Raw genomic sequence first — 144,179 nt, 5'->3', positions numbered from 1 at the left:
ACCCACGCAAACTTTACAACTATTAACTGGAAGGAATGTTACATTAGGAACTCTAATTTCCACTTCCAGAGCCACCACTTCTCAGAGATGAAGAACATACTTGACCATCTTTTATAAACCATTGTTTGTTATTAGTATTCTAAGACAGAACTGTACATCTTAGACATGCAAAAATATCCCAACGAAGTCATGTAGTCCAGTTGGAAATCTTATTTTAGTTGTACATTGCTGGGACAGAAGATTTTAGTGCTCCACCTATGTATATACAAATTGAGGGCTACATTTTAGAATTAATACAGATACTTGACCCCTAAACACACTGTATATTGTTTGTTATGTGACTCTGTAAAAATAGGAGCCCTTGGTGTAGGTAAGGAAGTTTATTTATTCTAACCAAAAACAAACAGTTCAGCCTAATATGATGTATATGTACTGCTCCTAACATGGCTACTAGACCACCTGTTAAATGTATATGGGTGAAATTTCTGAAATGCAACCAAATCCTGCAAACACCTCACCCATCAAAAACCATCTTGTACTGGTCTGGCTAGATTGATCATTTGGGTTATTACTCTTTGCTTTGTTTCCGGCATGTTTTACTGAATGGCAGTTTGTATTTATTACATTTTCTTTGGCATGAAAAAGGGGATAACTAGGTTTAGATCCAGGATCAGGTCAATGCAGGGCTACTTCTATATCCTTTCTTCCTTAATCATTTCTTCAATATAAGTAAGATCAGTAAGAGTTTTGCTTTCACAGTAAACTTTAAATCTTCATTGAGGATAATGCTTTTTTGGTTTGGTTTTGCCATTGGGTGATTCAGCCTCCTGTAGAGGTTTCTTCTTCATCTTCCACCACAAACCTTTTCCTATTGTTTAGCTAGGTTGATTGCAAAAACTTTACTCACCCACCTTAGTCAGCCCTCTAAACCACAGTCATTCCAAGTGTTTGACTTCATTTCCATGCTCCTGTTCACCAACCTGCTTATGTGCCTGTTCTCCTATCCCTGTTCTCATTCCTGCCCACATCACTCCACTTCTAGGCAAAGCATACCAACCAAAACCACTTCACCTGAACTAATAAACCATGATCCAACCATCTTGCCCCAATCCCCCAGGCTGCCATGTCCACTGGCTCTTCTGCATAACAAACCTGGCCCCTGGCTCAATAATTTTATACAGTTCTATACTGATCGGCGCAATATTGAGCCCCACCCTGCCTGTGGGATACAGTGGTCTAACTGCTGGTGGACAAATCTGATACTGGTGTTGAAATCGGATGAGACCTGTTCTATTTAAAACAGATAAAATGATTTAACAAGACACAGGAAAGATTATGCCAATCACTTTAGTTGTATGGTAAGCAGTGATTTAGTTAATTATATGTGCTGGAATGCTGTACAACAAACACACTGTTGTTCTGTTGTTCTAAATCATTATCCATGTAATAATACACTTATATCCTCCCTAAAGAAAACTCTTTAGCTATACCAGATCACCTAATGTCTTTTTTATTCAATTGCTCAACCGTTATGAAATCAAATGCGGGTAATTTTGCTACAAACAAGAATGTATCATTCATTCTAATATTAATCTTCACTATATATTAAAGGCATTTAGTAAACAGATTGATGCCAGGTTTGTTGCTGTATGCCATGGAATAAATCAGAATTACTGGGTGGAATAACATACAATAACAACCTATTCCCTAACTCCTTATTGACCATATAGTTATTTTACCTGCTTTTGTCTCAACCTGTTCAGATGACAGCCAACCACTGCTCTGATGTACCACCTTTCTGGACCATTATATATTTTGGTGCCTCTTTAGACAGGTGGTTACTAAGAGCCTAAATGGCTGGAGAATGGAAACCTGGGGAATTCTGGGGAACTCTTTGAGCCATGGAGTGCTGAACAGAGTGAGGGGACAGGGCAAATGGCCCTGAAAGTCTGTGGGGCCTGGCTAGGTATGGACTGAAGCTGTGACCCTAAGAATTGGAACCTGCAAGTGTTCCAAATTCAGGACTGAGATTTTAGGGACAAAGTCACTCTAGCATGGGGAAACTATTTTCCCTGGAGCTATGTAAGTTTTTCAATTATATAGGGACTAGTAGACTGCTCTCAGGTGACAATCTGATCTCTTTCACATGTTGGAATCTGAAATAAACCTCTGAAACGTTCTGTCAGCATGTGTGAGTTTCTGTTCTCACCTACCTAGGAAGAACCTGGGGATCATCTTTCTGTTCCTAGAGCACTACATCTGTATGTTTGATTATTCTTTTGCTTGTTGCTTTAATACAGTTGTTGTCCAATGTAAAAAGCCTTCCCATCTCCTTCATGAAGTGTTTATATATTCATCAAAAAACACATTTATTGTGTTTCCTATTGTCTAAAAACATTTAAAAAAATAATCAGGCAAAATATGAACCTATTTTAGGGTATTTAATATTTTATTTTATGAAATCATACTGTACATGATCTGGATTATATATTCCTTAATGAAAAGAAATACAAAATAATTATATAAAAACATAATATAAATAAAAATATGAAAACATTACACACTTTCTATTAATGTTCATTTTTATACATGTTATAACTTAAACTAATTGCACCAAAAATAGACAAAAAAAGCTACATACAGCCCATGAAAGCCTTAAAAATACTTACCAATATGTTATATCATCATGATGTTTTCTTCTAATGCACGACAACTGCTAATTTTGCGAAAAACTAAAAGAACCTAACTCTTTCAATTGCGTTCTTGTTTACCTGTCCCAAGGGATAAATACCATTGCTGGGGAGCTTTTCCTAACACCGCTGACGCCAATAATGAGGAGGCTTTTCAAATTTCCCTGGCGCCAATGGCGAGGAGGTTCCCCTAATCCTCCTGACCCCAAAAATGGGAGCCTTTCCTAATCCTGCCTTTACCTGATCAGGAGGCTTTCCTAATACTGTTGACACTAAAGGTAGGAACCTTTCCTAACCCTGCTGACACCAATGATGAGGAATCTTTCCTAACTCTGCTAACGGCATAGTTGGGGGGACTTTCCAATGAATGAAACCAGTAATGGAAAGGGTTTCCTAATCCTCCTGATGCCAAAGATAGGGAACTTTGCTATTACTGCTGATACCAATGATGGGGATCTTTTCCTAATCCTGGTAATACCAATGATAGGGAGGGAGACTTTCCCAATTCCACTGACACCAATAATGGGGAGAATTTCCTAATCCTTCTGACACCAAAGATAGGGAGCTTTCCTATTCCTGCTGATACCAATGATGGGGAGCTTTTCCTATACCTGTTAATACCAATGATAGGGAGGATCTCCTAGTCCTTTTAATCCCAATGATCAGGGGTATAGTGGAGCGGGCACACATGGGCAGCCGTTCCCTCACTTTTTTCAGGAATTGACACTTGGGCATTTACATAACAAAAATGCGCGCTCGCCATGGATAACCCTGACTATTGCCATGCCCGACTACATGTTCGACGACTACAACCCTGCCACTGATAGGAAGACTTTTCCAATTCCACTGACACCAATGATGGAGGAGGTCTACTAACCCCCCTGACACCAATGGTGGGGAGGCTTTGTCAATCATAATGACACAATGGTGCTGCATTCTCATTCCAAATGACACCAACACCGGGCATTTGTCACTTCTAATGACCACCAATGTAAGCACAGTTTAAACTGTGAGTGACTTCTGACACAGGGCATCTTTTATTTCCCACTTACCACCAATTTATTCCCAGTGACTGCAGATATCTGGGGTATTTTTACTCCTGCTGATTGCTAACATGGGGATTTGTTTTTCCCCACTGCCAGAGTAATTTCAGAAATCAGTGTATGGGGGATGCAGCCAGGGGTATAGTCGTAAAATAGGAAGGTACTATCCATGGTGAGCGCACATGTGCATCGTTTTGTAAATGCCTCATTTCCCAAAAAAGTGAAGACACGGCGTCCCCATGTGTGCCCGCCCCACTACACCCCTGGATGCAGGGGACATGCAAGGGTGTGTGTATTGTTTGTTAGGAAAATATTTCTGTTTTATTAGAGGAGGGTGTGGGAGAACACCAAGGGAAGTAGTTTTATAATTTAATACTATTAGAAAACACCTTTTGGCTCGTTCAACTCTTTTATTAAACTGAAAACAGAGTACACTGGGTGACTAATCTGCACACAACCACAATATGTGCAATTAGCCATTGCTTTGTGAGCCTGTGTCTTGTTACCATGGAGACCGTCCACCACGTTCTCAGAACATGCGCCCTGTGATGTGAACTGTGCAGAGCAATAAAGTTAGGCGCGGTTGAATTGACAGCTCGGGAAAGATGGCGGCGTCCTTGCTGGGTTCCGTGCTTCGCAGCGCTCGGCAGGTGAGTACAAGGACGAGGGAATGAAGGGCTGGAAAATGTGCAAGAAGCGGGTAATGTGGATGAGAAGGAGGACACGGGTTAGAGGAGACAGTATATTAAACTGCAAAGGTTGAGGCGCGTTCGTGTGGGTCTCCTTGGAATAGTTCAGACCGTACAAATACCGACCATGGCTGGGGGACTGCAAGGTGCCTTGTGACTTCTGGTGCTATAGAGCAATTAGCAGCAGCTGGTGGGAATTGTATGATCACTTAATTATTAGGAATTATTATTATCCAGTATTTATATAGCACCAACATATTATGCAGCGCTGTACAAACTCCAGAGCCATGTCTCTAGCTGTCCCTCAAAGGAGCTCACAATCTAATGTCCCTACCATAGTCATATGCCATAAGCACAGTCTAAGGTCAATTTTTGGGGGACCCATGCAAACATGGGGAGAATATGCAAACTCCATGCAGATAGTGTCATGGCCAAGATACAAACCTGTTACCTAAAAAAGGCCAGAGTGCTAACTACTGAATCACCGTGCTGTTTGTCTGTTGGGGTAGTATGGCTGTTCTTGGTGCATTGCGGCCCTATCAATGTCATTGGCACCCCTACATATTCTATAGGAGAGAGCAGTGCAGCAAAATTCACAGACCATGTGATACCATGCAAAAAGGTCTGATGCATATTTTTATCCTTTGCAGTATCAGCTTCAGTTTCCCGTTGTGCGATCAGTCCATTCATTTTTAATAGGCCATAAAAATGGTGTGCCACATCAAGGCATGACAGTATATCGGGCCCCATAAATAAGGTTGATTATTATTACAGTAGGCCTTGCATTGTTTTTGGTAATTGCACTGGAATGGCCATATGTGTAATTTTATTGAAATGCCTGAAAGTTTGCATCAGAGCTTAAAATGATTGAAAATGAACTTTTATGAGAATACATTGCATTTAAAAAAAAAAAAAAAAAACTAGATAAAAAAAAAACCATGTTCTTCTACTGGTGAAAAGCCCTTGATCCCTCCACAAAGACCTACTTAGTCTCTGCTTCCCCCTTTTGTCAAAGGCTGGACAGAACGACAAACGTAGCCATGTTCTTCTTCAAATCACCCAAACTCACACTAGGCAGGTGTGAGATCGGGTGATGTGTCTTCCTGCGAATGTAAAGGAAAAAGTGCTTCATTGTAGGAAATCCTGAATCTGCGGCATTCACAAGCATGTGACTCAAGTATCCCAGGAGGCTGCAAATTTCCCCTTCATTCTTTGCTGTCGCAATCGTAAAGACAGAAGGGGAGGGAACCTCTGCTAAAACATATAAAATAAAAATCATTTAAAAAGTGTGACAATTTATTTATATATTGTTAAAAATGTGATAAGTCCACTTTAAAGTGTATGTAAGTTCTAACAATGAACTCTTCAATATGGTCTGTTGTCTATACATTTGAAAGTGATTTGTGCTGTGCTCTCTGCTGCACTTCTATAAGTTAGTATTGTTCACATCTATTTTGTGAACTACAGGGCCCCCCTTCCCCACCCATTTATGTTATGTTAAGAGGAAGGTGTTCTGTATCTTATCCTAGGATCACAATTCTGCCTTATAAAACAAGGGCAGTCAGTGACTGTTGTCACCCTAGGACAGGAAGTGTTATACTGGCAGGATAAAATGTGAAACAAAAGGTATAAAGCTTGAAAAAGAGAATGCTATTGCAGAGTTGGACTATTACACACTCACAATGATGTAATTTGTGTGAATGTAACATTCATTTTGTAATCTTCTCTCTGCAGCTACTTCCTTGGCCTGCACCCACTTTCACCAATCAAACAAGAAGTTACTATGTAGACTGGAGAATGTGGAGGGATGTGAAGAGGAGGAAGATGGCGTATGAATATGCTGATGAAAGACTAAGGATCAATGCTTTAAGAAAAAACACAATCTTGCCTAAAGAGCTTCAGGTACTTTGGAGTTTGTGGATTGCTTTAGGAAATAAAGTCAATGTTTTTCTAAATCCAGGAATTCAAATAAACACTTACAGCAGAACTAATCTTTACAATGAAAACATTGCTAGCATATAGGTTACTTATTTTCAGCAAGGAGAGACAATACAATAAACGTATCTGCTAAGTATGCTCACCTCCAGCACTGTAACTACGAAATTATCCATTGTTCTGGTTTTGGGTGTATAGCCATCTTAAATGGCCTGGCCAGAATGACAATTATTTCCCAGAATTTACATTGAGCTGCACATGAGCAGCTGCATGTACATTACAGAAAAGATTTAGAACAGGCAGGTATGTTTTATTGCAGAGGGGGCATTGCCTGTCCCTTCATAAAAAAAACCTGCATGCTTGCACATGTTTTTTTGTTTTTTAAACTATGTTTCCCTTTACATTTTTTAAGGCAGCTTGTGAGAAAAATGTCACCCATTACATTTGCCAGCCCATAGTAAGGTGCTGGTAGTAAAGGGGGTAGGACTACACAGCAACCATGCTAGCTTTGATAGCCATGTCCCTTGTAGTGTCAATGGCTATGTTAACCTACTTCTCACAAGATTGGAGAAATATTTTTATTTTTATATTGTTGCTTCAAATCTGGCCTCAGATTTCTGTGATTTGGAGTGCTCACTATTTCCTGATTCCAAGCAGACTGGATAATCTCTAGGAAGCTTTGATCAAAAAATAAATAAGTAAGTAGAGGGCAAGAGACTAGTCACCAGTTTTGCTTGCTCCCTCTCTGCTACTGATCTATTTCCTGTTACTGAACCTGCCATGTTCTGCATTGTGTTTCTTTGCAGGGACAGCCATCTTGATAGATGTCACCTGATTACTAGTGGGTGAATACTCAACCTGCACAAGAGGTTTACAGAATAAATGCAACTTGCAGGGATTTTTTTTATTTACAAAATTAGTACTAAAGTATAGGATGGTGGATTTTTATGCTGTGCCTTTTTTAGTTTTCATTTTATGTATTTACTACAAATGTTATCAGAGTCCGGTTGCACCTAACTTTTCAGTTTTTCTTTTTTTTAATAATGGCAAGTTAAATGAAATGCTACTTTTCTGTGGTAAAACATGCATGTGTGATTAAATATGTAATTTAAATAATTAAATAATTATAGGGAAAATCTCTTTTTTTAGATAGAATAGCAAAAGGAAGTATTACTTTCTCTTTGCTCCATTAGTGAGATTCACCCTTTTTATACAAGACATTAAGGGAAAATATTTTATTCATATCATAAAAGTGAATTTCCCTTTTTGTTAAGAATTTCTCTCATTTTAGGTTTCATTTCTGACCAGTAGATTTTATTTCCTAAGGTAGAACAACTTAAAATTAACTGACAAGCTTTTTAAACCCCCCTTCGGGTCCCCATTATTATTTAATCGTTATATTTTAAAACCTGGAGCAAACATAAATATCTAACTTTATGATTTACTTTTTTTTTCTGACAGGAAATAGCAGATAAAGAGATTGCCGCACTGCCCAGGGACAGTTGCCCGGTGCGAATTCGGAACCGCTGTGTTCTCACCTCGCGTCCCCGTGGTGTGAAGAGACGTTGGCGTCTCAGCAGAATAGTATTCCGTCACTTGGCAGACCACAATATGATGTCTGGTATTCAGAGAGCCATGTGGTAGCACACCTAAGCCCAGGATTTTACAGCACTTATAAATACTGGATATCTGGACATTTTTTACATTCTTGTGCTGTTATCAAATTGTTTTATATTTTTTTTTCTGATCACCTAATATACAATACTTAAAACACACTGCCTGTGTCAGTTGAATTATTCTATAGTTGTGTTCATAATTATATTTGCTTGATTTTTTTTTCATGGTTACTGCAACATATTGCTGTAACAGTAAAAATATTGAATTTTTGAACAATGTAAATGTTGGGATGCATCTGTTCAGCTAGAAAAGAAAAACCCTGAAAATTGTGAGCAGTTATTATGTTTACAACTAGCTCTAAACTACAAAACATGCATTCTCCCCATGTTATAGTAAACAGGAGAGAAAGGTCTTTTGCATCCTTGTCTGAGGTAGATGAAGTACAACAAATAGGCATGGGGAGTGGGTCACTGGCTTCCATAATCCACAGTACAGATGATTTAGGATAAATGTCACACACAATTAGTTTCCCATTTACCCCTAGATAAGAGTTGACTCTACATTTATTACATATGAGCAAACCTTTTCATGTTATTAAGAAATAGAAGAAAACATTTATATTTGTATTTCACAATTTAATATACAAAACAAAAACATTTTATTTTTTTAGAGATTTACAAATAATTTTTTGGCATCATCCCTGCACTCTTCAGAGGCTGAGCCTTAAATGAGAATCCAAAATGGTACAAACACACAGATCAATGTCCCTAAGATATTGTGGCTAATTTGATAGTCCAATGAAATGAGATTTCATAACAGCATTGTGTAGCATGCTGGGAAGCAATCAGATTGTAAACAATGGACATGGTAGAGATCAACTCTACTGTTAAAGCAAGGCCTATCCCTGGGTTGGGAAAAGATTTTAAGGCGAAAGGGACAAAAGATTCTCTCTTCAGAAATCCATTTCACCCTTCATCTGTTTTTCTCGAGACTCTGCCCAGGCTTTATTTAATGTCCTCTTCATCTCATCATCTCCTTCATCATAGATTTTCTTTAGAACATTCATAAGACCAGCACTGGGGTCCCCATCTGTGTCCATTGGAGGTGGGCTATGAGGGGGGGTATCAAAAACGCTTATTAAAATAACAATAAAATGGAAAAAAAGTTTTTTTTGACTTGCACAGTTATAGCCAAAACTTTTGGTTCCTTTCTCCATCCACAATTAGGATCTTTGAATCATTGAGTCCCTGTCCATTCCAGTGGCAAAACACAGAAGTTTGAGGACATTTTTCAAAAAGTCCCTTTTGGGCAGTTAAGCCTAGACAGTTGTCTATTAAAAATTATTTTGTAAACGGTAATGGTGGTTATATGTACAAATAGTCAGAACTACATGGTGATACCCACCATGATGCTCACAGGCATCCAGAGAGGATAGGGAAGCCCAGGACACATTGTGAGGAGGTGTAACCTTCCATAAAATTAAAATGAAATTAAAGTGATCACTTTAAAAGAAAACGGCAGAACTAAAAAGTAAAAAAAACTCTGGCTTCTATAGCACGTCAGTGCTGCCAAAATACAATATGCTTTAAACTGCTAAAAAAAAAAAAAATACTGCTTAAAAAAAAAAAATACAGACACTAAAAATAGGTCACTCTTGCTGGCCTCAAAATTTGCTAATTCTCTGCCTGTAATACTTAAGGCTTTTAAGTCACTGACCAAGTGATAAAGAGTTCAAAATTAATTTGCTGCTTGCTCCAAGACAAGCGCCCTGAAGGCATGCACAGTAAGAAGTCTTTGATCAGGATGCCCATGCAAGCAGCTCATGATATTACCACAAAGTAAAAAGGCACTACCATCAATATATAGACCAGTGAAGAAAATATTTCCCATTTACATTTTTTATTATTTGGGAAAACAGCAAAGTTCCTGTTGGAGTTACACTAGACATCACAGCAGTGATCATTTCTGTGCTGATTATTAAAGCCTTACTAGCACAAGACGCCATTTACGCTTACATTTACGCTTTTTTCACTGAAAGATTGGTCGGCATTCACTGGTGCTTACATTTATAACCATGTAAAGACCCATTTGCCATTTTAATTTGCCTTTCTTAGGTTTAATGTTCACAATAATTTGGAATATTTGGTTGTAATACTCACTTATTCTTCTCCTTGGTTTGTTTCTCAACTTGTGTTAAATATTCCCATTTGCTTTCAGATTTTTTCCGCAACATTATGAGTACAGTATCTGTCTTCACCTGACAAGAGAAAGCAAAGTATAATTTATCTATAGCAAAATATATTAAAAATGCATATTGGTGTCTTGCAAGATGAATTCAGGCAGAGTTGTGATGGTATAGGACAAGGAGTATGCTGTGGAACAGTCACAGAAGAAGTATTAATTTTATTAAACTTTGTTCTAAATATGTAAAGTAAAAATGGAAATCATATTATTAATATTAAACTCTATGTATATAGCGCCAACATATTACACAGCGGTGTATATTAAATAGGGGTTGCAAATGGCAGACACCGACACAGGAAGAGGAGAGGACCCTGCCCCGAAGAGCTTACAATCTAGGAGACGAGGCATCCCAATGAGATTTTTTTGATCTTCAAAGAGTTTCAAGTTCTGATTACAGATGTCTTGCTGTTACAACTATATTTCCGATATTTGAACTAAAAAAATGTAAATCTCATTTCTTGTTATTAATTTTGAATCTGCCAATATAAACAGCCAATATAAAAGGGCACCACCAAAACCATCCTAAACTACTTTAGGGAGGGACAATAAATGGAAACCAACTTCATTTTACACCAGCTTTGTCTTTAACAAACAGTGCAAACAAAAAGGGAATCAAACTTACTTTTCTTGAACTGTTTTCAGGTGCAATTGGCTTCAGAAGGTTATTAATAGTCATGGCATGATTCTTCCCATTTAGATCCTTCACCAATAATTCAAATGACCTGTGTTAACAAAAATAAGAAATGTTTAAAAACCTTACATACACATTTAGAATTTTAATGAAATGTTTGGTTAACTTTTTTTTTTTTTTTTAACTATTTTTGAGATTTGTCTGGGATAAACATTGGGCAGGTTCACATCTGTCTGTATGTCATGCGATTCTGTGCGACGCCCCACGGCTGACACCTCGACAACTATTCGAACACCCGCACTCTTAAAGAGCCAGTATCTGCACATGTCATAGCCTCTCCTAATAATTCACTATGGGGCTTAATATAGGAATTAGCTTAAGGGTTAAGAAGAAATAAAATAGAAAATAATTTACCAGAAAAATAAATACATTCGGATCAAAAATATTGAGGATGAATGAAAGTGTGGACACATTTACCACGTGGAGTAAACCTTTCATTTTTATGCTGTTTCTGCAGCATAAAAATGTCACAGTATAAACTAAAGATAGACTTATGTAGGATGATGCTTACGTGAAGTCTCTGATCACATGAATATAATGTAATGAAGTAAGTGGTTATATATATGTAAATTAGAAGAATGTGTGCATTATCCTCTCTTTCAGGATAATGATTGCAGATGTGTGCAGGTAATATAAAAAGTTACTAGAGGGGGCAGTTTTAAGCCACCAAAAACTAGTAAAAAGCTATTCTTAAATTTTGAATAGTCTGGGTTATTTATAATACATCATTATGCTTTAAACATTTTGAAAGAAACAGGGCCATAATTATTCATTTTCAAAGTAAAGAACTTCTGGAAGAATGCTGAAACAATAACACTACAATCTGATCAACTGCCCTAACCATTGCTTCCTCAGCATATTTTTGTCCTGGACATATACAATAGATATACATTGATTGCTAAATCAGTGACATCATCAAGGCACCCTTAGCTTACCTTTCTGTGAACAGGACTTGCACATTATCAACTGGAATGTTCTGAACGTCCTTCAAAGTAATATAGATTTTAACAAACTTATCAGATTGATCCCAGCCTAGAAAAAAAAAAAAAAAGACACAACACAAACTATCAGTACAAGAACACAATTTATAGACTCCATTTTAGCTAAAGAAGAAAAAAATGTCAATGTAGCCAAAGCATTAAACATTTGACTATAAAATGTACATTGACTGCAGCAAACTCTGCACGGGTTCAGTTTTGCCAGCATTATTTAGATTCCGAGCCACCATCTTGCATTGACACACCTCAGGGCGGTGGGCGGATTGTCTTAAGCTCAGACCTGCGATGGGAGAGTGGGCAGGTTCTGGCATCATGACGTTACTATGGGCATAAGTATCTTCCCCTTTGAGTAACACCCGGCTCCCCCCACATGCAGGGTCTGGAGCTGGTAAATTTAGTGGTCCATGAGTCCGAAAAGGTTTGTGACCATTGCTCTATATATTATGCATGTGCAGAAAGATCCAGATGCAACATAGCTACTGGCTGCCATGGTGTTTTCAATGCAAATGCAAAACTTATGAGAGTTTGGTACTTGCAGCCTCCTGGGATGTGTGACGTACATGTTCAGTCCCCAGCCTGTGTGACGTACATGTTCAGTCCCCAGCCTGTGGGACTAAACGTCACTCTCACATAGGTGAGAAACCAGCAAGGGAAATTAGGTAGAAAAAAATGCATTTAATTAAAATAAAAGAAACTCTACAAGAGGCAAGGGGAGGAAATAAAACATTACTGAACTGTCAGCTTTAAAGGGTAACCGCAGTTCTAACCTAACGTGCACCATAAGGTATGGCCTTCATCACATCAAAAATTACTTTCAGGTGAACCTGTATCTATAATAAATAAAAAGGTAAACTAACACCAATTCTGTAAAGCAGGCACCCCCCACCACCAGTTCCCCCCACCACCAGTAATATGCTATATCTTACTGCCCATGACACATTTGTATGGCATTCTGATGACTGCAGTCAATGCTATGTATTTGTATTTTAACATTTGCTATTCTCCTCACCATAGTTGATAATTTTCACTGTATATGTGCTGGACATAGGAGGGACAATGGCAGATGGCTTCTGGACTTCCATAGACTCTCCTGTTTGTTGTTGCTGCTTGTTAGTGATCTCGGTTTCCAGTTTACGTTGCTCCACATACAGGACATCTCGTACTCGTTTCCTTGTTGCCTTTTCCAGGAGCTGCTTTACTTCTTCCAGGTCCTTCTGAAGCTGAGTGGGGAAAAACATTTGTTTACATTTAATTCCTGACCATTCAAATAACAAGTACAAGGTAAGAGAAGCTCATTGTGCATGTTATTTAATGTTCAAGAAAGCCATAATGTAGCATAGAAGTTCCTCCCTTGTCTTCACAATGACCATTTCTCCACAAATCCTCACAATGCCTTTACAGAATTGGACAAGCTTCAAATTCATATTTCTCATCTGTCATCTGGTCTGGTTTTAAAAATATTGAACAATAACCTTTTTATAGCCAGGGGCAAATGCTGACCTCTGTTGTGTTTTGATTTGCTATTGGTCGGCAAGAAGTTGGACCCTGCACCCTCCCCCACCCCTCTACACTCTAGACAGTAACAATATTCTGCCATAGGAGTATTTTCATTAGCTGTATTGTTCTGGGGAAAATCCTAAATGATGTAGAAAGTTCAGCTACATCATTACAACATATAAACCAGTGATTTTCAACCACTGTGCCGTGGCACACGTGTGCCATGAGAGATCTTTAGGTGTACCGTGGGAAATTATCTAATTACCATTGTCGAGTGTCTGTGCTGTAGTGACTGGCAGAGTAATGTAATACTCTTCCATGTCAGTGGGTGGCAGTAGGTAACAGTTTTCTTGTTTATTCTTAGAGACAAAAGAATTAGCTACAGAGTGTCATTTTGTAACATTTTTGATTTGTGGTGTGCAGCAGGATTTTTTCAATGTAAAAAAATGTGCCATGGCTCAAAAAAAGTTGAAAAACACTGATATAAACATACAAAGAGGTTAGTTGGCCTTAAACCATGCAAGAAAAATTGGACTATGGCTATGATGGGGGCATTAGATTGCGAGCTCCTCTGTTACACACCATTGAACTCTGTAAAGAATTGCTGTATGGGAGCTCTAAGAATGAGAATGATAATATCAATAAACCTGGGGTTCAGAGGCAGCCTCACTGCCCCCCCCCCTCCAGCTCTGAATGCCCTGAGCTTACATGTATTACATGGGCTCTAAACCCGGCAAACTCACCTGTCTGCGTTCCAGCGTCATTGTCTATTATTTTGCTTCCCAATGATCTTCAGCCATCCTGATTGGTCGTGCTGGAAGGACATAATTATACTTCATCCAAGCACAGGCAGGGGAAGCCAGAAACGCCAGCTTTTCCTGCCAAAAAAGCTTACACATGCTTGTAATGCACAGCTCAGCTTTTTGCCAAAAACCTGGCACAATCAGGCAGGTAAGTCACATTACTGCAGCAGGAATATCGCCTGTTCCCTTTTGTAATGACCTGACGGATTGCACAATACAGAAGCAAGCAGCTGGCACCTTGATGGCCACTCACACTGTGGCATTTGCAGATTTGACAGTGGGTAGCAGTGAGCAGTATTTACCTGCTCACTGTCACCCCCATTCATTCTTTGGGCTGCTGCAGGTGGACGCTACATGTAGTATCTCCTCCGAGGATGCAGTGAATGTCCTGCAACCTCACTGCCAATCTGAACATAGCCTAAGAAAGCACAGAAGGTAGGCCACAGGTGAACCCACAGAGCTGTGTCCTATATTTGGCCCCTGGATTTTGGTAATGGTGCAAATTACCAATACTGCCTACACAAACACTTTATTAACCTCCCTGGCTGTAATCTCGAGTGTGGCTTGAGGTTAATTTTCAGTATCAAAAACAGTAACCCCGAGCCACACACGGGAGCGAAATTGTAAAAGGGATTGGAAAGCTTACCTGGTCCCCACGTGCCCGCGGTGTCCTCCAGTGATGCCCACCCGGCATCTGTGTGGGCTGGCGATGCTTCCCAGCATCTGCATCCCCTGCGTGTTGTGAACATTGTCTTTCTCTGTCACCTGATCTTGCACTGGGCAGGTACGCGATCAGAGAAAGAATCTCACTGTGCATGCACTAGATCAGCATCTCTTTCCCCTAGGAGGAAAAATGCCCCTTCTGCGCATGCCCAATATCAGGGCATGCGCAGAAGGAGCAGCCAGAGCCTTTCGGGGTGCATGACGTAGGTATTCCGGGAGGCTCTGCGCTCCCATTCAGCCTTGATCGCCGCGGTGGTACTTCACCCTTTTTTGAAAAAAAAAAAAAATGTTTTACTGCATATAGAAGTGTTGTTTACTCTTTTATGGAAAGTAAAATTTTGAGTTTAGGTATGCTTTAAAGCGTACTTAAACTCAGCAATTTCACTTTACATAAAAGGGTAGACAACACTTTTATGTTAAGTAAAAATTCTGTTTGTTTTTTAAGTGCAACATTTTTTTGCGCAAAGCCTCCTTGGATACCTACGTCACACATCCCAGAACGCTTTGGCCTTTTCGTGAAAAGGGAAAAAAATTGCCAATCTCTGGCATGCGCAGTGAGATCTGCAAGTTTTTCCAAAATACGTTGCCCAATCTAGCGCCTGGGTCAGGTGACGTAGGAAGAAGAACCTGAAAGAATTGGTGAAGATGGCACCATCCCGGCTCGCAGACAGATGCGGGGACTATGCGGGACCTGATGGAAGACACCTCCGGACTGATCGACTGCGGGAATAAAAGTGGATTTTTTTTGGATTTCTGCATTTTTTAGTTTACTTTTTCTTTAACATGAATGTCAACAGTTTCATCCATCTAAATAGGTATCACAGACTGGCTGCAACCATGACAAGGATGGTGTAAAATGGCCCCAAACCCTCCTCAGCCAACAGGGCCCCCACTCACAGTTCCACACAGGGGCCCACTGATCACTACAAGCCATTTGCTCTAGATCTTCATGATCTCCGGCATTGAATTGAACACATCGGATATATACTGAATCCCAATGGAAGTGAAAGATGATATCCCTGCTGGGAGCATGGGGGGCCGCATATTGGGATGCAAACGGTGCAAATATTGGGGTATCCAATACGTGGCACCAGACCGGAGATCAGACAGGGACATTCATGTCACATAATATTATTATTATTATTATTATTATTAAACAGTATTTATATAGCACCAACATATTACATAGCAATGTACATTTATTAGGGGTTGCAAATGACAGAGAGACACAGACAATACGAGCGGCCGCCATACAACCTCACACACGGACCATTTATACCAATGTGTGCCATGACCCGGCCTATGCTCATGCAGCCACAGAGCAATGCCAGCTCAGTGATAAAGAATGCAGCAAGTTTCCATTTCAGTCATTTAGGTGAATCCCCTGTGCACATGTATTACTATCTCAATGACAATGAATGAAGCCTGGGCCTGCTCAGGCTGCGTCCTCTTACCTCCAGCAATGCAGAATCCATGGCGAAGGCTTAATGTATCTCACCCAGCACAGAAGAACCAAAACACCTCACCACAGCCACTGACTGCCGCACACACCACACTCTGGAACCTTCCGCCGCTGACGTCACGTCACCCGCCTTGTTCGGCCCGGCCCCCTTATGAATTCTCACAGGTGATGGTTCTGGAAAATGCCAGAAATGTAATGCGACGGCCATTTTTTTGAAGTCCTATATAGGGAGGACAGGGTAGCTGCTACAGAATAATGGCTTGTTTTAGAAGACAAAAAAAAAGTAGGAACCGCGGGATCTCCAGCGTTCGGAATGGAGGTCAGCGGACGGTGCCATCTGAAAGAAATGTGGGATATGAATAATTGTGTGAGATGTTAGGACGCAGTTCTTGGCTTTTGATGAAGAGGTTTTAGGTATTGAAACAATTTAGGCTTCCCAGACTCCATCTTGTCAGAGCACAAGCAGCTGTCCTAGACTACCCTGCCCCCCCTTCAATTAAAGAGTGGACTGGTCACTTCGCTCTCACTGCTGCTTCTCCATTGCCACTAGGGGCGACATTTCGCCCACATTCCTCTGCCATCCATAGGCTGAGCCTATTTATGGGGGTTGCAAAGGCTCAGGGCTTGGCCTCTGCATTTATTTTTAACCCACAACACTAGCAATCATTTGTTTTTAGAACTAGGTTATAGATCTACCAGCCTTAAAATGCATGCATGTCCCAAATAATGGTTTAATACCAGTTACATTTGATTCCAAAAAATATAAACATTAATCCTGCCAGAAATCTTGTAAGCTCCTAACGTCCCTATTGTCCTATGTATTATAGAGCAGTGGTCATCAACCGGTGCTCCGTTAAAAAATTTTGAGGGTCCACAGCTCTGGCCAGTGCACCCTCGAGCAGGGTCAGGAGAAGGACCCCGCTGGGGGAACGCACCGACCAGAGCCGCGGACATCTACCGTGCAGTTCCCAGGCTCAGGGCGGGCTGTGTCCCTGAACATAACCCGCCCAACCGGAGAGTGGGGGGGTTATGTCATAATGACATCTGGGGGAGGATTCTCCCCGTTTTTTTAGTGACACCTGGCTCCCCGCGCATGCACGGCCAGGAGTCGGCAGTTTTAGTGGTTTGTAGAACCAAAATGGTTAGCGACCACTGTTATAGAACCAGGGCTGAAAGTACCTGCTGAAACATCAACGGAACCCCCAATCTCTAAAATGACCCATAATGCCAATACCAGTATGAGCCATTACCACAGGGCTAATATTGGGATATTTTACTTTATTAAATGGGATTTAAATAAAGCGCCAACATATTATGCAGGGCTGTACATTACATAGGGGTTGCAAATGACAGATACAGGAGGAGGGGACCCTGCCCAGAAGAGCTTTGGAGAGGGTAGTTTTTTTAAACACAGCATGTCCCTATTTGTAGAATTCACCAAATTATCCTGAATACTGCCACTTGCTCCTGCTGACAACGAAGGGATGTCCCTCACACTGAAAGTTCATTTCCTTTTTCCTAGACAAAATTTAAAACCCCAGATTTATACCATCTGATGAAAAAAAAAATATATATATTGGAGATGTGCAAGTGTTAAACTGCTGCATCCTGTTTCCTTACAAGCTTCCTTTGTTATTGCAACCCACCCTCACCATTCTATTTGCCTCAAAAGCCTACACCAAGATAACCCATTCACGGTGATCAAAGACTGAATAGGTGCGCAGAGCCTCCTGGGGATACCTATATCACATCCCAGGAGACTTGTGACTGCTCCTTCTGCACATGCCTGAGATTAGGCATGCGCAGAAGGAGCAATTTCCTACACTGAGGGGAAAGATCAGTGCAGGCTGGGTGGTGCCAAGTGCTTCCTCCACATCAGGACCCCATTAAGAAAAGTCCAGAGCAATTGAGGCATCTGCAGGATTTAAGAAAGCCATTTTTTTTTAATTTTTGGTTTAGTACTACTTTAAGCAGTTGACAGATCCTTATGTGCAGCTCAAAATAGAGAAACCCTCAAAAAATAAAAAAAATAAAAAAAACCACACACACACACACACACACAATGGCTGTTGCACCTGTCAAATGGACTCATTTTCTGCCCAGTTACACTCAAAAGGTTTTCATGCACCATCCATTTGGTACCCTTCAGTACAGGGGATTGCAACATCCCAAAACAATTATTAAACAGTATTTTATATAGGGCCAACCATCTTAGGCAGTGCTGTACATTAAATAGGGATGTCCAGTTTAGGCCTTTACACTGTGCACAAACTCTTAAGTCATCCATTTAAGACCAATTGACTTCGCCCTGAATTTCAGCCTTAACCACAAATCAGTCTTAATATTCTCCTTGATGCTGACATTTAAAACCAAAATTAGGGAAGCAGAAAAATACAGAAACAGTCACTGCTGATTACAAAGTGTGCAGGTCCAATGCTTTTATGATTTATGTGGCCTGGGACAAGCATGTAGCCATTTCATTTGGGACACCAGAAAATGCACGTCTGCTCCCCATCACTGATATCCTTTTTATGTTTTATCCAACAACTTTATACCATGTAGACCACACACAACCCATTAATCCATTGTGCCGATAATGCACAGCCAGCCATAAAAACTGCTTCTGTCACATTACATACCGGTTCAGTCTTTTTTTTTTTTGTAATACACAGGTGGCAGGGTTATGTTCTGACAAGTCAAAAACAGAAAATAAACCTTTCTGGTAACAAGTTTTATTTTACATTGTCACATAGCACAATATTTCAAACACATCTTGTAAGTTAACTTAAGGACAATGCACAATATTAATCAAGGTACAGAGCCATGCTGCAGCAACAGGAGATGGTGCCTTTGGGGTCTTCAGGATGAAATCTGTAAATCAGAGACAAGTTTTTAGCATCAATCAGAATATATAGACTTAATGATAGACAGGAAAAAAGGGAAGTCAGTACTTTAACTTTCATCTTTTATCAGTGAGAGAGTTCAAAGTATTTGTCATCATGCATCCCTTTAGATCAACACATATTTAGGATATACTCACAAGATTAATCTGCAGATCTGTGGCACAGACTCCCAGCTTTGTGCTGATTGACCTGTAAAATCCAAAATAGCAAATATTAATGCTTTGTACCAAATGCTGCCTATGAAATCTATAGTGCCTGTAAAATATGGAACAAATCATTACTATACAAAGATGTATGGATTATCAGCAGATTAATAGTCCAGGTACACCATTACCTTTGACTGAAATAGCCAGCAGTAGTAATGGGTGACTTAAATGCCATACAATGACCACTGCGGCCACCAAGCAACTTGTAGGGGGGAGAGTGCATTGTACAAAGTGCACTTGCAGTGGCATTTGAGATTTTGGTTGTAGTTGATGCAGCAAGAATATAAATGCAGATCCCCAGTGACATGCACAATATCTGGGAAAACCTAAAACATGTTTAAGCTCTAAAATGATGATTTAATGCCATCATATGCAAACCTGTATCTGGAGTGCAAGGTCTTTCCTTTTTGATTTTGAACTATATGCCATATGGGGGAGAGAAGTGACCATTTTTAGTCTACACTAGCAAGGGGCAGTTTACTCATGTGCATCTATGTAGACCATGTAACCTCAGAAAAAGGTGGAACGGTAAATGATGAAATCAGCTGGTTTCATATGGCAGAATCATTTTCATCACTGGTTACATGCCAATTGGTAGTGACAATTATACATTCTACACTTACCATAAACAAATGGTCCTGGGTCCGTTTATCATCCAACAAAGGAAAACCTAGGAAGCAAAAAATATTTTAGGGCAATGTTTCAGGATTACATTGAGAAAAATGTTACTTAGTTATAGTCTGTATCAGTGGGTTATGTTGTCCTCAACGTGATCAGAGACCTGATTCATAGTCATCATTTACAGACCACTGCGGTACACAGGGAAACGCCAGAAATTTGACTTTTAATGCAGTCATTGAAAGCTGTACACTCTTAGTGCCAATGCTTAAATAACCTCGCTATAGAAATATGTAGTATTATATATGCATAAGACATCTATTATAAGTCTAATAGCATGTCAGATCAGCTAAAACATACATTCAATCACTTTTGCCAAGATACTTACCACCTTCAAAAGCCACATTCCCTCAGACATGGTATGTCAACTGTAGTCAGGCCTACAAAACAAAAGATTGATCCCATTAAACTCATTGTTGTTCCTGTGCCAGAAATAAGCCATCTACGTTTTTAGAATGTATCAGATAGGAGCGAAAGACTGATCTTCACAGTAATCAGCTGAACTATGTGTTCATCATATACATTCTGACTTTAATAGAGAGGGGAAAAAAAAAAAAAATAACTTACCGCTTTCTAAGTCTTTCTCTGTAGTAACATTCCAACTGTAGCCAGGCCTACAAAATAACAGATTGATAGAATTGAGCCTATTGTACAATAGTTCCAATACATGCTTCTAAGCAGCTTAGTCTGTTGTAATAGCTGCGAGACATTTAAACTACAAATTCTTATAAAGCTGACTGCATTGGACAATGTACAACTATATAGAATAGCAGATCCATAGGGGATGCCAAGAATATAGTCTCACTTATCTATATGAAGGCCTGTTTTATCATCAAAAAACTAAGACAGGATTTATCAGATAGGAGCGAAAGACTGTTCACCACTGTCAGTCTGATGAACTATGGAATCATCATATTATCCTGTGTGCAATGGTATCCCCCCACTCCGTAATTCAGCAAAGCTTTTTAACACTAAACTCACCTTAACATTTCATTCTCTTGACGTCACAAAACCTGAAAACAAAAAACACCATTAAACCAATCTTTGTCAAGCGGACAGTTTCAGCTAAACCAAGACGGTACACATCAGAAGAAGGTTTCTTTCATTCTTATTCAGAGAGATTCCCATTGATAAGTTTAACAGATCATCATAGTGCAAGAGCATAGTACAGAAAGATAATTCTTAAGTACTCACATGAAGAGAGCCATCATAGTATCACAGCATCTGAAATAAATAAAAGTCAGAGAAATGAAGAAACGTTCACAGGGTTTTAGATGGGTTGCTTAGTCATTGAAAACCCCCACCCAGCAACATTTGACCCCTGCCAAACACAGCAAATTAAAGCAGCATTGACTGAAAGACAAAGCTGCGATTTCTGACTCTGTAAAAACACCCCTTGCCAAACTGATGTTCTGAACCTTGGCCCTTATTACTCCTTCTGAATCACTGACCCAGAACAATCAGCAAGCTCAGGAGTTGAGATAACTGACACCTGTTATCTGCATGCATAAAGGTGAGACAAATCAACACCCAGATGTAATTACTGAATTATTGCCTAACAATTTTTAGTGGCAAGCCTGCAAATGTGCACAGAGCTATATAGCTCCATACACTGAACTAGGTGGTTAACTTGGTTTGCACAAAGAACTTAAAACTAACTGCAATTCCTGCTTCCAGCATAACTGCTAACTTCCCCAAGAGAACATTTAAATACTAGTTTCCTATATTGTTAAAACTGTTAAGCTGAACAAGTTAAGGTAATGCATTATTTCCAAAACTGCTTTTTCAGTTAGCAACAACATTGAAATAGTTCCCCCCCTTTATACAAGAATGCAAGGATGTCAAACTGGATAAGCCTCAGTGTCATTAATGGTGTCAGAAATCACTTCTGTCCACTACTCTTACAGCATCATTGGCTTATATTTGATAAATTAGATCTGAAAATGAGATGTATTGTTTAGAATGATGCTTACCAGTTAAGGCCATCTCATGCCAACAATTTTCTTCCCTTTTCATTCATCTTAGACTGTAATAAAACAAACAAGAAGATAAAGCATGCTTTCAATAAGCTTTGCACACAGTAGTTTTATTCTTAACCTTTCCCATAATGAACTGAAAGTCTATACTGCAGGCACAGCATCTCGGGGGCTCTGCAAGTCAAAGGGCAGCCAGATGGTGCATTATGTAGGACATCTCATTTTAACAGCTTTCAATTCATTAAAGGCTTTTTTTAATTTCTGGTGATTACCTCAGAAAAAAGTGGAACGGTAAAGGGTATAATCAGCCTTTATCATATGGCAGAATCAGTTTCATCACCGGTCACCAGCAAGTCATACATATACACAAGTGTAAAAAGACCACAAACTTACCAGAAAAGTAAAACGCCACTGATGCACCTAGAGGAATAAAGAAATCCAAGATGTTAGCACCGCTAGAGCCAGGGATTGGTGCATGCACATTATTAGAGCTCTGAAGGTTGGGTCAGTAATAAAACAAGTCCACATGTATATTTCAGGTCAGACATTTGGGACATCATATACAACCAACAGAGCACAACTACATGCAGGTGACTAGTGCAGAGATTAAATCTGAAATCTGAACTAGCAAACCATTGTTTATTTGCATCTGCACCAGCTATCAATTCAGTCAGCAATGCTTGGTAAACCCTACATGGTAGCACTTCTGTTGCTCTTCATCCTATGCACCCGACTGCAGTGGCTATGTCCCAACTTCGCCTTAAAGTCCTAAAACATGAAGCGTTATTACTGCAACCCATGACATGTGATGAAGCATGAACTAAACCCATGCCAAAACTAGAACATTGGATACTAGTTAGCACACAAGCCAATAGAAATTTAATGTTCATGCTATACAGTATGAAACATACTCAAATTCTGAACTGTAATAAAGTAACTCCTAATTAGTTTAATATTGGATTCTACTGAACCTTATCAGTTCTTACCTTCTTTTGGGAGACCATAGATATTGGAGAAAACAATTACTTGACCTGCAATTCAAAGAAAAATACCTTAGAAGGTGGGAAATTGTAACAGAGATAAACAAGATTTAAAGCATTTGTGTCAGATAGAGCTAATAACAAACCTCCATGGGGTTGTCAGTCTGTTAAAGCATCATCATTTACAGGAACATGTTTCAAGTCAGCCTGGGCCATTTAAAGTATTTCAGGTATAGATGTGAACCAGAGCAGTTCTAGCCAAGAATCAGCAGATACTCTCAAGAAAGTGCTGAACCTGGACATGTGTAACCCTTAAACTTCTGCCCTCTGTTGTGTCAGTCTAACCAGTCCATAAACCTTTACTGCAAGCCCAGTCCCTCTAACCCGCACTGCTTAAAAAACCAGGGTGGGAGTTGAACAGATTATTTACTTACTCATCAAGTCTTCCCCTTTTCTTCTGCTGCTGTATACTTGCTATGGAAACCTGCAAAGAAAAGCCAAATGTTAGTAAAAGGCTTGTAACCTTTACCCCTTTAGACCTTCCCAGTAGACAGACACATCAGATAGGAGCGAAAGACAGGTTGTATTCATCACTGTACATCTGCTGAACTATGTTTTCATCCTTGTGTCTGAATAGTTAAAAGCTTCTTTTACTGAGAACTATGGCCTACTGCAAGCCCTAAACTCCGCCAAGAACAGTTTGCACTGAGTAAACATGAATTGTTTGTACTGCAAGGCTTTTGTGAGATTCAGTAGCGAGTATCCCAAAAGCTTGCATATCCAAAAAATCAAAACCTACGATACTAACTTTATATTTGTCATTGAATGTGACTAGTCCCCGTTGCCTGCAGGCATACATTTGCATAGTACATTTAGGCCGCCGAAACCATTAGCAGCCATGAACTATATTTTAGAATGACTTCCAACACTGTGCTAAAATACCTCAATCTGCCAAGAAGACAGCACTAAAATAAAATGTTACAAACCTTTTTGTTTCGTGTTTCTTTGAAGTTTTAGATCAAGTAGTAGGTGGAAGCATCTTTGACCTAAAAAGTCAAGAAAAAAAAAAAAATGAAGGCGACAAATACAAACTTGAAGAAGCTTTGTAAATTTTTACACTGCATCAGTGAAGAATATTTCCCTCAGTCTTATTCGGAGAGATTCCCATTGATTTATTTCAAGTCATCATGTACAGCTCAAGATCTCATATTGAGAAAGTATTAAGAAATCACCACTTACCCAAGCATATTGTAGCACAAGGAATCGGATTCTGCCTCTAAAACACAAAACAAAGGATCTTTAGGAGAGAAGCAAACAGGAGCAGGTTCTTTACAGCTTCACTTTGTAATGCCTCAGAACATATATAGGTGGTAAGCTCTCTCGTCATCCTGACAGTCAAGAGTAGCAAATAAGGCGTCATCATAGAAGCATTACAGAATATACAGTATATTTAGGACCCCTAACTCTTTACTGTAAAAAAAGCTTTGGAAAAGGACCCAATAAACATTATACTGAGGTTCCAATATCTCACAAATGAACAGGGAGGGGGACAAATTAGTAGTGGAACATTTAACAAATAGTCTAGGTTGGTATGTTATGAAATAGCTCTACTTCTACATAACACAGCAGAGTATATATAAACCTAAACTCCTAGCAAAGCAGTAAAATTGCATTCAACTTACCAATATGAAAAATGTTGGATGCAACCTTGAACTATGTTCAGAATAATAGCAGTGACTAAAGTATAAGATCTATATGATGGCTTTTACATACAGGCAAACACACTGGGAACTATTGGACGAAGGAATTGGGCTGGTCAGACCATAACATCAAATTCGTTGGTCTGAAAAGTAGATGTTGCTTGTGTTTGAGGTAGAGGTCTTGTTGAAACACCTTTTTTAAGGGCATTTCTCTTTGGCATAAGGTAACATGACTGCCTCAAGTATTTTTGATGTATTCACACTGATCAATGATCCCTGGTATGCAATAAAAAGAAAACATCCCCATATCATGATGCTTGCACCACCATGCTTCACTGTGTGCTTTGGCTTGAATTCAGTGTTTGGGGCTCATCTGACACACTGGCAACCTGTCTAGCCTCTTTAGAGCATTTCTTTTGTTTCAACATTGGTACTTTGCGGCGGCCTTTTGCCAAGTGCTTGGCTTCACATAGGCGCCTTCTAATTGTTACAGCACTCACAGGTAAGTTTAGATCTTCTTTAATCTTCCTGGAGTTAGTCATTGGCTGAGTCTTTGCCATTTTAGCTATTTTTCTATCCATTCGAATGGTAGTTTTCCGTTTTCTTCCACGGCTTTCAGGTTTTGGTTGCCATTTTAAAGCATTTGAAATCATTTTAGCTGAGCAGCCTAGCATTTTCTGCACTTCTTGATATGTTTTGCCCTCTTGAATCAACTTTTTAATTAAATTACGCTCTTCTTCTGAACAATGTTTTGAACGACCCATTTTACTCAGATTTTAAAATAGAAATAAACCATAACCAGCATGTACAACATTTGCCAACTTTCTTCCTTAAATAAAGGCTGTAAGACATTATCTTTAACCTCATTAACTGATCTACACATCGCTACTATTTTGAAAAGCCATTTCAATTTATGAGTCAGTTACAAAGATTCAGCAGCACAGCATGCATGTCATAACTGTTAGTTTTCTAAATACTCTACTACACTTACTAGTAAATATGCCATGTAGAAAATAATATCTACCAGAATGATCAGTGATGTTGGACTGCTATTATTCTGAACACATTCATTCGGGCTGCTAGGATCCCGAACACATTCTGTCCATCTGTGTGATGACCTGTAACAAAATTAGATCCCAGTTAGCAATTTTGAAAATGATTACTACCAAAATATATTATATAATTAGCATGAGCCTGTAAAACAGATAAGTTTTTGCTAGCTTCTTACTGACGATTCCAACTAACTGGCTGAAACAGACGATTGCTGCACCAAGGTCAGTGACAGATATATATAGATATAGCTATCTATCCAAGTCCATAGTCATGTCACTGGCTGTGCTTCAATCTAATAGCCCTACCATAGTCATTGGTTTTTAATAAAGTCTAGGAGCAATTTTTTGTGGGGAAGCAAGTTAATATAACTGCATGTTTTTGGAAGGAATATAAGTGTTTCCCCCTGTCATTGGGTGGCAGCCCCTGTATTGTAACCCAACTTCAGTAATCACCCAAAAACAGCCGGGTGGTTACTGAAAAGTGTTGGGTGGTGTGCCTGACTAAAAGGGCTGGGGAGAACACCGATGTATAAGAGATTCTCTGTATTTCTCATTCTATTCTCACTAGATTGATCAATAGTTACCATTTAGAACAGGTAGAGGAACATTTACCAAACAGAATCAATATCCTTTTTTGCAAACTCACCTACCAGTCTTCTGTCCTAAAACCCTCACTACTTCCCACCAATCCATATCTCCCCTCCTTTTGTGTGATACTTCCCACAACTCCCAGTGTAAGCTCTTCAGGGCAGGGTCCTCTCCTGTATCACTGTCTGCATCTGCCATTTGCAACCCTTCAATGCACACTGGCACTATATAAATCCTGATTATTATTAGGAATCATGTCAATATGCTAAACACACTTTACACTGCCATGCCATTTTTTTAACCTGCACCACACAATATTTCTGTTCTAGGTAATAAAATTGGTGCATGTCATAGGCTACAAAAAGAACAATTTCACATATTAAGAATCTTTTTCCAGCCACATTAGGAGGCACAAAAATAAAAAAGGTAAAATACAAGATTTTAGACCAGTGTTCCGTTTGAAAAAATGTCACTATTACAGATTACCAAAATGATCATTGGTGTCAGACTGACTCAAGAGTCCTCTAGGAACCCCTGGAAACTTCAGGAGGAAAACCCAAGTGCTCTTTTCAATAGAGAAGGAGAGGATGCAGGGCCTGGCTGTGGCCTAGATTGTAAGCTCTTCTGGGCAGGATCCTCTCCTCCTCCTGTGTCACTGTCTGTATCTGTTTGTCATTTGGAACCCCTATTTAATGTACAGCACTGCTTAATATGTTGGCGCTATAAAAAAAATCCTGTTTAATAATAAAAAAATAAATAAAAAATGCCTGCTCAGAGACGTTGGTAAACATCATTATCATTCAGATGTCCCTACCAACATAACTTTCATCATCTTAGGCATCAATATAAAGAATATACACTTTGCTGAGAGCAAGCCAGATCTGCATGGAATGAAGCATGGCTGCAGCCAACACAATCCACATCCATCCTTCCCCAACACAGCTCATTATTGTACCCAACAAAGCAATAAGGCAAAGCAGAGCATGAGATATAATATGCAATGAATATTAACATAAAACTTACTATAGCCAGCAGATGCTGCAAGATGACACTCACCCATTTCCATGGCAGAGGAGGACGGAAAGAGAACTAAGCGGATCAGTGGCAGGTCAATATATAGGCAGAATATCCCGGATGTGACGCCAAGGAAGAGATCTCGCGAGACTTCCATAGTACTCGTCCAATAAACTTCCAGCGTGAAAAGTGTCGCTTCAGCCAGGGGGTTCAGACATTTTGTTGGTTAGTATATAACTCCTGGAATGCTTTCCCCCGACATTATTTGTAATTAATAAAAGGATACTGAAGATTGAAAATGTTTATTTATTGCGATAAACTCAGGGTGCTGGTGTATGTGTGAATGGTCTAGGATTAGTTTCATAGTCTGCCTATGGTAAGGCTTAGTTTTAGATTTTATTACATTGTATCTGGATTTTTTTTTTTTAGAACAATGCAAATTTTATTCATGAATAACGGATTTTATGATTTTATGAACAGCAGAAGCAATCTTCTTACACTGGTGGTCGACAGAAAAATTTGTACATTATTTGCAATTTTTATGTTTTATTAATAATAAAACAAAAATAATATCCTAATAAATTCTTATATTCTGAATGACAATTTTCACCTTTATATTCCTCTAAATTCATAAACTGTACTAGAGGCGGAAAAACAAGGGAGGAGCAGCGTGAGGTCAGTGTAGTGTTAAGTTGTATGAGGCAACCATTGCCGAGCCATATGCTTCAGTATTGTTTCCACCATTACAACAGTCACCCAGCTCTGCCAATACCGATTCTCATCCAATTGCTTTATTTTATTTGTTTATTTCTCAGATGCTCTTTTAGGTAAATATGACCTGAACTGTGTATTTTCTTTACCTATTATATTTAATGGCATCAAATAGTTTGACTTTGATAATTATAATTTCTTGTTTGGTTTTAGATTCGAATGAAATAAACCCATAATGAGTGAGAAAAAGAAAACAAATATTTTGAATTTCCTTAGTAGTAGCAAAAATAATGCAACAAATGATAATAGTAACAATAGTGATACTTCACTTAACCGTGAGCTGATCAATGAATCCGAGCCTCTGCAGTCTTTGTCAGGCACCATTAGAAAGATCATTATTTTACAAATGTATTTATCTTTTTAAAACAACATTCATAGTAATAATCCGCTGGATTTAAAATTCTGAATTTAGTGGTCCGCAAGGTCTAAAAGGTTGGCGACCCCTGGTCTGTTTCAGGTTGTCACTGCTGCCTTGCATTAATTCATGTGTTATACAGCAGGGTGACATAACCAGTTGTAAGGCAGCCCAATCATCTGCATGCCTTACACTTGCAATTTTTAATAACATTTCTCTTTTGCAACATAGTACGTTACCACATATTGAGATGCAATGCAAGTACACTAAGAATAAATGGAACCCCCATTCATTGTCCTTTCCCTGCCTGTTCAATACTGTTTGACGGTCATGTGATCTTGGTATTATTTTTCTTCTGCTCAATCATTTTTTTAATTCCCTTAAACACAGACCCCTGGCTGCCCAATGTCATGCATGATATTGAGGGGGAAGGAAATGCCAATCTCACGGATGCGCAGTGTGAGATCGGGTGACAAAGCCGAAGGATGAAGACAGCAAGATGGTGGCACCCAGCACTTCCTCTACAGCGGGGTGAAGGAGATTTCCAGAATGGTGCGGGATCGAGGTATCTGAAGGATTGAGGGTTTGTTAGTTTTTTATTTTCAGTATAGTTCCGCTTTTAGGCTCATATGGGAATTTAGTTATTGGGGTTGCATCTTGTATAAACAAGTTAGCTGCATGTAAGCAGTACTGTGAATAGTGATGGAACCAAAGTTCCAGCCCTTTAACAAGAGATACAAAGTACCCAACTATCAGACTACTCAAAGATAGAAATTATTTATTAATAAATATGTATGCATTCATTTCTTACCAATTAGCATTTATTATGGTCTATTTTGGCAATTTTACAATTATTTGTATCAGCATTGCTGAGTCTAATAATGACAATGGCACAGAACAATCTGTATGATCCATCCAATGCTTGTATTAATAATTATATTTTTGAATGTCATTCAATAAACTCTTCCTAAGAGACATTTTACTGTCAGATGATTTCATTTTACTCAACAGACTTCTAAATAAAATAAGAAATGCAAAGAGAATCCCAGGCGCCAAGTGTTTCTGTACTGTACTGTTCTGAATGAAATAGAAAACGTAAAGAATAATTGCCAAGTATTCTGTACCTTAATGAGTGAGCACATGTGAGTCACATCGCTCACATCACACCGGTTAGAGCCAATTCACACCAATAGATGCAGTAACACTGTTTATTGATGCACGTTGTATGTTTGATAGAGAAGGGTTTACATTTCTGTAAAGTTTTTAATTTGATCTGACCCTATTGGATGAGGAAATGTTTCCTCATCTTTTGTGTCTGTGATGGCCAAAGAAGAAATAGGATGATGGTCAGCACAGCCTAATAACACAAAGTACCAATTAGTACTACAATTTCTAATTATACTCCACCATACTTGAAATGTTTCTATAATGCAATCCAATGTATACCCTTCTCCCATGACAAGCAATTATGTAGCAAGTGTCATTTCCTTAAACACCATATAGGTGGGGCCTTTGTCCCTTAATGGACTCAGAGAAAATGATTTTTCAGCAAGTACAAACATATTATTTTCTTGACTACACCTTTAGGATCATGTGTTTAAAAAAGTTAACCCTATCTAGGCTATACCTGGTCTTGCTCTCACTCTTTATAAGACCAGTGAAAGATTTAACTTACCATCCTTTTGATAGAGCTTGGAGCATTTGATAAGCGTGTCCCCTTATAGCCTAGAATGTGCCAGGAGCCCTTGATGGCTAATGGCTTGGAAAGGCCTACCAGTTACTGATGGGGGGTCCTGTATTGTGATCTGGCACTCCATGTCCTCTCAAAAGCTGGGCACTCACCTTCTTGGAAACACGATCAAGATAACCAGAGCAAGAACGCCACATCCAGCCCATTTCATGGCTACCTTCACGTTTGGAACATACAACTATGTTTGGGACAATGAGGTTAGAATAGTGACACCGACACACTATTTTAAGATAGATAAAAAGCTAGTGTGGGGAAAAGGACACTGGCTCCCCATAGGCAGAAATCCAAATTATGTTTTGACAACACCCTCTATTGCGGTAAATGTCACAGAGATTTACAATGCTGTTTGCAACTGATGGATTCAGGTACGGTGCAGGCCTGACCGCTCTGGAACGGTAAGTAGCAGCAAAGTGTCTGTTCCTGACTAGTAAAGGTAGCTTATAGCATATGTTTAGTTTTTTTGCCCTTGTAGGTCTAAGGGTAAAAAGATGCCTTCAGCAAGTGATTGGGTCATGTTAAAAGGGAACATCACATACAGGTATAAAGTCTAAATCGGGCACCTTCATTTTAGTTGTTGTGATAGGCACCACCCTGCTCAGGGGAAGCTGTTGGGCCTGTTTAAGCCACAAAGAGTGAAACTAGAGCCTGAAAAAGTGGCAACATTGAAAAGCACTTCCGGAAAGGTTATAGAATAGCAATATCCTAAATACAAGTTTAGTCAACAACAAGAACAATAATAGATACTTATCTTTTATTCATATCACATTTATGCACAATCATATTTCAAATAAATTACCACGTGTGTGTGTGGGGGGGTGGGGATGTGGGAGATATATTTTCTGACTGCCTTTTAGAAAAATGCACAACTGAGTCACTAACCTGGAAGTGTCATGAAGTCTCATATGATATGACTTCACTTGCCAGATGCTTGTACTGGGACAGTGATTTAGGTATTGAATTAGATCAGAGGTACCCTACTGGTAGATCGTAAAGGCAACGCACGTGGAACGCGGAGCCCTGCCTTTCAAAATAAACTCTACCAAGCACAGGAAATATTAAGTCCCAAGTTTTTAATGTTGGTAGATCATTTTAACTTGGTCATTTTAAAAGTAGCTCACAAGCCGAAAAAGTGTGGGCACCCCTGAATTAGATGATGCTAAGCAACTAACATCTTTAGAAGCTGGTCAAAAATCATGTTTTTGTCTTCCAGTGTTTTTCAAGCACTCATGTTTCCTGACACATACCAAAAACATGAAACCAAAACAAAATTACAGAAGGGGCATTAGATTGTAAGCTCCTCTGAGTATTTGGTAGTAACAATTCGAAATGCTGTAAAAACACTAATTTCCCTTTAAAGAAATACAAGAAATTATATTAGTAATGCAGTTAAACCTGGAAATGTCCTACCGTCAGCCAATTGGATTCCAACTTTTAATGATCTGGTTTTCCAACTGAAGTTGGATACTGCTTGTTGGAATTTTGCAGATCGATTTACTAAATTACCATGTTGCCCAATGTACCTGTAGTAACTGTTGTTTTAATCCTCAACAACACTCACTACATACCTTTTCATCCCACTGTAGTACAAGCAGGTACAATCTACATTAGAATGACAAGTTTGCTTTGAACTCAGGTGCAGTGCAGCATCATTATCATCATCACAAGAAGCTGCATTAAGTGGACTTCCCACTGGCAGGATCAACGGGTATTTATGGGACCCTTAAATGAAGACAGAATAATTATGTACCAAGGTACATTTTAAAACACTCTGGATTTGAATTGCATTTGATAAAAAGCATTTAATTATAATTTAATGTTATTTAAGCATATGATTAATAAAACACATATCCTTCCAGCTCTTGTCATTGAAGTAGAAAAACAATAGAAAATAAAACCATGAAGTTCTACAACGCTGCAGTCACACAAGGAATTCCTGGCAGTGGTGATTATGTGACATTGCACATAGTATATGGAATTGCCAGCATGACATCGCACAGTGATCAGCTTCATAGGATTATTAAAATTTTCAGCATTTCCATGTGTATTTGTAGTCGCTCAGTTCCAGCTGGCGTAATGAAGTCTTTCCAAGGGTTGATAACTGACTGAACTGTTCTAAAGTAAGAGGGTGAAGTCCGCAATTGCCAAGTTCAGCATTGTCCATCTCCTAGAGAGGAATAAATAGAGAACAAATACATTAAAATTACATGATATATATTAAAAAAAAAAAAAAAAAAAAAAAAAAAAAAAAAAAAGCTTAAAAATACTATAAGCAATTCATAGATTCCCTTAAACATTACGATATAAATATTCTTTAGAATCAAACTTACTGCCAGTTACACTATAGAAAGACATCTCCCGACGCTGTATATCTATCCTAACTTGCTATGGAGAGCCCTACTAAGCCCTCTAAAAAGTTGATTATATATCCATAATATCACTTCTAAACAACCCATCCCTCCTCCTGGGACTTGACTGTTTAATGAGGCTGTCTTTTGCAAGAATATGGGAACAGCCCACTACATTGGGGGCTGGCAACTGTACACATTTTGCCATCTGTTTTTTAGGGCTCCTTTGACACTTTTCCAGATGTGCAGACTCTGCATATCACACCTCTTTTCTGGTAATGTCACAGCTGCTGAAATAGGCCCGAGGGAGGTAAAGTACTTATTCAACAAAACGTATAACTTCAGCTCTTTTACTATAAACTTTAATAAGCAAGTTCCAATGCCACAGCAAGTTAGAGTTTATTTACACTAAGGACACTATGTGACAGGGCCAAGTGCTGCATTGCTGAGTGAAGAGAATACACTCAGTAATATAACCCTACCAGAATGTGCAGGGTTTTTTTCCTAATCTGGAGGGTGAACAAGGGGAGCAAGCAAGTAGCACATACATACACACACATCCCCTAGTCCTCCTACTGTTTACTTTTTACCTCAACTAAGCAAAGAACAGGTTAATGAAAAAAGGCAGGTAGTATTAAACCAAATAGTGGACATGTACACTTTGTATTTATAGAGTGGACTTTCATGTTCTAATTATTTACCAAACAGCACAGGTTAGAAATGCCAGACGTTTGGGGGCATTTAAAAACAAAGCACACCTCCATTACAGACAAAAGGTGTACCTGTACCCAAGCACTCACCTTGCAGTCTGGACCATGGACAGATGTGTTGAACACTGTCGTTGGATCATGTGTATACAGTGATGTTGAGAAGCTCCCCCTCTGTGCTGCCTTCAGTAAAAGCGTTAGAGAATGCACAGCATGTGGCATGACTGGGCCGGTAACCTCCAGGCTGAACTGATCCTTGTACCCAGAATGAACTTGGGTTTTCACATTTACACTCCTGGCCTACAAAGCAGAAGAAAAACAGTCAGGCAAATGTACATTTTCTTTTTTTGTTTTAAAAAAGGCATTCAGTCATTCTGAAGTCAAATGTAGATGGTATTGTTAGGGAGTGTATTGCAATCCCTGTGTTACACCATCACATGACTTTGCATGCATTTAAGGATATAAATATTATAAATTATATAAAGTATGTATAATTCAATGCTAGGTTCACTATATTTCTGCAAGTGTGCCAAAGCCATTAAACAATGGCATCTTGTGCCATTTGCTCTGCACCAAGTGGGGATGTTGCTGCTTCTTCCTCAGGTACAATAAACGTTGATGCTCTACAGCCTTCCTGCTCTTCTTGTGGTCAACATATTTTCATATTATACATACATATTTTCCTTTATAGTACCTTCAGAGTCTGCATAGTGGCTCCCCGGAATGAAATAGGCGACAACAGCGTTGGCGGGAGACCAGCTTGAGATCCGGCAGCAGCTACAATACTCTTGCAGTTGATCAAGAAATTGAGTAATGTAAAAGTGTTTGCACCTTTCACCAGCACAACAGACTCTGGTCTATGGTCCAGTTTTACTTCATTCTTTTCCTTACGACTATTTTGATGCAAGTCAAGGAACCAAAGTCTATAATAATGCGTTTTAAATTAATTAAAAAAGGGTAAAAGCCAATGTTTTTAGTTTTTGATTGGGTAGGAAGGTTTAGAAAATTCTGATATTCTTAATTTTTTATTTGCTGTTGTATTCTTTGGAAAGGGAGTAAAAAAAAAAAAAAAAAAAATTCCCCAGCGGCATGCAGAATTACCAAATAGGGGGTTTTAACACTTCTCTGCTCTATACAAAACTTTATATAAAGATAGGCAGACACTTCTGCATGAACAAAATGTGTTATGCTTTACTACATTTTTAGAGATAATCTAATTATAACCTACAATTATCTAGCCATGTGGAGAGAAATTATGTAATGAGTAGTTAAAAAATTAATTTCATGTTAAACCATGAAAGAATGAACCAAATATCTTCACCCATTAACTAATTTAATGAAAAAAAATAGAATTTTATTAAGGTTGTCCTAATATATATAATAGTTTAGGGGATTTTATTGTATATATTTTTTGAAGGATAAAACATGTAGATTTATGAGCTTATAAACAAAATTTGTAATCTTCTGTTTCATCTCCAGCCAAAAATAAGACCAAAATTAGCTCATTAAAACAGAACATGCTAAAGCAGCTATGGCTGCAACAATCAGAGCTAAGAGAATTTCCCCGCAGTACCTTTTTTCTCCTACTAGCCGTCCTCTGATGGGCAACATTATTCAACACGCTCTTATCCCAGGCCGCCCTGGAACAGGACAGTACAGATACAAGTTTATCTCAAACTCTTTCTCCTCCTATTAGCATGTGAATTAGTTGAATTTTGACACTGCTTCTTCCTACCACACTTCAGGTACTCTGTACAAGACTGCATGAGGCCAGTAACAAGTGAATTTTGAAAACCTAGACTGTTTTTGCTTAATACATGAAAATGATTTCTTAAAGATTACAAAGCTGAATCGATTTGTATCGAACATCTACATAGAACTAGATTGTTTTCACTGCATGTTTAACTGCTTTGCCATTGTTCATTTTAACAGGGGAAACATGTATTTTCATTTTTGTTCTGGTATAAGATATCAGACCAAGGAAGGATACAGTTTAATAGATATAGCATCAGGCTTTTTTATCTTGTCTTCCACTCCCATTTCTTCCAACCATGAGAAGCTTTCATCATCATCATCACTGTCTAGAGGAGCCCTGAAAAGGAACAAATATTAAGAAAATAAAAAAATATGCATATTTTCCAAAAACAAAATACAATTCTTATCATGCAGTCTGCACAAGTGTGTATGTGGGCTGGACTGTCAGCAGTTAGATTGCCTAAATAAATTATGAATAGGTGAAACTGACCAAGAAACATTAAGTTTGTAGGTTTGCACTGGTTTTTAGCAAGCATGTTTGAATTTTGCACAGCACATGCTAGTAAACCACCTCACCGCATTCATTCCCTGCTGCTGGTCATAGGTTAAACACTACGTGCAGCATCCCACCCACAGACACGAGTGTGAGGAACCAAAAACTAATAGCCAGTCTGAACAAGTTTCTAATAACCATGTAGAAATTTAGACATATAGGGCCTGGATTTATTAAAGCTTTCCAAGGTTGCAGAGGATACACTTTCATCAGTGAAGCTGGGTGATCTCACAAACCTGGAATGGATCTGTTACAGTATACAAAATATTTGCTATCAAATTACTTTAAAGAAATCCATTCCAGGTTTGCTGGATCACCCAGCTTCACTAATGAAAGTCTATACTCTCCAGTCTTGGATAGTTTTAATAAATGATGCCCTTTGTGTAGTCCCAATAATGCTAAAAAAGATATCCAGCACAAATACTTTTTTCACTTCATATGGGCATAAAACATTGAGCATAAATTTGTGCACGTACTCCTCTCCTTCACTTGTGTTGCCAGTTTCTTTGTCATCTAACTGGGAAGTTTCAGGACTCTTCTGCTTTCGGTTAGGGTCATTCTCCACCAATGGGAGAGAAAATTCAATACCTAAAAAGACAAATTATTTCACATATTACAAAACAAAGCCAAGACGAGTGGAAGCCATTTTCTCTTTTTATTAGTTGCTTCCATCTTTTGCACGGGTTAGAAAAGTACAGCAGGAGCTGTAAACACTGGATAACAAGTTGTGTTGGTTTCTGCTCCCTGGCTCTCTTTCTGATTCACCGAGTTCAGCACTACTGAAGGTCATAAATATGCAAGTTAGAAAGATAAAACGGCCATATTTGATTAGGTTGGCGACTTTTAGTAAAAAAACATTTTTGAACAAAAAATTGAACATTCCTAGTAGTGTTCTTAGATTTTGAAAACATGGGCAAACAAGGGTTTTTTAGGTTGAAATTCAGGTATAATATATATATATATATATATATAAAAAACGCAATTGTTTTTACCTGCCAAAAGATTTGTAATTCTGTCCATCTAGTGCAGATTTTACCATTGCTCTGTCCTGCACAGAAGCTTTTTTTCTAGTGCACTCATGTAAACAACACCTTAAAGGTTCTGTCCCCTCCCTGACCTGTACCTGAACAGGATAAGCCCACCTCAGGCTCATCTCCCCGTATCAGCATGTTCCTTAAAAGAACATGAGAACCTGACTGGCTACCAGTACTGAGTCTTCCTCTTCAAGTCTGCACAGGAGACTGGAATGGCCGATACAAAGTCAAATTAAAGAACTTTCAACATATTTAATGATGTATGAAGGACAGAACTGCATTGGTCTGTTTTTATAACTGCCTGGGATTTCACTTAAATCAAGTTTACCTTCGTTCTTCATTGCTTCTCTTAAGCCACGTGTGGTTGGGGACATGACCGCTGTAATGACATCACTTCCTGCCAAACCAGCTGCCCTGAACAGTACTGTGAACTGATAAGTACACACATAGAAGTATGGGCACAGCTTTGCCTTAACCAAATTATACAAAGATGTAAAGCTCAGAGACCTGGAGAGGAGAGAAAAAAAAAAACTTTACCTTTTCTATATCAAGCACCATTTTTTTTAGCCAATAAAGAAATACAAGAAAAGGATTGTTATAAAAGTAGTCAAATTATTGACAAACGCAAAGTTTCCTGGTTGAGTTAATGTGCATATTAAACTTCACCATGCCTTAAATGTTTCATTGGATCATAACCAGGTCCAAAAATGTGATATGTTGCACCAGATACCAGTCTTCGTATGTAGTGGCTGCATTAGCTTTCTTTTGTCTAGGCTAAGAAAATTTTCTTGCCAGAAATGCAGTGTTCTGGTCTCTTTCTGTGGATTCAACTTAAAGCACACTTATATTAGGGAGGGGAGGAACCTAATTCAGCTTCAATCAAGATATTTAATGGAAATTGACAAAAGAAAAAATATACAATAGAAGAGTAGAGCATAGCTATGGCTTTTTCCTAATCGATACTGGGAATGTGTGAAAATATTCAGCATTTCACACTCACTGTAAGTCTCTATAAAAGAAAAGCAGCACTGCATTTTTTTTTGACACTTTATTAGTGCCCAGAAATTCGGCAATAGGTCACTCAATAAATAAAAAAGGAATGTAATGCAAATAAAAAAATTCTTTCAGATATGCTCTCTATAATAGAATGAAAACCCTGCCTTCAAGTGCATCCCTGCCCTCTTTGTAAAAGTTGACGAAATAAGTGATGATAAAACATGAAGGTTTGGGTATACCATTCGCTCATTAACACCTGCTGCAGAGACTCATCTTGAGACCAAGGACTGTTCTTCCCAGTCATTTTGCGATCAGCTCCTATTCTGGGGAAGAGAGGTAGCCAGGGAAGGGAGGGATGGAGCCAGTACACCAGAGCTTGTTGAAAAGCACACCTGAGTTCAGTGCACTGTTTTGGCTCCTAGAGGAAAAAAAAAAAAAAAAAAAACAAAACAAAAAACAAAAAACACAATGCGGCATAAGAAAACATGCAACATATCAACATAGTCACATATTGTCCTAGAATCTATCTCTTTAGGTTTATAAATTTATAATTATAAATAATTAATCCAAGCTTTACTTGATCTGTCTGTGCTTTGGGAAGGAAGGGTACACATAATTGTGTACAGCTGCAGATGTCCAACTACTTTCATATATTGTGCATTTCCATATATCCAAAGCCCTGCAACCATATTTTGCAATTACCTGTATACATAGGAGGTCAGTGACAACTTTATCTAAGAGGAACAACACCAACTGGCTAGGGAATGCTTTGTTCAAGACCAGCCAGCCAGGAATCTGCTGTAAGGCAGGAACAACCTCCACAAACAATTTTTTCCCAATGTCACCATTATAAGCTGGATCAGGTCATCGCTGATGGTAGAACTGTCACACAGATAAACACACACTGCCACAGCAAAGTATTAAAAGCTTGAAATGCAAAATGGAAGCTATGTTTTGTTATTTAAAGGTACTCCATCATGGCATTGATCAGTTTTATTCCCCAATTTTATTTGATTTTATTAAAGCCATATTCTGTGACGAACATGTATTTTTGTTAGCAAAGACAGCCACGGAGGAGAATTCCTTGTAGTTGAACATCTTGAGTTAACAGATAGCTGCAGCTGTTGGAAAGGACAGGAGAAAGGAAAGAATATTACCGTTATAATTTGAGGTAGGCTGACTGGTGTGGCCCGACAATGAAGGACTAAGCCCTGACTTTCTTCCTGGGCTTTTAGGTGATCGGTCCAGGAAAAAGGATGGCTAGAGGTAAATAAAAGACGTGTCTTCAGACTCCAATCTGCTGGATATGTCACTGATCCCTTTGCAGGTTCAGTGGTTGTAAGAGGCTTCTCTGGAGACTAATACAGGTATTAAAAAAAAAAAAAAAAAAAAAAAAAAAAATCAGGGGCATTATTGTTAGTTATGTGAATTGTATTGGTTTATCAAAAAAGCATAGTTGTATTCTATGCTGAATTAAAAAAAAATTAAAGAAAACATTGTCAAGAGAAAAGCCACAATGCAAGATCAGAATTTAACTAATAAATATCCACCTTTAAGTAAATAAGTATATTTTTGAAACATTCTGCACCTACAGACTGAGCCAGCAGCAGAAGAATTTAGGGGCATGCACAATGGAGTAAACCCTAGAAATGTGTGTGTAGATTATAATATTTAGTAACACATAGTATATTCATCTAATGCACACCGAACACCACCATACTGGTGAAAGATGCTTCAAAACTCTTGCTCCCAACTAAAAGTGTGCGGTTTTGTTACAGATAATGGGCAGCGTATAGACATTTTCTTACAATATTATCACAAACTACACCAAATCATGACAAAAATGTAAAAATGTTTATTCAATGCCCTTTTGTCTTTCATGTATCTAAAACCAGAAATGTGTATGGAGGTGCCAGATGTAAACCTGATCAAATGTTTATAAAGTTTTATGCAATATTTTAGTATTGCTGAAAGCCTCAAAGAGCACAATTGTCATTGAAAATCTTTATAAATGGTCGATACTTACTTTGGTCTTTATGGCATCAGCAGGTTCAGGTTCAAGGCTGTCTCCCCAAAGTACATCTTCCACAGAATGATACTAAGAAAGAACAAACACATTCTGATTACTTTCATGACTTGCAACATTATGTTGTCAATACAAGGACCAAGTGACAGCTCTTAGTTTTTTATATACAATATAAGTATCACACATTTTATATGGACAGTCAGCAAATGCTTTATCCTTTTTTTCTGCACAGTTGAAAAACTTGATTTTTTTTCCAGAAAAATTATTTTATCATCCAAACCACCACTTTTTCAAAAATCAAAAGGCCCATAAAAAAAGGCCCATATAAAAAAAAGGAAGGCAGTTTTTAAAAGCCTACCTCCTGCTGTGATGCCTGATGGTCTTAGAATAAGGCTAGGTACACAGGTGGAATAGTTTTCGTCCAATAATCGGCTCAGGGTCGATACCAAATGAGAATCTTGTGTGTATACAGCACAATGGATGACGAACTATTGTAATGCAAGTGAAGGGGAGAGAGCGCAGCTGTGTGCTGCTTTTTCATTCTCACCCTCTCCATAGAGCAGAATGTTGCTGTATGTACAGCATCGTTCATGCATCATGCAGTCATTAGTCATTGGAAAGGACAGTGAAAGATCCTTTCCAACAACAATTATTGCACGTGTGTATGCAGCCTTATTCTTCTCCTGTGGAATATTTATGTGTTCCTGCCATACACATGCATTGGTATGTATGAGTGGGCATTGTTGTCTTTATTTCCCAGCATTTCTATATTTTAACATTTTAAAAACTAAATATTACTTTTTTCTTAAATTTTATTTCCGCTACTTTCTTTTTTATTTAAATCTAAAAGAAGCTAAATGGCAGCTACAGTTTTATTGCCTTAATACACCTCAATGGCAGCAAAAACATTGAACCACACTGACTGCTCTTATTCATATGACAAGCCATCTTACCCCCAAAAGAAAGAAAACTGATGCTGCAACTGTGTTAGTAGAGTAATGCTCCAATTTAAAAGGAAAATGCCTTAACCCCCACTCCCTTATTACACTTACCAAACCTAACTTCAGATTCAATTGTTTGTGATCCAAAGGGCCATCTGTCTTTTGTTTACATCCCACCACCGCAAGGCTTCCCTCCTGCATGCATAATACAGCCCAATAAACTTCTGGGGGCCATTTCCAAACAGGTGGAAGACTTGTGTCAGGGAGGTGTAAACAAATGTTGGATATACCTCATGCTAGGTTCACACATGCAATAAATATCATTAGAAAACGAACAACTAACAACCAATCAACTATTATTTTAAATAATCATATAGTGCATGACTCTGTACATGCTGTAACGATACGTTCATTCAAATTTAATCCACTAACAATGTACACACACTAGACACCATCGCTTAAACAATGCAGGAAACGACGTGTACCGGAGAAAGTGTACCGCAGAACAATCCACGATCCCTACAAGCCCATACACACAACAGATAGTAAATGATCATCGCCCAATCAGATGCGCCGGGAAGGTGGTTCGTTCCCAGTGACATTCCTTGTTCATCAGCGTCGTTGTGCACTTTTTTGTTAATGATTATCGTGCGATCAGTCCTAATCGCTCATTTCCAACGACAAATTTTTCACGTGTGTACGTAGCCTAGGATCTCAGTAAGTACACAGCTGTAGAAAAGGAGGGAGGGTCATGTAAAACTAAGGAAGTAGAAGATAAATGTATGCTTTGTTATAGTGCACCTAAAGGGACATGTAGATTTCAATGGTCTGGTAAAGACCACAAATGACAATTCTGGTATAGAAGAGACTCTGTAAAGGAGAAGATGCTGTGTTAACAGTATAGAAAAAGCTGCAGCATTTGTCATAAAGCGTACCTAAACTACAATTTACATAAAAGGGTAGACAACCCTGGTGGCACCCGGCGCCAAGACGGATGCCAGGACCCGATGAAAGAGACCTCAGGACCGATCGACTGCACGATTAAAGGCAAGTGTATTTTTTTTTGTTTTAGGCATTTTTAAGTTTAGTTCCTCTTTAAGCTCATAGATAGTTTATATCCCAAATCTAGACCCAGCTCCGTGCTTCCTTGACTGCATGTCAGTGTTTTCTTTTAGCTGGGCGCCACAGTCAGCACTTATCAGCAACCACCCGGCTGTTTTTGGGTGGTTCCTGATTAGTTCGGTCATAATAAGGCTGCCAACCAGCTTAAAAAAACAAATTCTAGGATGAGCACTGCATGCGTTAATTTATTTTATCAAATCCTTGTATTCTACACAAGTCCAGGTTGGTCACATGAGATGATGACTGACAAGAGAATGATCAGATCAGTGTCCCTGCATTAGGAATGCTGTACTCTATGGAGGCCAGGCCCAGGCCGTCCTATAATCTTAATATATCCCCAGCCTTCAGGGGCCATATCATTGATGTGGAAGCTTTAGAGCCAACATCACTTCTGCACTGAGTCAGGAGCAAACTGTTAATAGGTAACCCTTACAAAGACATGACTTGTGACACCAAGGTAAATGCTTAGTTGTCCCCGACAGATATTTTGGATGCTGGAAGACGATTTGTGCCATAGCAAAGACTTTCTTCATGCTGCTAATCTACATTTCTCATTGCTGCCAATATACATCACAGTGCTCATGTGACACACACACCACGTGATCTCCCAAGGAAAACAAACACTGAAATAAACATGAGAACCCGTGACGTAGCGCCCTCTCATTGGCTATCAGATATGCCGGGAAAACAGATTCTGATTTGAATATTCCCCCTCTCCCCTCGTTCCCGGGCTGACCTGGACGGGCTCCGGGTTCTCCTTCTCTATGACCCCGAGGAAATCACATTCCGTCTGACTGCTCGCTCTCCTCTTCGCTTCCACAGTGTTATCAAGACTGGCAAAAGGGTTTCTTCTCTTCACTGCGGTGCTCCCGCCGCGCTGGGGTCCCGGGGAGAAGGGCCGGACTCCGGGTACTCTCTTCGCCACTTCCCCTGGGGAGAAGAGAGACGTCCGTGGCCCCGCCTCGCTGCGGCTCCTCCGCCGGCTCAGCCGCAGGATCTCGGCTGGCCTCTTGAAGCTGGGAGAGTAGCCGGGGAGAAGCTCCGACATGGCGACCTAACCTGGAGCTCTGTCAGTCAATTCAGAACGTGGCGCGCTTTTCTAAACCCCGCCCCATTCTCTCATAGCCCGCCCGTTCTCCAATCACAATCAGAATGAGCGTCAACGCTAAGGACCAAGCTCCGCCCATTTCTAAGAATACCATCGATCAACGCTAAAGGCCGTTCTAGTCCCATCGTCAGCTGGGTCTGTACCACCAAGTCGTCTCTAGAGGCCGCTCAAATCTCTCAGTCCCATCAGTCACGGCTAGAGGGCGCCACACACACACCTTACTGTCAATAGGGCCTGTACCAGTAGCCCGCCTATGTTCTAAATAACATATCCCAACTTCGACAGTACCAGTAGTCAACCACTGGAGGCCGCCGATGTCTATCATGTTGACTGTACCGGCGACCACCGCCCTCTAGAGGCCGCCCAAGTCCCCGTCCATTTGCCAGGTCTTATATACAATGTCACCTGTGCTTGTACCAGCCGTCACCTCTAGAGGCCGCCCATGTCCTGTCTTTCTTATATCAGATGTGACAGTGCCAAGAGTCGCCGCTAGAAGTCGCTGCTGTACACTAAATCAGGGGTGCCCACACTTTTTTTGGCTTCTGAGCTACTTCTAAAATGACCAAGTCAAAATGATCTACCAACAATAAAACTTGGACCTAATAACTCCTGTGCGTGGTAGAGTTTATAATGAAAGGCAGGGCTCTGTGATCTACTCGCGTTGCCTTTGCAATCTAGTGGTAGATCGCAACCCACCTGTTGGGCACCCCTGGCGTAAATGATGCAAACTTTACATTCATTGCAAAATAACTGGGTCTGGAGAGTCAGCTACAAAATATAACACTTTGATAAACTCCTGTTTCATAAACATTTCATTATAATGCAGGTCTCCAGACAAAACGTTTAAGTTTTTGATAAAGTTGGGTAGAGTAAAAAGCCTGTGTGAGGTTTTTATTGCTGTGTGCCTCTTAGGATTTATTTATTATTATTAATAATATTTATATTATTATTGTTATTAATAAACAGGATTAATATAGCGCCAACATATTACGCTGCGCTGTACAATAAACAGGGGTTGCAATTCACAGACAGATACCAACAGTGACACAGGAGGAAGAGAGGAACAAAAAAAGTGCAAAACGATGCTGACGAACGAGGAAGGTCGCTGGAAACTAACTGACCGTCCCGGCGGATCTGATTGGGCGACGATCGTTCACAGCCTATTGTGTGTGGTTCTGCAGTACACTTTCTCTAGTACACGTCTCTTCCTACATCGGACAAACAATTCTATCTAGTATGTGTACATTATTGGTGGATTACATTTGAAAAATTGTATACTTACAGCATGTACAGAATATATGCAACATATGATCGTTCAAAATAATCGTGCATAATCGTTGATCGGTTGTCAATCGTTTGTTTTGCAATGACAATTATTGCACGTGTGTACCTAGCCTAAAAGTGAAACCTACTTCTAATGAGCCCAGGCTGTCATGAAAACACTTCATAGGGGATTGTTATCATCGTCATGTCAGACTAGGCTCACAGGATAGTGCTATGCTCAAACGATTTTATGTGAGCACAGAGTTAACCTGAAATAAGGACAGCTCACTGCAAGAGAAGGGCAGAGGACAACAGGAAACCAGGCAAATATGTATGATGTACCCCTATTTATTGTACAGCACTGCGTAATATGTTTGCGCTATATAAATCCTGTTTATCATTAATATTATATTATAAATGTATAATAAATTATGTGATTTGGAGCTTCAGAAATGTGAATGAGGGTTAGGGGAAGGTTTAAGCATGTGATTAATTGAGCTGTGTACATAGGCTTTTGTTCATCTCAGAACTGATTTCATTTCTATACAAGTTAATGTGAATACAAAAGCAGCTTGACTTCAGAATCAGTGTATGCAACGTTCATGGTGTAATAAAGCCGGGAAACAATTTAATCCTCCTAGATTGTAAACTCTTCGGGGCAGGATCCTCTCCTCCTCCTGTGTCACTGTGTCTGTCATTTTTAACCTCTATTTAATGTACAGCGCTGCGTAATATGTTTGCACTATAAAAATCCTGTTTAATAATAATGCAGGTTCATTATTGCAGAAGATGAAAATTCCCCTTATGCAATAAAACTAACCAGTCTGATCACTGTCCTTTCTAATAGGAAATCACTGAGCTGCTGGTGATAAGCTCAGTGTTGGCATCCCCCTAGGCTGCCAGGACTAAACGACATCCTGGCCCAGCCAATCAGGATGGCCCAAGTTCTGACTTTGGAAGGTAAGAAGACAGCACGGTTTGTGATAGAATGGGGACCAGCAGTGAAACTTGCAATCAGGTATTTTATTGCAGAAGTGATGTCCCTTCTGCAATAAAAGGCCCTGGTAAATGTACAACCCTACGTATTATGTTGGTGCTATAATATTAAACAGTATTTATATAGCACCAACATATTACGCAGCGCTGTACATTAAATAGGGGTTGCAAATGACAGATACAGTGACAGAGGAGGAGGAAAGAACCCTGCCCCGAAAAGCTTACACTCTAGGAGCTGTATAAATCCTGGTTATTAATAATAGGGACCTGCCTGGTTGAAGTTTTGTAAGGTTTTATGAAGGCCATGTTGCCTTATATGCAAATCATGCTGTTATTGCAATGCACAGATATTAAATGTACAGCGCTGTGTAATATGTTGGGGCTAAATAAATACTGTTTATTAATAAAGGGTAACAGGAAATGATACAGAAGTGCAAGTTCTCATTTAGTGTTCTGTGTTTGAGTTAACGACACCAAGTGAATCAAAGTATTTTATATGATTTTAAAATGCAGGGCATGGCAGCTTTTCCAGCTGTTCCGAAAGAAGCCACCCATCACCACATCACCACATAGCCTTGCCACCCCTCAGCCTTCCACACCCAAGATGGCTGCCCGGCACCTCCCTTCTCCTGACGCGTGCCAGGAGGGAGGGGCGGATCACTTCCGGGTGAAGAAGGCAGGAGAGTGAAGGTATTTTGACATAGCACTTCCGGAGCGCTGTGTTCCGGCGGTGGCCCCGTCCCGGCCCGTCCGTGCCCCCGGAGGTAGGTGCCTTTCTCTGTGGGGGAGGAAGAAATAAAGGGTTGGGGGTGAAGCGTAGGTTGGCGGTGCACAACCAGGTCTCCCGTGTGTGGGTGGGGCCAGCTAGCTATTAGCCCGCCCACTTCCACCTTAACTGGCCTGAAAACTGCCCTGGGGGGGTCACCTGAGATGAGTGAGTGCGGTGCCAGGGGAACAGGACTGGTAATGATGTCCATAGAGAAGAAGGGGGAGAGTGACATGGCTGTCTAATGGCTTCGCTTACATGGGGGCAGATGTGTATTACCCCAGGGGGCATTGCCTTGTATTGGTGAATATAGCCCAGTGAGCTTGGGGTTAGTAGTGTAACGTTTCTCACACACGACCAATCATATGCGCCCACACGCCCCTGAAAGAATGCTGATTGGCTGGGAATGTTTACAGTAAACTTTCCCTGCAGATAAAGAATCTGCCCAGAGGGGGGAGCTGTGTGTCCTCCCCAGCACTGCCAGCATCCAACACTTAGGGCATATATTGGTGCCCCTGCCACCAGGGGTGTAGGGAATGAGGCGTTTACATAACAATGATGCTCATGCCATAGATAGTACAATCCCCCACTTCTCTTTTTTACTACTGCACCCCAGCCCACCACACACCATGGTTCCATCCCCTGATCCCCGCCATTGTGTTCTTTAGTCTATAGTCCATAGGGAGGGAGCAGACATCCAGTACTCCCAGAAAGGTCAAGTTCCAAAAACACCAACAAGCTGCAGAACTTTATCAAAGGGGAGGTGGGGTACAAAGGCCACGTAGAATGAAAACACTACTAGAGCCATAGCAGCACATTGTTGTATTATTACTAAAATAAAGAAAAAAAAAAACCTGCACTGGTGACCTGTTTTCCAACTCCTTTACCCCCCATCCCAGGCACGGTATATATAAAGACACAGAGCTTGCTTATCCCCAGCAAACAATACAGCATTGCTACAATATACAGCAGACAATGTACAATATACAGCAGACAATACACAGCAGACAATAGAGCAAAAGCTGCAACACCCAATCACTGATGCGGCGTCTTTCATTCTGGCCAATCACAGGGCACCTTGTATTTAGTGTACCGCCAAGGGGAATACAAACTACAGGGCTGTTATAGTGAATGAGAGCTGCTACATTCACTTTTGCAGTGCTGGAGGTATAATGGAGCTGTACTGTTCACCGGAAATAATATAAACTATTGAGATTCACTCAAGTTTACATATTTTTAATATTGGGATCAGTGAGAAAATGCGTAAAACAACTTTGAATCTTGATTTATCTTTTATAATTTGTAAAATCTGTATGAAGGTAAAATATTTAAAACATTTTCATGTCTCTTGTTTTTAATGCAAAGGCATGGGGACATCCCACGAGTGGAAAGTAATTTTATATTTTGGTTCTATTTAAAGTAATGTGTTGCTGCTGTTGTCTTGTACTAAGGAAGTTTTATTGTTTTTTTTGTTTTCTCTGGACAGGTTGTTCTAGGGCTGGGTTTCTTAACTTTTTTAAAGTAAGGGTACCCCTTGAAATACGATTCCGGTCTTCAGGGAACCCCTCTATATTTACTATATACGCAACTCGCAGTATATTAGTATGATGGTCAGGAGGAAGAATGCCTCTTACAATGCTGGCCAGTGGGAAGAATGTCACCATTACAGATCACTAAAAAGATCATTGCTTCAGTTAATATAACCTAGGAGGCACAAAGTGTTTATTGCTCAAGGAACCTCCAGCAACCTTCCATGGAACCCTGGTTGAGAAATGAACAAGAATGTAGTTATCTTAAAAGTATATAGCGTCCTGTAGATAAGAAACCATTTTTCAGGCCACTGGTTATAATTATCCTGTTACAGTACGTAAATAAAAATTACCTCTAATCCCACTTCCATTACAGATATACCACAGCCCTGTTGATAAGACTGTGAATTGTTCAATAGATGCTAATTCTTTACCGCCCATCATTCTCAGGGATAGATAATCATTGCTTAATAATATTTATTTCTACAACTTTTCTTCAACAAAGTCCTGGAGCTGTACATGGGAAGAGGTTATGAGTGAGGGAGTCAGCAGTAGGACATTGGAGCAGAGAGAGCTACTAGGGGTATATTTGTGTTTCAGGCAATGCAAAGTAGCTAAGAATTGATTCTGGGATAAAATGGAAGCCAGTGTAGAGATTTGCAAAGAAAGTTAGCAGATGAGGAGAAATGTGAAGGATAGATAAGTCTAGCGGCGGCAAATAACTCGGTGTTTCTCAACCAGGGTTCTTCCAGAGGTCACTAGCGAGTTCCTTGAGCAATGGGAAATCCATGATTCTCTCATCAGTTTAATTCAGTGGTCCCCAACCTTTTGGAGCTCGTGGACTACTAATTGCACTGACTCCGGACTGCACATACGTGGGGAGCTGGGTGTCACTCAAAGGGGAAGAAACTTCCCCCCAAAGTGACGTCATGATACCAGAACCCACCCACTAACCCATCGCAGGTCTGAGCATGTCCAGAGACACAAAACCAACCATCCACCCTAAGCCTGCAATACACACCAGAGATGTGATCCACAGCCCCCCCCCCCCCCCCAAGCAGCCAGAGCCAAGAACGGGGGTTGGGGACCCCTGGTTTAATAGATACCACTTTTTTTGGCTTCATGTAAGGGTGACAATCTTTCCATTGCAAGTCAGAGCGGTTCATCCTAATGACTGCCACACTAATGTACTGTGAGCTGTGGATATAGTAATTATAGCAAGGGCTCCCTGAAGATCTGAAAATTATTTCAAGGGCCCCCGATGTAAAAAAAAAAATGAGAAACGCTAATAGATGCTGGACTCCCATTATGTGAGATATTTTCCAACTTCCCACCATATTGTGCAAGTGCAATTATTCACTTCACAAGCTTTCGCTATTTTCACTTGCAAGCTTTGCTATTTTCTGCTGTTAACCTCAACGCAATCTGCTACACATTACAAAGATAACATGAGCCCTGGGCAGTGAGATCTTTGCTTCATACACAAGGGCTTTCTATAGATATAGCAGACACAGTGTTGTGATTTAGGGACCTGTTGTCGCCTAGTACCCTATGTCAAGTAATGCGCTAGGTGGCCTTTGACGCGTCTACCATTGAAGCAGTACAAGTTCTGAATCTTGTAGATCATGGATAGCTGCTGGTGCAGTTTTCTGATGCCCTGATTATTTCTAAAACATAAATATTGTCTAGGTGTGGATTTTTTAAATTAAACTAGTTATGTTAAACTAGTTGAGTTAAACTGTTATGATATCACAGAATTTTTCCCTTCTCCACTTTAAAGCAGAAATGAAGAGAGAAGTGAGGCTGGAGTGCTTGCCATATTTTACAAAAATAAATTACATATTTAAACATTATGGCAAACAAAGCTCTAAAAGTTACCCTGCTCCAGCCAATCCATATGCTGGTGCTATCTTTGTTGATGCATTTTTCACTGTCCTTGCCAAAGGCTGATCGGTGCTGCTACAACTCTTGTAAATAGGTGATGTGCTGCACCATCCTGGTTCAATCACCAGGCTCCACTATTTGGCATCTTACACATTCTGATATGCCCACCCAAGGCAAAAGGCCAATGTCTACCTGGGCTCTATGAGCTGTAAACTTCTTTAGCAGTTTGCACTTCTTGCTCCTTCAATAAAGTTCCAAAGTCACCCCCATCAGCCTCCCTCTTACCCCACATACAGTGGAGTGTGTGAACAATGGCACCCTAGGACAGAAAGAGTCCTTGTAGGGATCATTGGATGGAAGTGAAGGGAAAAGTAAGACTATGCAGCCCCCACACTGGAGAAATGAAATGTATTGTCAGCATCCGGGCCAACTGTTTGATCCGTTGGGCTCTGTTTGAGCTAACAAAAGTTATAAAACTCTTTATTAACAATCTTCTATAGTGCACAAAACAGACGGCAATTGACCACTTTGTACAATCATTCACTAGTTCTACAGGTTGTAACTCTTCATTAATTCAATTATAAATAAAAGCAGGAATGAGCATATGTAATGACTACGTAAGGGCTCTCAATGCAAATGTAGACTTTGGCTAAAGCCAAGCATTATTCTCTGTTCAGCTCAACATTGCCTAAACTGAGCAATACTCAGTTATTTTATATATATATATATTTGTGAGGGGTTAGCACCAAAATGTACTTGCAACAAAGAGCTTTTCCAGTCTCCTGTTCAACTTCAGGCCATTGTGCTCACTTTTATTTGCAAAAACTCTAATACAAATCAATATCCAGGGTTTCCCCTTGCAGAGGATCAGTGTTTAGCCTCCTCTCTCTTTCTTTATTAGTCCCACAGACCTATCTATAGCCTGTGTACCTGGGCCACAGGCTGCAAAACCCCCTCCCAGTATAAACAACATTCTTCTTTTTAGCATTAGCCGGTGCTTGCTAGCAATCCTCAATTTCTGAACTGGAAGCAGGATGGAATGGCTGGCCCACACACTCCTTCTAGGACGCTCTGGGCCTGAATCCGAAATAAAATGCTGCAAATCTGCAGCTACACAATTACTGACAGCCTTTCTTAGGCCCTTTAATCCTCTTTTAAAGTGATATTGAAGTGCAGGATGCCAAATACCCCTGGAATGTGTTTCATTATACTACACATCCTCCCCCCCATATCCTCCTGGGAGTGATCCATCATGGGACAAGGCGACAGACAAAGTCCCTTTTTATTCTTTGGTGAACCAACGTTTGTCACCAGCTGGTTTACCACTCTTCTGTACGGTCTGGTAATGGCAAGAGTCTGTGCAATAATCTTTCTTTCATTACAAGTCACTGCCATGCACTATACATCTAAACGTTGTGCAAACATTTCAAGGTACACATTACTCCACTGAGAACCAAGCATGTGCAATGGGGCCATACCTTGCAGATCAATTATACTGAACAGAATTTACAGAGCTTTAGGAAATAGAGTTATTTTGTACATTATTTTCATCAGTAAGGTCATTGCTGGGCACAAAAAAGTTCTCAAAACTAGCGCAATTTCCATACAGATTACAGTGTTCTCCCCAGCCCCTTTTAGCCGGGCCCACCATCCGGGACTTTTCAGTAGCCACCTGGTTACTGATGGATGGTTACTGAAGAGTTGGGTCACAATACAGGGACTGCCACCTACCTTCAATTTCTTCCCACCAGGATCTGGGTTGAACACTGGGATTTCTGGGTTGAGCACTGGATTCTATTTGTTAAAGTGTTTACCTTGTAAACCAATAAAAATATCTGAAACGGTTTCCCAGCTCAAATCCCTTTTATGCCAGTCTGTATCTTACTTTTTTTCCCTTTAAATAAATGTGTTTTTATTAAAGGTTTTTATAATACTAGTGGACAAAAAAAAACAAATAGAACGATATGTAAACAAACAAAAACATAGTGGAGATAACAATCCAACATGTAACAAAGAAAAATACAATGGAATACAAAACCGATTACATACATAACCATAACCCATCTAGTATGACATTTAGCATGACATGAGCTGCAGCCTTTAAGAACAAAGAAGTCATCATTTGGGTTGCCAATACCAATGAACTTCCAGTATTTGGGTACTGCTCTCCATTAATTCACATAAGCAGTTAGCTGCATTTGAGAAATAACAGAAAATAACAATAAAAGGGTAAACCGACCATTGGAAAATAGCATGGTCAGAATAAGGCTAGGTACACACGTGCAATGGTTTTTGTCCAATAATCGGCTCAGGGCTGATATGGGACGAGAATCTGGCGTGTGTACAGTGGCCATCATCCGAGCGACCGTCCTGGCAGGTCCACGAATGATGGACGACGAACGATCCTAATGCAGGTGAAGGGGGGGAGAGCACAGCGTTCCGTCCCTCCCCTTTCCATAGGGCAGAATGGCGCTGTATGTACAGCACTCGTTTATGCATCGTGCACTCGTTAGTCGTTGGAAAGCATCGTGAAAGATCCTTTCCAACGACAATTATTGCACGTGTGTACATAGCCTGACTTTGACTTTTGACAAAGTCAAAAATATTTAGCTAAATGAATAGGGGCGTAGTATGCAGGGGAAGAAAAAATTCCTGCATCTTGGCTGGATAGTAGTTTTCAGAACCACCCTTCTGGCAAAAACCATGGGAGGTGGTCAGATATGATCATATGGGGCCCAAATCTGGTTACATTTGTCGTATAACCTTGCTGTCAAGTTGTTCCATAAAGTACATCTTTGATACGACTGATCATGTTGGGTAATGTGGTGGGGGAGATTGATTTCCATTGACTAGCTATAAGACATCTGGCCAAGAATATTGGTCATTAGGTGGTAAGTTTAGTGAGTTCAAGGATTGGTAACCCCAGAAGATGGGTCAGCAAATCCAATAGTATGGGTATTTCAAGTATCTCCTCAAGGAGATTGTTGATAATTTGCCAATAGGTGACTTGTATCTTACTTTTTAATCCAACGCCACTGTCATCATTTTGGGAATATAGAAATGTAGGTTTGCTGGTTATCTGTCTTGTGTTTGTATCCTGTTGCAGTAATCGGGTGTACCTGAAGTTATAGATTTTGGAGGGGTTTATGCTGCTGGCTGCAAACACACTGTGGCTTGTAGGGGCTGTTTCAGGCCTCTGCTGCACCTCTCCAACCAGTGGTTTACATGTTACCATTGGGAAAAGTATCTGTTTTCAGCAAAAAAGTTTTTCACATGGAAGGATTCCTTATTTCCCATTTTTCTAGTGCAGAAAACAATCTTAAACACTGGATCCGAAACAGGTTGCTGTATCTCAGCTGCAGTGTCTGGATACTGTCAGGCTCTTTAACTGCACACAGTCCATTAACCCTTTCAGGGCTGCTGGGACATTTTGCATGGAGGCTTTCACCCACTGTCACCCAACAGTGCTACATGTACCTTACAGTATCATCATCTGTAGAATGAATGAATATGTTATATGTACATATGTTGGTTCCCCACTTTAGCATAGGTCTGCACAGACAGCTAGACCCCAGTATTAGCCAAGTGGACTGCTAATAGTCTGTTGGGCAGCTTTTCAATCTGCTGGCGCAACTTTTGCAGAGCCGCAGTGTTTTCTAGCAGGACCTTTAACATTACCTCCATTGCTAACAGTCATTAGCAGCCACCAGCAGAGAAAGACGCTTTAAAGTCAACAAAGCAAAAAAGAGGGATTAGCACAAAACGTACTTGCAGCAAAGAAATATTTCAGGCACCCATTCCAATACAAATCAATATCCAGGTGCTTCCTAGCAATCCTCAATTCCTGACCTGGAAGCGGGATGGAGTGCCTGGGCCAACCACTACTTCCAGGACACTTCAGTTATAGATCCCAAATAAAATGCCACAAATATGCAGCAATACAATTACTGACAGCCTTATCCAGGCCCTTTAATTCATTTTCCAGTGAAATGGAAGTGCATGATGCCAAATGATTTGGCATCAGGTGTTTCATTCTTCTACTATATATATATATATATATATATATATTTTTTATTGTACGTTGCATAATATGTGCTATATAATTACTGTTTCTTATATATATATATATACATTTATTAAAAACTTATTACATGGCTGCAGCGTTTAATGCTTTGTACATCGTTGCAAATATTTATATGCAGCAAATTACAAAAGCATCAGGTACTTCCCTGGGACTTTACTACAGGTCACATAAACCACATTGATAGCTGGAAAGACTAAAAATTTTTGAGAAAGGTAGAAAAACCCTTTTGAGCATTTAGGTAACATCAAACATTTTGAGTCATGCAATCTCATTAGATTTCATACAGTTCTGTGTATGCTTGGAAATTTGTCTAATGTTAGCACAGCTTACATAAGGTGATCTCTTTGTTTTTACCTGGTTAACACTTTTTTGTGAATTTAGGTGCATTTTAAAGGGGTTTCCGGGACTGGTAAAAGTCTAGTTACTGACTCAGATGCTTTTTTTACAATCTTGTAGGCAACCACAGGGGAAAGAAACTCATTGTGTTGTTTACTTTCATTCCGCTCATTCTGAACTGCAAACCTGATGAAAGCTATATAACCATGGCTATTGTGTGATACTTCCCACACCTCCTAGGTCTCCCCCACCTCCTTGAAAGCTCTTCAGGGCAGAGTCCTTTCCTCCTTCATGTGTCTGACTGTTTTTGTCTGTCATTTGCAACCCCTATTTAATGTACAGCGCTGCGTAATATGTTTGCGCTATTTAAATAATGTTTAATATTGGTAATGGCTTGAAATGGTGCTGTACAAAGTTTTATCAGTCGGTTGCGCTTTATTTGCTTTGGTCTGTTATAGAAATTAGGAGTTTATGTTCACACAGAAATTAGCAGAATTTTTATTTTATAAATCATGCACATCCCTAAAGTTGAATCAAAAGTTGCAACCAGACCCTTACCTATACCCTTACCTGCCTGATTGCTCTGGTACCTTTACTTTCTTTAGTTCCTGGATTCAGGTCTTGGGGCATCTTGATTGGCACTTGGTTCATTCAGTCCCAGCAGCTGCAGGGGAAGCCATGCTGTACCGGATATCCTACGTTTCTTTAAAGCATTTCTTAGATAAATGATGACAGCAATCAGGCAGGTATTTTTTTATTGCAGAAGGGAGATCATTTGCAAGATGATCTACCTGATCCCTGTTTTTCAAAGGTGGACTTTAGTTAACTTTAGTAAAAATTGTACTTCTCTTCGACAAGTACATCTTGGGTGGATCTGTGCCCAAGGGTGACTGCATGCATTTCTGTTCACATGGTTATTGACATTTATTGGGAACATTTCTTTTTTAGACATGAACATTTAAAGAGGGTGAAAAAAAATTGTGGTTTAATGCTATAAAAACCATCCGTGTGAAGAAAAAAAACGTAATGCTCATTTTGATGTATACCAGCAAGCTGGAAAGTCCCAGTAAGCTCAGGCTGATGAACGGAGGTGTGCGGGCATTGCTTTCAGATCCTAACATATTTTATCTGAAAGAAACTTCACATGTCTGATTTATAAAAAAAATTGGTATGCTGTCTATGGTGTATGGAGCCAGGTGTCAGGAATTCAATATACAGTAAATCCTGCTAATGTGCAGGAGCTGCATTATCAGTGGCTGCCCCAAACCCGGAAGAGGAATGACAGGAACCTGGGAGACGATGCCGGCAGACAAAACAATGTGGGACAGCTCTTATCTGTCAGTATGGGTGAGTATGACCGTAATGTGTAATCAGACAGGTCCACTTTAATGTTGAATAGCAAAAAGTATTTAAATACTTTTAGTAACAAATGTATTTTTTTGAGTTTTGAATATATTAGGAAATAGTTAGAAACTATGTTGCTGTTTGTGACTCACTGGTAAAATTTACTCCATTTATTGGTTTGGTGATCTTTGACACTAAGATGATAAAGGAAGGGGAGATAACATTGTGAGGTCTGTTTATGAATCAGTGAATCTGACATTCCCTGAATCATTTCCTAGTGGAGAATCAATTGCTGCTATTGTAATACATAGACTGGAATAATCTCCACCAGGGAATGTGAAATTCACTGCTTTATAAATAATCCCTTTTGAGCTGTTATTTTGACCTGTTTTAGCTGGGTGCACCACCGGGCACTTTTCAGTAACCACCCGGCTGTTTTTGGGTGGTTACTGATGAGTTGGGTCACAATACAGGGGCTGCCACCCATAAATCTGGGTTGAGCAATTTGGAGAGATTTTTTTCTCAATTCCTGTGGCATCTTTTGGATAGGAAGTAAAAAAAAATCTACCTAGTGAGGTGTGGACATCAGAGAATAACCTGAGCATGCTGACCCTTATACCATCGTTTGTGATGTGTTAATATGCTTTAATTTGACAGCCCATTTATTATTTTGTATTTTAGTGCTGATTGTCACAGCACAGGTTCCCTAAAGTTGTGTGTTACAGTACAAAAATATAGAGCAGAAATTGTCTTGCTCTAAATTTATCGGTGACTGCTTTTTGAGTTATGTTATATAGTATAAGGTTGTGTGCACTCTTATATGACTTATACTGAATCTTACATTTATCAATTGGATCTCTTTATACAGAAACCACTGAATGTTTCCCTTCATTTTACCTTTATTTGCAGATCTGCTGTAACGGCATGAATCTATATGACAGAAAACACCGTCCTATGCAAATACTGTACTTTCAGTTACAGGATATTAGAGACATGAAGCACAGTTTGTACATCTCGTTTGCATTCATTATTGTCTTTGAGGGAAATCTGTGAGATCACAAATTTATACCTGTCTTGACATTTTTCAGAGCCAATTCATTTCCCTTTTTTTCAGTTTTTTTCTTTTTTTCCATGACTGCTTTCCCTTTTTTTTCCGGTGAGTCTACACCTGAAAAGTAACATTAACTGGATCTGTAATTAGAATTTATGGTTAATAGATTGCCAAAGGTTTGCACAATATGCATTATAAATTAGCATTATTATTCAATGTAAAAATACAGAAGACAATAATTCTGTACTGGATCCAGAAATACGATCTTACTTTACAGTTCTATCAGCCAGTTTTCTGACTGGTGTCCATGCTTGTAGTGATTTTGTGATTGCTTCCTTGCGCTTTTTGTTCTCTTCTGTGAAGAATGTTGTAGTAATGGGAGAGGTAAAGGCAGGTGTTTTGGGCGCTATTTGGTTATCTGTCTTTTTCTATGCAATGTGTGCAGACCATTTAAAGCGACTCAATAAAAATAGAATTTTACAATAAGGCCTTTTATATTGCACCTCTGTGCAGAAGTAAGGAACAGCCCTGGCTGAAGATCTTACAGAACTTAAGGATTTTTTTTAGGATTTAAGGCTTGTTTGATGCATGGTCCTCGCTCTTGCTGTGTAGTTTAAAGTACCAGCCCAATCTGTGTCATTTAAGGACACAATAGTAATGATGGTGCTGACAAGAGGTAACACAGAGTACAGCAGGGAAGCAGATATCTGACATTTCAGAATGGTTTGGTTTCTGCAGGATCTCAGTTTGTGGTTTAATTTAACTACTTTAAAACTTTTGTTATCATTACTTTTTTTACTTTTGCATTGTTTGCTTTAAACCTTCTGTCTCCAAGCGGAGATGAAAAATAAGCTCTTGCTACATTACTTACCTTCAGTCTGGAAGGTTTTCTTCCATAGCACTTTTTCCTTTACCAGTAGATGTCATCAGTCATTGGCAACCAGTGTTACTTGGAGACTGTGAATGCAAGACATTATAGCCCTGGCCCCTGGGCACAGCACACTGTACACAGAATATTGATAGTGATATTATCAAAATATGTTTTCCTATATATATTTGCATTTAGAATTGTCCCCCTTTTCCATGAAAAAAAAAAGTTTGAAGGCGTGTTCAAGAGTACCATGAAACACAGTCACTTTGTAAAAGGTTGTAGGAAATTAAATAGTATGTGAAGAATTTAAAACAGCACAGCATTTAGAATGTGTCACTAGATGTTTTATTGATGAACTGTTTTGCTTCTCTTTGCAGGGTTGAGTATCCAAGCAAGGGGCAGCCATGGACAAGGGAGGCAACATTCAGCTGGAGATCCCAGAGTTCAGCAACTCTGTCCTGACCCACCTCAACCAGCTGCGGATGCAAGGCCGCCTGTGCGACATTGTGGTCAATGTGCAGGGCCAGTCCTTTCGGGCACATAAAGTAGTGCTAGCTGCAAGTTCACCATATTTTCGAGATCACATGTCCCTGAAGGAGATGAATGCAGTGTCGTTATCAGTAATCAAAAATCCTGGGGTCTTCGAGCAGCTTCTCTCCTTCTGCTATACAGGGCGTATTTGCCTGCAGCTTGCCGACATAATAAGCTATCTGACAGCCGCCAGCTTCTTGCAAATGCAGCACATTATCGATAAGTGCACACAGATTCTTGAGGGTATTCACCTAAAGATCAGTTCACCTGAATCAGAGGAAGAACTAAGTCAGACCAGGCCTAAACATCAAGAGAGGGTGCAGGATTCACACCGTGTCAGCCAGAGTTTGACTCGATCCGTGAGTCCACGACACAGCACTCCAAGGTCCTCAGGGAATCGGAGGGGCCAGGTAAGCACTGTACTAGACATTAGAGAGCTGAGCCCAGCTGAGGAATCCACAAGTCCTCATATGGTGGAGCAAGGATCTGATGTGGAGAGCAGGGAGCCCATTCTTCGAATTAACCGAGCAGGACAATGGTATGTGGAAACAGGGTCAGCAGACCGTGGAGAGCGGAGCGATGATGATGTCAGGGTAATGGGAGCCCTTCGAATCAAGACGGAAAACTTGGATGAGTGGTTGGGTCCAGAGAACCAGCCATCGGGCGAAGATGGAAGCAGTGCAGAGGAAGTGACCGCAATGGTCATTGATACAACAGGGCACAGTGCTGCCGGACAGGAGAGCTACAGCTTGGCATCATCAGCTAACAAAGTTTCCCGACCAACCAGCAGTGAAATAGATAGGTAAGCGGTGATTAATCTACCTTAATGAAATAATGTAAGAAGACAAATCGCTGTGTTTGTATGTCACCAACCCTGACTTCTATTACCGGGCACAATCTGTTTAATTTCATATTTTTCTTCAAAATATTTTGGGAGTAAATCTAAGTTATAGCATTTGGCAAAACAATGTGTTTAGATTTGTCACAAGATAAAGTAAACATTCTGCTTTACACGTATTTGGCTCAGAGGTGTGCTCTGGCCTTTGCAGCGCCGGGTCCCAGGTTTGAATCTCAGCCAGGACACTATCTGCATGGAGTTTGCAGGTTTTCCCTGTGTTTGCCTGGGTTTCCTCCGGGTTTGGCGCATTACAGCCGTTTTGGAAAAAAAAAAAAACATGCAGTTAGCTAAATTGGCTTCCCCTCAAAATTGACCATAGACTGTAATAAAGACATATGACTATGTTAGGGACAATAGATTGTAAGCCACTTTGAGGGACAGCTAGTGACATGACTATGGACTTTGTACAGCGCTGTTGTAATAATATTAATATTGTGGGTCTGTATAAAGTTGTTTGTCGGCATTTCCTTCAAGCAATCTCAATCTTTGGCTATTACAGTTACAGAAATATTTTTATTTTGTATCTTTCCATACCGTGAAGCAGTGTAGGGCATGTGCTTATTGTTCTATAGAAAGGTTCTAGTTAAGTAATCTAGTGTGGTCCTGCCTGACACTGATCATTTTCTTTGTTACGCTAGATTCAGCCCATCGGGCAGCGTGGGTGCCATGCCAGAGAGACACAGAGCAAAGAGTGAGTCTCCACGGCGCTTGGAGGAACCAAAGCAGCACAGCTCCCAGGTCAGTGGTTAGCTAAAACTCACAGTAAGTGCATTTACATTTTACCTCCTCACCAATTTATACTGCCTTTCTCTTCAGGGATGTGTGCCTGCCTGTCCCTATCATGTGCACATGGCTATAAAAAAAAAAACAGATTGTTTTAACACTACGGATTGATCGAAAAAGCTGGCCTTTATCTGTTACTGTTTTTTCCCTATAGAGGAAATTCTTCCTTCACTGAACTCTGAGCAACTTTAAGCAATGACTTTTAAATACATTGTGACAAGAGTATGGGGCTGCCACTTGGACCACTTATTGAAAATGCTAGTTGCTTGGCTGTGTCTGGCTTTAATACCTTTACCCAACTTGGGACTAGATGCTCTGAATGAGAGTCAGAAAAATGGTACATTACTTTATATCATTACTAGTTTAGGATCACTGACTCTGGAAGCAATAAAGCGAAAGCACAGGCCAAACCAAAGAATTGTTCCTTCAGTGACCTTTGTCCATATACATACTGTGACTCCATATGATTCCACTTGATTTTATTACAGTTACTATATCTGTTTGCTGCTCTGTCTGACTTTCAGCCTCAGTTGACAGTTTGCCAGTCATCTTGGTATTTTACTCTAGGAATACCAAGATGATGTGCTAAGTGGCTGCAAACTGGGAGCCGTCCACAGCAAAGTCATCAAAGTCCACAGCAATCATCCATTGTGGTACCTTAAAGTCTAACCCTTGGCCATTTTTTTAGGGATCACAGCCCTTGATTGATAGTGCAGAGTATCCACTGCTGTTTAGAGAAGTCTAGTTCTGAATTGGTAGGGGTGTATCTGCATAAAGAGAATCTGCTTTATTTCTCCCCAGCCTACCTTTTCTTCCATCCTTCCAGTTACCCAGATGTCCCAATTGGCTGGCATGAGAAGCACAGGTGTTACTATGTTCCGGCATTTACATAATAACAAGATTGTCCACATGTGCAGCTTACAAATGGGAAAAAAACTATTTCTATCAGACAGGAAACAAGCATTGTAGAAAGTGCTTACAAAATACCTTTGCCATAAAAGCTACATTTCATATTGCATTTGTTATGTCTGATTTAAACTTCTAAAAAATTAGACAGGCTTTAATAATATTGTGCACAGAAACTAAGCAAGGGTCAGAGCAATACCAAATAGGTGCAACATTTATTTCTGTTGTAGTTTATCATCTGTTTAAGCTGTACATGATTGCAATTTTGATTTTTTTCTCACTAGCCTTTTGAACGTAGACTTTTTTTCAATTTAGGGCGAAGAAACAGGAGTTATTGGGGTGAGGGGTTATGTGGAATATCTTCGTGAGCAGGAGGTGTCAGAGAGATGGTTCCGTTATAACCCACGACTAACCTGCATTTACTGCGCCAAATCTTTCAACCAGAAGGGCAGCCTGGATCGGCACATGCGACTCCACATGGGAATCACTCCATTTGTGTGTCGGATGTGTGGGAAAAAGTACACCCGCAAGGATCAACTGGAGTACCATATCCGCAAACATACAGGCAACAAGCCCTTCCACTGCCATGTATGTGGGAAAAGCTTTCCTTTCCAGGCCATCCTCAATCAGCACTTTCGGAAGAACCATCCTGGCTGTATTCCTCTTGAGGGTCCTCACAGCATTTCTCCTGAGACCACCACTGTTGTCACCTCGCGAGGTCCAGCTGGTGAGGAATCACCTCCTCACGAGGAAGTCGGTGGAGTAGGACCTTCAGCAACAGGAGACATTACGTACGGCGGGGAGACAGCTCACGGTTCAGTGTCCACCACCGGACCAGACTAAAACACAAAAGAATATATTTTACAGGAGGACGCAACGAGACTAATATCCTCCCCTTTTACCTCAACAAATTTTAACCATGTTTTCCTTCCCTTCCGCTCCACTCCAGGTCGAGGTTGGGCTCTTAAAATCCATAATCAGAGCAATCAAGGAATAATGGGAAGTTTGAGAATTTTATTGCCAAAATCCAGAAAAGTAACCATGTGTTAGCTTCCTATGTTCAACTTTTCTTGACTTCAAAGAGCAGCAGCAACTGTATGAAGAAAAAGAGCTGTTTTTTAACGTGAATATATCCTTTTAATCTTTTTCAAGTACACTTAATATCTGATGAACCTCTGAGCATAACAGTGAAACAGAAAGCTGTGCATTTAGTTACAGTACGGAGGGGGTTCTTCAGAAGCTGCCGTAGGCATTGCAGCATCTTTATCAATGACACTTTTTTTTGTTTTTGTTTTTTTATTTTGGCAGACAGTGTATTTTGGTCCTGACCTGCATAGAAGTTTGATGGTGCTGTCATAGGTATAATATTAGGGTGCTCAAAGATTCTTCTGTAGCAGAGTCAGGTTCTCTTTTTACCTGTATGAAAGGTATATTTTCAATAATCATTTGATTGAATAGGGCAGCACTGCAATAAGTAACCTTTTAGATATCACAGCTGTAGTTCTGATTTTCCATACAACGAAATAGGGGCATCTTTGAGGCATAATAAGCAAATCATTCTGTGACTGATCACTGAGTTGGAGGTGGACTTGGAAGGGTTTGATCACCTTTCTTGATTCTTAAAGGTACACTTCATTCAGGCCTAAAATGTAGGTCATATTCTGACACATGGGACATTAGTATCCATGAAAATCATTACTAATATTTACCCTGGTATATTCTTCTCTAAATTTCCATGGTTGGCAAAATCCTTATTCTTTAAATGAAATGGCTTTGATTTCGAGCACAGGAAAATGTAGGCAAGTGTGTTTTGTGGTTCCAGTACTGCTTTTAATCTGAGCCCACCTATTGTTGCACGGCTCAATATAATGTGATATGCAGTCCTTTACAAAAGCACTGTGAAAAGCATGCTAAAAATTGCTGCAAATGGTGAAAGATAACCCAGATTTACACTAAAATAGAATGAATGTTTCACTTTTAACTTTTGGGGTTTACTCATGTATATGTTTGCATGAATTTTCTTCCTAAAAACCCTCAGGGACGTGCACCCCTGAGGTTCTAGTACCACTCCCTTCCCATGTGTCTAACATACCAGGGATTTTTTAAATCAGAGGATGATGAAACCTTCAGGAGTCCACCAAAACTTTTAGTTAGAATTTTCCTTGAAGATGCCCCTGTTCATATTTCTGTATTTCTTACACAAGGAAGGTTATTATTTTTTTCTTGGTGTTGTTTGCCAGCTGCCTGCTATGTGAATTTTTAAAGAGAGAGATGCTTGCTGTAAACTAGGAAGCACTAGCCAGCTCTCATACTTTCTTAGTAACACAAGTTGGATTATAACTATTCTTGTGTTTTGAATAGCCTGATTTTCTATTCATTGTTATTTATAAGAGGCTACAGCTAAAATTCATACCTACACTTCTTCCGCACCTTTCGTTATATGAACAAGGGAGACCTTCTTCACCTCATCTACCTGATTGCAACACAAGTTTGCAAACTGACTAGTGAATATGCTTTAACACACCTGAAGTTCAGTACACGTTATTTTCAGTGAGCTTTTATATGCCTAGGGCACGTGCAGGAGGCTTCCTGGCATATTTTGGCCATACAACAGTATTTCACATATTTATTTATTATTTTTTTTATTACCATCAACATGTAGTTTTCCATATGTTATAGAGCACCGTTTTTGTTTTGCATTGTGCCGATTATTTTATTACTATTGTTTGTTTTACAGAGGAATGAATATGGGAGTTGGTTTTATATTCTAAAGGGCTTTTAGTATTTAGAGTATACAGTATATAAATATTGCATCTGTCCTTTTTTTAAAAGGGCCGTCTGCTACGACTGTAGTGATGGTGTTGGGAGAGGAGTGTAATATGTAAATACACTCACTTCCCTGCCTGTATCACCTGTATCACATAATGATCGAAAGACATGAAACTCTTCCAGGACTTGTGGTCTTCACCTATAACTAGGTTGCCCTTTAGATATCTAAGGTGCCAATAACCTAGTTAAAGGAGATGCAGGGACTGTCAAACCCACAAAAAGATATGGAGATTAGGTTCAATTACACTCTACGCTCGCACTGTCTCCACAGATACAATGCCCAACTAAATACGAAAATGATTTTGAAGGACACCTCACCTGAGTTTTTATTAACATTGTTTCCATAGAACTAAACTGTTTACATTTTTCAAAGTTGAGGTAACTTATAATTCATTATACATATTCTGCATATGTTTATTTTATTTGTTTTACTGTTCAGCATTATTCTGTTGTTGCAGGGTTCCTGTCAACAGCTAAAGCATCTAATGTGGAAGTTATCTCCTGACTGTAGTTGTCAAAACTTCTTCTCCTTGAAGCAAACCTGTCGCCAGATATACCAATATACTTTTCTAGCTGTGTTAAATAGTGTGATGTGGTTGCACCTGCTGTCAACTCAACATGTAGTAGCTAAGTAGGAGGAACCACAACACCAAACTGGGGACACACTATACAGCACACCTAAATGTTTAACAGTATTGCGTGCGGACACATAAGTCTTTGTTACAGTCTTTGTTGCTGTATATTCTCACACCTGACAACAGGTTTGCTTTAAGGCACTGCTTTTCAGGTTCAATGAAGATTTCAACAGGTATATCTATCAGTGCTCAGAGTTGCTTTCTACACCTTCACTGCATCCATACATCATTTCCAGCTTGGACATATTCACCCTGTGGCAAAAGAACCTGAGTATAGAAATGGCATAGCTCCCTGCTAACATCCTATATACACCAGCCTTTTTTATTTTCATAAGGCACAACTAGGTGTCTTGACAAAATCACCTGAAAAATGGTTGATAAGAGAGGACTGTTTCAAGAGACTGGAAGCAAGACAAATCTGCAGATGGAGCAAAAAACCTTGACACAAGTGCAATGCTGTTATCACCCGTGTCTTAGGGAGTAGACACTCCTGAGTTCTTTACAGTATTTCTTAATTTAAGTAACATTTACAGAGGAAACCATCAAGCTATTGGTTTCCTTTACAATAAAGCGGAAGTAAACCCAAAACTCACCCAAAACAAAAAATTAAACTTACCTTTAGATCAGATCAGTTTCCGTCGGAATGTTTCTTCCATCGGGTGCCGTGTCATCCCAGTATCCGTCTTCGGCCCGACACAGAGGCAGCAAACAAAAAAAGGGTGTTGCACTTAAAAAACACAAACACAATTTTTACTTTAAATAAAAGGGTTGCCTACCTTTTTATGTAAAGTGAAAATTTTGAATTTAGATACACTTTAAGGGAAAGGTATACTTTTCCTTTTCTTGCACGTATAGCACCAATTCCGTTGCAACATGGGGGTGGGAGAGGTATGCTTGTATCTTTCAAATTCTTGACCGTGAGTTTGGTTAGGAGGTAATAGATGGATAGGAATATCTATGTGTGTACACAGGATAGTTGTCACTGTAAACAATCTTTCATGGTTGTTTCCAGTGACAGATGACTAGACAAATGCTGTACACACCAAGGCCGTTCTGTTCTACTCCTTCATTGACATGTGCAGTGGTCTTTCCCGATTGTTTTTTTATTGATCTATGTGCTGGATTGATGAATGACCATTGTACACATATCAGATTTCACGTGAGATGAGCATGACCACCTGTCTTGAGCGAGAATAATTCACGTATATACATCCTAACAGCATAAAGGCAAGTTTAGAATGCATGGCATTATTTATGGGCTTTGTCAGTTCTTTAAAAAATACTTCTGGTAATAAAATTTAGCAGATGTGTACAAGCATGTGTTATGCACACCTTAGTTTTGTTTGTGCCTGATTCCATTCATCATCAGAAAGAATGGCCATGAATGGTACAAGCTGGAATGCTTGCATTGATAGTTATCACCACACCACCAGCAAGCATATGAGAAATAACCAGAGCCCTTGGATACATTTGGAGCCTTTCATAGACATAAAGTTCCATAGTTTTAACCCATTAAAAGAAGGGCAAGGCTTGGCATAATTACCCTTTGGAGGGATATTCCAACCTATAAATCCCCCATCAATCTGCTAGAATAATGTACTTTAAAATAATATATATTTGTTTTTTACAAAAATGTTTCTATAAAAAGAGAAATGAACATTTTTGTTTAGCAGCACTTTAAAACAAAACCGGCCTTTTTAAAAAGAATGTAAAGTCTTTTTAAAGTTTTTTTTTTAAATATGAATGTAAAATAAACCCATTTTATGTAAATAATGTAAAAAAAAAAAGAATTTATAGGTACATATTGGCTTATGACATGCACAGACCCTGCTTTGTAGCATTACACAATGGCGGTGCTTTACTGATTCTTCTCACAATGAAAGACTGGGAGTCAGCTACATGAATGAACACAACACATTCCCTGTGTGGTTGATATTTTATCTCATGGCTCATTTACCAGGGAAGTTAAATGATACACTTACAGGGGGATTTTTTACAATTCTGTAACAAAAATATGCGAGCGAGCATTTAAACACAAATGTTGCTTCTAAAATTCCTAGATGAACACTGCAATAATGATTCAGAAGATTTGCCTTCCCTTTAAAAGGGGGGGAAATTATTCTGTACAGTTGCTGGAAATTGCAATAATGTAACAGTAACAATGAAGTGATTTAAATATCTATATGATTTATAAAACAGCAGTGTTTAATAAGTGATCGTAGGGGTCCTGCAGATGTCCCTGTTCCAAATTAAATTCCAGGCAAATATTTTTTATTTCATTTTGCAAAGGGTAAAACCTGTTATGTTAGCTTTCACTGTGGAAATGTCTCTCTACTTCCTTTCCTGCTACCTGTTTCCTCTGAGACTGGAAGTGAGGGAAATCTTCCTATAAGGGGCATAGACATAAAATAATGTGTCAGATATTCCAGCCTCTCCTTACTCTCCAAAAAAGAGCTTTTACTGAGTCCCATTGATGTCGCCTGTGTCATTGAACACTGTCAAAAATTCGGGGGGCCAATTACATTAGTTCAACCCATACAGAGCAGTGTAGTGGGACCAGAGGTTGCTGTTCAAAGTAACACATAGTTACATATTGTAAATTACATTTGTCTCCCTTGGTGATATAATAAATACTCTTCTGTTCCTGTAACAGTAATGTTGGATTTAGTCCAATAGATTGAAAGTTAAATTGTGTCCATGTGTGCAGCAATTACCAAATACACTGTACACATACTAAACACTCTACTGTGTTTTATATGAACTTACCATTCTTTCAGATAGGAATTTAAAACAGGTCAACAAGTGCACTTTAAAAATAATCCTATGTATCATTTGTGACCCATTTCCAGCCCACCTTTACAGAATGCATACTCAATCTGGTGGCAGCATCCTTTGCCCTTTGTTTAAATCTGGTGTCCAAAGGTTAATGCGGCCAGTGGCACTGTATATATAGCCCTATAGAAGCCAATGGGAAAAAACTACACAGACACACAAAAAGCAGAAGAATTGTTGAATATTATGTAAGGTGGCATTAAAGCCATAGCTGCCAAATATTTGTATATATGTGCTGAAGGCAGTGATCTTGAGTGCCTACCGTCTTTCTATAGGATCTTGCACCAACAGCATAGCACACAGCTTTTTGATATGAAAGACTCATTTTTTTATTATTATTAAGGCACAAAAACTAACCGACTGGTATTTGTGATATCCCTACATATGTATGAGCATTTTAAATACCAATATAATGTTGGATCAAATGTTTAGTACAGGATTTCTCAATTATAGGGTTCCTCCAGAGGTTGCTAAGCGTTTCCTTAAGCAATGAACGATTTGTTCCTCTCAGGTCAGTTTAACAGTTACCAATAATCTATCTATTTGTAATCGTGACATTCTTCCCACTGGCCTGCAACGTAAGAGACATTCTCAACTTGTCCGGCACTAATGTAGTGTGAGCTGGGGATAAAGTATTTATAGCAGGGGTTCCCTACAACATGACAAGGCTTCCCCATGTTTAAAAGGTGGAGTAACACTGGTTTAGTGCATTATAATCATGTCAAACATCTAAACAGTACACTTTTATATATATATATATATATATATATATATATATATATATATATAATATATATATATATATATAGAGCTGAGGCCAAACAGAGACACAAGTGTTTGATATAAATAAGGGGTAGTCAGGAGTTCCTGTTACTAGGTATGCCTCTTTATCCCTACATGGGGGTGCAGGCATAATAACAACACTATCTATTCACAGTATAGCCTCAGCCCTAGAAGTAAAGACATCCTCATAGAGGATCACGTATCTAAAGATAAAACATTATACATTCTCTTTGAATTTGTCTGAGCCTAATCAATGTACTCTTGACAAGTTCAGTTTTGTACTTTAAGATTTTGATTAGGGTAAAGACCTCCTACAAAATAGCTGATACTTGGGATCATAATAATAATAGGGATAATAGTAAAGTGCTGCAAACATGTTCTGTCCTTGATTGACTGCCCTGTTGACTTATTGTGAATATTCATGGCTATTTTTGCAGATACATAGCCTGACATACTGGGCTAAATATGTAAAAGCAACCATGCCTTCCAATAAACCTATCATGGGAAACATAGAGAAGCTGCTTTTGTTAACCTCCTGAGAAAGCTAGTCCCCTTCCTTTGGTGTCATTGGTTTTAAAGAGGGTGGCTTTATATCAGTGTTTGTTGTAAGAATAGATGTTTAAGGTACAGAGGCCTGCAACAGTGAAAATATCAGTCATTTGTAGAAAACTGTGGAAAAAAATAATGGTTTTCAGGTTTATATTCAAGGTGATGATAGAAAAAAATGTTTATGTTTAATTATATATTACCTGATCTGGCTTAATAATCTTTTAGGTCCAGAGATGTTGGAAGTTCTGAGAAGCAGGAATTTTTGTATGACGTCTTAAAATTGAAGCTAAAACTATTTATTTTAAAAAGTTTTGAAAAGTTAAAATCCCTTCCTTTCAGTAATTTATGGGCATACAAGACACTTGGGATGTCAATCAAACAAATGGTGAGGGAAAGCTCCACAGCAGACTAGTTTATCCAAAGCTAAATCCATGTATTAGGCTTTAAAGCACCCCTAAGGACTGGTACCTAAATATACCAGCAAATCAAACCCAAATTCCCGGCAATTAAACCAGTAGAGAAGTCCTATGGTAACAGGCTCTGTTCCGCTCACTACCATACACTTATTTTACTATGAGGAGGTGCTGAAAAGTTCTAGGCCCACCAGGAGTGGAATGACTTAGATTGACTGCTAATCAATCATACTTACCCCCAAAGCAAACTTTGTACACTGCTTCCCACCTTTCTTTGACCCTTCCAAAAATTGTGATGTCTGATCACTGAAATTACACCTTTGCTGCTGCTATCACCTCTGAATCTTTCAAAAACTTCCCTTTGGGATGTAACAACTGGAAGGGGATAGAGAAAGATCAGGTGAGACGTTCATTGTCTGCTAAGCAGGTGCATTAACCTGCAAAAAGGGAAAACTATTTTCACATTTTCCCTTGCCATTCTTTAACATTGTTCTTTATCTGATTTAAAGTGAATCTGTCTGACATATTAAAATGTTTCTTAAGCCAAAAACATAAATGTCACCCCTTCCCTTAGTATTAGCACCCTTGTATTATCTTATTGGGCAGGCATTGATGTTGAGCGTGATCACCAAAGTTGGGGAAATGGAACCATTAGTAACAAAGTGATTACAGATCCATTGGGGCACACAGAAGAAAATCATTCCAGCTAACAATATTTATAGTAGGGGCTTAGTTTTACAAGAATCAACAGGTATATGTTCTAATAGTGCTCAAACATGTCAGTTTTCTTTCGTATGTAAATATTATTTCTCCACCCATCTGCAGATTTCACTTGCTTCCATCAAGGTATCTCATAAAACCGACACCAGCCATTAAGTATGGTTTCTACCCATTTTTTGATTGTTTTTCAGTAAGTATATGATCTTATTGCAGTGGGGACTTTTTTGGATGCCCATACACCATGCACTGTAAAAAAAACAATATTTAGATCTGCCACAGGTATGTAGTACAAGAACCTACCTGAGTGGGTTGTTTAAAAAGGGCTTCCTGTTGTGAGGATGAAACGGAGACTGCGAGTTGAATGGCCATTAGAGTAACACAACTTGCACCTGATTGCAGAGATAACCTACAGTGTTCTCCCCAGACCCTTTTTAGCTGGGTGCACCACTCGGCACTTTACAGTAATCACCGGGCTGTTTTTGGGTGGTTACTTAAGAGTTGGGTCACAATATAGGGGCTGCCACCCCTACAATTTCTTCCCACCTGGCTTAAAATATTTCTGGGTTGAACACTGGCCAACATATCAGTGGAGACGTTTCGTCTTCCGATATCTCATTTTATCTTCCTTGCATTTTAATCAATTACTGGTCAGGGTAAAGGAAAAGTCATGGAGGAAGACATCATGGGGATTCTTGGGGTGTTTAGTTTCTATTCATCAAATCTTGTAGCATTTTAAGTCTGTGAATTTAGCCACTGTGATATAATAATCCAGATACATTTATTGTGGAGTGGAAGTGAACTCCACTCCCTCTGCCAGAATACACTGGATCAGTTTTTACCTCTCACTTCTACTCACAATACAGTTCAGGTTTAAGCATTTTACAAACACTGAGTTTAGAGCCGTTACCCCAGTAATTTCCTATACAGTGAGGATGTGAAATGATACAACAGATGGAATAGAATGGCTGTGGATCAGCAACTGATTGTGCCATATATAAATATGGCGATATTTGGATGACTCGTGTTTTAACAGCTTTGAACATTTACAGATTTTTTTTTTACTATAATGTATGCAAAAATCTCTAATATGGTCATATATGTGTGCCATTACGGAAACAAACTTGCAGACTGTGGGTGGTATGTTTTTGTTTTCTTCTTTTTTTAAGGGACAGTTTTTATATGAATAGCAGAGCTCTTACATTACTTCCGTTTCTTCTTTCCTGGTGGTGGGGTAAAAGGTTGCATCCTTGTTGTGTGACTAAGAAGCGTTTATCGAGTTATTTAAATGGCATAATATATTATAGCATTGAATACAGTATGGCAAAGTGATCGTATCTTCTTTTGGAACAAAAAAATGGCCGGATGTGATGGGCTTTGCCTTTTGTCACATCCTAAAATTCAGGTTATTGTATTCTACTACTTTACCAGTCTACTAATGCAGAAGTTTGGATAAAACTTTGAAACTGCTAATAATCAGGATTTGACTGGTGGAAGTTGTAAGTAGACCTGGATGGCATTTAGTTTTACAGAAGTGATGGCTATGCTAAACCATTGCCATATTTTTTACATTTTATTTGCTTAGTGTTACTGATATCCTGCAGCCCTTTTTAGCCTCCTCTTGTCTACATGCACTCCCTTCAGCTTCAGCTGCACAACATTGTTCAACACTGCATATTCTAAAACAGATTTTGGAGTCACTTAACCTGTTAAAGCTTATTTTAAAACTGTACAGATTGGGTTTAAATCTACTCTCTTCTGCTATGTTTAAGAGAAATGTATGGCTTTCCTTATTCCTCTCCTGCACTCCTCCTCCTCTCTGGTATACGTCTCACAATACCCCAGCACTTCTGTTTTTGTGGTCTGCCTCATGACATCATTATGTAGTTTGTGATGTATTTTACATTGTGATGTCAAGGTGCCATCCACATTTCTAAACAGGAGTGCTGCAGGACCAAGGAATAAGGAACATATCCCTTTCAGTTGCATTCCCCCCTGGACTGAATGTGCATTAGATTGAGAACTGAGGGGGTGTCAGCTTTAAAATAGTACAACCTTTGTCTTTTACCAAATCTTCCATCATCTTTATGCACCCGTTGCTAAAAGTACACCCAAATGTACAGAAGTAAGTAATAACACAATTTGATATCCTCATCTCTGACCAATATAACACTACTACCCTGTTCATATTCTCAAGCCTGTGAATGTGACATTATGGGACATTTTTATGATCAATCCATTTGGAAACATACTGTATTCTGTGCTGTCTCATGTACAGCCTCCAAAACAGGGTCACCCTGCACCAGGCTGTAGCAAATAACCTTATTGTTTCTTTATATTGACATTGCATGCTAAGAAAAAGTCCGGGAAATGCAAATAATTTATTCAGGACGTCATATATATCGCCGCATAAGACTACTTAAATCATATTTTATTTGCCTGACTGAAGCTTTTGTGTTTGAGTAAAAGAGAATGTTTTATAAAGAACCCTTTCAATCCACGTTGTCACTTATTTATAATGAACACGGTTTTTATCGGAATCCTGAAATCCTTTACAACTGTGAAATGTATGCTTTCATGTAATCTTGTTTGAAAAAGTTAACTCCACGCATCATGGATACTGAGCGAGTTTAACGGGAAGAATGTTTTTTCTAGTGTTCAGTATCCATTTAGAGCAGGGGAAGACTATATCTTTAATATCCTTATCATTTATTTTGGAGCTTTGTATCCAGGTGTCTCACAAGAGGAGAACTTGGCACAAGAAGATTAATAAAAAAAATTATGTGAGTGCAAATGTTTTTTTGCTGTTTTGTATTTACTTCACACCTCCTTCTTGTAAATGGTATCATGATATTGTGCAGGGGACACAAATACAGAAGCATTAGGGCCATGATGGGGAATTTAAAATAAACTAATAGTAGGGCAAAGCAGCAGGTTCTCTTAAATGCTCCTCTTTTCATGTGTTTGGTCACTAGGCCACCTAGAAGGAAACCTTTGAACTGCTGGGTATGAGAATCCTGGGACTCGCTCCTCTCCCTGATATAGCATCGGTCACCGCACGCAATGCGGTCAGGCTGGGTAAGGGAGCGAGTCCTTAGCTATGAGAAAGCATCAACCAAAGGGACATGAAGCTTAGATTAGGCTCCTTTTCAATAAAACCAGCAAGCACAACAAGCAAGAGTGCAAAAGGAAATAAGTATAGGCTACTGACTAGCAAAGCACAAGTTCCTCTTAAATCTGTCACCCCAAACTGGGGGAGAATCAATATTTTACTGAGCCTTTTGCTTCCTACCACATTGGGATTCTAGAGGAACATAATATCCCTGCCCAAGAGGACTTATGTTACCCAATTAGGCATATAGGGCTTCATATTGAAGTTTCTCATTATCCCTACATTGACGTATCATCTGGCTTTTCAGGTAACCTCACAGGTCACTTAAAATCTGTAGACCACACCTGGGTTATTGGAGAGGTTGACTGTATGCAACTTTTTTAATGTGTATGTAACTCTTTCACATACATGCAGGCATATAGGTTGGGAACCCATAAACAAAGCTATCACAGTACCTTAACTGCTAGATCTCATTTTTCTCGCAGACCTACAAAGTGCATCGATGGGGTGACATAACAATACTGTTATATTCTTATCTTCCACCATACAGAGCAGATTGGAGCATTTACAGTCCAGTAATTCCAGTTTGCAGAAGAGAAAAATACATAACACTTCATGGATGCTTAGGAGACAAAACTGGAGCATGCATAGGTTCAGGGGTAAGATCAGCCTGCAGAGCATTTGCCCCCGGTAATGAGGAACTCCAGGCTACTGGTAAGATCACCAGGTATTTACTAAAATAGTTTTACAGTAAAAGAAACAATATATTTAATGGAAGCTTCTAATGGAAATATAAATTTTGGGTTTAGTAACATTTACTGGTACTCCAACTGCTTAAATCAAATCACCAAAGCCATATGATTGGTTGTACAAGATGCTCCCAGTACCACTCTCAAAAAGAGATTGACTCTGAACACTGGGATCACAGAGGGAGCAGCCTAAAACTTTTTTAGTGCATGTTACCCCCCAGCCTTTAACAAGGAGAAACACTTGTATTTATTAAAAGAAAATACATTTTGAACTTTAGTCTATCCATTATATAGTTAGCAATGCTGGATAAGGTTGTGGTCATATTATTCCATCCACCGAGTTAAAAGTATGGCAGTGCCTCGAACCAGCCAATCTGTCTGGACATATAGAAAATCAGAAACCCTGACTGACCTCACTGGCTGAATATTTGAATTTGGGGGGTCAGAATGGCAGCCAGGCATTTTGACACCAAGAGGACATTAGAACTTTGATTTCTTTCATGACAGGTTTCCTTTATTTCAAATCTGATACATGAATATTTTTACTTTAAATAATGACAGAAAGCACAATTTCCAAGTGCATTTGCTAATGGCTGTAATTCACCATTAATTGCATTCAGGATGAGATACTCGGCCCATGAATATAATAGAGTTGATTGCGACTTCTCGAATGAACACCAAGAAGGGCCTGTTGGCTTTAAAAGTGGTCCTTTTCAATGGAAATGAGCGGCCTGTTGCAACCACAGCTGTTGAGGCTGCCGCTTCACTGCCTTCCTCATTGACCTGGAAAATAAAATACATCATAGGTAATGGAACTAAAGAGGCAAAGGTAAGTCTGGAAATATGAAAGCAACAAGGAATGAGACTAAAATGGTAAGATTTTACAGGATATCAGAAAACAATGAACATAATTTGCAAAAGGGCAAAATGTTTCTTTCAGATAGGAACAAGTACTCTCTGTTGCTGAGAAGAAAGGTTGGGACTGGAACCAGGATGCAGCTTAACTACTTACAACAACAAGGCTGGACGCACACCATTGCATAATAGTACTATATGTACTTATGTGCGTGGGTGTTGTGCAGTGACAATTATTTTTAATGGCTTCACAGCACATCTGCATTGCAGCATCATTATGTAATGCACTGCATCAGATAAAAGGTGTCAGTGATGTTTTTCTGTCCAACAGGGTGCATTGGCAGCGCATTCAAAAGTATTGAGTCCCATTAATACACTGCATGTGAATGCAATGTGCACAAATGTAAATGGACACTTGAACCCTTAATTTTAGGTTCCTGTTTACACTATTCATATGCGTGCTTTTTAAAATGGACTTTAGAAGTATTTGCTCTCAACATAGTGGTGAAGGTTAACCAACTCTGGCACCCTCTGTTCACTGCTGTTGCATTTAGAAGATTTCCCTTCAGATCCTATTTGACAGTTGTCAGACAACAGAAAGTAATCTCTGAGGGACAGAAATGATAATAAACGATTTGCTTGTTGAGTAGGAAATGTCTGAAACCTGTCAGGAATTGAAAGCCCATCAATGGATAAAACCCCAAATTCTTCCACCATGCCATATGAGATTTTAGTGATTACTTTTCATGTAAAAAAAAACATTTTCATAATAGGGCAGGGAGTGTCCCAAAGTTTGCATAAGATGTTTTGTCCGAATGCAGCAAGAGCTTACCTCAAGAAATGCTTTATGGAAGGCATCAGATACGTATAAATCCGATCTGCGGCCAGCAATAATTCCTGCCAAAAGCAATAGAAAATCTTAAAATCTACTCATTTTAACAATGCTTTCAGGGTATTATTCTAATATTGTTATAATTGTATTCTGTTTAGTGATATCCCAATACAGTGCACACCTTCTATGCAAATCAAATGCTGGGAAATGACTAATGGCAGGATAAACCCCATCATCACTACACTTTGCAAACTGTGAAAGGGTAAAGCTACGTACACACTTCCAATTATTATCGTTGGAAAACAAACGATCCTGCACGATATCTACGAACGATCATATAGCACCGATCCTGCACATAGAGATAACGACACGATCGTTCGTAGATATTGTACACACAATAGATACGATCGTTTGAGCGATAGAGGAACTATGTGCACGACAGGAAAATGAACGAACGTACGTTCATTACGCATGCTCAGACCATGGACGATCAACGAACGATCGTACACACGAACGATGTTCAACGATTGTCCAATCCGATCCGCCGGTCCGGTCGTTCGTTTCCAACGACTTTCCTCGTTCATCGGCGTCGTTGGTTACTTTTTTTACAAACGATTTTTGCCCAATCGATCGTTCGTCATTCGTTCGTCGTTCGTTTTGAACGATAAAAATTGGAAGTGTGTACGCACCTTTAGAAGTGACAAAACCTTTGGACTTGCTTCTGAACTCTTTATAAGTTTGCTTTGCAGGTTTGTTCACTGCAACATTAGTCATATTTACAATACATTTATTTTCTTTTTGTTTTCAAATTAACATTTACCTCCAAAAACTATATAAAAAACAGAAAGTACATGCTGTCTACCCTATCTTTGCAGGAGATGTGGCCCAGCCCTTGGCCCTCTTTATACTATATTTTGAGCCTGCCTGGGTATACCATCCTATTGGTTGGAGGTAAACCAGATTTAAACTCCCCCAATTTGCTTAGACTTATTTACTGGGCCTCCCTAAGGTTAAGCTAGTCACCCACATACTAACAGTACGTACTGTCTGGCGTAGGCCATAATTATACTTTGCTGTCTGGGGACCCTTTACATATATGAAGGACATGGAAGAGTTTAGGAAGGTTCTGGGGCAACTAACCTTATAGGGAATGAACATGTTGGATGCACTGGGCATGTTTAGGCTCTTAAAAGTTTAATTTAGCGAATTTATTTTCCTCATTTCCCAACGTCTCCAAGTACAGACTACCTTGCTAAATATTTACTTTCCTACACATTACAGCAATTGTCACACGGAGGCTATGTCTGGTGCCACACAGGCTTTTTTCTGGCAAAAATGTCCCCGCTGGCTCCTCAGTGCCACAGTCTAATACAATCCTAAAGGTAAGCTATATTCTACTAGAAGCCTGGAATATGATTCACCCATAGAAATCAAGAGAAGTTTGAGGTGGAGTTTGGCTATAAACGCTATCAAGTGTCAGAAAGAGTTGGATGGGGAGGATCACCAGATCAGAAGCTATTATATCTTTAAAGTTGTATTGTAAATATTATTATACAGTATTTATTTAGCGCCGACATATAATGCAGCGCTGTACAAAGTCCATGCCACTAGCTGTCCCTCAAGGGGCTCACAATTTAATGTCCCTACCATAATCATATGTCTTTACCACAGTCTAAGGTCAATTCTGGGGGGGAAGCCAATTAACCTAACTGCATGTATTTAGAATACAGTTAAGCCTAATAAAGAATTATAAATATTCTTGTACTTTACCAGTTATGGTTTAAATGCTGACAGCACACAGGATAATCTAAGCTTCCTCGCAGCAAGCAATATCCTAAAATATGACTCAATCCCTCCAACACTGTTTCAATAAAAAGCATTTTTTTCTATAGGTGACATGCAATGTTAAAGCAATCAGTAACTGACCTGGAAGCCGTGCAGCATGTGGGTTAAACAAGTCTTTCAGGCCCATTTTTTCCAGATTTTCTTTTAGACTGATAGAATCTTCAATTCGGAATCTGGGAACATACAGAGTCAAATGAACTTCCTGCAAATGGTCCAGCCAGTCTGATAACTTCTCCAGGGAAAGGCCTTGTTCCACTGTTTTTAGCGGTGTGTTTTCTGAAGGTAACACTAACACCATTGTAATGTCATCACCTTTATAGGGCATTTCAAGGACCTGAACTGAATCCTTGGCATAGAAACCGTGGCGGAATTTATCCTCCTGATACATCATTGGGACCTCACAGGCCTCAGTCATCTCTGGTACTTGAAATTGCTCCATGAATGTATTTCTTGAATCAAATTTTAACTTCCAAAGTCCCTGTAGGTGATGATATTGGTTAGCTGAAGCTTTCACTGCATTGATAAATGGCTACATTATATAATAAATGAACCTTAATAATGGTGAATAATATATTACAATAACATCCTGCTCAATAGTTCAGTGAGCTCCTAACTTTCTATGCATTCTGCTGCACTAAAATCCTATATATCAACCCTTGGTGGGCTATAGCACACCACCTTATGCTATGGAGATGAAGAAAACAGGAGGAGACACCTAATTCAAAAGAAGAAAATTGGAAAGAAGGAATAAAGTCAACACTGCTGCTCAGCAAGTCTTAGCTAAACTTGTCTATACCAATAATAAAAAGCGTAGGAGTTCAAATCCAATAAGACCTGTTTTTCCCAAAACTGCTGTCTTGACTGCAATTGTTCCGTAAAACAAGACCTTCTTCCTAACATATTATTTTACATAATAAAACATTAACATAATATATATTAATAAACATAATAATAAAAATTTAATGAACCAAACAACCACCCTCTACCCACAAAACCCATAATCTATCTTCTCACTTTAAAGTAGATGGCATTCACCAGCACCAGGATGGTGTCTTCTGTGATGGCTCCTTCTGGGATTACATTAGTGATTCGCTTCTCAGTTTTATTGGAAATCCAGTTATTGATGATTTCTCGGGATTCTTCTGCTTTCTCCTAAAGACATATGCAAAGATAGGATGGGGGAATGAAGGATGGATCATTAACCAATCAGACTGCACCATGTATAAGACAATTAGGGAGGCCAAAGCATCAATTTAGGTCTATTTTTATATTTCCCTATTACTACAATATTACTTACATCACAATTGGAATAATGGATCAAATACCACTGGAATCCTTTATTGCTGCATATTGTAAAGATTCAATCTATAAAATAATGTAGTAATCTAATAATGCATTGTTTGTGAATGAAACCCCACATTTTATGATACTGTCTCCTATCCAGAGTAGTATGTCCCATGCTTTCTCTGCATCACCCCTTCCTTCTTTGCCTGTTTCAACCTTTAGCAAACTGGGATCTTTCCTCTACACGTCTTGCTCCTACCTCCTACATCGACCCTGTAATAAAGGACATCATTTACAGATCAAAGCAGGGCAGATTTTGTTCTTATTGCTTACCTACATTGTTCCTTATTTATACTCCTGACCCCAGCACTGATCATTTTACCCATGACTACTTTGTTTCCTCCTCCCCCACCTACCTTTCCCTTTCTTATACAGTGTTTTCCTAGGCTGCTTTTCGGTCACCAGTCGGCTGTTTTTGGGTGGTTACTGAAGAGTTAGGTCATAATACAGGGGCTGCCATTCGCCTACAATTTCTTTCCACCCAGCCTAAAAAAATATCAGGGTTGAACACTGCTTTTATTTATCTTTCTAGCACGTTAAACATCTATATAGCACCCACCCATTGCCTCAATTAATCCTCTTAACCTACCCTGTTCTTTCTTCAAACACGTATTCTTTTTGTAACTACCAAGTTTAATTTTAGACCCAGACTAGCCTATGAATGGGGTAGGACAATGCCAAAGACCAGGTATTTATACTAAGTGGAACAAAAAATTAACCTTAATTGCATTTTTTTAGTTCTATTAGTCTGGTATATATATGAGAGGATGAGTGTAAAAATAAGTTTTATTTAGCCACAATCCCATTCTTTTCTCTTATAGCCATGCTATATCTTCTTTCGTGTTGTGATAATCCTCACATACAATACCAAAGGACATATCCCAAACCCAAGTATACAAAAGACATTACTAGGGATAGAACAGATTGCTATTGGCATGTATTCTGAACAGGACCTTTATGTGGAGATATGGAGAAGAACACAGAATGAGGATTCCATTCATCTCTCTGCATTTGTAAATCATTTCAGAAAAAACAACAGAAACCCCTTTGCAGTGAATATTTTGCATACATTATGCTTAAAGGAGATCCACACAGTCTGCATGTTAAGAAATAATACAAAGCAACAAGAACACAATCTAAAATTAGCGTTTTTTTTTTTTTAAATTGTTCATACATATAAAAAATATTTATGCTGTCATAAATGTATGTAGAGGCCACTGGTGGTTTTCACCATTTCTAGCTGAACACTAGATAGCAGTTTGTATCTTGAATAGGGGTGGTTACACTTGAGGTCTCAGCTCTCTATAGCACAATTGGGTGACTACAAAGAAAGACATTCTGAATAGAGCATGAATTGTAGCCACAGTCATGGATATGTAGATATCTGCAATGACTATAAGGTATTTATGGGGAACTAACTGATCACGTATTTTCAGAACAGGAGGAAAGAATGTATTTATTAATATTATTATTATTATTATTATTATTATTAAACAGGATTTATATAGCGCCAACATATTACGCAGCGCTGTACATTACATAGGGTAACATACATCATCATCATGTATCATGTCACCATCAGGACATTTATTAAACAATTTCGTTTACTTTTGTGACCCTAACTATGGGAAAAGTTCCTAACTTTTTAACATGTTTCACGAGAAGCAGGGCTGTGGAGTTTGTAGATAAATCCTTCAACTCCGACTCTCCGACTCCTCAGTTTCTAGTACCGACCCCTCTGTATTTATAGGGTTTCCCATTTTATCTTCACACTTTTGCATTCAAACTTCACACTTTTGCAACCAAACTTCAAAAAAAAAAAATTTAGACCCCCTAATTATTCATAAATCAAAAAATATATTGTAAAATTAAATATAACAATATTTTTACCATAATTGTTTTTCTCAAGGAACATTAATAAAAATACATGAAAATAAATTGATGATTTGTCAATTATTATATTTTTTACCTTATATACATTTAAAATTAAATATCTTTATTTCAGGGATTTACACTCTATTTTAATATAACAATATTATTCATCTTTTTATCTTCAAAGTTTTTAGCTTTATATTTAGTATTGCACTTACCCTTGTGGCCAGAGAATTAAGTAATGCAGAACGTCATAGAGTGGTAGACAGTTATCAGAATGGAAGTGATGCCTCCCAGATAGCAATGGTTTTGAGTTGTAATCGTATAACCATAACCAAAATTATTAAGACCTACGAATCTTCCCGTAGAAAATTACCATGAGGAGTTATGAGAAATTCAAAGTTGGATGAAGCCCATAAGGAGGCGTTACGCAAGTTAATGTCCGAAGATTGCAGAATAAGTCTCAGGGAAATGAAAGATCAATTATTTGCCAAGTTTGGAAATAATGTATCTATTTCAACAATGGATAGATATATAAAACTGAATTCCTGCAAAGCGCAATGATTCCCACTCTCCTCAAGAAAGGTTTAGCTATGCTAACAAAATCCTTGATCTCATTGCTAAGGAAGATGGAAAAAACATCTACTTTCTTGACAAAGTAGGTTTTAACATCTCAATGACAACCAAAAGGGGAAGATCTCCTATTGGGCAAAGGGTGGTGCATGTTTTGGCTGGAGTGCCTTCCCAGAAATTATTCAATTTGTTGTGTGAGGAATAAAAATGGAACCCTCCCCTTTAAGACACAAGCACAAGCATTTAATCAAGAAGCATTCCCCAAATATTATTGATGAGATTTTGAATGTTTTTAGTGAAAAGAGTGTTCAGCATGCCATTCTAATTATGGATAGTGTCCCCTTTCATAAAACTAGCCAGGTAAAGAGCTTGGTTGAAAGTGGGACACCAACTCCTATTTTTACCACCATACTCTCCATTTCTTTTTCTTTTTTTTTTTAAACTGAGTTTTTATTTAAATTTTCAAACACGAACAGAAAAGGAAACATAGCAATAGAGGTACGAGATCAATATACACATAACAGGACATATGAGAAACATAGGTGAACAAAGGCAATCCAAGTAAAGTATATGTCCATGTCCAGGAGTAGCAAGTGCTACTTTTTAAGTAATGTTTTTTTTTAAGTAATATGTCCCAAATAAGTAGCAAATCCCATACAGTATTGCTGGAAACAAACATAAATATAATAATCACAGAACACACAGAAACAAAACAAATTATAATAACAACAAAGGGAGTAGAAAAGAGGGAGGGGATAATATTCCAGGTTCAAGTATTCACAGCCGCTCCCTATTTTCCATTTCTTAATCCTGTTGAGAACATGTTCTCTAAATGGAAAGAAGTAGTAAGAAGAAATAGGCTAATAAATTCGGGTGCTTTATTTGAAAGCATCAATAGTGTATTTTTAACAGGATTTCTCAAATTATTATACAAAAATGTTTAGCTTTTTGCCTAAATACCTAAAAGGACAAAGCATTAATGATTAATAAATCATTTTTTTAAATATTACATATTTTTATATAATGATTTTTGAGAAAAACCTTTATGGTAAAAATATTGTGTTATATTTAATTTTCTAATAAATGTATTGATTTATAAATAATTAGGGGGGTCTAAATTTTTTTGTGAAGTTTGAAGACGATGTGGGAAGATAAAATGAGAAACCCTAATGCTAATGTATTTTCCACATTGATTGAAGGAAGGCAACATACACGCCATTTAACCACAGAACTACTGGCTAGGAAGCTGCTCCTCCACTGTATTGGCCACTTTAAACAAAAGACAAAAAAATGAAAACAATAAGGTTTTATTTATTGTTTTTATCAAGTGGCTAACAGTAGTAGCATGGCATGCATAAAAATGAGGATCAGGAACTTCACCAGTTTAAAAATATGAACCACATTCTTTACTAGTGTTAAAACAAAAACAAAGCTTAACTACAGGAACAAATGCTGGAAAACCTAAAACAGTTTAAATAATAAACTTGGAAAATACTTGTAGAGTAGACTAGCTGTTAAATGCAATCCAAAACTAACTCAATGTAGTTTTGTTCTAAGAAACAGAATTGCTTCTGCCAGATCCTCTTTCATAGAAGCTCCTAAATCTGACTTGATTATTTTTAGAGCTGAAAATAGTCTTTTAACACTGACTTGGGTGGGTGGCATTGCTGTTATGGTTCTAGCCACATCACTAATAATATTGATATATTATATATATGATATTTTCTGGTTGTTTATCTTTCACGCATATGCAACGTCGCTTTACTGTTGAAAGTTCCATTTTGTCCAAATAGGAATCAAAGTCTAATTCTTCATTTGAGGAGGATGATCCTAAGGTACCAGTTTCCTATAGCTTCATCCAGTAGGATGGTGGTGTTTCAGGTAGTAATCCCCTCATGGGAACTGCTACATCATAGAGGGCCTTTTTTGCAGTATCAGTCTGGTCATCGCTCAACAAAATTCGGCTCATTGGATCAACATAAATAGCAGCTAACAAGATTTGATTATCCAGTAAGAGATTCTCTCTTTTCTTCATTGAACATACAATGCCATCAGTTATTAACCCTCCACTTTTGTTCAGGCAATATATCAAGCTCTTGCATTTCAAGAAGAATTTACCAGGTGTGAAATCTTTAGATTTCAACCTCTTGGTGACAGTAAAGGGGTTAGAAAGTAGATTTTCCAGTGCTTTTACTTGTGTCCACTGGCTGGCTTTAAGGTAATAAAACATTTTCATTGTCCAGTTCTTCAAGAAAGTCTTTTAGTTCAAGCAAACGCTTTACCATCAAATAAGTGCTTTCCCAATGTGTTGTTTGATCCAAAATGGCTCCTTTTCCAGCACGTCTTTTCAAAATGGCATCTGTTTTAGGGGCCCTGGCTGCAACAGTTACTTGCCTCAATTTGCCAATTAGAGTAGCTGCATGACGATCTTTCAATCCATTTCTTATTGCAAGTTGCAGAGTATGAAAGCACAACGCATATGTTGAATAGTAGTATGCTTAGATGCTTCTTCAACAATGTTATCCAAAATATCACTATTATCTTCGCTTTCACTTTCTCCAATACTTTCAGAACTGTCTTCCTTTATTATCTGTCTGTCACTTTCTTTGTCTACTTTCTTTATTTTCTCAATTGTGCTCAACATATAAGATGCATTATCTGTCACAATACATTGAATTCCTTTTTAACTTTGAAATCTGAAGATAGTCACTGGTGTGATGCGCCTGCGTTTCCTTTACTCCCAAGGTTTGCGTTATTGTATTATTTCATCAACAAATCTAACATTAATAGCAAAATAATTGACTCCGTGACATGTGCATGCATTCATTTTTGTGAAGGCAAAATGTCCCTTCAGACCTTTTCGTAGTTCTTCCTTTTTACATTTGGCCTCTTCAATTATAAGTTTCCTTATACTTTCTCTTTCCAGAGAAACACAAAGTTTTTTAGCCATTTCTCCCTTTAGGCCAAAAAAGGCTGTGAAAAGAAGGATAGTGGTACACTTTTCTTTACTACCAATTCAATAATGTGATTTTTGAATTTTTCTGGTGTCATTGTTATGGTAACTTTATCGGATATAAAAAATCTTCTTAGTTGTGTTTGGTCTCCAGCAGATTTCTGAACATTTTTTTTACATACACACAATATGCACTATACACAAACATTCATACATTCCTGCACCATACACACAAACATACACATAGCCCTGCAATTTTATCCAGAAACATGCACACAGCCTTCCATCATAGTGCACACAAGCAGCTGTGCAGTTTTAAAATGAACATAAACACTTACAGTTGAATCCAAAAAGCTGTTCCTCCCAAGTTCTTCTAAGCTGTTTTAGCAGACAGGATGTTGAGCAGACACTGCTGCCTTTATCTTTGTTTGCTGATATTGTGCTGAAGACAGGGCAGTGGGAGGCTCCAGGGCCAGAGGGGCCACTTAACTAACTTCCTAGTATTAGGTGGTGTGCAAAATGATGTTAAGGTCAGCCCTGGTTGGGAGCGTATATGGAAAATGCAGACAGGACACCTGAACACACATCAGGCCATAGCACTCACCTACACCTATATCATTACACTTGTTTACACTCAAAAGAAACTTGTTAAACACATTCTATCTGAAATAAAATGAAAACAAGTTTTTGTAATGTACAACAATCCAGATTACAATAATGTGAATGTAAGGTTGTATAATAGCTCAGCTGAATTTCACACTATTAGAAATACAATTATGCACCGGGCTTTATTCTTATATCAGAGAAGTACTTAATTATGACTATTATTTGTGAAATAGGACATTTGAACTTGCTGTATTTTTTTATAATGTAAATTTATCAGGAATCAGAAATCGGCACATTTTTATCGACTCTGACTCCAGGTACCCAAAATTGTCTCCGACTCCCTGACGAGAAGGATACCAACTTACCTTGAAATTTAGAGGCCACAGTTTGGCTCCATACACCGCCTCACTAATCTCTTGATACGTTTCATTATAGGTCAGTGACTTCTCCCCAAATAGACGGTTAGTTGAGATCAGTTCTGATGATTTGTTCGCTTTCCTATATAATCGGCAATTCAGTTTTGCAAAGAAGAAGTGGATTTGATCAGAAGCCTTGGTGGAAACTTGGTCAAAGTGGAAGACCTTTAACAGAGAACAGAGAGAGGATATCAGTGCATGAGCCTATTGGCCCAGATGGATAGACTTAGCACTTTCCCAAAGTCTATCCAATTGCATTATTGGAGCACTAAGGAAAAAAAGTAAAGGATAAGGGACATCTTTGTTCTTAACTTATTAATGAGGAATTTATAAGGATATATGTAAGACATTGCTAAAGTGGTCTGGAACTTTTTGATTTATCTTCCAAAACTTTAGCCTAACGTATACATTACCAGAATATACCAGACATGGCTATGCTCAGACTGCGCTTCCTCATGCCAGTGAACTGCTGCCTTGAGGAAGACACTACAAATAGCTTCTACCAACAACAGCCCCATAGAGAATAAATGGGGGCTGCAGTAAGCAGTCCAGTACCACTCACTGCCACCCTGTCTTCAAATCAGCAGTTGCTGGTTATGTAAGGGAAGCTGCCAGCCATTGGGATCGGTGCAGGATTGCCTAATCTGGTTTAAACCTGTCCTTAAGCAAACTTTCACTGGCAGTGTTTCTGATGTGTTTGCACTTTATTCTATTATCTTTTCCTCTCTGTACATCAAAGAAACATTCTCCTCAACAGGGATCCAAGTCCAGCACATTTGCTGATGCCCCAGCTTTCCTGAGATAATGAACTCGGGAGAGTTTTGGGTGCTTATTTTTAAAAACTGATTCTGTTCCTAGAAGTACTAACTGTGTAGCAAATCTATAGGGTCAGAAGGAAAACTCTTGCTATAGTTTGGGTCCAAAGTATGTGTAATAAAAAAAAAAAAAGGGAGACCCTTTGGAACCGTGAACTCTATAATTGAATAATCTAGACTCTTGAGATCCAGTGCCACACACCTATAGAAAATTTTTGGCATATAACGCTCACATATGAAGCCTGAAGCTCATCCACCAGGCTAAAAAGTTACAACCAATTCCTAATATGTGCAAAAATATTCTGTTGCAGTACTTTGCATGCTAGAGAATATTGCTTAACAAGCCCTGAACACTAGATGGACTTTTTCATATACCTTTTACTCAGATATTGAACCCCAATATGTTTTTCATTTACCTGCATAAGCTCCTTTAATGTGTTGTCACATGACCCAAGCTTGGCCATTGTGAATGCCTGGGAGATGCTAAGAGGTGACATAAACAAGTTCTCAGCGTTGCCTTTGGAGTCGGCTATGACTTGAAACAGGTCGATGGCAAAGCGAGAGTTTGCTTTGGAAAGTTCCCATACTCGAGGATTGGTGCCTTCAGGAATCTTCTCTGGAGGAGAGGCTTCTTTCTGCTTTTCATCTTCTTCAGACGCTTCCTTCCGATAGATGCACATAGGATTCAAAGGAATGTCTTTAGGCTTGGCAATACAGATGTCAGGATAGTGAGTGTGGGAGGTAGCCAAAGCCACCAAGGAAAACAGCAGTAGTGGTAGCAAATACATATCTACAAGAAGAGAAATTTGTTATAACTTGAGAAGACAAATAGAACTAGCCTGGTGTCCATAAGGCAATGCAATATATGGCAGAATAAATACACTACAATGGACTGTTCAGATAGATTTAATACATATTAAAATGGACTTAAAATGGAATTACAAAAAAAAAAATAAAAAAAAATGGACAATAGTATCCACAAATCTCATTTACCTTTGTAGGAAAAAACTACCCAAGTTACACATAGAGTGATGGCAGGAAAAGACTAAGTGGGTCTATTTGGGTCTATATATAAAGCAATGAATCTGATATTTACTTAAACTTTCTCTGGTGAGGAATCTCCCATGGTCATGTGCTTTCAATCACATTGTGATTCCTCACCAGAGAGTGTTTCAGTAAATGTTGGATTCACCGCTTTGAAAACCACAGAGCCATTTGTGTTTTTTTCATTTACATACTTGTTACAAGCACAGTTGAAGTGGGATACAAACCTTTTAAAGTAAGAGAAAACCTTGCAAAGATAGAAATATGGTAGCTGGAATTCTAGTGAATCAATATTGTAATGCTGCTGCATTTTCATCAAGAGGGGTCTGCAATGGGCACCTGCATATGTAGCTCAGTGAATGATCATTCACACCAATAACACAGTGAGACGTGTAAATTACAACAAAATGTAGCAGCCCAGTATAAATGCATTTATGCATCACAGTGTCTTTCAATCTAAACGGCACTTCCATGCCCCAGTGTTACAATACACAAGTTATGATTGCGTGTTGAAGCATGAATTAGGTTTTTGTTTGTGCAGAGGTATTAGAGCTATTTAATGTGCTGCTTAATGCAATATGCAAGAAAAACATGTTCATTATTGTGTGAACCAGACATACCCCAGGCGGATCAGGTGGAAAAAAAATTCATTTCACAATACAGATCACAGCATTTCTGGAGGTAACATATTGCAGCCCAGGTATTTTTTGTTAATGGAAACTTACATTAATCAGACAAAATGTTAAATCCACTGACAGGTGAGTAACACGGATGATTTTATTACAATGACACCAGTAATAGAGGAGGGGGGGGGGGATATAATTGGCAGCAGATAAATGGTCAGTTCTAAAAGGTAATGTGTTAAAAGTAGGAAAACGGCAATAATGAGGATCCAAGTGATTTGGTTAAGGGCCAATTTGTGATCACTAGACAACCAAGTCATACCATGTCAATAATGGCAAATGTTGTAGGTTGTTCATAGTAAACAGTGGTTAGTACTCAACACACATAGTCCAAGGAAGGACAGCTAGTGAACGGGCCACAGGTTTAGGAGTGCGAAGGATTACTAAAGAGTGTGAAGGCTAACCTGTCTGGCTCAATCCTAAAGAAAAACTACTGAAGCACAAACTGCTAAAGAAATTACTATTTCTGACCATCAGTGAAATGTGTTAAAATATATAACTCATTACAGCTTGCCACAGATCATTATTGACCATTGCTGACCCTAAACACCTACAATGGGTATGTGACCACCAGAACAATGCCCGGGCAATGAAAGAACACGTTCTGGTCTGATAAATTACATTTTGTTTGGATAAAATGGATGGCCAGGTGCATGTATAGCTTCTCTTGGGAAATAGATACAAGCAAAATGTAGGAAGGCAAGCCCAGCAGAGCCAGAGTGAATAATATATTCTGCTGCTAACATCTTGGTGCAAGATCCTGCAGGACATATCTGGATGGCTTGTGGAGTCCACTTCCTAAGAGGGCAGAACTGGTTTGGCAGCACAATACTGGGCAAGTAATTTTAACATTTGTCTGACCAGCGTACAGTGGGAAAAATAAGTTTTATATAAGTTATCATTGCTGAATCACAGAAAAGCTAATTTCCTGACTCTCATGCCAATTCAATAGCTTTATTAGTTTCTAATTCACCTGCCCAGAATAAAGATGTCAGAAATCCTCAGCAATATGCAGCATTGCATCCAAGTATTAGTCCCAGAAATAATATTGGCTGTCATTGCCACTCACCTTTAAAGAGCTGCCTGGCTATAAAGGCTTCAATATTCCATATTTTCATTCCAGACCTAGTACACAGATGAGGACTTCCAATTTTCTTTACCTTTACGGTATGACCTGCACACTGATTCCTGTGTCTATTAGGCTGACCCACTGGCTGTTAAGCATAAAAGCCAAGGAGCCATTGGGAGTGGTCACTGATACCTGCTCCTTTATCCTAGAGCCCTAAAGCTCATAAAGCTTTAAAATGGACCAATCAATACAAATGTAATTTTTGGGTTAAGGACTGCTTGCTCCATTACACTTATATAACATTGTGTTTTTTAAATATTTGTATGAAAGTATTGATGGGCAATGCCACAGCTTCCTGTAACGCTTCTGTCACATAATCTGTGTTATATATGCAGGAGAGCTATATCAATGGCCGGTGTTCCACAAATATAAATGACCAAGCAAATGTTCTTGTGTATGTGCAGAATTGAATGGGACACTTCCACCAGCACCCTATGCAGAATCTGGGATAAAAAACAAAGGTATTCCAGGAGGCTGCTGGATTACCCATAGGTCCTTATGTATGTACAATTGTATTTATATTTATCTAAGTAAAAAAAAGCACAAAAAATAACTAGATTTTTTTTTAAATGTACAGGAACAAGCAGTCTAGTCCTTTCACCAAAAATGTAATTTTTGCAATCACGGGATTTACATTTACAAATCTTCTAGGGCTTCTGGAAAAAAAAATCCTTACTCTTAAGTGTGTTGGCTTTGTGAATAAAGCATAAGGAATGATATTCTGGATGATTCCCCCTTGATTACCTAATGTGTAAAGCTAAATTTGTTTTTAATCAAAGTTTCATCTGCTTACCTGCGTGAAGCTCTGTTCAATGTTCCTCTGTACAACAGGCAACAGAACAGACAGTACTAAACATCCCACTCCCACAGGATCCAGATGGACAAGGACACAGGGTGAAAGGTGGATGACCAGGCAGTTGAAATTGTAATCAGAGTTGCTTTGTTTGCAATAGGTGTAAGACAACACAAAGATAAAAATCTGCTAATGTGTACCACGGTCTCTGTTACACACTAGCAGAAACTTGCTAATTCAACAAACCTAATTAAACAATTAATGATGTTAACATTAACACATAAAATGGCATTATAACAATTAACTAACATTACATACATCAAGACCTCCAATTTTCAATATGTTTATTTGGCTGCAGATTATGAAATTGTGTTTGTAGTATCCAAATACTAGTCCATTTATTCTGATACAGTTCTGGTAGTTCACCCATTTCAGTCTGTTTGTAATATAGTTTTTATACATATGTTAATAAAAAGTTCAATGTTTCTGTAGATGTTTGTAAAACAAGTTTTTCCAACACGCACAATGTCCCATACAGAGGTTTTATTTAATTCAGTATTAGGGTCCAAGGCTCCCCCCCCTTTTTTTTACAATTTTAGATTATAAGCTCTTCAGGACAGGGTCCTCGTCTCCTCCCGTTTCTCTATCTTTCTGTTATTTGCAACCCCTATTTAATGTACAAAGCTGCAAAATATGTTGGCACTGTATAAATACTGTTTATTAATATTAATCACCATGTGGGTTGTGGTGAATTTTACATTTTTTTCCATGGTCTTATTGCATTATACATGAAACCTGCAAACAATTCCACAAACTTTAAACAGAAAGTTATACTGAATGAATCCAATAATATTAAAAAAAAAAAACTATAAATTCATGACTAGCCTGAGATTCCTTTATTTTTTTTTTTTAACATATGGTATCGAATCAATCAACAATGACTTCATCCCAAACATCACACCTTTGTCATTTATGTGACCGATAATTGTAAAACCCCCACTTGGTAGTATGCAGTAGGCTGAGCCCCTGTGCTGATATTACAATTGTAGTGTGAACAAAAACATAGCTAAAAGTTTGCCTAAACCCGATCATCCCATCGGACACTGACAGTGTAAACAGCAGAGCAGCAAAGCTTAGTTACTCAGTAACTAATGTAAGATGGTAAACAGGATAACCTAAAAATCACAGACTATTGTAATTTAATGGACAAGAGACAGGTAGTCATTGTCAAAGCATTTCTGTTTTCATATACATTGCAGAGGATAAAGCATCAGTTTCTAACATCACAGATGAGGTGTCATTGGTACAACCAAAGTTTAAATAGAAATCTGTATTCGAAGAATTATGTTGGATGTCACTGACTGACATCCAAAGGACCTCACTGATCTGACCTTTCCCTTCTTAAAGTACCCATGGGGTATGACAACAACATACTGATTGGTGCCGTATCCATAATTTATAATCCATATGTTAATATTGAGATAGGACTTTAGAGGCATCAAAGAAAACAGACATCCATAAACTATATGAATAATTATTACATGGTATTTATATAGCGCCGACAAATTACGCAGCTCTTTACAAAGTCCATAGTCATGTCACTAGCTGTCCTTCAAAGGGGCTCACAATCTGATGCCCCTACATAGTCATATGTCTCTAATAAGGTCAATTTTGTGGGGAAGCCAATTAACCTAACTGCATGTTTTTGGATTGCAGGAAAAAACAGGAAACCCACGCAGGCACAGGGAGAACCTGCAAACTCCATGCAGATAGTGTCCTGGCCGAGATTCAAACCTGGGACCTAGAAGTGCTAAGGCCAGAGTGCTAACGAGTGAGCCACTTTGCTGCCCACCGTTACATTTACTGAAGATTTACCTTGATTCCAGATGCAATGCCTGGCTCTGGTTGCTGTAATGTTTCTGGCCACCAATATAATAGAGACTGCTGCTAGAAGACAGCTCTATGTTGAGCAATCTCCCAGGTGAAACCAAAGATGTACTCCGAGCCAAAAGACTGCAGGCACAAATGCTAGAAATGGAAACTCCCTGGTTTTCATTAAACACAACAAATCTTTATGAGTTTCAGAATACTAACACTGTTCATGAAACTACAATACAATACTACAACCAGTTGGAAGTGCCTAATATTTTACCAATTCTTAGAAGAACATGGCCTGGCTTAAGAAAATGGCAGAAATTGCTGTTCCCTTTGACTTTCTTACTTTTTTTAATACAAACATTTTATTGCTAAAAATTACTACCTAACATTGTTTTTTTTCTGAATAAAAGAAATGTCATTTTTGATGCATCAAAAGTTCCATCAGATTATAAACAGTTTGATTTCTCAATGGGCTACAACTTGGTATTTAGGTCAATTGTTCCTATGACTTGCCATTAAGAATCAGCTTCTATTGCAGAGTTATAGAGTGGAAGTGGAAGTATACATTAGAAGAGTAGACGTGGACAAGGTAAGGTCACCTGCAACTGGTGATGTGAATTTCCCAGCATGCATCTTGATGGACAATATCTAGATATAAAAAGCCCAGTCGGAATCTTTTTTTGCTTTTCTCCACTATAGGGCTGGATTCACATCTATGCAGCCATGTGGATGTTTAATGTGCTGGGCAATGAGGTAAAGCTGTTCATTCAGAATGTGCTGCCTACAGCATGGAAGCCTGTAAATGATGTGTATGTACTTTATTTTTGCACAGTACACCAATACTTGGTACTAGAGCGAGATCAAGACATTTTTTACATATTGTCTTTGTAACATTTATGTTTGAATGACTTTGGTTGGGGAGCTTGATTCCTGGTACATTATGTAATATATATGCTGTATTACTGTTCATGTTTATCAATTAGTCTGGAGATTGAGCTTTTCTTTTAACCACCTGAGCGTTACACTGAGGTCTAGATTTCTGTACCAAAGGTGATCCACTGTTTTTCATGAAAATTTTTTTTAAATGGTAGACCTGTAACTTACAGAAATATGTACGAACAAGGGTTCTAGTAGATATTATGAATATAAAAAATGTTTGAAACACACAATCATGTAAAAAAAAAATACTTTTAATAAAATTAAAGGGTGTTGGGTTTGTTATCACCACTATCCTAGACATGTGCAAGCTTTCAGTGAAGTGGGTGCCCAAACATTTGAACAGTGATCAGAAGGAACAAGTTGAAGCATCCAAAGCAGTTTTTGCCCATTTTGAAGCTGCACAGGACTTTTTGGCTAGGTTAGTGACTGTGGATGAAACCTGGCTCATCTATGATCCTGAAACCAAGGAACAGGAATCAAAGGAACGGCGCCACAGTGGGTCCCTGCGGCCGAAGTTCCAAACTCAGAAATCGGCAAAAAAAGTCATGGCGTTCGTTTTTTGGGGCAAAGACGGTATTCTGTTGGTGGACTACCTACCTCGGGGCTCTAGTATCACCGGACAGTATTATGCTAACCTCCTGGACCAGCTGAAGGAGGCAATTAGAACAAAATGCCATGGAAAGTTGACCAAGGTATCGTTTTTTTGCAGCTGCCAAATTGAAATCCCTGGGTTTCCAATTAGTCCACCATCCCCCCTACTTACCTGACCTGGCCCCTTTGGACTATTATCTGTTCCCGAATTTGAAGAAACACCTGAAGGGGCAACGTTTTGAGGACATTTCTGACGTCAAAGATGCTGCTGAGAGCTGGTTTTCGGCCCAACCAAAGGACTTTTATTTGAACAGTCTAGAAAAGCTGCAACTACACTGTACCAAGTGCATCAGTCTCAGGTGGGAATATGTTGAATAAATGTTATTTCATAACTCTCTTCTTTCTGGGCAAAGCCAGGAACATCTCAGCACCCCTAGTATCACAAAACTTTCCTCTTGATTTAAAGAAGCTTATACCAAGTACTATCCATGTACTTATTTTAGTTACTATTAAAATGTATGTAGGGCTCATTCAAAAGCCTTGTTAAGGCAGCATATTTACCTGAACAAAATATCTAGCGAAGGCATGGGCCCAGGGGGTTCAGATATCCACCAGCCTGCAGCCTCTGTCATAAACTCAATTCCTAAATGCTGCTGCTGCTACTACTACTAATACCTCCTGAGAGCAATGAATTACAGGAACCACAAGGTCGAGATATTACTCATATCTACCCCTAAACCCCCCTAGAGGATGTCCCAGTATTAGCTTTTGTTTTTACTTTGTTCCTGTTGGGATAAATAGCTATTACCCCAAATGATATCACCAGCCTAGTAAATATGCTTATACTGGCAGCTGCTGGGTGCTCAGGTTCTTTTAACTTTGGGTATATGTGATGGGTAAAGCAGCGCTGTCAAGTGGGCAGTCAACAGGCCTGTGCGAGTTACAACTTAGTATCTTGGTATGGAGACATTTTCTTTTGCTCCCAATGGTTAAACAGGGTGTCAGGGATGTAAAAGTGCAAAGCTTTGATTTACATGCATCTAAAACTAAAAACAAACATTTGCTGAATTTAGCAGTCCTTAGATGTGGTAGCTGCTTTCATTTTTTTCCCACAAGAACATTTTCAGCAGGTAACAAAAAAAATGTTTATCTTGCCAGGAATTCAGTGTCCTTGTCACTTCCTGAAAGTTTTCCAAAATCATCATGTATGGGAGAGGTTTAATTTACAGCCTGAATGACAACTGTGGCTGCATATACTGATAGAATATTGAAATGAGTGAAAACATGAAAGGACGAGATGCATGTTTTGTGGAGAATCGCCCAGAGAAAAATAAAATCCTAAATGCACCGTGCTTACACCTTCCCATGGAGAAACAAGGAACCACCAACTGACCACCCATCAAAACCAGAAAACCACCTAAACACTCATTTATTCCATTGCTGGTGGCTGGCAGGCTGACAACCACTTGAAGAATGTCCAATGCATCCACCATATCTAAGGACTAGGAAATGTAATCATATTACATTTTAGCCTTTGGGATTAGACACAGTTTAAAGGTTGATGTTGCAGCAGTTTTTTCACCAAAAATTGTAAAATCTTCCAAATATTAAATCACGCTTGATTAAAATCAGAGACTTTTTTTAATATAGTTTTATTAAACCTCTGCAGGGCACAGTCACAGAACAATCAATAAGATTGGTGAATATCACAAGCTCTTTTTTCAAGCAAAATGCATCAAAAAGTTAAAAAGTTAAAAAAAAAAAAAAAAAAAAGAAAACAAAAAAATAAACAAACAAAAACAATTTAACTCCACCCAAAAAGGTGATTAATAGCTGCAGAATGTCTCTGAGAGACTGGTATGAGCCAAAAGAACAAAGAAATTATTAATAATAATAATCATAAACTGAATCCAGCTGAAAGAGCAGAATGCAGATCGAATAGGGTACAGCCTGCTGCCTGTGAAGTGCCGAGTGCTTCTTACTTTTATATAAATGGTGCTTTCAAGAGGTTTACAGAGAAACATCAGTAATATTAATGGATGAGGAGCCTCATGTGCAAACAAAAGTCTATTTCAGCTTTTGCACAAAGTCCTGAAGGCACAGAGTCAACAGGTTACAAACACTATAAACACGAATACAACAGAACATCCCTATAAACTCAAGATCTGGGCTGCCAAGCTGATGACTTAGCGTTCAACTTTAATTGCAAATGCAAACCTGATTTTATTAGGGACTGCTTCAGAGCGAAAGCCGGTCTATAATTACATCTGGTAATCAGACTTTATGTTTTACAGAAATCCACTAAACCCCCCCATGATTTTATCACAAAAGCTTGCAATATATGCTTTGGGTTAGCATTTCTTATGTCTGGGTAGCCCAATCCTGAACAACTTGACGTTCTGTTGTACTTTCAAACAATCACAGTTCAGAGGCCCCTGCAACTGACATTACCTGGTTTCAACTCTGTGCCAAAAAGATCCGTGTTACTTACTTGCCAATGCCTGCATGTAAGTAAGCCTAGACAAATATATATAGAGAATGTTTTCCTCCAGTTAGAAGCACTCCTCATTTCACAGGTGCATGATGGGTTCTCTGCCCAGTAGCTGCTTAGACCTGAGACAGAAGTCAACCTTGTGATAGTTAAACTTTGTTACAAAGTAATATATGGAATTCCACTTACATAGAACACTTGATATTTTCTTCAATGCTAAGCTAGCAGGGGTGGGGGGGGGTGCACCTACCACAAAATGTATTTTTCCTAATTATGCAACCTAAATCAAATATATTAATCCTTAGCAATAATACTTGTTTCTTAGTTTCACAATAAGTTATTAAAAGGGCAACACTAGTCTATACACTCCAGTTTATCTCCCACCACTAAATCTGCTGATGAGTTTTGGATTTACAATAGTATGAGATAATCTGACACTTGGGTAGAAGGAGCTGCATTGATAATAGGACCTAGGAATGCATGAAGCTGCACTTTGGACCAATGGGTAAGTGAACTTGGGGAACAAAGTTGAACCTTATTGACAGAGCGCAAACCGACTAAACCCTACCATGCAAACAGTCTGAATGGTGTTAAATTTCCTAAGTGATGCTACCTTTACCATAGGCTATAGAAAAATGTCATTGAAAAATCACATAATCATCTGCTGACCCTGCAAATACACCTTTATAAATTTAATGCTGTCCGAGAAAAACTAAAAATGTGTGTGGATACTGGCCCTCGAGGACTGGAGATGGGATACCCCGTTATAACACAAAGGGTTGTGTTCTCTCTCTAATGAGGTTATACCTGTAACAATTAGGTTCTCTTTAGTAAAGAAGAAAGTTGCTGAAAAACAATTTGTCCCGCAACAGTGAAGCCAATCGTGTTTGCTACCTGGATAGGGAATTGGTTGAAATGGGGTCATAGGATATAATTGGCATTATGCACAATTCCAATATATACCCTGGGGGCAGCAACATGTGCTCATGGCTTCCCACTTTTCATAGCCAAACAGCAGCTGTCTTTCGCCGTTTGTTCTTACAATGCTAGTCTAACCACTGACCAATGTACTGAATAATCCCATCTCAGTTATAATAACTGCAATAAACATCTAGCGCTCCCTCTAGTGGCTAACCTACAAATATTACATACAAAATATGGAAGGACAAGCTTGTAGGGACAAAAAGCCTTGGAAATGATTTATGCGCTCAATAAGAGTTATCCATCATTTCTCTTTAAAGGATCGATAAGCAAAAATGTAAACATTGCCAATATAAAAGGCCTCTGAATAAATATGACAGATCACTACTGAAACATGGCATCAGCATCCCACTACAAGTAGAGATACTTGGCTACAGAGAATGTGGGCTTCCTTTTAATCTCAAAGAAGTAAACTGCATTGCAAATGGCAATGAGAAAAATCTCAAGCCTTCTAAAGAATGTAAGGGTCACATTTTTTTTATGTTCCCAGGCTTACAAATGAAAATTCCTCTACAAGGTAAAACAATTTAGCAAGTACACCCAAGTAAGGGAAAAGCTTAGCTTTAAAAAAAAGTCACAAGTTTAAATACAGTATGAAAGTATCTGAAGACTGCCAATAACAAAATGGCACTGAACTAAGCCAGCTGTAACTGAGCAGCACCTGACCAAAGATTAGGAAAGACACAGACTTTATTTAACTGGTTTCTGACACAGGGCACACCACCTATTTGGAGAAAATGTCCTGATTCATGGGTTATGAGCTTGTTCCATGGTAGTAACAAATGGAGTTTCACAGAAAATGAAGTAAAAAAATGTATGGTGTCAGAAAATACATTTTTTATATGTTTAACTATTTTTATTGTTTAACAGAGCTCCAGTGCCAATGTAAAATCCTTTTGGATTGCTACTATCTGCATGGAGGCACTGGAGAGTCTCCAGCAGTCTAATATTTACCACCCTGATGTGATACACCTAGAATTCTGATTAGGAGGGAGCAAGAACACTTCTGATGACCAAGTTTTGCCCTAGCCGAGGAATGTTAGACCACTGCAGTGTAACTGGTACAGAAGTGGATTTATCTGCAGGCTACTGATCTATATAGAGTCTACACAACCATTAAAAGGCCTTACACAAGGCATGCAAAAACAAATTTTCCTGCACCAAACAATATCTACTTGATGCTCAGTAAAACTACAGCTAGGCATAAAGTAGTGACAGGTCCCCTTTAAACAGTCCACTGCGGATAGATATTTCAGGGTGGATGGATGCTGCCATACTGAAACACCTTCTGGCTCATCTGCGTGTCTTAGGGTGAGAGCTCCACTAACTGTGTACCCATCATGACACAGGCAAAACAAGGGTTATCTTTTGGGACTGCCATGTAAGAGAAGACTTGTGGGGAGGTGATTCCACCAAAGACAAAAATACTCTAAATTATTTCAGGGAAATCTGTCATGAGAGGAAAACAGAGGCTTTTATTTCCAATCTTTTCTAACGCTCAATCTATGCCTGCCTTCAATCCACAATACAATAATAGCAAGGTTTTTTTGGACAGCTTCACTAATTTGCATACTTGATTCAAGGCAGTAACAAGTATCCAAACATGCCAGCAGCTATCATTTCGATAAAGAGGTCATAGCATTTCTCCTATTATTAAAAATGTAATGCATCCTATATAATCAAGTTGATTAAACTGTAGAACTAAAATAAGGGTGTGTATCAATATCTTGAAACGGTCTAAATATTTAACCCCAGACCAAAAAAAAAAAAAAAAAGAAGGCTGATCACAAGACTTGAGACTTCTTCAGGTCTAATACAGCTGTGTGCTTTTTAAGGTTGAAACACAGAGGCCCTGGCTACCGAGAACAATGCCTACCAGTTGAAGGTTTCCCCACGTTTCTACATTATTGAGTTATAACACCATTAGAAAACAGCAACTTCACAGAAGTTATGTGCTAAACAAATTCGTCTGAATGCTTCTTCATTTTCTCTCTCTTTTTTTTTTCTCTTTATAATTATGATGAGGCAGCTTGAAGGGAATAGGAGTCTGATTTTGCAGTTTAGGTAAAACTGAGAGTGGACAGAGAGTAAAGGAGTGGGGGCACAAAGCTGACTGTTGTAGAAGGAAATTGACAAAAGATGAGGCACAATTTCCACAAGAAACTGAAACTGTGAGGGTGGAAATGAACAGAGACAAAAGAGTCATTTGTTGAGAAGTAGGAGTCTCTCAGTTCATAAAAAAAATAAAGTAAAAGGAAGGTTTTTAGAATGTTTGGGGAAATCAAGGCTTCAGGTTATGCTTGCATTAATGTATTGGTGTTTTGATGCATGGTGCAAGCACCCAAGACCACCAATATAATGCCTCAATTTTAGATCTAAAACAGCAAAAAACTGCTGTGTCTCCTAATGATCAACAGGAGACATATAGGAGGAGTGACCTTATCTTGGTATTCAGTAGCTATCTTTACAGAAACTGACTATGTAAAATGTTAGAGACAAAGAAATTTTCATTAACAGGTTAATGCTTTAACAGTCAACTGAAACATTTCTGTTTTTCCTTCTTTTTGTCTAACTATAGGGAGAACAATGCAGCTCATCATTCCATTAGAATTTGTGACATCAGTACTTTTAAAGGCTTTTTATATTTATAGGATGGGAAGAAAAGACTCAGCCCCTGCTATTGGGAGTATCCAGGTGCCCCCAAGCAGCACAGCGCCATCTTAGTTGTTCAGCCTAAAACAGATTTGCAATGGCTATTATTACTATTAAATTATTACTATTATTAGTATTATTACAGTAAGTGACAGCACCATGATAAATCTATTTGAAAAGACCTCTATGCTTTATCTCTTGGTAGTGGAAAAACAGATGCCTGAGTGAATCTCCAAAGATTAGAAGTTAATTTCTGTAAAGTGCACAGGGAAAAAAAAAAACTTTCAAAGTGCGCAGAGCTCTCAGAACCTAGAAGCTGCACTCATACAAGAAGAAAAAAAAATAAACCCTTAAAATATATTACATGTGTTTGCTTATCGTTGCAGTTGTACACAAACACACATAATGCTATGGTAATTCATTTAAATTAAAAAAAAAAAAAAAGTTAGCTTGAACTCCAAGCCGATATATGTAAATATCAAATGTGTGACCAGCAGGTCCGAAATGTTCAATTTAATTCAATGTGAAACAGTATATTAAACGCGGTGCCTCCTCTTGGCGATAAGGAAAAAAATTAAACAGGCGCTCAAATCCAAGCACCTTCGCTTTGGAAACATCAACTGGTAGGCAAAGCCAGGGACCTTGGACACCCCACCCTTTTATTATAAAAAGGTACATGTATTGTACAACAGTTCTGGTTGACACGTCTTTCAATATAGGATTCATGGAACGTAACGCTGAGGCGGACATTGACCCAGCAGGAGTTAAAGATTAAGGAGATACTTGAGAAGAGAGAGAGAGAGAAGGAAGGGTGAAAAGAAAAAACACTATTACAAAGAACAAAAAAAGTAATTAATTCTTGCTTTACCCCACCAGAACAATGTGGGAAGTTATTACACAGCCAGACTATATTCCCCTTTAATACAGGAATACAGTGCCACTCATTTACTATCAAGTTTGAAAGAACTGTCAATGGAACCACTTACAACCAATAACATAATCCCTTTTTCAGTGACAGTGCAGGGAAGATAGTAAATGGAAGAATGTTATTGGTTGTTAAGGTCAATAGCAATCTCTTCCAGACAAGGATAAATGAGGCAGACTTGAATCAGCAATCTTTCTCTTGCTCTAAAACCGTAGGCAAACAATTTATGTGCATCTGTTGGCAAAACAAAGGGCACAAAATCACTATACAAACTTACAACAGGGTTATTTTGATTTCTGTCTTGCTGGGAAATTTTTTTATTTACTCCCTTTCCTGAAATTGTAACATTACCCTTAGAAAAAAAAAAAAAAGGGTGTCTGTTTTAAGTATACACTGCATGGTGAATAAGTCATGCAGTGTGGAGAGTGGCTCTGTTCTTGCCATTGCCAAGTATAGACCTAGATGTCAAAGAAGTGGACATCCAACAGTCAAAGAAGAACGTGGTGGCACCATGTAGATTGTAGAAGTGATAGGGCCCTGGACTGGAGGTGTGTGCCGTAATCAACAAATATGCTGTGCAGACTTTCTGATTATGGCAAATGCCCACCTACACCAACAAATATCTCTGCTATAATGATCACCACATTGGCAAAGCCATTCCTAAACTCTCTAAACCCTCCACGAGCCCACAGGTGGCTCCGTCAATGATTTAATCACTGTACAGAAAAGATCTGTCAGCTTAATTTCAACTTTCAGCTTAGTGTGTGGCTATTTTACCAGATTAAAATAATAATAAAAAAAAAAATACCTAAGCTGAATTGAAAAATTGTTTGTATTTCCCGTCTTAAGCACTTTTATTGTTCCCGTCAGCCAGTTTAGCAGCACTCCTAACCGAATTTCCATTTGAGGGTCTTTGGCAAGAGAAGCATTGAAAACCCCTTATAATCCCATTACATCCATCACCTTTAACAGGCTAGTAAAATATAAGGACTAACCACTTAAAGGAAAGTGGCCCCCTAACAAATGACAAAAGGTGTCATAAATATCTGGCTATGTAATACCATCCAAACAAAACAAGAAAAAATAAATGTAAATCTACAGCAATAAGATCGTACAATTAATCAAACAGAGTATATATATATAATATCTTCCTTTTTTGTCTTTAAAGCCTTGCATCCAAGGCATCCAAAGGTATTAAAATTAAGTTCATTCACAGAACAAAAACAACTAATCTTGAATTGCTTGCAGATACTGCTAATTTTCATCTGTGTCTTTTTTTAATATATATTTTTTGTATTCTGTATAATTTTTTTTTATTAAAAAATGTGTTAATGTGAAAATATGTGCAGAGGTTGTTCTTACTAGTGGTGTTTTCAATGCACATTTTATATGTAAGCCTGTCATGCTTTGGAGGGGAGGGAACATAAGAGCAGGGTCACAGGTTTTAGCTATCTCTCACCCCCAAAAACGGGGTTATGTAAGCAAATCTTAAATATTAACTTTTTTTTAATTTTTACACTCCCGATTGCTCTGAGCTCTCCCTCCAATATATCCATATATATTTAAAATAAAAAACACAAAAAGGGGGGAAAAAAAAAACCTCCGTTTCACTTTCTACATACTTTCCCACTAGACCAAAACACTTTCAGATGCATAAAAAAAAAAAAATAAAAAAAATTTTATGCATGGAGAAAAGCCCTCATTGATTACGGAGCAGCGGCAGAGTTGACACCAGTTCTCAGGGACTCAGCTTTGTCACCGCCAGCTTGGGGATCTTCAGAAAGAGTTAGTGAAGCAGCCTTTCCAGAAAGCATGGTGATGTCTTGGGCCAAGCTTGATCCATTTGGCACCTCATTGCTGTAGAAATAAATCCCATGGGTGATGCTTATATGACACAGTCGGCAAAAAATAGTTTTCAAAATTTTAAACTGCTAGAATTGTTTCTATCCATAATAACTTGATTGCCTCAATCCAGAAAGTAATGTGAAACAGAAGTGGAGTAAAAAATCAGTTAAGATTACCATAACCAGAATATCTGGGTGTATTGTGCAAATGGTTAAAAAAAAAATTGTTTTCAATGTCAAGATGAGATACCACCCTCTGGTGCTACCTCTTAGTTGTCAATACCTAATGACAAAAGAGAAATGGTCTGGTTTAACAGCCAAATAGTAAGACGCTACACACATTAGTACTAGGAATGGAAAAGTCTATGGGGATATGGGGATGGTTTGTACTATAAAACCATCCCTTTATGGGGTAACCAAAATTGAATTAGGGAAGTTAGTAAAGCAATCATAATAATGTAAATTTTAAATAATACCTTTGAAACTGAATTTTACAAATTCAAAAACACATTGTGTAGCTGTGTTTGACTAAATGAAGGAAAAATTGCACATACAAGCACATTTTGCTCATAAACAGTTATTCTGTACACTGTTGCTTCTACAGATTGCATTCGCTTGTCAATTTGTTTGCTATTAGAATCTGCCTGGGGCTTCATAGGGCTTAAAGACTGCAATACCAAAAAAAATATATATATCTTGAGGCTGCCATGTAAGTAGACTGCAAGTATCACATGTATCTGTATTGCAAGCTATCAGCAGAATATCCCCTATACCTGAATGTTAGTGGGAGTTCATGCGACATAACCTTGATCTGCGGATCTATTTGGCCATTCTCAACCTTGATGACATCTGGTTTACTCTTCACACCCATTGAGTGACCCTCCTACAAACATAAAAAAGGCATCAAGTGATCTATTTGTTTATAGTAACATTTATATATATATATAAAAAAAAGTTGTATAGTTTACAACAGTCCAAGTCTACACTGAAAAAATAAATCAATTAAATGTCTTGCAAACATCCATACTTCAAAAAGGCACCTAGCTTTGGAGACATTTAAAACGGTTTTTGTAGAAGATTTTTGAACATGCAGGCTAATGGGTGCAAGAAAAAATGGCAATGGTACTTTCCTTACAGCAGGCATTGATGTTGTGACTCACCATACTCAATTCACGAGTTCTCTTCCCGATCTCACGCTCCACTTGGTGCAGCTCAAGACTCAGTTGTTCATTGGACAACATGCTGGACCACTTAGCTGGTGGTGGTGGAGGGGGCTGCTGTTGACCTCCCAGTGTGGGTGGCTCTCTCTGTACTAGCAGACGGTTACTAGAGACCTAAAGGATAGATGGATTTAAAAGCTATTTGATACTCAAACTGAATTTCTCTATAAACACCACTAAAACTAGCCACACTTTCTTCCCTTGAAGAAAAATAAGACAATTTGCTTAGGTTTGAAGAATCAAAATATTCCTTTCCACAAAGTCAAAGCCAGACTAAATAGGTTATAATAATAGGTGTCACCACAAAAAAATGTAACGCTTTAAAGCAACTTTAAAGCAACTTCTTTATGAACCAATAAACATTCCTAACTTAACTATGAATTTGGGTTGTGAGTCCCCCCCCCCCCCCTTGTTCTTATAATTCTTATAATTCTTCTTTGTCCCTATCTTCTTTCATTTAAACATCATTTCCTTCTAACTCATTTTCTCTCTTGATCTTGTTCCTTTAACTGCAGACAATTATCTATTGCACTTGTGTGTTACCGTTTTTTTTTTTTTTTTGCAGAGGGTCAAGTACAACTAAACCTTACCAGGTGGAAACATATCAAAGTCATACTTCTGACATAGAAGCTGAATTTGTCAACAGTAGTGCCCACACTTTTTTGGCTTGCGAGCTATTTTTAAAATAACCAATCAAAATGATTTACCAGCAGTAAAAACTTGGACTTAATAACTCATGTGCGCGGTAGAGTTTATTTTGAAAGGCAGAGTTTTTTTTTGCTTTTGCGATCTACCGGTAGAGGGCGATCCACCTGTTGGGCACCCCAGGTCGACAAAATAATTTTAAGAATTGTAGTCTACAAACATTTGTAAGGTTACCAAGTACTTAGTGTCTAAAATTAGTTTTGTGCCTCTGGACTATAATTTCTACCTTATGTGCAAAAAGTAGAGAAACAGAAAAAGTATTTGGTTATGTTTAAAAAGACAATGTCCTACATATGCCACACAGTACATGTTTCCATTGAAGGTAAACTAGGGTAAGTTCCTGTTTAATATTTTCATACACTGCAAAGCCTAGCTAAAATCAACTTTTAGTCGACATTGTGACAGTAAATGTACATGTTTTAGGGGCAGCAATCAATAATACACGCATTAGGTTGGACACATTAACATTAAAGTAAAATAAATGTAGACTTGCCTCCATGCCTCTCATTTGTGTCTGCTGGCTGATCTGCTGGTTCAACTGCTGTAACTCCATCCTGAGCTGCTTCTCAGAAGTAGGTAGAGGCTTGGCTATACGATCTCTGGAAACAAGAAATAACAGGCATTCATTGAAATGAAAGCTGCCTACTAATAACGACTATTCTGAAAATGCTAGCTTTCCAGCTTTTACAATGACCCAAAACACTTAAAATACTTTTTGAGTTGCGGTTCTCCGGCAGCTAAGTCAGAATTTCATATCACTATACCTGTTCCAGGTCATTTACCTTTTGTACTAAAGCGAAAGAGTTGTTATGATAGCCAGGCAATATTTTAAAAGAAAGGGATAAGCAATAGTGGACACTGTTTCTTAAATAAAAGCTGTCTTTTGAGAATGAGACTTTAAATATGGAATTTAATGTATTTATAAAAAGCAATAGTAGGGCTTGTTCAAACCTGGATGGCTAATTTGTACTCACCTTTCACTCAAATGTCCCTGAGAAGGAAGGTTTTGATGGGGCGGGTATGGATGACCTCCCAGGCTTGTGTGACTGTAAAGACTGTAATCTATATATATATATATATATATATATATAGATTTAAAAAAAATGGTATAAGTAAAAAAAAAAATATGTGCAGCAAAAAACATCTAATGCATTAGTAAAATATTCCCACACGAAAGAAACCTATTTTATTCATGCTACATTTTTCAGAGAATTACTGGCAATATATGTTCTTTCATTTAGTAAAAGAAGATACAGTGACACACACACAAGTCTGACTTCCCACAAACAGGAAAAGCTGCTGCACCTTCTACCTTATTTTATTCATTTTTTTTATCCAAGTGCAGCAGATGTAGCATGTAAAAGATTATTTGAGATTATAAATTGGGTTGAAATCTACTTCAAGAGACAATTGTGGCTCACTTCCCCTAAAAACCCACCAGGAATGCTGGATTTTGTCGCCACACCTTGAGTTGCCAGTGCTGGCTGCATAGGGCCTGATGGCTGGTACAACGCCTTGGAGGTGCGAGAAATGGCACCAAAACGGGATACTGTAGGCCGGTCGCCAAACGGAATGAGATCATCCTCTCCTGCTTCTGTGGCTCTACGTTGCAGCTCAAGGCGCTGATCTCTCAAGGCTTTGTTATCAACGTTCTGCAAAAAAAAAAAAAATTTTACAAATCAATATGCAAGAGGACCCTAAATTAAAATCATAATCAAGGAGATCTTCTTTAAAAGACAGATGTCATAACTGATAGTTAAGGCTTGGTTTATAGTCAGGAAGTGATAAAGTATATAGCCACCATTTCTAACTCAATTAAACAGAGCCCTACAGGTCAGTATATTCCTGCTCTGATGGCTACAGGCGCTCTCAGTCAAAAGCCTGGCTAGTTATCGCAGTAACATCACAAAGACTTAAACAAGACATTGTTCCTGCTCTGGATGACTAGTTCTACAGGGTTTCCAATCTCCTGTGGAACATGGTGGTGAGATCTCTGCATAATATGCATATTATATATTATATTATATATGCACGAGCCAAATGCCACAGCCAATACTAAGACAAATTGTAGAAAAACATTCCGCCAAAGGAATCTGCATTATGTATGAATGATTGAACCATTTTACCAGCAGCTCCTACTGCCTGCCAAACCAATTAAATTGCAAACAATGAAAATGAACTTACTGCTACTTCGACACTTCCTCCAGCAGAAACATCTTTGGGTTTGGCGTCTTTAGTTCCAATATAGGAACCGATTGTGTCACAGGACCAGGGGGAGTACTGGCTATAGTCATTCCCTTTGTACTTCCCAGAGACTTTTAATTCCTCATCAAGGTACTGAAAGTAAACAAACCACAAAAAAAAAAAAATGATACACTTACATCTGTAGTTAAAAATATGCAAGGGTAAGTCAAGAATGTTTTTTGACCCAATCTCACCTCTTCTTGATGGAAAGGGTGGGTTAGCGTGGGCGAAGGAGCAAACGGTGGTGGAGAGATCACTTTTCTATCCTCTAGCTGAGCCATAATCTCCTTTCTACGGCGGTGAAGGTCATCCAGGCTGGGGTGAGGTTGGGATGGAAGTTGGGGAGGCAAACGGTTGTAGGGTTCCTGTAGCAGGGAAAAAAAAAATTATTTTCTCCTTACAAATGCTGCCTGGTACACAAATACTATACATAAAGGAAGGAATAGTTTCTCATTCATATTTCATGTGGTGATGCTGTGTGTGTGTGTATGTATGTATATATATATATATATATATATATATATATATATATATTATTGCAATGATGATCGGCGGTTGACCCCTGTAAAGGAAAGGCTGTCCAGGTCTCGCTAGCCAAGGACTGTTGGTGCCTCCCAGATTGCCAGCGCCACAGTTAGTTCACATGGGTTTATTTACCTACGTGACCAGCGGCTGCGTTGGACCATTCTTCCGGATATGGGAGTGGCCTTCTGCAGACGGATTACAAATAGGATAAGGAGAAAGATTCAGCCTCTATGGGGTGCAGCGGACATCTTTGATGAACAGTACATGAGTGAAGGAACGTTATTTATGAGCAATAGTAAGTAGGCAACTATTTTTATATGGAATGTTAATTGAGTTTTTGAGTGGACATTCTAAAAAAAATAATGGGATTTTAATTGAAGGAAGAAGTTGGTTAGGCTGGCTTATATAGACTATCATGACTATAGTAGCAGTTACAATTTAATATTTAATGAAGGGTTAGAGCAAATATTCTATTAGAGCAAATATTCTATGAGGAATCAATTCCCAATAATGTAGAATGCTGCTGGTTTTTATGTTATGTTTCTTTAGTGATTTTCATTGGGATTATGTTTATGTCACTAGTCTTAAATGTTTTGGTCCTCAATAGAGATATCACATTTTTGTGTACTCTCCGATTTAAGAATTGAGGGTAAACAAGCATTGGAGTGAGATATACAGATGGTGAGATTTGAAGAAGATATACTATCACTTGTGATGAATAGTATGGTGACTATAAGAGGCACATTTTAAAAGCTATTTAAATATTTGGTGTAAGGGTTTGGTATACAAGGTATACACACTTTTTACTTGGGTGTAATTACTCATTTTCACATTTTACCATATATGGAAAAAGGGAACCATTTTTTTTTTTAACTTGATAATAGGAATGATATTTGAAAATATAAAGCTCTTTAATTTTGGCCCTGTGATCTTGTGCTGCGTGGTTTAACATCCATAGAAGGGATTGGTCCCTTGGTCTAGGTGTCCCTAGCCGAGGAATAGATTTGGAGATAGAAGTAATGTATGATTTAGAAAAACAAAAAGTGTATGCTGTTGTTGTAGAAATTATAAAAAAAAAAAAATGTTTGTAATTGTAGGATATGTTCCTAAAGAATCGGACATAGTTCCGAGAAATGCGTTGAACCTACATAAGCCTATCTACAAAATAATAGACCAATTATTGGACTTTTTTTTTTTTTTTTTGTAAACTTTAATGATGTTTTTGAAAAAATTATTAAAGTGATACCTATATTGATTTTATATCTAATGAATGTCTTTAAAGTCCCAATGTAAATAACTACTTGAATTAGAAATCTATAACTAACACACACACGTTCTGAACATAAAGATTTCCTAAAGTGAATATATTACACCCATACCCGATTATAAGATGGTCTTATCTGTCCCGGATGCGCTGCAACAGGGTAGTAGCCCTCTACTACAGGCTGGTAACGATCTCTGGCTTCAGGAACATAGGGAGTGCCAGCAGCTGGTGACATGTCCAGTGGCACAGGGCTGCCTCGAACAATTTCTTCTCTCTGATAAGACTGAGGAGCAGAAGCATAAACACGGCGAGTATCGTAGTGTGGAGGGTACATAGGCTGGTTTATAGAAGAATATTGTTGAGTGGGGGCTCCATACTGTGTGCTTACTACCCTGTCCTGTAAATAAGGGGGGTACTGGTCGAGGTAGGTAGGGGTGGACTCTTGGGCAGATGGCTGAGGTCTGACAAAGCGTGACACAGGCTGAGGCGGGTAGTAAACATCTGTAAGATAGAAAAACGGTTAATTAGAAAAAATCATTGAGAAAGCTGGCCAATGAAAATGCATTTGAGAGGCTACAACCACACGGGCATGTGAAAGCCACCACTGAGGTTTTAAACACAAACTTTACTTTTTGTTATATAAACAGATGGCGTTATTAAGTGGAAAGACCACAGCTTACTTTGGGTGCATGCACACTGCCAACTAGGCTTTTCAAAAAATAAATAAATCTGACCTCACTTGCTTTCGTATGCCCCCCCCCCATCTATCCCCAAATTAAGACATTTGCCTTTTCTACAAGTAAACTTTAACTTCTACATAGTGAGGTTAAGTCCCCTCTTAGGAGGACAGGAATATTTCCCCTTAGTTCCTGTTTTTGTGACAAACTTTGGATTTCTCATCATGGTCTGCCTCGTGACAATGGTCACTTGCAAAAATGTATGTATTCTCCTAGGTGGGGACAAAGACAGCAATAAAAATGTAACAAACTCCTCCCCAATTTATCTAAAACGGGATAAAAAGTCTAAATCTAATGTACAGGAAAATGCAGGTAGCATGAACAAATCAGATACAATGAACATAAATTTAAACATACTTGGAGGATAGGTTACAGGATCAAATGGAGGTCCTCCTCCTCGAGGGTCAGGATAAAACATATCAGACTGAGAAGGATAAATCTGGGAACCTCGTGGTACCATTTGGATTTGTTTAGACCCAGGCAATGGGGTGAGATCACCAGAAACCCGCGGTGGAGGCGGATGAGAGCTGACAGTTAAAGAGGCCATGGAAGTTTTGGGGACGGCGTCCAGGCTGAAAGGTAAAAAAAAACACAACCTTTCTAATAGCAAAAACACACCAACAGTCAACAAAACTACAAAACTATCATCGCTAAGTGTTCCAGTAATGCTACATGCTGTGATCTGTGCAATCACTATTATCAACACTGTTTAATTATAATAAAATTAAGAATATTTATTGGGAAAATAGAAACCTACTGCTCTGGAGGGGACCCTGGGGCACTGTTACTTAAATGATCCAGTTTCGCCGACTTGAGAACAGACTCGTAGCTGGAGTCTGTCCCACGAGAGATGAGCTGTGTCACAGAGCTTCCAGACACTATGCCATTGGGAAGGCCAGCTTGTTTGCGACTAGGTAGATCCATAGGGCCTTCATCTGAGTGTATGGCTCCAGCAGGCAATCCAACTTCATTCAGATGATTAAGAGAGGCACTCAGTGGGCGCCGTGGAACTAAGCGCTTGTTCATTTTTCGAAACCTTTTCCAAAAAGAAAAGAAATACTTTTTTGAAGTCAGAATACTAGTTGTCTGCATCACCCACATTTCCTACACCACCAATTCAATCAACCAAAACAAATTTCACTGCAAGTCCCTCAAACCTCCCTGGAAATGTATTTTACATTGTAGGCCTAAAATTCTTAGGCATAACTCAGAAAAATATGTCCAATATTTAATAAATCATATGTCCAATATTTAATAATAAACTTTAAATTAAAAAAAAACACAAAAATCTGTTAAAACAAGGGTGCATAAAAATACTGAAACTTGTAAACTTATATATATAGATATATATCCATATATAGATATATATATATCTATATATATTATGATTACTTTGTATTGGATTCAATGCAAAAAGGCACAAAATGTGCCTTTTTGATCAAGGAGAAAAATTTGGCGATTTCATGCATGATTTTTTTTTCATCCTACGTCACCCGATCCCGCACCTGGTTCGGATGACGTAGGATGAAGAACCCGGAAGAAAAGCCGAAGATGGGGGCGCCCGAAGTGCCAGCTCCGGGACGAATATAGGGATGACGTGGGACCAGGTGCCGGACACCCCCAGAGTGATCGGTCTGCCCTGCGGGTTTGAAGGTGTGTTTTTGTTTTGTTTTTTAGTATAGTTCCTCTTTAATATATTAAATGGCCTAACTGACTAAAGGAATTCAGAATAGGATAGGACAGAAAGATGAAAAAATAGCTTGAATAATAAGTACTTCAATTTTCAGGGTTATTGGTGCACTCTGAAACAGACTTGCAGTGCCTTCATATATAAAAAAAAGTATAATAAAAAAGTAAGATATTTCCTGCATCTAATAATTGTTAGGATGGCGTAGTATTCCCGAATGTACAAAAAAAAAAAAAACTAAACATTTACTTATATTTTTATTGGAGGGGTCTTCTAAAAAGAAGAAAAAATATATAAAATAAAAAACAACTTACTTTTCCAACTCTTCTTGGGAATGAGCAAAAGTGCAGCTAGCTCCTCGAGGGCAACCTCCCCTCTGTTTCATATCCCTGCACATATAAGTCTTGTACTTGCTGTGCTGCGGAGGCTGTACAAACAAAGGAGCCATTACTGGGGTTTCTACAATATGAACATTTTCCAACACTATCAATAAAACAACCCAGTGGATTCTAAAGATATATACACATGGTGCGGGAGGTGCTGCATATCAATTAAACCTCCCAGACATTTTAAACTTTTACAAATCCTGCTTAAGAGCACAAAGAAAGTCTGCAAGTTGGTTTGTATCTGCACAATATTACAACAAACCAAAAAATGGTTGGTGAAAACTTTGTGCAAAAAAAGATGTGCAAAAATCCCTGCCTTCCAGATTCAATTCATGTGATCATGTGTTCTCCTTTTATAAAAACTCTAAAGCCTCCCGTACAATTTCCCTCATGATGTTTAGCCCACAGAAGTCAATGCCTAAATCATCATAAACGAAGCAATATACAGTCAGTAGAATAAAGTATTTTCTCAGGTACAATGCCTTAATAAACAATTGTGCATTTCTGTACAGTGCCTTTTTTGTATACTTTGTTTTTAAATCATCATACTGGTGGGGATTGAAACTTTTTCTGGTTCCCCAAATTAAATACAAGAATTATATTAAAAAATGTAAGAATTATTTTTACAAACATCAGATTACAATCTGGGCCCCTGCATAGAGATGCACCATAATGATACAGAAAGCACCTGAGAATACACATTTCTACCACCCTATAAATAAATTACTTGATTAAGGATTAGAATTTTTCAATTTAAAATTCAGATGCTCTATCCACACAATTCTGTTTATAGTATTAGACACTTCTAACCAAATATGCAAGCTTGTTTATTAGCTTTTATATACATGACTTTGGAGAGAATAAAGGCACCAATGCAATGTAATTGAATACACACTATTTTGCAGTATGTCTAGGAGCCATATATGGAAAAAAGTACTGGGGCATTACATATGATGCCAAATATCACAGAAGGTGTAAAGGTACACTAAAGCACCAAAAATTTCAGCACCATATCAAGCACGGCACCAGATACCAGATAAGTACACATGACATAATATGATATTACTTAGATATACAAAAATTAAAAAAAAAAAGGTATATCAACACAATGCCAGATACTTCACAAAATGACTTGTGTGGGTATAGGGTGAAAACAAAGACACATGGCTACAGGGGACAGATTTGCTGGGGATGAAGGCGGAGTTACATACAGGTACTATACATGGTGAGATCTACCTTAGTTTGCTGTGTTCCCTGCTTCCCTCCCAGTAAAGACATGGATTAAACAATGCATGAAGGGTGCGGGAAAGGATAGAATGATTTTTTTTTTTTAATAGAAGAAATAAGAAGCAATGTGTATTCCATTAGTTGTAAATATTGCTTTCTCTTATACAACAAGACTTTATGGTGGTATCAATAATAAGTCATATTCCAACTTGTGTCTTGCAGCACAACAAATTAACTTGGATTCCCAAAAAAGCTAAAGGTTGGAGACAATTTTGTAGCTTATGAAGCGGTACCTGAATCATGCAGTAGCTCCGCGCCTCGCTCACCTGCTGCTGATCAGTCCCCTTCTTGCTGTGGTTCTGGATATAATCCACCAACCCATGAACAACAGTCTTTACGGCCACAAGACCATTCTCAAGTTGTTCCCATGTTGGAGGTGGAGCATCTGGATGAGAATAAATAAAATGTAATCACTCTAATGCAATATAATGTTGGAAATTACATCCTCAGGAACCTTCAGCATTATGGTAAGAGAATATCTTACACACCTCATTAAATGTTTTTTTCCCCCAATAAAAGCCTGGTAATACAATAAAAAAACAGCTACAATATTAACCTTTAATCTGGGAATTTCCCCTGCAGTATATTTTCTTTTTTTTCTCCACCAGATGACTTCAACTGGGTGGACACCATTATTTAACCCAGCTTCTCTGAGCCCAGGTTGTTTTAAACCTGCCTGAGCCTGTTACTTGACAATGAAAGTAGAAGCAAAGCATTGTGATAACCTCTATTTTATGCTGAATACTCTCTCTAGCAGCATGCTTCTTGTTAGTATGTCAGCTAACTGTATTCTTGTATTGCTTCTTCCTCTCACACTCCAGCCTTGCTATATACAGAGATGGCAAGATGCTGATACACAGTCAAATCTAACTGCTTTTGAAAATAAGCAATTAGGCAGGTCTTTATTGCTGATAGGGACAGTCAATGTACCTATTGCAATAAAACATACTTACCTGCCTGATCATAATGTTTTGAAAGAACCATGTTCTGTTGAATTCCTGTTGAATGTGTTTACTAAATATATATTGAATGGTTACCATGAAGTAAAGATGCCTGCTGAAATAACAGTATGCTTCATTCAGCCATTTGCAGTCATGCTTGTCAAACATTGTACATTGTATGTTTTCCAACATTACAGAGCCCGTTTAGGAGAGTCAACCAAGCATGATTGTTTTAGCAGGCAAATTAAAAGCCGTCAACAAAACTAGTAATATGTTGATTTTGATTTGCCTAACTAATGCATAAGGCCTCAGTTGCTTTGATCATTATTAGGCATTTTTTTTAATCATGTGCACAGCCTAAACTCCAGATATGTGTCAGGTTTAAAGCAAGTATACAGACACTCACCAGGGCTTGGGTCTATATTTGCCAACAACTCCAGATGGGGACGTAATCTGTTGAGATTGGCAGGGTCTCCAGTCCTCTGCAGAGCAATGGTCAATTCCTGGACGCTCTGAGCAAACGAGGCCGGGGTCTGCAACTTAACAAAAACTTTCTTGTAATAAATGAACTAGCTTAACATTTAAACTATCAAACAGAAAACTCTATGGATAGGACCACAGTTACAAAGATTAGGAAACAAGAATAGAACAGGGCACAAAAGAATTAGGGAGAACAAAACAGATAAAATGTGACAGGAGCAGGAATGAGGCGGTTACCTTATCAATAATGGATTGCATATGGGATTTGTGAGACTGATCCCCATACAAAAGAGAGGACCATTGATCAGGAGCAATGCGCAGGCCAGCCTCCATAGCGATTTGCACAATCTGAGAATCGTGTTCTCTGCGCAGTGCTTCATAAGTGCGAAACTCCTCCTTTAACTGCATCAGGGAGGAATCTTCATCACGCTTTGTCACCTGAAATTGTTAGACACTTTACATTAATGCTTAACTTCATTCTTACTTAAAAGTCTAGAACAGTCGAAGGGATTTATTCTTATACTGACATTGCTTATCCTGATTTCATTGCATGCCTTAAGCTTCTTACTATTTCCCCTAGCCTCATACTACATGATGGTTGGCGAACAACACCAATGAGAACAAAATATATATATGAAACTTCAGATTTAAAAGAGAAACAAGTGAAACTTGTTTTTCTGATCTCCCTCCCCAGTTTAAAAAATTAATGTCTATATACATATCTATACATATCTTATCAACTATTTCCAGACAGCAGGCTGAGCTATTGATAACAGCGATTTAAAGTGTGAACAACAAAAGTTCTAATTATATACATTTGCTTTGTTTAAAAGTCATACAGAGAAGTCATTCAAAAAGCAAAAGAAATTGCATGGAAACATATAACACTGTTCCATTCTTGACGAACCCCGGAAATTGCAAAAAAAGTAACACACATTGCTCAAAAAATGTTATACCTTAAAGCAAGAGGCTCTGTACAACAGCTGGACAACATGCCCAATGCTAGTTTTCGAGGCTTGAGGAAAGCGCGGTTCCAGTCTTTGCACCACAAACAAAACCAGGACCTTCCGAGAGAGCGCAGATCCGTCTTCCAGGGCCAGGAGGACAAGCTTAAGGGCTTCTTCCTGCATGGCTGCAACACAAACAGTTTATACAGGGTTAAATATTTATGCCAGGCAATAAGTTAAAGCAATCTGTGAGAGAACAGTGCTATGCAGCAAAAGCAGAAGCTAGGCTAGGAGTATTTAAAGAGGAACTAAACTTAAATTAAAAATAAAAAAACATTTAGAGCAGGCAGGTTTATTATTGCAGTAAAAAATTACACCCTTTCTGCAATAAACTTACCTGCCTGGGCACAATGACTTTCCCTCTCCACTCCCCAGTATTTAGCTCCAAATTTAAACTTTTACGGTCTGTAGTATTAGTCCAGAAGCACAGAACTTTACATTAGCTGTAAATTACACAACTTAAAGTTATTAATAAAAGCAGCCATGTGTCGCATACCTGGACCAAGGAATTGACAGCCACGGGCACGAACAGCTGCCCAAAGATTGGAGGAAAGTTGCTGGGGGTTCTGATGTTGCAAGATAAGCTCTGTGACTGTTCTCTCCCCCAGTGAACGAGCTGCTCGCATTGCTCGAATGCGTCCCTCTTCTTCCACCAGCTGGCAATGGACAAGAGTCACCAGTTTCCTCTGCATGGGGCGGCTCAGCACACTTTGTGTAGTGCTGTTTAGACCAACACCTAAAGAAGAGAAGGGTCAAAATATTAGAGAACAGAAACCTTTGCTTACCAACCTTTCATAACATAACAGTTATTGGTCTAAACAGGAATGAAAGAGCACACCAGAAGTACTCAGTCTTGGTAGTTTATTGCAATAGATTACTAGTTAATACCATTCCTAAACTGGCTTCTCCAACTAATGGACCCTTACGAGCCATTCACTGTTCACCCAGTACAGGGAGCTGCTTACATTGATCAAACTTAAGCTTGGTAAATCCTCTGCAAAGACTAATGATCTAGAAAAAGAAAACAGGGCTAGGACTACAAGTTAAATTTTCTGATTCCTGGTGCATTATTTCCCTGCTAGCTAGTGTAACTGTAAAGCAACTGAAAAACAGAGCAGGGACTAAAGTATGCAGATTCTAAGTTCTGAAGCCACATTGACTTTCAAATATGAACACTTTTTCAGATATGAACAGTGCAGGACTCTATGTCACCAAAATATTAGATAACCAGGAGATTCATCTGTAACCACATATTGTACCCTCTGTCACCTTATTTTTTCATCATCTATAGTAAAAGAATAATTTTTCTAACTTACAGATACAATTTTAAAAAGGGCTTCAACCTCTATTACACATAGAAAGAGTCCTTCAACCTATGTGTAAAAGTATATATATATATATATACATATATATATATATACATATATATACACATACATATACACACACACCAATGAGCCAATCACTATACACACACATATAGTGTGATTGGCTCATTGTGCTTCATTTTACAATGGTAAGCCTTTTTTCTGTTTATATAATGGCCATACATATATAAGGGTGAAGAGAGCACAATATTATAGTTTTATAGGAAATGTTGTACTCCTAAAAGACAGGCCATCTTAGCTATCCAGCCTGAGAAAGCCATTGCTTCACATAACCCAGTATACACCAAACAAAAATAAGCAAAAACCTGCAAATAATGTAGGCAATTCTATTAAAGGTCTGTGAGCAGGCCATAGCCCACAAAAACACTTGACATGAGAAAAATGCAAAGAAACATAATGTTGACTTTATACTTGTTAAAAGTGTGTCTGCTACCAGTGGGCGCATCAGACGTGGGTGATGAAAGTGTGAACAGGAACACAGAATTTCTTTACAACTTAATTTACAAGCTTGCTGTGATAAAAATCTAATTTTAGTTCCTTGCAAGATTTTAAAGAATCAGTTACACAGTTCTCAAAACAGTCCTTAGGGAGGTTAAATACAAATCTGTACAACGTGAGAATGAAGTGTAAGTTCTCATGAGTACATTTCTGCTTATACGCCAAGGATAATACACAGCCTGCCTAAATTAATATCATGCAAGACCAGATAATATTTTTAGCGCAAGCTTGGAAATGTAAATTTGTTGAGAATTTAAACTTGTTCTAGTGATCAGATTTATTTTGCAGTATTGCATAGTATTAATAGATGAATGAATACCAAGCCCGTCATCTTATGATTAACTCCAGTCACATAAAGAAAGGCTTTCCTAGTGCTGTCTCTAGGTTTTAATTCTGAGCTAAGCAACTCCTCTATCTAGGAACACCAGCACCCTCTACACAACACCAGTATGACATTATTCTAGAGGCAAGCCAGCGATGTAAATTTCTACTTGAGGGTACATAGTAGAATAAGCATGTATCCTTTCAAAGGTGTGCATAATTATTCTGAACACTGGTTTTATGACATGGGGTTCCTCAATACAGAGATAGGATTAAATGTCAGAAGATATTACCAGATATATGTAACTATATTTGAAAAGCAAGGTAAAAAAACAAAGAAATACAGTGAGATTGTTTGTCTGTACATTCACTTTAAGGCTAATTTGTTAGAAAAGATAGTGCTTTTATCTTTAACCTGTGTGTAAAAGCATATCGGTAAAGTGAAAAAGACTTCAAAAGACTTTCGTTTGCTTGGACCCCACATGCACAGTGTACATGGGATTAATTCTTCTGCAAATCGGGATTAAGCCCATATCTTGTATAACAAGTAACTGAAGGACTGTGCCGGTAAGGTGCCTGGACTTTACCAAATATGTTACATTGTACACAACGGTAGACATAGTAGGTTTGTTTTCCGTCATTAAAAAAGTAAACATGGTGCATTGCAGGGTAATAAAAAAATGGTCACCAACCCCTTCTCCACAACCTATCCTAAGTAATGTTTTACATTTTTGTTCATTAGGCTACTTGCAAAAATTAAGTGAATATCTGAATTCAATTCTTCATCTTCACAAGACGATCTTACCTCTTGCAGTACTGAGGGGCTTCAGGTAAAGGGCCAGCTCCTCCACACACTTTCTGGCCTCATCATAGTGTTTGGTGTCTTCAGCCCCACTGCACAGAGTGATTGGCTGCTGCTCAGGTACCTGCAGAGAAAATAGAAATATGAGAAAAAGAAAACCAAGCTTGCAACATAAAACGAAGGCCCACTGTATGACCCTTAGGAAAGGTTCAGACCTGCTTGTGATTGAGAAATCCTTCATGGCTCCTTACAGCTAGCACCTTGCCAGATGCTTGGTCAGTCACATTATAGTGCTGGTTCTAAGAAGCAGATACTGTAGCCTTGACAGCTGGCAGCAATGAGCAGTACTATTACCTCCCACTGTTGCCCCCATTTATTCTCTATGGAGCTGCTGCCAACAAACGTTACATGTAGCGACCCCCCCCCCATAGGCAGCGTTTAACTGACATGAGGGAGCGGTAGATGCACTGCAACGTCACTGCCAGTGTGAACATAGTCTTACCAATTATCCCTGGCTTCTGCGTGCAGAGCATTACACACTGACCGTTTCTGCTAAATTTTACTACTTCCGAACATTTAAAGGGAAATGAAAACTGGAAGTTTTAACAGGAGGGAATATTCTTTTAAATATATTCCTTAACTGTAACAAAACAATTGCATCCCCTTTTATTTCATTTAGAAACTGGAAACTGTTACAACAGAATTATGTTTACTGTAGATGCAAACAATTCTTTGACTGATCAGTAGAAATTGACAAAATTTTGCCATGGTTGATTAACTTGCCATTGTCAAAATTCAAAGCTTTCCTGACCGAAAGGGGAATTACCATATACAATTCTTCATCAATTCTACAGTTTAGTTGCATTGAATGTTTGATTTTATTGATGTATGTGCCACGACTATGAAGTTTGTAAAACACAAGGTAATATGTAGGCACTATGAAAAGACTGGAGGATAAAAAAAAAGAAAAAAGAAGAGATGTGGAGCCACCTTTACTTGTCCTATCACTGATGGAGGTATTTCTTGAAGGATAACTACGAAAACTAGGTAATCATGTGTACCCCTTACCTTAAGTAACCCACTCAGTTCAGTACCAAGATGGTTATTTTGTGTTATATGTCCAGCTCTATCCTATCTACTTTATATTACACTCTATGAATTAATCTGGAAGCTTTTATTAGGTTTATTGACCAGTATAGATCAGTGTTTCTCAACTAAGGTTTAGTGGAACCCCAGGGTTCCTTGAGCAGTGAAAAAATTGTGACTCTTGGGTCAGTTTAAAAGGATATTGATCTTTTTTGGCCATCTGTAAGGATAGTATACTTCCCACTGACCTGCAATGCAGGAAGCATTCTTCCTACTGACCAGCATACTAATTTACTGTGAGCATCATAATGCATTTATAGCAGGGGTTCCTTGAAGACCTGAAAGTTATTTCCATGGTCCCCCCATGTTAAAAAGGGAGAGACAAACTGGTATAGAGACTATAGATATTTCACGAAATAGGTCAGACAGAGATAATGAATGCACCACAATTCCGAACATGAAACAAAACAAATAGATGATGCCTAAGCAAGATGACAAAGCAGAATTTCATAAAGAAGGAAAGACAAACACCACCATACACCAGAATCCAAGCGCACTCATTTAACAATGACATAAGTCGAATTGCAGAAACCTAGGAAAGCCTGTTCTCCCAGTGACAAAGCTGTGTAGTGAGGCAAAGATATACAAATTGTAGCGTGAGTAATAGAAGGATAACTCCAGAAAAGTCTTTCCTCATACAGATCACCGCTGAGCTGTAAATCTAGCTCATCTAAGGTGCTGCCTCAGTAAGGTGCAGTAATAGATATTTATAGAAAGCATTAGGAAATATTACCTGAAGCTTGACTCAACGGTATATTTAAATGATGCAGACAAAATACATTTAGAAACATCTATTGACTACCAAAGTTCAAAAGATACAAATTAAAGTAAGTAAAAAACGATCCAAAAAAAAATACAAGGTGTCTTTGCAGCTCATAATCTGTTTCCAAACCTGACACAAAATAAAACCACATTAGTGGTTAGCTGAAAATGCAGCAATCTTTTGTTCTTATCTATTTATCTATTGGAAGTAAAAACATTTTCATGTAAAAAAAAATTTTTGACACTTGTGTAACTTGTGTACTTGCTAGATATATTTACCCTGTCCTAGTAACCACCATCAATGTAACACCTCACAAAGAGAAATCTTTCACTAGAACGCCTGTAAAAAGTTCAGTAAAACCTGTGAATATGCTTATACTATTGAAGGTTTTGTGGACATACCAATTCCACAGCGCACAACTTGGCAAATCCAGCTTCAGTTTGAGGCTTCAACCACAGAATTGTGATGAGAATAGTTCAGCTAGGTACACACTTCCAATGGTTCTCGCCCGATAAATCGGGTCAGGGCCGATATCGGGCAAGAATCTGGAGCGTGTACAGCATGTGTCGTTTATTGTCTGAACGACTGTCCTGGCGGATCCATGGACAATGAACGATCGTTATGTAAGGGAAGGGGGAGAGCGCACAGCGCTCCATCTCTCTCCCTCTGCAATGAGCAGAACGGTTCTGTATGTACAGCACTCGTGCATGCATCGTGCAGTGCATAGTCGTTGGAAAGGATTGAGAAAGATCCTTTCCAACGACTATAATTGGAAGTGTGTACGCTGCTTTAGGTACCCAATATGATGAAGACTCCGCTAGCAATAGAAAGGAATCAACTATCCAGTGGTATACAAACTTTGTTTTAACAGTTTTCTATGTCCTGTGTCAAAGCCATTTTTGCTCACGTTGCTCCAATGTATTCTGTAACTAAAGCACTAAAAAGCTAAAGCATGCGCTACATTTCTTGTTATGCAGCCCAAAGATTACTTAAAGACACTGGAAAATAAAACTTACCGAAGAAAAAAAAACCTACACTCTACACCAAGGTGCCTAACAGGCGGATCGCGATCTATCGGTGGAACGCAAAGGCAACGCGAGTAGATCGCGGAGCCCTGCCTTTCAAAATAAACTCTATCATGCACAGGAGTTTAGGTTTTTTGTTGTTGGTAGATCATTTTGACTTGGTCATTTTAAAAGTAGCTTGCAAGCCAAAAACGTGTGGGCACCCCTGCTCTACACATTTCCTATAACCTTCATAATAAATGTGCCTAATACATGATTTTACCTGCCAGTGGATAGCTCAGTTTTGGGTGCAATGATGGCACATCCCCACTTCTTGTGGGCGTCACGACCGAATGAACTCCGGCACAGATATGCAGGAGTTACATCATTGCAGCCGATCAAGAAGGTCAATGATCAGAATATGAATAGGAAAATGATGATGTAATAATAATACTGTGTGTAACTCTAGAGACAAAGGCAAAAAAGCATTTAGCTGTTTTACCAGCTAAAGGATTTAAGATTCCGTAAATTCAGAGATTTATGCAAATATGCAATACAGGAAATCCTATTTTGCAGGACAGAGAACTGATTTTTCTTTGCTACATTTAGGCAACATTTACTGGTCCTGCCCAATAACCATTTCTAAGTATATTTAGTAATTATGTACAATATTTACATAGGTTTGCCATATTTTCTTATTACATATGAAGATTCTGCATGCTTGTGGTGTTTAACAGACAATAGCGCACTGCAAAAAAACCAGCAGGCCTCCAACTCTGTACTTTCTGTCATGAAAGACCCAAAAGGTGACCTTTGTGTTTCAGATAGCACAAAGTGCTCAGGATGAGGTCCTTCCTCAAATAAATGTGATTTGAAGGGACTAGGATTTGCTTTACCGAATTATATAAACTAGAATTAATCACAAAATAAAAAGCAATTACCTGAGCTCCCACCAGCTGCAGCAAGGCAGAGTTGACAGGCAGCAGTTCAATGTCCGTGTTTATGGTGGTCTGGTCAAATGGACAAGCCTTGCGGTGAAGCTTGTTCAGGCACATCTTGCAGACAGTGTGCCCACAACCCAAGCTGATGGGTTTCCGGATGGTTTCATCGAAGGTCTGGGTGCAAATAGGGCAGGACAGGAAATCGGTCCATTGTGGAGCTTGTACAGGCATGTTGTCCCACTTTAAAATAGGAGCTTGCAAAGCAAAGGGTAGGGAGCTTAAGCACAGATTCCACTGGAATCAAAAAACCTTTCCAAAATAAAGTTTGTCTTTCTCATATATCTTCTGTAAATACAGACAATCAGCACATTGTGGAAGATGTGACCTGAAAGAAAGATATAAAGAGCAATTAGACTCTGATTAGGAATCAAACATGACCAACCAAATTAAAATGCTCATCAAACATTCTTATACAAGGTAATATTTTATTACATAGTGCTTTATATAACTTAGCATACCTTAGTAAAAGGACTGAATAAAAAAATAAAACGTAGGGCACCACTATAAGGAGGGGGGAGGCCTGTTGCTTATTCATGTGCGACACAGTTGGGTGTGAAACATGCATGGGGTTGTGGTTCTTTGCTTTAATGTGAGTGAACCCTTTAAAATAACCTTTAAATCCTATGCTTTTATTACTATATCTATGGCTCACAGTATGTTGATGTAGTGCTTACTGGGTGGAACGTCCCTTACATTGGTGGCCAGTGAGAAGAACGTCACCCTTAGAGATAGCCTGAAAGATCATTGGTCATCAAGGTTAAATTGAATGAGTTGCTGCCCTAATTACTCCAATGACAACACAACTAACAACATAAATAATATATAGGTAGTTACATGGTTACGTCGATTTCAGATGTAAATAAAAGTGTGAAACCGCTTGTAAAAGAATGAAGTCAGCAAAAGATTTAAAACTGATGTTTCTACTAAATGGCAAATGAAAGTCTGGATCATTATTTTTTTTTTTACAACCAATGCATAACTTTATTTAATGATCTAAAATGTAAATTAACCCATGAATGGTATATTTTATGGTTAAGAACTGATGAAAGCTTGTTACCTAACTTAATTGTACAAGTTAATCTGCAAGCTTTACTGCTGTGATATCACCAGTTTTGCAGTCCAAGTGTTAGACACAGATGATGAATGTCTTTCTTCAGCGTAGACCATATTATGTTTTATAGGAAAATAAACTACAGTAAGACAAAGCATAATATATGCAGCTAAAAGCAGGCACCATGGGCCTGATTTATGAAAGCTCTCTAAGGCTAGGGAGGATATACTTTCACCAGTGAACCTGGGTGATCCAGCACACCTGAAATAGCTTTCCTAAAAGTCAATTGCTATTTTTTAGCAAATGTTTTCAATCCTGGACCAGATCCATTACAAGTTTGCTGGATCACTCAGGTTCACTGATGAAAGTGTATCCTCTCCTGCCTTGGAGAACTTTAATAAATCAGACCCCATGACTGTAACCTTTTTTTAAACACTCAACTCCTTTCCATATAAGCTAAGAAGCCCTGAAGTGAATATGGTGAACTGACAAATATCTTTAGGTTTATGTTTAGCGGTCTGTGCTGCTTGTCTTCAAAAGCTTGACATGCGTTTTATTTTTTCCATGACAGGCTTATTTTAATTGCAGTATAATTTACAACGCTGAACCCAACATTAGTAGGATTTCTAAGCAAAAGAAATCTAAAATCTTCAAAACTCAGCCATCAGGGCAATGTCACGGAGGCGATAATGCCGAGAAAAAGAACTCACTATCGGCAGAATCACTAAATTGTAACTGTCCCCTTCTTTGGCGTTGTCAGAATTATTGTGGAATCAAGGTAGTCACAATATGGGGTCAACTGATGAAAGTGATGCCATACTAGAAAATTACATACCTCCAAAGTTAACTTGAATATGAAGTAAAAGTTTTTTTTTTATTACTTTCACTTGTCACTTCTGAATAGGAGTTTGAAGATATAGATATATATATAAAATGTTAGATCATGCAATTTTATGCAATCTGCTTTACCTGCAATATACCTTTGAACAGAATTTGTGAGGTAATTTTCTGTGCCTAGGTTTTTTTTTTAGCTTATAAAGTGATTAATTAGAATCCAATTACAAATGCTCCAGTTTCTATGATGAGGAAGGAGGTATAATAACTCCTTACCACATTACCCCAATTTTTTTCCCTCCCCATTTATGCAATTTTGTATATGCTGTCTGTAAAAGTGAGTCACAGAAGCAGATAGACAGGAAAAAAGAAGATAAGAATAAATAAGAAGTTTCACGTGTTCGGTCTTACTCATAAGAGGAAGTTCTCACTAGTAAGGAGCTGCAGACAGATATGAGACTTGCCTACAGACTATCTAATGACCCTGTGGGCGGTAAAGGTCGCCTTACATATGGTTAAGAATAGAGCGCTAGTGGCACGTGGAGGCTCCCAATATAGAAGTCACTGCCTGAGCAGCAAACGGCCCGAGCTGCCGTTTTATCTGTACTTTCACTATGTAGAGGGCTTTCCAATTTAAAGCAATCGGTGAACATTCAATGCTTGACTGAGTAAAGGAAAATGAAGATGATTATCAAGATAGCGAAGAGATACATTTGTCATTCTAGAAAATAAAAAACACTTCATTTCGCTAAATTTTTGTCTGTTTAAAGATAAGTGAAATCACAGAAAACAGCATCTACCACAATTCAAAATTTATCAGCTACAGTTTGTACTTCTTATGAGTCTCAACAGACTGGGATGCTAGCACAGTAGGAGGTTATGAACAAGCCAGTGTTTATCCAAACTTTTCTATGGGGTAAAAGGGATGCGGCACCATTCCCTGTCAATAAGTCAGGTTGTTTCCAGAAGGGGCAGATCTGTTACTGCCAATTATTTTTGGGAAACGTTTTTACATTGGAACTAAACTTTTCTTAAAAAAACAATTGCAAGCAGACAGGTTCTTTACTGTAGAAAGGACAAGTGATGTCCCTTCTGCAAAAAAAATTACCTTATCTGTCTGTTTACAATTCTAAGTACTAATTCTAATTCTTGGGTGCTGGAAGCTTCACTTTTTGGGTTTGGGTCTTTGACCATCTTGATGGGCCAGGCCAGAATGATTCAACCACTGTGCATGCACATGGAAGACTATTTCTGGCAGCCAGGTATGGTAGGATTGGTACACTAATATCTGCACACGCAGTTCAGTATACATTACAGAAAAGATCACAAAAAAGCATGTATTGTAATGTATGGCCACTCAAACTGTTCAAGACATTTTTCAATCCAACAGGTTGCATTAACAATACACACGGTAATGTACTGCACAATGCTTAACAGCGCAATAGTGTTAACTAGGCTTCACTAACAACATGAAGCTTACTTCCCTGTCCCTCCCAGAGACGGCCCTGTTAACACTAAGTGGACATGTTTTGTATGGGTTTTGACACACACATGCTACAGTACGTAAAACTTTACATAATATTTGTGTATCCTAAGTCCCCCCTTTTCACACTTTTTTGTGAGCAACCTAAACTCCAACCTCTGAAAATATCAAACAAAAAAAACATTACCAATCACCAGCTGCCACTGAAAATGAAAAAAAAAATAAAATAAAATAAATAAGTCCTAATGATGATATATTAAGTTTTGCCCAAGGTGGTCTACTGTTTCAGTCACATGCAGCCAGCATGATATATCAAGTCATTTGGAAGTAGAAAGGAATTTCTAGCCCACGCCTATGCACTACTTCCATTCAAACAGCAACCTATGAAACACTCTGCACAAATATAAGCAAAATGGATTAAACGTCTACCAAGCTGATCTCATAGCTAAATCAGCTAACTCCACCGGTGACTGTTTATATTTATTGTACTGTGTACTGAAATAGTTTGCATGCTATATAATGCAAATGTTACTATATTATCCCCCATTAGCTGCCTGGATCAGGTCCTAGCAACATCTTCCAATTCTAGAGGGTGATATCAGCACTATGCACAGGGGAGTATTTGCTAACCGATATCACACATGTGTCTCATTTTGCTCCATTAAAAGCATGAAAGTAATGATGTAATGATTCCTAGTAAAGCATGGCTGATATCTACAAAGTAAAAAAAAGTGTAAGGGAAAAAAGTAGGGCCACAGCCTATACCTAACCAATTTCCTTTCTGAAAATGCTCTGAAAAAGTTATCTGACTAACTCATAGCTGGTCTCAATACATCCAGTAATTATCTCATAATAAGTTTCCATCAAAGGGTATTTAAAGCCAATCTTTGTTTAGGATAAAACAAGACCGCGCTTAAACCCGTCACATTTGCATTTCTATCTATGTCTCCAACATTTAAGACGTACCCCCATCTGTCTTTGTATCGTGACCACTGCATCCCATACCGCTCTTTTTGTCTTTAGGACAGAACATTTCCCCAAGATACAGGAATCTAACCCTTCCCTACCTGGGTAAATGTCACATGACACTACACCTGAAACTCCTTGACTATATACATGTTACATACATGTTATCGCACATGGTACCAAACAGCACAATAACACTTCTAACAAGCATTGGAACACAGCAGGGGAATTTATTCTGGATGCCACCCCAATGGACATTGCTGGCCAACCTGCGGGAGCATCACACCACATATTACTGTACTGCATGTACAGTGTGTTGTGGTACAAATCTAAGCAAAAAACATACAGTAGGCTGCCTTTTTCAAGGGATAGGATGCCTGCTTTCACTAATCAACAGCACAAAGATGGAAACCAAGCCTTAGAACTCACCTCATCCAAATATTAGGGTAAAATGATCATGGATTTGATTATAGGACTAATAATGTCTATGTGAAGCTTCAAATCTGAAGTTAGGTAGAAGGAGGTGCGCCCTTGCTGGCCCCGAATACTGCAAATCTTTAATTGTATAGGGTAGCGATGTCCCTGGTTGGTGCAAGTGAGGGATAAATAGAAATGTACCACAAAAAGTAACAGTTTTGTTGCAGTGTTAAAGCACTAACAACAAACACACTGATAGGAGGACAGCAGGTGTCAGGAACAGAAAGTAAGCTACTTTCCTACTGACAACAAAATAATATATCGGCTATAATAAAAGGACAGATAAACCCACAAAAGGCTGAACGGAAAGCACAATCCTACTATTCTGGGTGTAAAAACTTTACAATGGTCGTAGCAGGAATGCTACAGAAAAACAAGCAATACGGACATATTTAATCACTGGTTTCTTGAAATAATGTGACAGATCAACTTTGAAGAATGGCAAGTACAACACTGCAGTTAGAAAAGTCCTTTGGTTAATAAGTGTCATCAGACATTCTCTATTTCTGTAATAGCAGGGGAGGTGAATTAGAGAGATGTCTCTCTGTTCCATATAGAATATATAGCTTTATCAGTGGATAAAAGCATTGAAATTAAGAAGATCATACAAACTTTACAGCCTAACAAAGAACAAGAAGAAAAAAAAAATAATGCATTGATGCCTTCAGTTTAATACATACTAGAATTTTCATGTTTGCAATTGTGGTAGAGGCAGGAACCCCAATTTAAATGGTTTCAGACTTTCCTGTACAGAGTTCTTGGAAAAACCAGAAAACACACAACATCAACAAATAAATATACATTTGTTACTGTTCACTAGCTACAAACTAAAGGGCTTGTTACTGGGTCACACCGACCCTGCTTTCCAGAAATACAGTTGCAACTACGCCAAGTTTTTAAAAACACCCATCGACCTACTCCATGAATAAGTTCACTCCCTCCACAGCGCGTATTTAGGACCCCCTCCTGGAAACAACCATGCTAAATGCATCTCGCTGATAGAAAATAGCCCGTCCCCAGCTCTTCCTGTCCTGAGGTTACACAATATCCCACACCCAGCACTATGGGAATAGCAGCCAGCAACAGTGTGCAGGAACCCTGCTGTACACAGCAAAGAAGACAGCTGTGATCACTTACCACTCTCCGAGCCCCTCCATCAAGCTGCTGTGGTCACTTATGGCAATAGTGAGCTGGCTGGCCTGACCAGAGCGCCCATGTCAAACTTATTTCTTGTCAGCTATGCTTCCTCATTCTTTCAGCCTGCCTCTAACGAGTGCAATCAGCAACGCCCTCCTTAAAGGTGCCGCTTACTGTACAGAAAAAGAGGAAGTGAGCAGCTGAAATCTCACACTGTGGGAAAAGGTTTGTGCAGAGGGAGAGGGAGGGAAGAAAAAAATTCTTCTGTAAGATACCAAAGAAAACCTAGCTGCATTTGCACACAGTAACTGCTGCAGGTAAAACGTTCACCTCTCAGCAGGGACCCTGTGCTACTCTTTGTTTTAACCTGAAAGTGGTTTCAATTCAATTGCTGTAGCAGCAACCAACAGGGCTTCCCCCCTCCACACATTTCTACTCTTCCCACTTTCCTTCCACCCCCTCAAGAGATCGCTTGCACATTTACTGCAATTAGGTGGCTTGTTTTGCATCTCCGTCATTGTGAAAACCACAATGTATAGGATGCATAATAGATGAGATGTGCAACAAGATATTGATGCACAACAGCAGATGACAAAGAGGTGGATATATTCCTCTCAAGTTTAAAGTGCAACTCCAAACAAAGCATTTTTTTCATTTTGATTCCTCCACAATTCCTGTCCTGCAGACTCGCAAGAAGGAATATTTTCCCCTCTATTCCTTGTTCTGGTGGTAAAATGTTCTATTTACCTTCACTTTCATTATTAGTGATACTGGTGATGACAACTGAAACGAGAAAATATTGCTGGGGGGAGGGGATTAATGAAAAAAAAAAATACTTTTAAAAGACTTCCTTCTCCTTTATTTGTTCCTTGGAACAGGAATGCAAACATCAATAAAAAGCTGAAGGGGTTCTAGACGTCCCCTACTCTGCTTGTCCTTTTTGAAGTGTTTTCCCTTACTGACAGGGACCAATTTGCACCTCTCTGTTTCCGTGCTTTGCATTAAATCAGAAGTCTATTTTTTATTTACTGACAATCACAATATGTTGTGGTACATTCCAACACAGGTGCATCAGATATGCGTAACCTTGATGTGTTTGGATGCCATTTAAAACCAACTGAACAATGAGAAAACCTAAATATGTGTTAATTTGTATTGTGATACTCTATAAAAAAAAAGTCAGAAATGTACATTTTATCTCAAGCTGTAAAAAAAAAAAAAAAAAAATGTACTACATACGATAGGTGGTACAAGTTTTACCTGCCCGTCACTGCTGCTTAAAATAACTGCAAGTTGCATAACATGACGACAGAACGGAATTGCTTGTTGTGTCATTAACTGGACTGACTACAAGACACTAAACTGTCCACTTTGCATTCCACCCAGTGGCCGGGAAACAATAATCAGGTATGAAGCCAAATATGGAAAACTTCTTAAGGGAAGTGACATTTCTAACTTCACTTCATGAAGACTTGGTAAGTTCCCAGAAATGTCAAGTAAATTATAAAGGTAGCAGGAAATGGCCCATGTTACCCCACACCTGTGTTTCAAACACGTCTAGATTTTCTTTTCTACCATTTTTAATAGCGCAATGTTTAAATGTAACCAGTTAAGTACACTTTCCTGGTTTTAGGAAATCTGATAAATTAGTTAATCTTGTATGACGAGAACATATTTTCATGTGTTCACACATGGTGTATCAAGGCAGCCCAATAAATTTGAATAAGCTGTCAATGCATAAAAATGTAAAATAAATAAATATATTATATATATATATATATATATATATATATATATATATATATTTCAGGCTCAACCCAGAATTTTTTTTAAGGCCGGTGGGAAGAAATTGTAGGTGGGTGGCAGCCCCTGTGTTATATATATATATATTATCTGGCAACACAATACAGTGTAAAAAGCGATAACCTGTGTTGTGTTGCATTGCTACTGTTTTATGAATATACATTAGGGTAACAAGATTCATTTAGGTGTAAACCATCAGTATGTCTATTATAAATGTGTTTTTCTTACCATATTTTGTGCTAATAGAATGTTTGAGATTCAGAATGCACTCTCACGCATACAAAGAGAACAGTGTTTTCACTGGCCCCTTTTAGATGGGTGCACCAGCCCACACTTTTCAGGATCCTCCCGGCTGTTTTTGGGTCGTTACTGAAGAGTTGGGTCACCTGGCTTAAAAAAATGTCAGGGTTAAACACTGAAAAGTCTGGGTGTCCGGACCCCCCCTGCACACAGAATAATCCCACCTACCTATTCAAATATTTCAAGAAACCATCAAAAAAGCTTTGGCTGCCAGGATACCTGGCAATCCTAGCCATCACTGTGCTGACCTGGAATTAATTTACTCCCAAGCAGTTGGCCCAGCAAAACAAAATGGCTGAAAATCAAATTCAGGAAGAATAGGAGGAAGAAGATGGTGGCGCCTTACAACAGAACAGGGACATTAATCACTTTCTTTTCCTTGGGTTCTGTAGTAAAAATGTTTTTAATTGCCCTGTGACATCTTAGTAAATTTCTTGCATTTATTTTAATTGTGTACTAAAGTCTGAAATTTATATATATATATATATACATATATATATACACACACACATATATATATATATACACACACACACACACACACACACACACACTTATCTACTCTTAAAATACTCTCACTTAACCCAATAATTTTCGTCAACAGCACATTTTAAATACACATTTCCATTATGTAGTTCATACTATACTCCCTTTCCTCTATTCATTATATTCCTATGATAGGCCTTGTTTTATCCTCATTCTCCCCTCATGGCTGCTAGCTCTGCTGTATCGGCAAACAGATTGTTCCCAGCAGCAGGGAGAACTCCTGCTGACACAATTCCTCTTCTCTCATCCTTATCCTCCACTGATCGTTGAAAAGTTTTTCCTTTCCCTATTATGCAGACAACCTGAGATGCCTTCCATTCACTGTAGAAACTTATCGGTACAACTTCTCTTACCCAGTCCAAGATCTAATTACCCTGCATTGTTGAATGTTTGCTCCCATCAAGAACATTACATGCCTTCTCTGCTATCTTTGAGATCTGCTGCAAGGCTAAAAGTGACAGAACCCCAGGTGACCTCTCCTGGTAAACTGGTTTAGAAACCCTACTTTATATACAGGTAAAGCACAAGATCCCTAACACATGCTTTAGTTTTGATTTTTTTTTACCCAGACACTGACATACAGTACCAGTGCAAACCAGTCCTTTTGTTAGCAATATGTGACTTGAGAACCCGCTTCTGATGCTGGAGAAGATTACCTAAATGCACACTCTGCAAGTTCCGTACCATCTATAACAGGCAGACAGTCCAAAGCCTTTTATGATTAGGTTTCTCAAAATCCACAGACTGACACTTGTCTAGGAAGTCTGCGTATGACTGGCAATATAACAAACATAGACAGAGGGAAGGGATGCTACAAAGCACAGGTTTCAGGATGAATACACAGTGACTCTGTGAGGTGTTTACTGGACTCTTGTTGTAGATCAGCGTTAGATTTATAGATAGCAATAGTTACATTAAAATCATATATCAAACTACGGCCTCAAGTAGGTTAAAAGGAAAGCTCTTTCTACATTTGGTCGACAAACTTTTGTTGTATGTGTGATTAACCTGCTGTAAATGTCAGAGCCAAAAATGATAAATCTTTCAAATCACACATAAGTGAGTATATCCCATTAGTTCATTGCCACAGCCCACTATTAACGGTGGCCCGTCACTACAATAAAATCATGAGCTACCACGATGAGTGATCCTTTACACTGACAGACTAAAATCAGGGAACATTTGCTCATTTTAAAACAAGAATTGTAACCTCCTAGTCACTATTAAGTAATTTCAGTATGCACATCCTTATACAATTTTATAATATTAAAACGTTTTATAAACTGAGTAATACTATACACATTGGACATTCCCTGTAACTGCAGGTGACCCACGTGTTATTCATGCAACCACATACCAAACAGCTCTATTTTTACAGTAACAGAATTTTGTAAGTCTCATAAATTTGCATACTTCCACCAATAATACCACTTTTCACATCTACATACTTGTTTTGAGTCAATGATCAATGAAGTATTGAAGTCACTGGATCAGCATGATAATCAGTACTGCAGGCCAAATGAAGCCCCCACGATGCACAAAGTGCTGAGTAGGGATGCAGAAATAAGGCAGCATAACAGTATAATAATTATCATACCTTTGCCTATTACCACTAATATTGTTGGGTTTGCTGCAGATAACAATGCAATTGATGGCTTCATGTAAACAGCGGTCCAATTAGCTGATGGTTGTCAAGGGCAGAAACAATTTTCTATGTAAACAATTAGTGTCGGCCTTCTAAAAGTGAAGCAAATCCACCGCAGAGAGAGTGCAAGCAGAAAAGGAGAGATACTCCAGGTGCTGGTTCTATCTATCATCTATCTATCTATCTATCTATCTATATAAAGTATTAAGAAGAAGAAAAAAAATCTCACCTACATGTGCCATTTCCATTATCTCCTGGACTGCCTTTGCAAAAATAAGAAATAAAGTGTTCAAGAGGACACCAAAAAGGGTGCGTTATACAAACTGTACAGGGTACGGTTTACGCAATACATATTTTGCTGACATATGACACAGGAAATCACTTTGAACGGTTCAAACACTCAGTTTAGAAGCTGGTTGCTTGGTTACATGCTCTTGCTCCTTTTATTGCACAGCAGACGCTTCTCTCTGGCACACTACAGAGGAAATGGATGGCTGATTTTCAACCATTTACTAGAGCTTATGACAAGTTAAAGAAATAGACACTAAGGTTTGGATATATACAGGGGGTACTTATAGTATACCAGCAATTATTACCAACTTTCTGCCTACATGCCATTGTTCCTGCTGTATATCAATGATCATATTAGGCTTTCAAATTGTGTGAAAGGCGTAACTTACATGCAAAGTATGTTGGTATAACAACCGAGGAAAAAATGCTAAGAAAAACAGTCAAATGCAGAAGTGGATAGAAAGACACCAATCCTGCTAAACTATTTATTCACTAAAAAAAAGGGCTGAGAAAAAAAAAATCATTACCATAAATATTTTCTTTTTCCCCCCATGGGTCACCACAGTAACAACATTTGCACACAGAAGGAACGACGCCGTATTCACCACCCACTTCTTTTGTGAGAATAGAGCAGAAAGGGTGCTGGTTACTTCAGTCAGTCAAGAAGTTCCCTTTATAACTTTCCTGACATCTTGGCAGCCTTAGCACGTGTCCTAATCAACAGGACTGCGGTATTAGCGTGACTCAGCATGCAACACCGCTATCTCAGCTCCTGATAGACACAGATCTTTCCATCAATAACTAAATCCCCAACCAGCATGAAGAACATATTTTATGCAAGGATTACAGAGGCTTATGGTGCAGTCCGATGGACGATAAATTAAGACGTAAAGAAGGGGCTCAACTTTGACCCTTCTCAAGGTAAAGCTACTTGATATCAGCCTCTTGCAGTTTATGTACAGCAGAGCCCAAGCTAGCAGGTGGAGAAGGAGCACAAGGAGCCAATTAGTTGTGCTGCAGTATTGGGAGCATGCTAGTAGGAGGAGAGTAACAAATAATGAGAATCTCATTTTTCTGGTGCTTTTCTTTCACTATCCAGTCCCGGGCTGCTAGTGTTACTTACAATCTTCTCCCCGGCCCCTTTTAGCCCGGTGCACCACCTGCCACTTTTCATTACCCATCAGGTTGTTTATTGGGTGGTTGCTGAAAGTTGGGTCAATGCTGGGGCTATCGCCCACCTACAGCTTCTTCCCACTCGGGTTAAAGTTTCTGGGGATAACACTGTACTAAACTGCAGCAGAGAGAGAAAAAAACGGTATTTTCTCCCACTGCTTAAATATCTTATCTATACACCGGAATACATTCCTTAATTTGGACCAATATTCTTTTATCCATCCAAAAACAAAAGGAGAAACAGAAATGTTTGTTTCGACTAGAACACATGATTTCTAATGAATGGGTTGTTTAGATCATAAAATCTATCAGAAAAAAGAAGGGCAGCATTGCTGGGACCAACAATAGAAAAGGGAGAAAAAAATGTATTAAAAAAAAATTATGATCAGGCAAGTTTGCCAGATTGCTAGAGAAGGAAATTGCCTGTTACTTCAGCAATAAAAGCAATAAAATGACCCGTCTGGTCACAATTTTTTTTATACATTAGTATATTTTGTTCCGCTTTAAGTTCTCGCTAGCATTCCCTATTTATTATTAGAACAGAAACGTATTCTATTACTGCCCAGTACCAAAAGCCTTTTTATTAAGGTTTTAAAAGAGGGCATTTTTAAGGTAATATGTGTCAATTTTAAAGAATTGGTATAAAAGTAATACAAAAAGGTTACACAAGAGAAGATCTTGGTCCTACAAAATAATGCTACAAGACAGTACCAAAGGCAATAATTTTTTTTCTGGTGTCAAGATGAGATAAAAAAAATACAATGTCCAGAGCAGACAACAAAAAAATCAAGTGATCCATCTATAAAGGTGTGAAGAATGTACACCAGAGCTCTATATACAGTATAGCATCCTGCAATGGCGGCATACCAAAACACGTTCATGTTTTACCAATCAAGGCAGGCGATTTCTAATCAGTTGGATGTTAGGACTAAATAGTCGGCAACTTTTACAGATCTAAGCACAGAGCCGGTTTCGCAGGGTTTACTGCACACATATTACAATTGCCATTTTTGAGCCTGTTGACCTAACATTTGAATATAAATATTGATTTAAAAATTCCAAATAATGTTCCCTGCCCTAGTGCTGAAACTTCCTGCATTGTCAGGCAGGATTATATGTGGTCATGTGATAGGGTGCCGGTTTCTGGAAGGGTGTTCAGGTTGGACGCGGTCGCCATGACTCATCGATAAGGCTGAATAACCGGATTTCAAGGTGTCTCATGAGCTTTGGCCTACCAGCCTTTTCAGTAGCCAGGTTTCACACAAAAAGCGGTCACACCCCAGCCAAGTGAGATGATGGTGTCCTGGTGAGACGCACTAAAAGAGGAATTGGACTCATTCCATTTGCGATGCCTTTGTTTGGGGTAAACAAAGCAACTGAGGACAGTTTTGAATTACAAAAACCTGTTTGCACATTTTACCAATGTATTCCTTTTTACCATACTCCCCATACACGTGTCCTTATACTAATAATAATGTTGGTTAAGTAGGTGACTATTCTTTTAATTTGTTTTAGCATTTAAGATTTCTTATTTTACTAGGATGTCTATTCGTGTAGTTAAATAAATCTTTTAAAGCAAACTAGTGTGTGGATTATAAATGTTATTTGTTATATATGTTATTTAAAGTTGTGTTCACAACGCCATTCATTCCTATTAGTGCCCCAATGCAACTTCTCATTTTCTGTACGTCACAACAAGCAGCAACATGCTGCACGTTCAAATTTTGGTCCATTTGGGACCTATTGAGCCAAATAACTCGACAACAAAAATCCTTTTCACCATTTAACTCCACCAAGCAAAGGCCACGATAGAACGCACTCCTTACAGCACACAGGCTTTGTAATGGAGGAAGGGGGATCAAAGTGACAACCACGGGTGCTGACGTGTAAAATTCATGCAGATAGAAAACAGTCACTGTCAATATCTTTAGAAAGGGACCTTGCGCACCCAGTATATCCGGGTACAGGGAATAATTGAACTCCTGTGTGGAGGTTACATTATTCCAGCCTGGATAATCAGGACCCAAATCTAGAAGAAAAGTAGGTAAGGATGTAGGAGCTGATGAGGGAGGGAGGAGAGGTGGGTTTAGTAGAATTTAAAAGAATTAGAGAGTTACGTATTAAGAAATGCCAATGCCACAAACATATCAAACAAAATTGTGTCACACCCACAGCTAGAAAAACTAGATCTTCTGTGCGCTTTTATCAGAAAAAAATTAAATATGATTTGAAAGATTAAAATGAAAAATTCTTTCATTTTAAATGTGCCTCAATTTCAGAATGAGCTGCGGCTGCACTAAAACCAGACATTTACACAAGTAAAATACTTCAGTTTTTTATGGATCAAGTGTGTTACCGTACGTTGTGTATTGTGGAGGACATGGACTGCATTGAGGTGCTACTGATCATTATTGACAACTTAAACTGATTATTATTCATTATTGCCACTCAAACTTAAGTGCCTTTTATGACAGCAGTCCTGGACTAGGTACTAATGTAATATTGAATATAATCTACACAATGTAATATTTTTTATTTACCAAAACAAAGGCTAGGTTCACACGTGCAATAAGGGTCCTTAGAAAATGAATGCCAGATCAACGATTATTTTGAACGAACATATAGTGCACGATTCTGTACATGCTGCAACGATACGTTCAAATTTATTCCACCAATAACGTACACACACACTAGATACGATGGTTTGAGCGATGAAGGAAGTGACGTGTACCAGAGAAAGTGTATCACAGAACCATCCACAATCACTGAATGACAGTACACACAATAGATAAGGAATAGTCTTCGCCCAAACAGATCAGGGGAAGTAGTGTTTCCAGTTTGTTTCCAGCGATTCCTCGTTTTATCAGTGCCATTGTGCACTTTTTTGTTAACGATTATCGAACGATCAGTTGTTAATCGTTCCTTTCCATGGACAAATATTGCACGTGTCTATGTAGCTTAAGAAATGTGCAGGTCTGGAAATTGGTATGATTTGTATGAAATCAGGACATCTCCGGCACTAACATTGTTGTCAGATCAATAGGAGATTGTCCAATCAGACATTTTAAAATGTAAAACAAAGGGCAGCATTTGTATTCTCCGATCAGCTATCCTACACTTTGATCCGAGCTGCTGTCTCCGGCTTCATATCTTACCAGGTTTGTCAGAAATCTGTACGCAGCCATGTGCTGCACTTCCATCGTGATGGAGTAGCTAAAAGATTCTACATCAGGGGACACAAATATCCGCCAGACCCAGCGATGTGAAGGATCTCCAAGCGGTTTCATCCACATTGTGCCGCCACACACGTGAGATGATTGTCGCCTGATGCAAATGATTGGGCTTGTCTCAAGCAAGAATCTGACATGTACAGCAAACAACTGATGGAGAACAATTGCTATACAAGAGAGGAGAGTACAGCTGGGTGTCGCTTGCTCATAATCTCCTCTCCATCAAGCACAACAGGCATTGTGTGTACAGCGCTCGTTCCTTCATCGGTCATACTTTTGTTGCTGGAAATGCTTATGAAAGATTGTTCCAGCAATGAAAATTGTAAGTGTGTATGCAGCTATAAGGCTTGTTCCTTCTATCATTGGTGCAGGGCATTATATTGCAATATGCAGGGACATCAGACACTGCACAGCGAGTAAAATCAGATGTTCCCATCCATGCATTGCACTTTTACACATCACAGCTGCATGCAATTCTGTGCATGTTTCAGTGTAATGCTCGGGGTCAGCATCACAATGGACAGCCATGCAGGAGGCCTTGGAGCCTATACACACCATGCGGGTTGCTCTGCATTGTTGCAGGTAGGCCTGGCGCATTGACTCGCTGAAAAGCGACCGCTATGTTTGCGGCAATGTACTGCATTGGTATGTGCAAGATCAAAACTGAACATTAAAATCTGATACAGAAAATTTCCAGGTATAAAAAAAAAATATTTAACATTTATTTTAAAAATGCAAATTTGATACATAAGTAAATCTAAGCGCTAAACAATACACGAGTGGGGCGAATCCAGCCTTTCATATTTGGTTGCTACGGACAACTGATGTAGTCACCATAGTAACAATATCCATAGATCAGCCTGGTGGGGTTTGTTGATCAGCTGCAGGAACAGTAATGGGGGCAGCACAACCAAATCCTGCAAGCCGAGTGACATGGTTGCCACTGGCAACACTTCCAGCATTGTCTTTCCTCACCATGATCTCACTGCTATTGTATGGGATGAGGAGCTGGGCCCGGCGGCACCATCCATGCCCCGATCCGGCACACCAGCTGCGTGTCCGGGCACAGTCCGGCTGGGAGTGATCGGGCTGGGCGGGGCAGGTGCCGAGTCATCGCGCCGGGCCTCTAAATCACCACAGCCAGCCAGCCTGACGCTCTCTAGGCCAACACGAAACTCGAGCAACCCTGGAAGCCTGCGGCCTACGCCTTGTCATACAGCTACGACGACGGCTGAGGCGGCTACCCCCCTCCCTCCACCCTCACAGCACTACTGCATCCTTACTGCCCCATGATATTTTGTATCCTGCCCCCTTCTTCACTAGTGTATCCTTACTGCCCCCTGTATTGTGTATTCTGCCCCCTCCCTTCACTCCTACTCCCTGTATTGTGTATTCTGCCCCCTCCCTTCACTACTACATCCCTACTGCCCCCTGATTTGTGTATTCTGCCCGTCCCTTCACTAGTGTATCCTTACTGCCCCCTGTATTGTGTATTCTGCCCCTCCCTTTACTAATACACCCTTAATACTCCCTGTATTGTGTGTTCTACCCACTCCCTTTACTTCTACATTCTTACTACCCCCTGTATTGTGTATTCTGCCCCTTCCTTTCACTACTACACCCTTATTACCCCCTGTATTTTGTATTCTGCCCCCTCCCTTCACTACTGCATCCCTACTGCCCCTTGTATTGTGTATTCTGCCCCCTTCTTTCACTACTACACCCTTATTACCCTCTGTATTTTATATTCTGCCCCCTCCCTTCACTACTGCATCTTTACTGCCCCCTGTATTTTGTATTCTGCCCCCTCCCTTCACTACTGCATCCCTACTGCACCATGTTTTGTGTATTCTGCCCCCTCCCTTCACTACTGTATCCTTACTGCCCCGTGATATTTTTTATTCTGCCCCGTCCTTTCACTAGTGTATCCTTACTGCCCCTTGTATTGTGTATTCTGCCCCGTCCCTTCACTAGTGTATCCTTACTGCCCCCCTGTATTGTGTATTCTGCCCCCTCCCTTTACTAATACACCCTTAATACCCCCTGTATTTTGTATTCTACCCTTTACTTCTACATCCTTACTACCCCCTGTATTGTGTATTCTGCCCCCTCCTTTCACTACTACACCCTTTTTACCCCCTGTATTTTGTGTTCTGCCCCCTCCCTTCACTACTGCATGCCTACTGCCCCTGTATTGTGTATTCTGCCCCCTCCCTTCACTACTCCCCCTGTATTATGTATTCTGCCCCCTCCCTTTACTACTACACCCTTACTACCCCCTGTATTGTGTATTCTGCCCCCTCCCTTCACTACTACATCCTTACAGCCCCCTGCATTGTGTGTTCTGCCTCTTCTTCTCATCATCACACCCTTACTGCCCCCTTCTATTGTGTATTCTGGTCCCTCCCTTTACTACTACACCCTAACTGCCCCCTGTATTATGCATTCCGCCTCCTCCCTTCATTACTTCATCCTTACTACCCCCTGTATTTTGTATTTTGTCCCCTTCCTCCACTACTACACCCTTACTGCCCCCCTCTATTGTGTATTCCGGCACCTCCCTTTACTACTACACTCCTACTCTCTCCGGTATTGTGTATTCTGACCCCTCTCCTCACTACTACACCCTTACTGTCCTCTGTATTATGTATTCTGCCCCTCCTTTTAACACTACACTCTAACTGCCCCCTGTATTGTGTATTCTATCTACTTACCATCACACCCCTTCTGCCCCCTGTAAGATGTATTTTGTCTCCCCTTACCTACTATACCCTTTCTGCCCCTTGCATTGTGTATTCTGTTCCCTCCCTACACTAATACACTCCTACTGCCCTTCATAATATGTATTCTGTCCCCTCCCTCCATTACTACACTCTTACTGTCCCCTATATTGTGTATTCTGCCTCCTCACCATCACAACCTTATTGACCCTTGTATTGTGCATTCTGCCTCCTGTCCCCTATAATATATATACTACCTCTTCTCTTCACCTTCACACCCTAACTGCCCCCTGCCTGCACTACTACATCATCACTGCCCCCTGTATTGAGTATTTTGCCTCCTTTCCTCACTATTGCACCCTTACTGGAAAAATGCACCAGACAGCCATAGTGGGAACCCAGCCTTGCAGTGTTTGTCTTACCTTTGTTCCTATATTTTCACTTGTAGAATCAAGAAGACCAGTCTTTGTGGTTTGCCCACCTCCTAGACTGTAAGCTCTTCAGGGCAGGTACCTCTCCTCCTCCTGTGTCACTGTCTGTATCTGTCTGTCATTTGCAACCCCTATTTAATGTACAGCGCTGTGTAATATGTTGGCGCTATCTAAATCCTGATTATTCATAATAATAGGGTCAGATTCCTCACACTTTTGTGGTGCTACACATTCTGCAATGCATTGTTGTAATGCACTGTTGTGTATTCCAGTTCCATATATATTTTATTTGGAAGAAAGGGAAAGTTATGGGATGCTGGATCTCAAAGACTAGCAAATGATCTCAGTTAAATCTTAAAGCGGAATTATACCCAAAAAAACAAAAAAATTACCAGGAGGTAGAGGTTTTGGCCAGAGACATTTATCATTTCCCCTGCTCCTGGGAGCTTTTTGGTTACACTGCAGGGTGCATGCACCTTTATTATTATTATTATTATTATTAACTTAATGTACAATAAAAAAAGCGCCAAAAGCAAAAAGTATAAAGTCCATATTTGATTTTTTCAGACACTATGGTCATAAAAAAGCCAACGCGTTTTAATGTTGACTGTCTTCTTTTAATGATATACATATCCCAATAGATTTGTTTCTAAACTGTTTTTTATCCACAGTTTGTACATATATACATGATGTTTTATTTATTTTAATTTCATGTACTGTTTTGTTTAACATTTGGTATATATGTTTTATATATATATATATATATATATATACACACATTTTTTATAGCTATAGCTTTTATCATCTTTCCATATTCCAGACATTTTTACTGTCAATACTTTATACTGAATATAATAATGTATGTGTTATTTGTAGCCCTGATGAAGAGGAAACCTTAACCCCTAGATAGAAAGATCTTTATGTACTTTATAGTTTTGATGCTTTTTTTTTCTCGCACACCAATTTATTTTTTAATGACACCCCAAATGACCTGCATTTTAGCACATACTGTAGATATGAACCATGTGTACTTTGAAGCCCTGCAATAAATAAATAAATGGGCATAATACGAGTGGAACCAAGATTATTATTATTATTACACAGCATTTATATAGTGCGGATATATTACGCATCGCTTTTCAAGGTCAATAGTCATGTCCCTTAAACGGGCTCACAATCTAATGTCCCTACCATAGTAATATGTCTTTAATACAGTCTAAAGTCAATTTTAAGAGGAAGCCAATTAACTTGACTGTTTTTGGAAAGTGGGAGGAAACCCACACAAACACAAGGATAACCTACAAACTCCATGCAGATAGCATCCTGGCCAAGATTCGAACCTGGGACCTAGCGCTGCAAAGGCCAGAGTGCTAATCTCTGAGCCACCATGACTGCTTAAAAAGGAAACTGATTGAATATAACCAATGTTATTTAGAGACGCGTAGACTGCTTACACATCTGGAATAGTTATCGTTGGAAATGAAGGACTAACGACCGATCGTCCAATAATCGTTAACAAAAAAAGTGCACAACAACGCCAATGAACGAGGATTGTCGCTGGAAACGAACGTTCGCAATTTATTGTGTGTACAGTCGTTCAGTGATCTTAGATGGTTCTCCACAACACTTTCTCCTTTACATGTCACTTCCTGCATCGTTTAAACCAGAGGTCTTTAGGCCAAACTCCCGCCTTTAACATACTACCGGCTAGGCCTTTAGATATGGCCTAGCCAGTAGTTTGTTCCGGCCTAACGCTCCCTGGCTGATCAGGCCTAACACTGTCCGGCAACCCGCAGCCGGAACAAACTACCGGAGCTCCGGAGCAGCATGCAGCTCTTGAGCCTCCATTTTGTGGCTCCCTTCCCTATCTACGGGGGCCGGCGTTTACACTTCAGCCGCCAGGGTAAATAGGGAACATTCCCTTGCCTTCTTATGCATTGCGGAGGGGAGGGATCTCAAGAGAGACTCCGGCCTAGTATGCTCCTGCCTACCCCTGAAGTGGCCTAGTGGCTAAAATGTTTGCTGACCTCTGGTTTAAACGATTGTATCTAGTGTGTGTACACTATTGGTGGATTATATTTGAAGGATTGTAAAGTTACAGCATGTACAAAATTGTGCACAACACGATCGTTCAAAATAATCTGGCATAATCGTTGATCTGTCGTTAGTCGTTTGTTTTCTAATGAAAATTATTACACGTGTGTACCTAGCCTTAGTGTGTTTTAGTATATTTACAATGTAGTGGTATGAACAGGCCCTATGAGTGTGTGGTAGGACCATTACATGCAATGCTTTGGACCTAAGCTCTCAAAGCATCCCATAGCTGACACTGATACAAGCAAACAAAAAAACTATAGAAGCTGGGGCAGGTTGGGGGCCAACTTGCAGGACTTTGATACTATAGTACAGCTGTCCTTTAAGAGAAACTTTCAAATTTGCCGAAGGAAGAATTATGAATGCCTTTCAAAGTTTCCTGGGAATCCTACAGTCTAGGACAGCAAATATGCTCAAGCATGGATGAATAGTGCTTTTGTTGTCAGATGATCCCATGACATGACAAATATGGACCTGGAAATGTTCAGACATATAAAGAGTTCAGTTAAATTTAATGAGCTACAAATTTACAAAATGTCCTTCAACGTTACTGTTCTTTTTGCAGTTTGAGTACCCTGTATAGGACACATAGATCCATTTCATATCAGTGTTGTGGTGGATTGTATGCACATTGTACATTTTACATTCTTTACTACACATTTCCAACATACCTAGAAGGAGACAAGAGGATGGAAAGAGTACACAAGGGTTTTTTTTTTGTTTTTTTTTAAGTTATGGTTTAAGGTTATTAAGTTTTGTATGTTATTGTGTTTCTGTTGGTTTTCTGCAGAAAAAACTACCAGGCCTAGTACAGCTCAATGTGGCAGGACCTGTACCTTTCCTAAGGAAGTCAGTCCTGGAATGTTCAGTACACGTTTAATACCAGGTTAGCAGTCACAGAATGAAAGATTTCCTTAAAGCACGGCACACAGAAAAGCCTGATTGCATGAAATTATCTAATTTACATTTAAACATTGCCCCAAGCTTCGGAGACTATATACCGGTACATAGTTTAAACAGCTTAGGTCTAAAAGAGACTTTTCTCTCTACTCTACTCTTAGAGTTCTTCTATACCATTGGTGTAAAGTTAAAGTGTACCTATACTCATAATTTTTACTCTACATAAAAGGTCGAGAACCCTTTTATGTAGTGTGAACATTCTGTTTTTTTTTTGTTGTTTTTTTAGTTTTTTTCAAAGCCTAGGCGGTCGAGAATAAATGGGAGTGCAAAGCCTCCCGGGATACCTATGTCAGTCAGGCTCTTGGGCGCTCCTTTAACGCATGCCCCGGCATCTTGGGCATGCGCAGAAGGAGCCTTTTTGCTCAAAGAGAAAATTTTTTTTATTCATCCTACGTCACCCAATATCACTCCTGGGTCGGGTGACGTAGGATGAAGAACTCGGAAGAGTATAGTTCCTCTTTAATGTTGTATAATAAACTAAGGATGTTTTTAGTATTTAAAACAATCATAATAATTTGATTTTTAATAAGAGCTATTGTCTTACCGTGTATTATACAGTAAACTCATCCCAAAGTTGGCCATCCTCAACCATTGATAGCTTCATGATTCTTGCTCTTTCTACTGCCATCTTTACTGATACTTCCACTCCTTTCATCCTCTTTGTTTGGCCATTGGACAGTCAGTGATGATGTAAATATTGCCCATACTTGATGAAATGGTATTATCCCAGTACCAAGCTATGCACTGGTATAATGCAACTGGCACTTCCAGTAAGCAAACACATTTTGCATGCTACAGATGCTTATTGCCTATGCATCATAAGGGAAGTAACCAAAAAATTACTAGTGAAAAGGTAAAAGAGAATATACAAAGTCTCCCTTCCCAAGAAGCTCTGTCCAATAGCAAGGTTTTTTTTTTTTATAATTAATTTCTGCATCAGGCATTTGTAAAAATGTTTTTAGATCCTTCTCTGACAAAGCTACAATAGTAATGCTAGGCAATAAAGCATTGTTTCTAAGGCATTTGTTCTTGTTTTAATATGTGACCAGAGCTTGTGTTGCCCTCTTGTGAGCAATTACAAGACTGCAATCTGTAATATCACTCTTCTCTTGATGATCATGTTGTATACTTATGTGCCCATCATTAAGGTTATGTTCAGACTGAGGTTGTAGCATGGTTACTGTTTCCTCATGCCCATGAATTACTTCCTGTTGTGAGACATTACATCTAACATGATAGCACATGCAGAATGAATTGGGTTGAAAGTGAGCAGTTCAGTACAGGTAGTCCCCAGTTTACATACGAGATAGGTCTGTCCTTAAGTTGAATTTGTATGTTAGTCGAAACAGGTGCATTATTTTAATAAATGCAATTAGGACAGATGTCTGTCTCAACATATTATTAGGAAGAACGGTGTCAATTACAGTATAAAATCCTCACTGTGAGTTAATCACAAACAAAGCAAGAAAAAAAACTTTATGGAGCCTAGACATTCATCAACTTCTGGAGCAAGCTGTGCTTTGATATGTACAAAGAAACAACTGCACTTTGTCTTGGTCATAAGGTTACAAGAGGTTACAAGATGTTGCAAAAGAGCTTCCTCCTTAAGATCACCCACAACCTCAGCTGTGTTTAGCAAAAAGATTTCTTCTAGAAGTCATGAAAACCGCCCCTCCCCCCATCAAGCCTCTGTCCTGCACATGAGCAAGCAGGGAATACCGTTTGTATCTAGGAGTCATCCATATGTCGGATGTCCTTAACTCAGGGACTACCTGTAACTGCTGAATACTGTCTCCTCTGAAAACTCTTTAAATGCTGGTTGGTCCAATAACAAATGAGCGGCCAGGAGCAGCCACATGAGAGTATCTGTTCCTACCGCGGGTCTGAATTTAACCTAAACTTCACACCCCATTAATTACCATGTTGGCAACAAATAACAGGCACCTGGCAGCTTAACAGAAAGTGTACAACTGATGATTATATACATCCCTATTCTTTCTATACATACAATCAATTTTAGCTGTCCAGCTGCGCTCCATCTGTATTCTCAATATTATTGTTTATGTTTGTGATATGTATTGTCTATTATACAGAATCATGGAAGTTGATTCCACTATATACATAATTAATAATAATACCATTATGACTAATTGTTCTGTAATGTCATGGTTATGATCATTTTGATATGACAATATTAATCATGGCGAAGAAGACCCTGTCAATATGCTCATCCAGGGTGCTGAAAGTTTCAGAATATTAGCCTGCAGCTATATATTATGTATATAAAGAGGCAGGCTTGTGCTGCTCAGATGTTTGTATTACTCTAGGACAGGGTTGGTTTACATGATTTCTGGTCCCCCTACCCCCAATGTAGTCTGCCTACAGCTGAAAATGTTAGTGGCATGGCTGTTTCTGGCAGCTTTCATAGCAACTGATACATAAACCCTCCTGACCTGTCTATTTATTCCTAGTTGCCACCATAATTAAAGTATTGAAGCTCCATGGCCAGGTAGCTAACATTGTTAGAAGGAGAGGTCAGCAATAGCAGCGTACATATTCTTGTATTCAAAGATCCCTTTGTTCAGACCAGAGAAACAAGAGTTTCTATGTGGCCCCAGTAGCTGGCACCTTGCCGCTTGGATGCCAACACAACTGTGATGGTTCTTGCAGAAACAACATTTGAAAATGTAACAGCAAACTACTGAACTGCTCACCATCACCACTGTCCATTCTCAATGGGTGGCCACAGGTGAGAAGC

At 38.9% G+C, this 144,179-nt stretch overlaps 6 protein-coding genes, 1 long non-coding RNA gene and 11 other non-coding genes across 26 annotated transcripts; 2 read left to right on the top strand and 16 right to left on the bottom strand.

The window, feature by feature from the left end:
- The first annotated feature begins 4,253 nt into the window (after positions 1-4,253).
- On the top strand, positions 4,254-8,132 carry MRPS14 (mitochondrial ribosomal protein S14). Its single transcript, XM_072419726.1, has 3 exons — positions 4,254-4,383; positions 6,157-6,324; positions 7,819-8,132. Exons 1-3 carry the CDS (start codon positions 4,339-4,341, stop codon positions 7,999-8,001), a joined length of 396 nt encoding a protein of 131 aa, XP_072275827.1. The 5' UTR covers positions 4,254-4,338; the 3' UTR covers positions 8,002-8,132.
- Positions 8,133-8,588: 456 nt separating this feature from the next.
- On the bottom strand, positions 8,589-16,543 carry CACYBP (calcyclin binding protein). Its single transcript, XM_072419725.1, has 6 exons — positions 16,385-16,543; positions 12,917-13,127; positions 11,845-11,941; positions 10,841-10,940; positions 10,134-10,231; positions 8,589-9,083 (listed from the first exon to the last, which is right to left on the bottom strand). Exons 1-6 carry the CDS (start codon positions 16,403-16,405, stop codon positions 8,927-8,929), a joined length of 684 nt encoding a protein of 227 aa, XP_072275826.1. The 5' UTR covers positions 16,406-16,543; the 3' UTR covers positions 8,589-8,926.
- A 2,565-nt stretch (positions 16,544-19,108) lies between these two features.
- On the bottom strand, positions 19,109-27,566 carry LOC140336543 (uncharacterized). 4 transcript variants are annotated; one of them, XR_011921901.1, is made up of 15 exons: positions 27,532-27,566; positions 24,818-25,953; positions 24,375-24,411; positions 24,122-24,181; positions 23,570-23,619; positions 23,142-23,186; positions 22,549-22,575; positions 22,153-22,205; positions 21,374-21,403; positions 21,161-21,192; positions 20,747-20,793; positions 20,508-20,559; positions 20,125-20,171; positions 19,433-19,484; positions 19,109-19,263 (listed from the first exon to the last, which is right to left on the bottom strand). It is a non-coding gene; the product is annotated as an uncharacterized lncRNA (long non-coding RNA). The 4 variants fall into 4 exon arrangements; XR_011921903.1 differs by having other exon boundaries at positions 25,827-25,953; XR_011921902.1 differs by lacking the exon at positions 27,532-27,566 and adding an exon at positions 27,499-27,517.
- LOC140337517 (small nucleolar RNA SNORD81) lies at positions 19,330-19,401 on the bottom strand. Its single transcript, XR_011922059.1, has one exon. It is a non-coding gene; the product is annotated as a small nucleolar RNA SNORD81 (small nucleolar RNA).
- LOC140337528 (small nucleolar RNA SNORD47) lies at positions 20,008-20,083 on the bottom strand. The gene has a single exon (XR_011922070.1). It is a non-coding gene; the product is annotated as a small nucleolar RNA SNORD47 (small nucleolar RNA).
- LOC140337533 (small nucleolar RNA snR60/Z15/Z230/Z193/J17) lies at positions 20,632-20,706 on the bottom strand. The gene has a single exon (XR_011922074.1). It is a non-coding gene; the product is annotated as a small nucleolar RNA snR60/Z15/Z230/Z193/J17 (small nucleolar RNA).
- On the bottom strand, positions 21,026-21,102 carry LOC140337535 (small nucleolar RNA snR60/Z15/Z230/Z193/J17). Its single transcript, XR_011922076.1, has one exon. It is a non-coding gene; the product is annotated as a small nucleolar RNA snR60/Z15/Z230/Z193/J17 (small nucleolar RNA).
- On the bottom strand, positions 21,259-21,336 carry LOC140337519 (small nucleolar RNA SNORD79). Its single transcript, XR_011922061.1, has one exon. It is a non-coding gene; the product is annotated as a small nucleolar RNA SNORD79 (small nucleolar RNA).
- On the bottom strand, positions 22,033-22,097 carry LOC140337550 (small nucleolar RNA SNORD75). Its single transcript, XR_011922090.1, has one exon. It is a non-coding gene; the product is annotated as a small nucleolar RNA SNORD75 (small nucleolar RNA).
- LOC140337529 (small nucleolar RNA SNORD47) lies at positions 22,425-22,500 on the bottom strand. Its single transcript, XR_011922071.1, has one exon. It is a non-coding gene; the product is annotated as a small nucleolar RNA SNORD47 (small nucleolar RNA).
- On the bottom strand, positions 22,657-22,721 carry LOC140337546 (small nucleolar RNA SNORD78). Its single transcript, XR_011922087.1, has one exon. It is a non-coding gene; the product is annotated as a small nucleolar RNA SNORD78 (small nucleolar RNA).
- LOC140337534 (small nucleolar RNA snR60/Z15/Z230/Z193/J17) lies at positions 23,687-23,767 on the bottom strand. Its single transcript, XR_011922075.1, has one exon. It is a non-coding gene; the product is annotated as a small nucleolar RNA snR60/Z15/Z230/Z193/J17 (small nucleolar RNA).
- Positions 24,252-24,332, bottom strand: LOC140337518 (small nucleolar RNA SNORD79). The gene has a single exon (XR_011922060.1). It is a non-coding gene; the product is annotated as a small nucleolar RNA SNORD79 (small nucleolar RNA).
- LOC140337530 (small nucleolar RNA SNORD74) lies at positions 27,238-27,317 on the bottom strand. The gene has a single exon (XR_011922072.1). It is a non-coding gene; the product is annotated as a small nucleolar RNA SNORD74 (small nucleolar RNA).
- Positions 27,567-32,144: 4,578 nt separating the features above from the next.
- Positions 32,145-42,972, bottom strand: DONSON (DNA replication fork stabilization factor DONSON). The gene is made up of 10 exons (XM_072419724.1): positions 42,581-42,972; positions 39,782-39,853; positions 38,913-39,113; positions 37,995-38,173; positions 37,088-37,266; positions 36,202-36,313; positions 35,408-35,509; positions 34,112-34,310; positions 33,511-33,717; positions 32,145-32,529 (listed from the first exon to the last, which is right to left on the bottom strand). The coding sequence occupies exons 1-10, from the start codon at positions 42,890-42,892 to the stop codon at positions 32,392-32,394; spliced, it is 1,701 nt and encodes a 566-aa protein (XP_072275825.1). The 5' UTR covers positions 42,893-42,972; the 3' UTR covers positions 32,145-32,391.
- A 2,932-nt stretch (positions 42,973-45,904) lies between these two features.
- Positions 45,905-71,746, top strand: ZBTB37 (zinc finger and BTB domain containing 37). 2 transcript variants are annotated; one of them, XM_072419720.1, is made up of 4 exons: positions 45,905-45,975; positions 57,454-58,409; positions 59,144-59,243; positions 60,510-71,746. In XM_072419720.1, the coding sequence occupies exons 2-4, from the start codon at positions 57,481-57,483 to the stop codon at positions 61,035-61,037; spliced, it is 1,557 nt and encodes a 518-aa protein (XP_072275821.1). In that variant the 5' UTR covers positions 45,905-45,975; positions 57,454-57,480; the 3' UTR covers positions 61,038-71,746. The 2 variants fall into 2 exon arrangements, with proteins under 2 accessions (XP_072275821.1, XP_072275822.1); XM_072419721.1 differs by having other exon boundaries at positions 60,493-60,679.
- A 1,554-nt stretch (positions 71,747-73,300) lies between these two features.
- Positions 73,301-88,720, bottom strand: SERPINC1 (serpin family C member 1). Of its 2 annotated transcripts, none has more exons than XM_072419723.1 (7): positions 88,574-88,720; positions 85,341-85,714; positions 84,059-84,274; positions 77,360-77,497; positions 76,427-76,823; positions 74,501-74,565; positions 73,301-73,596 (listed from the first exon to the last, which is right to left on the bottom strand). In XM_072419723.1, exons 2-7 carry the CDS (start codon positions 85,710-85,712, stop codon positions 73,420-73,422), a joined length of 1,365 nt encoding a protein of 454 aa, XP_072275824.1. In that variant the 5' UTR covers positions 85,713-85,714; positions 88,574-88,720; the 3' UTR covers positions 73,301-73,419. The 2 variants fall into 2 exon arrangements, with proteins under 2 accessions (XP_072275824.1, XP_072275823.1); XM_072419722.1 differs by lacking the exon at positions 88,574-88,720 and adding an exon at positions 87,721-87,784.
- Positions 88,721-93,718: 4,998 nt separating this feature from the next.
- Positions 93,719-126,305, bottom strand: RC3H1 (ring finger and CCCH-type domains 1). 4 transcript variants are annotated; one of them, XM_072419715.1, is made up of 20 exons: positions 126,229-126,305; positions 120,221-120,605; positions 116,370-116,490; positions 113,854-114,093; positions 113,307-113,482; positions 112,588-112,788; positions 112,277-112,409; positions 111,163-111,314; positions 109,571-109,683; positions 108,327-108,605; positions 107,927-108,141; positions 106,948-107,333; positions 105,238-105,408; positions 104,984-105,136; positions 104,238-104,451; positions 103,774-103,861; positions 103,293-103,398; positions 102,035-102,208; positions 101,648-101,757; positions 93,719-100,887 (listed from the first exon to the last, which is right to left on the bottom strand). In XM_072419715.1, exons 2-20 carry the CDS (start codon positions 120,449-120,451, stop codon positions 100,737-100,739), a joined length of 3,414 nt encoding a protein of 1,137 aa, XP_072275816.1. In that variant the 5' UTR covers positions 120,452-120,605; positions 126,229-126,305; the 3' UTR covers positions 93,719-100,736. The 4 variants fall into 4 exon arrangements, with proteins under 4 accessions (XP_072275816.1, XP_072275819.1, XP_072275820.1 ...); XM_072419718.1 differs by having other exon boundaries at positions 104,265-104,451; XM_072419719.1 differs by having other exon boundaries at positions 111,196-111,314.
- Between the last annotated feature and the right edge of the window lie 17,874 nt (positions 126,306-144,179).

This window comes from Pyxicephalus adspersus, chromosome 8, assembly GCF_032062135.1.
Source record: "Pyxicephalus adspersus chromosome 8, UCB_Pads_2.0, whole genome shotgun sequence".
Lineage (NCBI taxonomy): Eukaryota > Metazoa > Chordata > Amphibia > Anura > Pyxicephalidae > Pyxicephalus > Pyxicephalus adspersus.
Note: the sequence above shows the minus strand (reverse complement) of the source record. Positions and strands in the feature narration are given on the sequence as shown.

What these genes read in the sequence shown, in the direction of transcription:
- ZBTB37 (XM_072419720.1), top strand. Translation starts at nt 57,481, where the DNA reads ATGGACAAGGGAGGCAACATTCAGCTGGAGATCCCAGAGTTCAGCAAC. An exon ending in ACCAGCAGTGAAATAGATAG is followed by an intron (nt 58,410 to 59,143) that starts GTAAGCGGTGAT and finishes TTGTTACGCTAG; the next exon opens with ATTCAGCCCATCGGGCAGCG. An exon ending in CAAAGCAGCACAGCTCCCAG is followed by an intron (nt 59,244 to 60,509) that starts GTCAGTGGTTAG and finishes TTTTCAATTTAG; the next exon opens with GGCGAAGAAACAGGAGTTAT.
- DONSON (XM_072419724.1), bottom strand. Translation starts at nt 42,892, where the DNA reads ATGTCGGAGCTTCTCCCCGGCTACTCTCCCAGCTTCAAGAGGCCAGCC. An exon ending in CAGGTGTTAATGAGCGAATG is followed by an intron (nt 37,267 to 37,994) that starts GTATACCCAAAC and finishes TCTCCTCTCCAG; the next exon opens with GTCTCTGAGCTTTACATCTT. An exon ending in GATGCTATATCTATTAAACT is followed by an intron (nt 34,311 to 35,407) that starts GTATCCTTCCTT and finishes GCATCAAAATAG; the next exon opens with TCGTAAGGAAAAGAATGAAG.
- MRPS14 (XM_072419726.1), top strand. Translation starts at nt 4,339, where the DNA reads ATGGCGGCGTCCTTGCTGGGTTCCGTGCTTCGCAGCGCTCGGCAG. An exon ending in TGCTTCGCAGCGCTCGGCAG is followed by an intron (nt 4,384 to 6,156) that starts GTGAGTACAAGG and finishes TTCTCTCTGCAG; the next exon opens with CTACTTCCTTGGCCTGCACC. An exon ending in TCTTGCCTAAAGAGCTTCAG is followed by an intron (nt 6,325 to 7,818) that starts GTACTTTGGAGT and finishes TTTTTCTGACAG; the next exon opens with GAAATAGCAGATAAAGAGAT.
- SERPINC1 (XM_072419722.1), bottom strand. Translation starts at nt 87,769, where the DNA reads ATGAAAATATGGAATATTGAAGCCTTTATAGCCAGGCAGCTCTTTAAA. An exon ending in TGTGGCCTCTAAATTTCAAG is followed by an intron (nt 77,498 to 84,058) that starts GTAAGTTGGTAT and finishes ATATGTCTTTAG; the next exon opens with GAGAAAGCAGAAGAATCCCG. An exon ending in TGAATGCCATCTACTTTAAA is followed by an intron (nt 76,824 to 77,359) that starts GTGAGAAGATAG and finishes CATCACCTACAG; the next exon opens with GGACTTTGGAAGTTAAAATT.
- CACYBP (XM_072419725.1), bottom strand. Translation starts at nt 16,405, where the DNA reads ATGGATTCTGCATTGCTGGAG. An exon ending in AGTGAAAATTATCAACTATG is followed by an intron (nt 11,942 to 12,916) that starts GTGAGGAGAATA and finishes TTTTTTTTCTAG; the next exon opens with GCTGGGATCAATCTGATAAG. An exon ending in CTGAAAACAGTTCAAGAAAA is followed by an intron (nt 10,232 to 10,840) that starts GTAAGTTTGATT and finishes TTCTCTTGTCAG; the next exon opens with GTGAAGACAGATACTGTACT.
- RC3H1 (XM_072419715.1), bottom strand. Translation starts at nt 120,451, where the DNA reads ATGCCTGTACAAGCTCCACAATGGACCGATTTCCTGTCCTGCCCTATT. An exon ending in TAAGACCATCTTATAATCGG is followed by an intron (nt 105,409 to 106,947) that starts GTATGGGTGTAA and finishes TCCCTGCTACAG; the next exon opens with GAACCCTACAACCGTTTGCC. An exon ending in GAACTCCCACTAACATTCAG is followed by an intron (nt 100,888 to 101,647) that starts GTATAGGGGATA and finishes TTATTTCTACAG; the next exon opens with CAATGAGGTGCCAAATGGAT.